General features: G+C 44.2%; 4 protein-coding genes, 1 non-coding gene and 1 pseudogene across 9 annotated transcripts; 1 reads left to right on the top strand and 5 right to left on the bottom strand.

Moving 5' to 3' along the window:
* Positions 1-1,053: 1,053 nt before the first annotated feature.
* On the bottom strand, positions 1,054-26,059 carry CPA4 (carboxypeptidase A4). 3 transcript variants are annotated; one of them, XM_036427022.1, is made up of 11 exons: positions 25,903-26,059; positions 20,304-20,385; positions 19,759-19,893; positions 18,361-18,459; positions 14,616-14,717; positions 13,237-13,341; positions 11,756-11,866; positions 9,597-9,687; positions 7,513-7,712; positions 6,362-6,446; positions 1,054-1,325 (listed from the first exon to the last, which is right to left on the bottom strand). In XM_036427022.1, the coding sequence occupies exons 1-11, from the start codon at positions 25,968-25,970 to the stop codon at positions 1,138-1,140; spliced, it is 1,266 nt and encodes a 421-aa protein (XP_036282915.1). In that variant the 5' UTR covers positions 25,971-26,059; the 3' UTR covers positions 1,054-1,137. The 3 variants fall into 3 exon arrangements, with proteins under 3 accessions (XP_036282915.1, XP_036282935.1, XP_036282925.1); XM_036427042.2 differs by lacking the exon at positions 6,362-6,446; XM_036427032.1 differs by lacking the exon at positions 13,237-13,341.
* Positions 26,060-28,196: 2,137 nt separating this feature from the next.
* On the bottom strand, positions 28,197-54,518 carry CPA2 (carboxypeptidase A2). Its single transcript, XM_036427053.2, has 11 exons — positions 54,376-54,518; positions 52,090-52,171; positions 51,284-51,418; positions 49,641-49,736; positions 47,616-47,717; positions 45,445-45,543; positions 44,006-44,116; positions 42,769-42,859; positions 40,936-41,135; positions 38,803-38,887; positions 28,197-28,432 (listed from the first exon to the last, which is right to left on the bottom strand). Exons 1-11 carry the CDS (start codon positions 54,438-54,440, stop codon positions 28,245-28,247), a joined length of 1,254 nt encoding a protein of 417 aa, XP_036282946.1. The 5' UTR covers positions 54,441-54,518; the 3' UTR covers positions 28,197-28,244.
* A 19,269-nt stretch (positions 54,519-73,787) lies between these two features.
* SSMEM1 (serine rich single-pass membrane protein 1) lies at positions 73,788-84,013 on the bottom strand. Of its 2 annotated transcripts, none has more exons than XM_036427011.2 (3): positions 83,904-84,013; positions 76,164-76,218; positions 73,788-74,402 (listed from the first exon to the last, which is right to left on the bottom strand). In XM_036427011.2, the coding sequence occupies exons 1-3, from the start codon at positions 83,988-83,990 to the stop codon at positions 73,912-73,914; spliced, it is 633 nt and encodes a 210-aa protein (XP_036282904.1). In that variant the 5' UTR covers positions 83,991-84,013; the 3' UTR covers positions 73,788-73,911. The 2 variants fall into 2 exon arrangements, with proteins under 2 accessions (XP_036282904.1, XP_036282895.1); XM_036427002.2 differs by lacking the exon at positions 83,904-84,013 and adding an exon at positions 82,032-82,354.
* Positions 84,014-84,026: 13 nt separating this feature from the next.
* On the top strand, positions 84,027-114,077 carry TMEM209 (transmembrane protein 209). 2 transcript variants are annotated; one of them, XM_036426969.2, is made up of 15 exons: positions 84,027-84,150; positions 85,025-85,161; positions 85,285-85,343; positions 86,155-86,286; positions 86,746-86,984; positions 88,984-89,179; positions 96,761-96,936; positions 97,588-97,659; positions 99,997-100,093; positions 101,454-101,579; positions 102,461-102,558; positions 104,707-104,821; positions 104,916-105,013; positions 107,866-107,939; positions 112,603-114,077. In XM_036426969.2, exons 1-15 carry the CDS (start codon positions 84,103-84,105, stop codon positions 112,655-112,657), a joined length of 1,722 nt encoding a protein of 573 aa, XP_036282862.1. In that variant the 5' UTR covers positions 84,027-84,102; the 3' UTR covers positions 112,658-114,077. The 2 variants fall into 2 exon arrangements, with proteins under 2 accessions (XP_036282862.1, XP_036282871.1); XM_036426978.2 differs by lacking the exon at positions 101,454-101,579 and having other exon boundaries at positions 84,064-84,150.
* Positions 104,046-104,605, bottom strand: LOC118712814 (annotated as a pseudogene).
* On the bottom strand, positions 106,377-106,478 carry LOC118714609. The gene has a single exon (XR_004986619.1). It is a non-coding gene; the product is annotated as a U6 spliceosomal RNA (small nuclear RNA).
* Positions 114,078-142,635: the final 28,558 nt, after the last annotated feature.

The following is a 142,635-nucleotide window of genomic DNA, read 5'->3' as shown; positions in this document are numbered from 1 at the left end:
AATGGAACAAGCGGAGCCTGACTGATGAAGCCTGGCTCCACCGTGGCACTCATGGGCCAGGGTGCAAATTAGAAGAAGAAAAAAAAAAAAGAAACACGAGGTACCAGAGCACAGGCAGGAATGTGCCAAGGCGGTGAGGTTAGCCAGGCCAGAGGAGTGATTTAGGGCTTGTAGGGTGAGGGCAAGATCTTGGAAGCAAGTTCAAAGGCAAAGTGGAGGTGAGCCCATCGGACAGATGGGGAGAATTTAGCCATCGTGCTATTAGATCACCACTGTGTTCAGATTTCTGGGTGAGCAGCACCTATGGCGACACAGATGCCCTTCTGGGATCCAGTGGCACTGAACAATAAAAAGGATGCGATCGGGACTGTGGTACCTGGGAATCTGGGGCCCGGTGATGAGAAGTGACAACCTACTTTATAGTCAGACCAAAAACATACAAACAACAACAAAAAGGGCAGCAAAGATGACCTATGCGGATGACCTTGCAGGATTTGTTTTTCAAAGAAAAAATATGTTCAAGGAGTGAGAAAAATTAAAGGAAGTTCATTCTGTACCATCTTTGAGACCAATTGCATTGTTTCCCATAGCACCTGCCTCTGGGCCCCCACCAGAGCAAAGTCACCAAGCGTGGCTAGATTGAATGAGGTTAGAGAACCATCTCAGATACCCTTTTGTTCTAAAAAAATGAAGTAGACAGCCTGTGGACTAAAGGGTCCTGGGTTCGATTCTGGTCAAGGGCACGTACCTTGGTTGTGGGCACATCCCCAGTGGGAGGTGTGCAGGAGGCAGCTGATTGATATTTCCAACTCTCTATTTCTCTCCCTTCCTCTCTGTAAAAAAAATCAATAAAAATGAGGTAGAGACATGCCACCAGTAAGGGGTGATCCTAAGAGGGGCCCAAGGAAAGATATAAAAAGGGTTCAGAGAAACAACAGGACAAAAATATGGCAAGTGACAGAAGCCCTTCTCTCAGGTGGGCCACCCCAATGCAGGAACTTCAGGGAGGGGTTGGCCTCTGTCCTCTCCAAAGCCAGAGGGCTGACACATGTAAAGGAGTAATCTCCCTTTAACATGGCTTCAGCATGCGCACATACATGGAGGGATGTTTACGTGTCGTCAGAGCGGGCTCCTCATCTAGTAGAGGTGGTCTCGCACATGCTCCATGATGGTCTTCAGCCCCAGCCAGGTCTCTTCTGCAGTGGGAATGATCTGGTCGGCTGGCAGGAGGAAGCCATAGTGCCCAGTGTCTCTTAACTCAAAAGTGAATGCATACTTGATGCCATTATCATACGCCCAGTCCACGCTGCTCCCACTAGCTGGATCTGCAGGTCAGAAGAGAAAACACCTTTGAGGCACAGTTTCTTTCAGGGTTCAGTGAGAAGGGGCCGGGAGTTCTGCCTGCCTGTGGTTCTTTAGGGACCCGGAGTTCCTTCTGCAAATCCTTAGGCCTATGACACAGACATTGGCCTGATCCATATGTCTCAGGCTGTCCTCCAGATGAGGGTCTTCACTCGTCTCAAATGAAGATCTTTTAAATCCTCATCCACACCTCGTCACTAATTCCATAGACTCCTGCAGGTCATGCAAAACCAATCTTGACGGAGCCCGAGTACGGTAGACAGCCTCCAAGACAGCCCCCATAATCCTTGTCCCCTGATAATCACATCTTTATATAGTGCCCCCTACACTGATTGGGGCTTACCTGACCTGTGTAACTACCAAAAGACCACAGAAATGAAGGTATGGAACCGTCAAGGCTAGGCCATAAAAGCTACTGTGGCTTCCACCTTACTCTCTCTTGTACCACTTACTCTGAGGAAAGGCAGTTGTCATGTTGTAAGGACACACAAGCAGCCCTAAAAGGAGGCTCATGTGGTGAAGAACTGAGGCCTCCCCATAATCAGCACCACTTGCCAGGCACCTGAGGGAGCCACGGAAGAAGCAAACCCTCCAGCCCAGTCCAGCCCTTATTTATTTATTTATTTATTTATTTTACATATTTTATTGATTTTCCACAGAGAGGAAGGAAGAGGGATAGAGAGCTAGAAATGTCAATGAGAGAGAAACATCAACCAGCTGCCTCCTGCACAGCCCCTGCCAGGGATGTGCTCGCAACCAATATACATGTCCTTGAACGGAGTCGAACCTGGGACCTTTCAGTCTGCAGACCGACGCTCTATCCACTGAGCCAAACGGGTTTCAGCCCAGTCCAGCCTTCAGATGACTGCAGCCTTGGAAGACATCTTGACCCCATGAGAGACCCCGAGCCAGACCCACCCAGCTACGCCACTCTTGAGTTCCTGACTCACAGAAACAGTTTGTTTGTTTTTAAAATAAATGTGTCTTGCTCTAAGCTGCTAAGTTTTAGGATAACTTTTAGCAAGAGATAACTGGTACCCAGGGAGAGAGCACAGCCCTTGGAACATCCTTCTGCCAAAAGGCTGGGGGGAAAGCAAGAGACCTGTTTTTCTGCTTCTTCACAAACTCTACCAGAGCAAAGATTGGGTAAGAGTGCAAATGTGTAGATGCTGTTAAATAAACTAATTATGCCACTAGCAGCTATCACTTATTGTGCATCTACCAGGAGCCAGTCATTACACCGGGAAGTTTACATTTATGATCTCATTTAACCTTTAACACCCCAATGAGAGTAGGTATTCTTGTCCTTGTTTTCCAGATGGGGAACTCCAGGCTCAGAATGGGTAATTCATCTAAAGAAATACAGATGGCCGGGACCGGTTTGGCTCAATGGATAGAGCGTCGGCTTGGGGACTGAAGGGTCCTGGGTTCGATTCCGGTCAAGGGCATGTACCTTTGTTGCGGGCACGTCCCCAGTAGGGGTTGTGCAAGAGGTAGCTGATCGATGACTCTCTCTCATCGATGTTTCTGACTCTCTATCTCTCTCCCTTCCTCTCTGTATAAAATCAATAAAATATATTTAAAAAGAAAAAAAAAAAAAGAAATACAGATGGAAAATGGCAAGGGTAGAATTTAAATCCAAGTCCATCTCATGATAGAGCCCATGCTTGCTTCAACCTCCTTCTAGTCCGTTTGGCATGTTACACGCCAATTAAATAACTATATGGGTTCTTTCATTTTTCCATTGTTCCTGAGGGTTGTTTTTCATGATACCATTTGTGGGTTTTTCTAGAGATGCTGGTTCCACTGAGAGTACCTGCTCTCCAAGAGGACGGGACATGCTCTCCTCCACTCTCTGAAATCCCCGTGCGGTTCCCACAGCCTTTCTCTATCCTGAGAAAACGCTAATAACAAAAAAAAACAGGCAGTGGCACCACAGGTGTCTAGAGGTTACATACACAAGCTCCACTCTTTCAGAGAATTCAAAATTCAGGAAGGAGACTAGAAGACCTCTGCTGAGCAAAGTGATCGAGTTCATGAACCTCACTTTATTTGGGTCCCTGTTCAAACTCTTTTTTTTTGTCTTTAAACACAGATGGGATCATACTATTTACACTGTCCTGTACCCTGTAGTTCTTCACTACCCTTTGAAGGTTATTTCCTATGAGCACACATAGGCCCACCTCATTCACTCAGGCCTGCTCCGCTGAGGAAGGCACCAAATGTGCTTTTTCTCCCCGCACTCTGCTGATGGACAGTCAGGTGCTTAGCGGCCTTTTGTGGATTACCAGTCTTCTGTGACTATAAACAATGCAGTAACGGTGGCCATCGTTATTACCCACAATCCAAGGAGCCAAACCAGCCCAGAGAACTTGTTTCCACGCCCTCAGTAGATCAAAATCAGTCAGAGGAAAGGACAGGGCTGCTGGAGGCAGTTGGCCTGAAAGCAGTGCCGTCTGACCAGAGGAAGGAGACACGAAAACTCTAAAAAGCAGACACAGAATGAAAGAGGCAACACAGGCCCGGCTGTTTAACACAGGGATTCACTGGTCCAAGAGGGCACCGGAAGCCTTCAGGATATAACAACTGATCTTCAGGAGGCCGCTGAGTCACAAAGAAAGGAGCTCAGCCCTGGCTGGTGCGGGTCTGCAGGTTTTAGCGTCCTCCTGTACACCATAAGGTTTGATTCCGGGTTAGGGCGCATGTCCAGGTGGTGGCTTCAATTTCCAGTTGGCATGCATGTGGCAGGCAGCCAATCCATGTTACTCTCTCTTTCTCTCCCTTCCTTCCTCTCTCTAAGATCAATAAAAAATAAAGAAAAAATAAAGAAAAGGAGCCGAAATCGGTTTGGCTCAGTGAACAGAGCATTAGCCTGTGCCCATCCAATCAAGGGCATGTACTTCGGTTGCGGTCACATCCCCGGTAGAGGGTGTGCAAGAGGCAGCTGATCGATGTTTCTAACTCTATCCCTCTCTCTTCCTCTCTATAAGAAATCAATAAAAATATTTTTTTAAAAACAATCTGTTCTTTAAAAAGAAAAAGAAAAGAAAGAAAGAAAAAGAAAGGAACTTTAATCTCTTCTATATACGATCTGTTTAAAGGGCAAGAAAATGTGAATTCCTTTTCAGGATGATTTTCATTGATTTTAGAATGATTCTCATCTAAAATGGTAAGCCCAAGAAAAAGTCCAGCTCTCAAAGGGCAAACATCAACTATTTGTATAGCATATTCCATAACCCAGGGAGTTCAAGTGTTATTACACAAAAACTGATTACGTTTTTGGAAAGCAAAGAGGGCAGACAAAGCCTGTAAGGAATACAGAAGATGGCTCTTGAAATAATGTGTCCTGGAAAAGCCTCCCTCCTCTGCTGGAGGCGCTGACGAGTGTCCCGTGATTCTGGCACAGCCAAGCTGGGGAGAAGAAGGCGTTTGATGCGAGAGGACAAGGCCATGCTTTAACCTGGTATCTGACCCAGCAGTCAGGATCCTGATGACCCACAAAGATCCTTTGAGAGGCCCTCCTCAGAGAGTTCCTGCCCAGTCTGTTTAGCCCTCTTTGGTCCAGGACTCCATTCTGACTAATTAATCAGAAGGTGGAGAAACTCCCTGATGTGGTTCTTCTCTGAGGAGTTCCCATTTAACGACACTGATAATAATAAAGCATAAATAATTAACGAATTGTTGCTGCGATTAGCAACACAAACACCAACATCATGCTAACTGCCTTATGCAGCCTTGTGGCTTATGGAACATAAAGGAGGGCTGACATCAGAGGACCCTGGAGGTGAGATGAAGAATCTCCCCATAGCTCTAGCTGGTTGGCTCAGTGGATAGAGCGTCAGCCTGCAGACTGAAAGGTTCCAGGTTCAATTCGGTCAAGGGCGCAAGCCTGGGTTGCGGGTTCAATCCCCAGTAAGGGGCTTGCAGGAGGCAGCCGATCAATGATTCTCTCTCATCATTGATGTTTCTCTCTCCCTCTCCCTTCCTCTCTGAAATCAATTAAAAATAAATAAATAAATAAATAAATAAATAAATAAATAAGAATCTTCCCAGAAGAGGAAGCCTGGAGGGAATAGCTAATGGAAGATAAAGCAGGTGGAATGGGAGAGTGGGCTCCAGTACGGAAGAGAAAACAAATCCAGTATCAGCAAGTCTTGAGGGGCTCTGAGGGTGGATCAACTGTTGGAAATTACAGAGGAGGCACTAGCGGGGAAAAGGACACTAACTTAAGAGGGGTGAGAGCTGAGTTCCCCACCTTTGTATGTACATTTCCCATTTAAAGCCAGTGTCTTGGAGAATAGTCATTTTCTTCAATTTTTTCATTTAGAAATCAGGCTCACAACACATAGGGACTGGAAGGAACACAGCAGGAATAGAGTGAATTGTTCAGATGAAACACTCCAGTGAGAAACCAAAACAAAGGTTATTTCCTCAAAATGAGATTGAGGTTTTAGGTGTTGAGCCTCAAGACCATCTTCAGATTGGGGGTCTTGGTGTGGTTTCTTTTCTCTTTTTTGGCTTGATGCCCACCACTGTTGGGAGGACACCCTAACCCAGTTCCCACCCTGCCATGCTCCAACACGTGTGCATAGCAGGGTGACAGAGTCTCATCCCCCTGCTACAACCACCTGAGCCTGCCAGTTCAAATATGGGCTTTCATTGGAAATGGAGTGATGGGGAGGGGAAAAAAGAACACGGAATGATGGGCTTGATGAATTTTTGATAAACCATGTCAGGACCTTCAGTGGAAGAGAAGGAATGTAGACCATACCACCCTGGCAGGCAGGTCATCACGGGCACATGATAAATGGCATGAGACAGCAGTGAGGATGCAGATGACTGCGTGCAACAGCTATTACCACACAGGTTTGACATAACTTCAGTCTATTACTAACAACAAAGACCATCGGATTACAGTGGAGGAAGGCTAACGTGCTGCTCTTCTGCTCCACCTCACGTTTCCTCTCAAAGCCTTTTTAAATAAAGAATAAATACTTACAGACAGTGGTAGAGATGGAACCCACGTGGTACTGAGTGCCAAACGGGGAAGCCAGAGCTTTAGCCGCACGCCTCGCCACCTCGTCCTAGAAAGGGGAGTCAGCAGAATGAGAAAGAGTGGATCCCGCAGCAAGACATTCCGCAGCTGTTCTGCGCTGTAACAGTCTGGAAGATTCTCAGCTGCTCCCCCAATTTCCCCCTCTGGTCTCCTCTTCCTTCCCATCCAACTAAAGATAAGGCTGATTACAAAATGAAGAGAACTCCTCCTCCCGTCACACCCCAGTTCTTTCCTACTCGTTTGGGGGAAGGGGCAAAGAAAGAGGTGAAAAAAGACACACGTGCATTCTGAAAGCACGTGTGTTAAACACTCCAGCTCTCCAAAGTCCTGGAGGGCTGCTCACCAGCCCATTAGGAGTCCAGTGCAGGCACCACCATCTTCACCTACCCTAAGGGAATGTCATGTTCATGAGCATGAGGTGAGGCCAAGCATGTTCAAGAGAAAACCTTCTAAGAGCTGGGTATTCCAGAGCGGAGGTGGAGGTGGGGCTGCCATACATAGATGTGTCCTATGCAGAGTGCCTACCTGAGACCAGAATCTGCCCACACCAAGCCAGGAGCCCTGTACCTGCTGGGAGGTTTAGGGGATAGCTAAGGCCTGGGCCGAGGGGCATGTGAGAGCCGACCAGCATAGCGGGGAGAGGCCCGCAGTCACCCTGCAGATGTCAGCCCAGCTCCCTCAGTCCACCCTCCACGCCTGTTCACATGTGAGGGTGAGTCACTGCATGAGACACAGAGTACCCCTACGCTGTGGCCTCCACCCTACTTAACTCTGCCTTACTGGAATGACGGGCACCTCCCCCTCACCCAACACAGGAAAGCAGTGGGTCTGCAATACGTTTTGGTCAGAACAACAAGTGAGAAGGAAAGGCAAGGATCAGGTGTGGTTCTTGGAAGTCACAGCAAACACATACATAAGGGCACCATCTTCTTCCAATCCCCTGTAGCTCTGATAAGCAGGGAAAGAATCCTGGGCTCTTAAAGGAAGAAGCCCAGGCTCCCAGACTTTCCCTATAAAGTTGTAGAGCCACCACCTCGGTAGCAGCTGAAGGTAAAGCAGGCCTGGGGCTGGGTGGAAGGCAGCCCATTACTCACCAGCTCATCAGCATCCGGGGCCTCTTTTCCTGTGTACCCATACGGATACATCAGCAGCTGTGAGTAGCTGTGCACGTCGATGAAGCATTTGAAATTCCCGTGCCGTTGAATGAAATCTACCACCGACTTCACCTCTACTTCTGAATTGGCATGAGGTCCATGGTACACTTCGGAGCAAGGATTGCCACTGGCTCCCTTTCCTGTTGGGGGCAGCCCAAGCAGAAACATTAACCAGCAGGCCAAAAAAGAAACAGAAATGAAGGATCCACAATCCAAAGGATGTACGGAAAGTACTGGCAATGGACAGGTCACTGTTAGATGACCCTAGTCCATGGTGTGTGTATATTGAAGTGAAAGAGTGGAATGTCGGATGGTAGACCTGCCACAGCTGAGAAAGAAAGCTGGCAGAACTCCTTTAAAAGGGTAGTTGACCTTGTATTGTATCATTAACAATTGTCATAAATAATTAATATCACACTTGACAATGAGATGTAATTAATAAGTATCCTGGATAATTAATATGAATACCAATTAATAATGAAAATGATTCCATTTATTCTGGTGTCATCTTGTTCTCTTGGTTCAGATCTTAACGGCGAAGCACTGCCAAAATAATCTATTGTTGTGGCTAAAATCTCTTGATTATTTGTCAGGTGTTAGAAATACTGTCTTCAATATTACTTCACAATATAGTTCCCTGAGGTATCTGGTGGGTAAAACCATTTCGGCTGTGGAATATCTGACCTAACTTTTTCTCAGCTCCTTCCCCAGTCACATTATTTCCCCCCCACACTGGCTGGTGTGGTATTTCTAGACAAGTGCTATGCAAGTCGATATTGAGAACAAAACATCTACAGAACAGTGAAAGACAACTATTTGAATTTGGAATTGTAAAATGAGTTTAGATCCTAACTCAACCATAAACTCTTTTATATATATATATATATATATATATATATATATATATATATATATATATATATATTTTTTTTTTTATTGATTTTTCACAGAGAGGAAGAGAGAAGGATAGAAAGCCAGAAACATTGATGAGAGATAAATATCGATCAGCAGCCTCCTGCACACCCCCACCAGGGATGTCCCCGCAACCAATGTACATGTCCTTGACAGGAATCGAACCCGGGACCTTTCAGTCCACAAGCCGACACTCTATCCACTGAGCCAAACCGGTTTCAGCTCAACCATAAACTCTTAAGATTGTCCACTGTCTCATTTCAGATAATAAAATTCACTCACTAGGTCGGAAGAATTGTAAATAAAATAATGTAAGGGTAGTACATGACACACAGTTGGCACGATTGTGAGAATGACTTTTTACAGTAGAAACTTCCAACCCACAGGTCCTAATTCTTATTCTCTTTCCATCACATATGCATGTATCTAAAGATAGACCGCAAGATTGTGTCTGTTACAGAGGCACGCTTGCCCTGGTCAGCGTGGCTCAGCTGGTTGGAGTGTCATCCCGTGCACCGAACGGTGGCCGGTTCCTTTCAGGTCAGGGCACATCCCAGGTTTCTGGTTCAATCCCTGGTCAGACCCAAATGGGAGGCAACCGATCAATATTTCTCTCTCTGTCTCTCTAAAATCAATACTAATTTTAAAAAACAACATATCCTCAGGTGAGGATTAAAAAACAAAACAAAACAAACAAAACAAAAAAAAGTACTAATTGCCCTCTTCGGAGTTGCCTCCAGGAGCCCTTCTACCCACCCAGTAACTCACCCAGGACAAGCCGAGGCAGCCAGGGAATGAGGAAGAGGCATGGATGTGTATATAAGACTGTGGTGGTTTTTAAATACTAGTATTCTCTCTGGAGGACAAGAATCACTAAGTTGTTCCCTTTCAAAATCACACACACACACACACACACACACACACCAAAAAAAAAATTTTTTTTAAACAAAACCAAAATATGAGACATAGAGAGCGTAAGGGATTCGCCCAAGTCTCTCAGTGAATCAGCAATGGAGCTCGCCTGGAACCCGGCTCCTGTTCCGCCAGCGTCGAGCCCTGTGGACCAGGCCATCCAGGGGCAGCAGGATTTGAAAACCAGCTCCCCAACCTACCGGCAAAACTAGCGTTCCAGTTTCTATTTGCATCAACACCAACGCAGCGGCTTCTAGGATGTACGGACCGTGTCTTCCTCCAGAGTCGGTTCTGAAAAATCCACCAAGGAAGGAACAAACATCCAGAGATGAGCCAGAGCACAAGAGAGGGAAGGGTTTTCTTTGGGGACCAAAGGCGGAAATGGGCGCCATGGGTGGGGTGAGCTGCTTACAGTTCTCTCCGGAGAACCATCAGGGCTCCCCTCTCACCCCCGAAAGAGGAGGCTGAGCCCTCTGGCTCTGAGAGGAAGACTCCCCCAAACGCCCTCGTGAGGACTTTATAATGCAAGAACCAGGTGGACACCACCTGCACCCACTGAGTAATTTTTGGCTGCGGAAAAAGTGGGACAAGTGAACATTTGTGCACCTGAAGGATCACTAATGTGGTAGGAAGTGCACAACTATTGCATTCTTGCCCAAAAATTTAATCTGAATCCAACCAAGCCTCTAGATCAGACAACCAGAAAATAGGGAATGCGGAAATAAGAGAAAAAATTAAATGGCACACAAGAAGACATCAGGCAACTTGAGAATGTGAAACAATTTACTTGGTTTCTCTAAAAATGAGTGATATTTTTTAAAAGATACGTGTATGTGTGTTGTAGGAGTGAGGGAGGAGGGGGAGATAGTGCTAAATGTTATAAAATAAAAAAAGTCTGCAGAGCCATAACAACCAAGTGCAGGTATAGGCCCTTGGCCAGTGTGGCTCAGTTGGTTGAGCATCATCCCATGCACCAAAAGGTTGCCAGTTCGATTCCTGATTCCTGCAGGGCTGCAGGCTCAATCCCCAGTAGCAGGCAGGAAGGTGAGGGACAGGAAGCAGCAGATCCATGTTGTTCTCACTTTGATATCTATCTCTCTCCCTCTCCGTTCTTCTTTCTCTAAAAATAAATTTAAAAAAAATTTTTTTTATGCCAGGATCTGTTTGGCTCAGTGGATAGAGCGTCGGCCTGCAGACTGAACGGTCCCGGGTTCGATTCCGGTCAAGGGCATGTACCTTGGTTGCGGGCACATCCACAGTGGGGGGTGTGCAAGAGGCAGCTGATCGATGTTTCTCTCTCATCAACGTTTCTAACTCTCTGTCCCTCTCAATTCCTCTCTGTGTAAAATCAATAAAATATATATTTTTTAAAAATCTTTTTTTATATAATGCAAGATCAGCCCTAGCCTGTTTGGCTCAGTGAATAGAGCATCAGACTACAGACTGAAGGGTCCCAGGTTCGGTTCCCAGTCAAGGGCACATGCCTGGTTTGTGGGCTCAAGCCCCAGTAGGGAGCATGCAGGAGGCAGTCAATCAATCATTGATATTTCTCTCTCTCCTCTCCCTTCCTCTCTGAAGTCAAAGAATATATATGTTAAATGCAGGATGGATCTCATTTAGGTCCTAATTGCAACTAATTGGCTTAAGTAATTTCCATTATTTTGTTGTTGTTGTTGTTAATCCTCACCCAAGGACATTTTCCCATTAATTTTTAGGGAAATCGGGGGGGGGGGGGGGGGGGGGGGGGGGGAGGGGAGAGAAAGAGAGAGAGAGAGATATCAAGGTGAAAGAAACACATTGATTGGTTGCCTCCTGCATGAGCCCTGACCAAGGGCTTGGGCCGGGGAGGAGTCTGCAACCAAGATATGTGCCCTTGACCAGAATCAAACCCAGGACCTTCCGGTTTGCAGGCCGATGCTCTATCCACTGAGCCAAACTGGCTAGAGCTCCATTACTTTTTTAAAGTGTGATAGTGGCAGGTGTGGTTTCTTTGTTTTAACTGCATTAGCTAGAGATGTACACTAAAGAAGTTTTGAGTGAAATAACCTGATGTCTAGGATTTGCTTTTAAAAGACATCAGGAGAAAAATGTGTGGGAGGGAAAGGAGTGGAGAAAAGATTGGTAAGGTGTTGGTAATTGCTCAAGATCTATGTAGGAAGTTCATTAGACTGTTCTCTCTAAGAAAACATATTCCCTGGGGATTCTCAGCTCCGAGAGTGACGAGAAAATGAGACCCCGAGGGAGCTTATAACGTGCGCATCGTGGCAGTTTTCTCCAAGGTCCTACAACTATTTAGTGGCAGAGCGAGGAATTCAGCAAACAAGTCCTAACTCCAAGCAGCCCGCTTGGCGCCACTCACTTTGGTGTGGGTATAGACGTATCCATCCGGATTGGCCACTGGCAGCAAGAAGATGTCCGTTTTCTCCAAGATGGAGGTGACGGCAGGGTCCTTCCCGTAATCAGATACAATCTAAGCAGAGACAATAAATGTGTCAGCGAGGCCCTCGAAGGCTGGCTTGTTAGGTCTGAGCCTGTGTGTCTTCCCCGGATACCCCGCTCCTAAAACAGCCTCCACCCTCCGCAGCCTCCCCGCCACCATCCCAGACACGGCTCTCCGAGCACTTGGGAACCTGGGGAGCACGGCTGCACGGTGACCTCAGCGGCTGCGGGGTCCTGGGCTGTCTAGCTTAGTCTTTCTTTCCAGGGGGTGGGACAGGAGCAGAGAGCCACTCGTCAGAACAGTAATTAGGAATCTGAGCCCCCATGCCAGGGGTAGGGAAGATGGATCCTCCCTACCCACATTTTTTCCATATCGATCTATAACTGTCCCAGCAAGATTTATTGAACTAACTGCTCCATAATGATCTGCCGTGCCACAAAACAAAATTTCCAGTGTGTTCTATGTTCTACTGGTATTCATCTGTGCCAGTCCTCTGCTGTCTAAATTACTATCACTTCATAAGATGTCTTACTGCCCTGGCCAGTGTTGCTCAGTGGTGAGAGAATTGGCATGGACACTGCAAGGTCTCAGGTTCTATTCCCAACACGAGCATCTACCTGGTGGTAGAGGCGAGTGCAGGAGGCAACCGATAGATGTGTGTCTCTCACATTGTTTCTCTCTCTCTCTTCCCCTTCCTCCCTCCCTCCCACTCTCTCTAAAAATCGATGGAAATAACATCCTTAGGTAAGGATTAACAAAAACAAGATAAAAATAAAAATGTCTCTTGGGCCGAGACCGGTTTGGCTCAATGCATAGAGCGTCGGCTTGGGGACTGAAGGGTCCCGGGTTCGATTCCAGTCAAGGGCATGTACCTTGGTTGCGGGCATATCCCCAGTGGGGGGTGTGCAAGAGGCAGCTGATCGATGACTCTCTCTCATCGATGTTTCTAACTCTCTATCTCTCTCCCTTCCTCTCTGTACAAAATCAATAAAATAAAATAAAATGTCTCTTGGTGCTGGCTCAAAGAGGGCTTCCCGGTGGGACATGGAGCCAGCGTGAGGTCCCTGAGGGTCTGGGGGCTGGCAAAGGGCTAAAGGCAAAGCTCCTCTGAGTGTGGCTGCTGGCAAGGTCCTGCTCCCTCTCTGCTGAGCTGACTGCGGGTCAGAGTTTCAAGCCACCTCTGAGGCTCATTAGCTCGCTCTCTGCCACGAATGTACTCTTTAGCCACGTGGACTTGGCCTTTTGCTGCTCCGAAATGAAAAGCGCAACCCCCACCCCACCCCCACCCCCACCCCCGGCCTACTGTGCCTCCCCACCCTATCCCCTGGGCCCAGCTTCCTGGGGGGCTGCAGGGGCACCCCGGCCCACCGGAATTCTCGCCTAATACCAGGTGACATGACCTTCCTCGCAGTCCACATGGCCGTGGCCGGTGAGATCCACTCCCGGGAATGAATGCCCGCGTTCAGCCACATGGCCGGCCGCCTGCTGCCTTTTCCAGTGCTGAACTGTGGGAGGAAAGAGAGACCAGAAAATGACCCTCCTGACCCCGTTTCTCAGCCCCCCTCCCCTCTTTCCAGCTCGCTCCAACTCACTGAATCTATTTAAGAGGATTCAGAGACCAAATGTTCCCGAGGTCACCATTTATTTATCAGTTTATCAGTAACTAGGGAGCTTAATTGGCTGGCTGGCTGGCCCAGCCGCAGCAGCTCTGGGGTTGGAAGCAAATGGAGAAGGGGAACAATTGCTATTGTGAACTAATGCCGGCATGATTAGAGATAATATTGTGTCTTCTGAAAAACCTCAAATGGTATCCCAGCAGAGAGAGACCAGAGTGCCCGAACCAGCCCGTTCTGGTTGATGCAATAAATGAATTCAGTTTTGAAAAAAGAGGAAGAGGGGGTTGGCTCTAGCTCTTTGTAAACAGCACTAAATGAATTCTGGGTCTTTGCCTTTTCATGGCCCCTCCCCTACCTGACAGAGCTCGGTGCTAATGAAGCCAGGGTCTCCATCAGTTAGGCAAATATTCTAAAGGTGCGAAGATCATTTTAGCAAACAGCTCGGTGTCAGGCCTCCTGCTGGTAATTCACCCATTGCTATCAGCCTGGCTTCTTCGGGTTGATAGGAAGCTAGAAGTTGACAAATTCTTAGCATCCTCAGTCATTCACATCTCCGAATTCTTTTTTATTCATTTGGCTGGATTATTTATGTCATTTATGTTACTGCCATAAATGATCTACCTCCTCTGCCAAAATAGGCCTGAATCTGTTAGAAATACCTGGAAATTGGGCTTGGTGCAGCCAAGGGTCAGAGGCTGGGCTTAAAATGACCTCAACCCTAACATTAGCTTCCTAGATTGCTTTTCAAATAAGTACCCCTAGAAGCAGGATGGGATTTGTAGAACTATCCCAATTTGTCTTGCTATTTGAAGGAAGGGAATAAAGGTGGGAATGAAGGAAGAAGTCTGTGTATAGCCTGAGAACTTTCTCGAACACTAACCTCCTCCAGCCCCACGCCCACACCACAACCTCCGCCCGCCCCAAGATAATCAATCCCCTTCATCTTGCCTTTTAGTTGAAACCTGGAATGAGAATGCGCAAGTAGGAGACGGCCAGTCTGACCAAATGTGAACCCTGGGAGATGTCTTCCAACCTCACCCTCCTCTCTAAAGCCAAGGAGGTCCTAAAAAGCTGCCCCTGGCCGAGGCCCGATAGTTGGGTCCTGGGCACAAGGAACCGGGAGCCCATGTCGAGTTCGGCCCTTCCCAGAGCATGGGCCTTACCTTGAGCACGTACATCGACCGGCCTTCGAACGAATGCCCGATCTTCACCCTGTTCGCCAGGTCAGGAAAGTCTCCAGCGATGCTGTCCATCTCCTGGTAAATCTGAAGTGTGAGAAAGCGAACCGAGAGGCATTTTAAAAACTTGTTCAGCTCTGGGTAGGTATCTGTGGACTTTATGTTGATAATCTTAACAATCTCTTCCAGCCTCCTAACCATGGGGTTAACAATATAATTGGCATGGAATGCTTGTTCTTAAAGAACTGCCTAAAGAGTCCTTTGCTACAATTTTCTAGAAAACAGTACATTTGTACCCATCCACAAAATTATAGTCCACTAAACTAGTCCACTGCTCCAACAGTGTGGCCCTTTGCACCATGCTGGACTGGATAAACAGTGTGGCCCAGTTAAGCCCAGGTTCTTGAATCTCCAAACTTTTTGATCACTTTCTTCATTAGTAAAAATATATATATATATATATATATATATATATATATATGATATATATACGATATATATATATATATATATATATATATATATATATATATCATATATATATATTAGCATGGCCCTAGCTGGTTTAGCTCAGTGGACAGAGCTTTGGCCTGTGGACTGAAGGGTCCTGGGTTCGATTCCGATCAAAGGCACATGCTTGGTTTAAGGGCTCAATACCCAGTAGGGGGCATGCAGGAGGCAGCCAATCAATGATTCTCTCTCATCATAGATGTTTCTCTCTCTCTCTCTCTCTCTCTCTCTCTCTCTCTCTCTCTCTCTCCCCCTTCCTCTCTGAAATCAATAAAGAAATATATTTAAGCCGGGACCGGTTTGGCTCAATGGATAGAGCATCGGCTTGGGAACTGAAAGGTCCCGGGTTCGATTCCGGTCAAGGGCATGTACCTTGGTTGCGGGCATATCCCCAGTGGGGGGTGTGCAAAAGGCAGCTGATCGATGACTCTCTCTCATCGATGTTTCTAACTCTCTATCTCTCTCCCTTCCTCTCTGTATAAAATCAATAAAATATGTATTTTAAAAAAAAGAAATATATTTAAGAAATATATACATTAGCATATATATATTTGCTATGTAGAAGTGGGAATAGTTTCTTCCTGCATTCCAGTGGATAGGCCCTCAGTTTGAAGACGATTCCTCTCAAGGCTTTAAGAGAACAAGGGAAGAGCTGTCGATCGTGGCTAGAAATGAGTTAAATAGAGTTCATCTATCTTAGTTGCTCAAACCTTTTGAGGGTCAAAAAAAAAAGAAAAAGAAAAAGAAAAAAACTCATATTTAGATCTTAAAATTGGAAGAAGGACTTTACAGAGGAGGAAAATGTGCAATCAACACATAGAATAAAATCAAGCTTAAAGGATTTATCAGAGTTGCATTCACTGTGGCAAATTGAAGCAAGAAACCATCCCTCAAATACACAGGCAAGCCAGATAAAATACAATGAAAATTATTCACAGCCAAGTTAAAAAGCAGAAAGGGGGGAACTGCAGGTGCCAGAAATGAAGAGGGAACAAGCTGACAAGAGTGGGGGGCAGAGGATGAAGCCCACCCATCTGCCTCAGCGGCCGAGGGTTTACAGCAAACCAGGAGTGGGAACAGAGGGCGCAGGACGTGTGCGGCAAGGAGCTAGAACTTGAGAGCTGGGAACTGGCAACTGAGCCATGAACAGGCCTGGAAACTCTATCCGCTGACCCTAGAAAGTGGAGCGAAAGCCGGATGCCTGCCCTGAGCCACGAGAGGAAAGAGAGTCACCCAGGAAAAGTCAAAATGCTTCATGAGTCCAGACTGGAGGGGGGAAAGAAACAAAAATAACAGCAACCATAACACACACAAATGGTCTGAAACTAGAAACCCTGGCAGAAACAAGCATGAAATTCCCACTAGAGAACTAAGACCTAAGTGGTTGTAGGAGATGAGCTCTTAAAAGCTGGTTTTAGGAAAGAAAAAAAAACACACACACACACAAAAAAAAAAAACAACAACCTCAATCTGATCAAACTAGGAGGAGATGATGGTACACCAATCCACAGTAAAAGGCCTCTCAGGGAACAAGAGATATCTGTAAAACAGCTAACAATGGCACCTAACACCAGGGAACAAAAGCCAAAAGCCAGCGGATAAGGAAGCGAGGCTCCCGCAGCAGGCAAGTGAGCCATGATGTCTCCAGGGTCTTGGGTGACATTTGCAACCGGTTGGCTCAGCTCAGCGAGGCCAGGGAGTGCCTGGTGTTACTGAAGCGAACATCATGGGGTTTAATCCCTGTTTGGACCCTGAGCTCTGCTTTCATTCGTGGCCCCGATCTGAACTCCTAACTTTGTCCAGCTGTTCTGCAGATGTATGTCACTGGTCACAAGAAGGATCAAGGGGCAAGGCAGTTGGAAGTGTACACAATCAACAAAGCTACTGATAATCCCGGGAAGGAAGTGCAAACAGTCAGCCTTGAAATAATCCCTCACTAGAAGAAAAACAACTCAAAAGTATACGCCTCACGGCCAGCATGCCAGGAGCACCATCTTTGGACATAAAGAGCAACATGCATTGAGGTACAGGGAGGCAAAAACCAATTTAAACTCGGTGTGACCCTCAGCTAGCCGTTTCCAGGTTCATGAAGAAAATGCCGTGGGACACAAGACAACTGTAAGGTATGTGACGCCATTCCATTCTATTAGTTCCTCTTGATTCCTCAAGTTCCAATTATCGTGTTCAATTATTCTGCTCCAAGTTCTGCATGTGAAGGGCTGGCTTACCTTGAAAGTCAGTCATCTATATAAAGTGGTTTCTAACTAAACACAAGCACCAAAATGCATTATGGAACAAATAAATATTCTAAGTAGTCATGATAAATGAATGGAAATACTTGGTTTAACCTTGAAATAATCACTTTATCTACTTGCGTAGAATAAGTAACATTTGAACATGGGTGAATAAAATACAAGAATTACGGTGGGGTACAAGAAGGTTAATTTGCAAGCACTGGAAGTGATTGCAATTATTGCATGGCTTTCTATATGGGGTTGCTTAAGAAAAGAAGGATGCAGCCAACACCGGTTTGGCTCAGTGAATAGAGCGTTGGCCTGCAGACTGAAAGGTCCAGGGTTCGATTCCAGTCAAGGGCACGTCCTCAGTAGGGGGTGTGTAGGAGGCAGCTGGTTGATGTTTCTCTCTCATTGATATTTCTAACTCTCTATCCCTCTCTCTTCCTCTCTGTGAAAAATCAATAATATATATATGTAAATAATGAACTGTATGCCGAAACCGGTTTGGCTCAATGGATAGAGTGTCGGCCTGCGGACTGAAAGGTCCCAGGTTCGATTCTGGTCAAGGGCATGTACATCCCCTTGCGGGCACATCCCCAGTAGTGGGTATGCAAGGGGCAGCTGATCGATGATTCTCTCTCGTCGATGTTTCTAACTCTCTATCCCTCTCACTTCCTCTCTGTAAAAAATCAATAAAATACATATTTTTTTAAATGAACTGTAAAGCACAGGGCTCAAAAATGCATACAGATATTTGATAAAAATTTAAAAAAATTAAAGAAGGTGGGAGAAAATGTGGTTTGTCTTTTCACTATGCCCTTGGGTGCTGGTGAGCATTAAACAACCCAAGAATTGGAAAGAAATCCAGGTGTACACATGTTAGCCCCACGGTGAAGGGACGTCCTGCGGAGGGTGAGTACCTCCTAAAAGTGAGGAAAAGGGTCGCAACATCCCTTGAGCTTAACCTGCTCTGAAACACTTACAGCTTCCAGGGAGTGATAGGCCCCGTAGTTGAAGTTATTACCGCTCCGTTCTTGCTCTTTGTTGTGTTGCATTTCTTCATCTTCTTTATCTAAAAGGGCCTAAAACAGAAACGGCAACACTGTGACGTGGTCTGTTGGAGATGGAGATTCACGTTGTTTCTGCTATGCCGCGGCCCAGGAGCCAGCCCAGATGGCAGCACCTTTGGCACACAGATTAAGCACCCCAAAAGCCAAGAGGTGAAGGAGGTCAGTTATCTTCCACGTATCTATAAAATCTTACTCCTTGGGGCCCACTGTACATCACCCCATTCAAAACTCACTCCCTCCCTGAAGGTAATATATATGCTATTTTGTTATTCTATACTGTGAATCCTCTAGACATCAGCCAGCATCTGGTATCCAGTGCCTCTGAAATACACAGCTTGGGAAACCATTCAGAAACAAAGAAATTCTTACAACCACTCATACTTTGAAGGCTCCTGGCAGATGTCTATGACATGTGAGCATGATTAATAAGCTCACAGCTGCTCACGCCATCAGAAAACTCCCGGGCCAAATCACCAATTAGTCCATAACCCACCTCGGTGAAGGAGAAAACATGAGCCAGACACTGTCCTGCTGTTTAAATACAGGCCGTGAGGCGGGTGCCTGGCTAGGGGGGTGGTGTTCCCTCTGCTGGGGGCTGTGGGTGACATGCCCCCTTTCTCAAAGGATGCTTTTCAGGACTGATCTCCAACACCTGCCCTACTCTGTTCTTCTCTCCTGACTTCAAGTAAGAAAAGGAAGCGAGGCGTAATACTTGTGGATGTTTCTGACATACCAGGCACTGTTAGACAGTTCACATATACTTAATCACTTTTCTCAATAAATCCTATGAAGTAATCACTATTAACATTTTACCAGTGAAGAAATAGGCTCAAGAGGTTAAAAGCTTGTCCAGCTAAAACCGGTTTGGCTCAGTGGATAAAGCGTCGGCCTGCGGACTGAAAGGTCCCAAGTTCCAGTCAAGGTCATGTACCTTGGTTGCGGGCACATCCCCAGTAGGGGGTGTGCAAGAGGCAGCTGATCAATGATTCTCTCTCATCGATGTTTCTCTCTATCCCTCTCTCTTCCTCTTTGTAAAAAAAAATCAATAAAATATATTTGAAAAAAAAAAGCTTGTCCAAAGTCACACAAATAGTAGTTGGCAAAATCAGGATTTGGATCCAGATCTGATTCCCCTCCGTATCGTGCCCCTCCTACTATAGAATGCTCCTCTAACAACCCAGTGCACTTGTTTCCATAAACCTCACTGTCTTCCTCTGTCAAATGGAGAAAAAGAAGACCTTGGAAATGCCTCAGGTCCACTCTGGCGTCTTTGCCCTACGCAAGACAAGTCAGGAGCCTTGGTTTACCCACCTGCAGGTCTTCAATTGTCACTGAGTAATCTAAGCCTTGGGAGTTGAGGAAGAACTTGACTGGTTGCAGACTGACAGCCGGGACCAGGACATCCACAGGATGACCCAAGGAAGAGAAAGATTTCCAGAGGTTGAGCTGAAGATAACGAGAGAGAAACCAGGTTAAAGGACAGTTCAGGTAAAAGGCATAATGAGTTAGCTCATTCTTCCAGAACAACTGCCAGAAGGCAGGGTGATCCCTGAGGAGCTGGGTTCTGCCCAAGAAGGCAAACTTTGTCTGTATCGGGTCAGACCTGTCCAGCAGGCAAACCTGGCAAAGGCCAAGAAGTAATAATAATAAGTCAATGGCAGATGGAAGGATGGAGCCCACGGGTGAGGCTTCCCACATCCCAGCACCGTTATGATGTACAGCACGTCTCCCCACTTCAGCCCTCTCAATCTTGGAAATGCACATTGACCAGGACAGAAATGCCAGAAACGATGCCAGTGGTTCAAGTCTTCTCCCGCCAAAATAAAATGCCCAAGAGCAAGAGGAAGAACAGGTACCTTCAAGTTGTCTGATTTCACTAGCTCTTGGAGTTTGTTGACTTCGTCTCCATTTCTGACGTTAATCCTAAAAACTTGATCCCTGGAGAGGAAAAGAGAGAGAGAGAGAGAGAGAGAGAGAGAGAGAGAGAGAGAGAGAGAGAGAGAGAGAGGGAGAAGCAAAAGATAATGGTGAGCTTTCAGCTGGCAAACAAGCCCCAGCCTACTATCCCAGACATAATTACACCGAGCGAGAGGAAATGGTCCAGCCTTTGGTTATAATGTATAGCCATTAAAAACAAGACTACGTGGCTAAATATGAAAAAGTGCTTATGGTATAACTTTAAGGGAAATATTAAGTGAAAGAGCAGGACCCAGAGTTGTATGTGTGCCACGATCGCAAGTATGGAAAAAGCAAATGCATTGGAAGAAAAACAGACAGCGGAAATCTAGCAAATGCTGACAGTGCTTATGCGCGGGTCGTGGAATTATGGATGACTGACTTTTTCCCCCCTCGTATCTGTTTTCTGTAACGTGGTCGTATTACTTTATAATGAAAAACATATATATTTTGCAGAAAGGAATGTTCCTGGGTTACACGCAAAGCTAACTCAAGACATAAAGAGGCCGTTCTTCACTGTCAGGGGCTTGGGCTGAGGCAGAGAGCAGGGGAAGTTTTGTGGAGTACGGTTTTGTGAACCAATGTCTCCCCGATAAATTCAATTTTAAAAGTAAAACTTAATTCAATTCCTTTTTTTTTTTAAGAAAGAAACTCTGGCCCAGGCCAAGGTCCATGCTGGAAAGAGCCGGAAAAGAGAACAGACCTTCCGTCCCTGAAGGGTTAGCTATTTTCCTCTTAGCAAAAGGGGGAGGGGGGGAGAATGGGAGCTCTTTTGATCTCGTCCAGCTCCGGAATCCTACAAAAACTGGAATTAGATAAAGGCCAAGGTGCTGGGGCTGACCTTGGGGTTCAATCCTCCTAAGGGGGCCCGGAGAGGGCCCGGAGGGAGCTCCCCTTGGCCGTTTGCCCTGAGCTTGTTGCATATACACTATTTAGCATCCACGACAGCGGCAGGGGTAGAGGCCCCCCGAAGTGTGGGTGGGAGAAGGACGGGCCTGAAAAGCTGCCTTTGTGCTCTCAGCCGGCTCAAGTAGCCAGGGGAGCCATTAGGCCGTTGCTAGGTGACGGGCCGAATGAATCTGCACTCAACGCTGTCACATGCGTCATCCCTTTGACACGAATGAATGCAGGAAGCGCCGGTGGAGAGAGCTGTGGGCTGAAGGACCTGTTGACAGAGAAAATGGTTCTGTCACAGGGAGCTAAACGTGCAGCCTCACGTGGCAGCTCGGCAGCTCCTCCTCGGAGAGCCAGCTCAATCCGGATGGACTCTCGGGGTGTAACTTTGTTCTGTGGGGTTCTGTGGGATCGGTGGGAGGTCCTGCGCGCCCCAAAGAGATATGGTCCATTGCAGGTGGCGGGCCTGGAGGAGATGCCAGTGCCAAAGGCTCGCTTTCTCCCAATGCATCCTGTCTCCACAGGGTCCTGGGAGGTGGGCAGCTCACAGGGTGCCTGGGTGCTGCTGGGACCAGAGTGGAGAAGCCATCGGTCTGGTGGCTTTCCGTCGGAACCCAATGGGCTTGCTCGGCGAGGACCTGCGGCCCCTGGGAGGATGAGGAGTCAAACCACCACGTCCCTGACACGGGCAGGCAGACACGCAAAAAGGAAAGAATTTACAACAGAAGGGAAATCCTTCCTTCTGGCTGAGTCCCAGGGGCCATCTGCCAAACCCAGGCTCTGTCACAACCACCCCCGACACTCCAGGAAAAGCACGTCTCAGAAGTGGTGTTCTAGAAGGCGCCTGTGCACGGATGTCGGCAAAGGAGGCATCTGTAAAATGCAGCCCTGACAAGAGCAATCACAGAGCAGGGGAGAGAGAAAGAACAGGAAGAGAGGAAAAGAGAGGAGCATAAAAGTAAGGGGCTCTCAGAACTATCGAAATCACATCACACATTCACCCAGAGCCTTTGTTTTACTTTTCCTAAAAGCGGTTACTTCACCACAGAACTTCCGTACCCGGGGAAGTCCGTGACAACGGATCACAGAGAATCGCACGGGCGCTGATGATTAAGTTCGCACCCCTTTTCATCACGCCCTCAGCACCCCGGCTATGGAGGTGAAAGACGCCGCTGCAGTATTCAGAGAGGCAGCAGGGAAGATGCAGACAAAAAAAAAGAAGAAGAAGAAGAAGCTCTGCAATCTAACTAAAAGTCACCTCAGAGAGTAATCTGATCACCAATTCCTAACGGGGCCAGTCCCGGTGGGTAGTCACGTCCAGATCTCTTAAGAGGTTTATCTTCGCCATAAGCAAACCTGGTCCCATTGTTCCCACTCATCCAGGCTCACACACCTTTGAATGCCTCTCCTTCCGACCCCTCCAGGGAGCACATAATCTTGTTAGCTTTCCTATAATCCCCGCCTTCTTGTAATCTTCCTTACCGTTTCTCCTTCATTCCAAGTATATAAAAGATCCTGCAAAAACCTGTCATTTTCTGGAGCATTTGAGAGCTCGCTTCCCGGCATGTCATCCGTTTGGTTCAAATAAACTCGAACAACTCACGTGGAAATTCTCTACGCGTTTGGACATTTTTTACATTGACAAAGGGCTGGTCGGGTCCTTCCCCATCCATCTCTCTCCATTTCTCCCTCCTCCTATACCTTCTTGGCTCCAGCTGCAACTAAATCCTAAATTCACCATGCATTCTGCCCTCCGATGCGTTTGCACGTGCTATTCCCTCTGCCTAGACACACAGCCCACTGCTTTAGTTACCCAGCCAGCTCCCACCCAGGCTTTAGGACGACTGCCATCACCCATGAGGCTTCCCTACCTAGAGTGATTGGGGAGAAGAGCTGGTTTAACATTATTTACATAAACATCGGTCCATCAAAACCTGGAACCTAAGTGGGCGCTAGGTGAAGGGCAGCCTTTTTGTTGTCCTCATTGTCCAAAATGCCCTTCCCAGTGTGGGTAGCTGAACACAGTCTATGTCCACCACCTGGAACTCCATTCAAAGACCTTAAGCTCTTCTGACTGTGGAAGATTGGCCTGGGAGGGGAGATCTGATGGGATTTGCAGGTTGCCATGTTCACCCCGCTACTTCACACAGGTATTTTTGCAGCTCTTGGTAACTCTGGTCCATTCCGATACCCAGGGCTGTCCCACTGTCGCGTACACAATGGCTGGTGATCCCTTCTCACTCATTCACACTTGTCCCATGTTCTGGACAGTCAATCGTCCCCTTGGTGCTGAGCTTCTGTCCCTCCCCAAGTGGCCTGGTCTTTGTACCTTTCTTAGCTGCATCCCCAGCCAGGTCTAGCATCTACCACGAATACTGAGAGACGGCCGCCCAAAACTCTTCAATGTCTGCCAGCTACAGTTGATGCCGCAACTAGTTCTGCAACTACTTCCTGTTCTCTGCCTGTCCCACGTCTCTAGGCATCTTGGCCACCTTCCCATCCTTAAAATGCCTGAAGATCAAGGCAGAAGACACAAGCAGAGACAGACTAGGGAAGTCAGTGAGTTGAGTAGAAAGAACAGAGCCTAGGGTGGAGACTTTGAGTGGCTGGGGGGGGAGGGAGGGGTAATGGCGCGGGGGGGGGCCAGGGGGCAGAGAAGAACCATCATCTTCATCTCCTCAGCACTGTACCCCCTCCAAGCCAACCTATGCCCTGGCTTCCCAACTTCTTGAATGCTCAGAGACCAGCTTATCCTTGATCTAAATGTTCCCCTTCTGGGACATGTCTATGGGCCCCAGAAGGGATTCCACTATCTTTGCTGGGTTCTGTACTATGGGGTGAGACCAAGTTTGGGGGTGAGCTCAGCACTGATGATTAAAACCATCTGCAATTAGCCCTGGCGCACTTCCTGTGCCCCCTCCTGTGGTGAGGACTCCAGGGCTAAGCCCAGCTGTCTCAACCCGGATGCCCCTGCATTGTAAGAGAAGTCTGTATCCGGAGAAATAAAGATTTCTCAGCCACCTGAATGGCTTCAGCAGGAGCCTAACAGCTCCAGGTGTCAGCCCGCTTGACAGCAAGTTAGTTATTACACTGAACTGCCTGAGGAAAATCTCCTTACCTGGCCACCTGCCGGGCCTAAGGCCTCTAAGCTATTTGGTCGTAGAGACCAGGTGTGAGCAGAAGTCTTCACCATAAAAACTACTCAGTTCCATATAAGTACAGTGGTTCCCCCTTATCCACGGTTTTTGCTTTTCCAGGTTTCAGTTACCCAAGAACGCAGTCTGAAGTTACTAAATGAAAATTTGGAGAAATAAGCAACTCATACATTTTCAATTACACACCGTCCTGAGTACCTCACTTCACCTCATCGCATCACCTCACATCATCTCAAGACGAAGGGTGAGTACATAACCATCAAACATTTTGAGAGGGAGAGACCACATGCATGTAACTTTCATTACAGCATGTTGTTATAATTGTTCCATTTTATTGTGAGTTATAATTAATCTCTTACTGTGCCTAATTTATAAATTAACTGTCATAAATATGTATGTATGAGAAAACACACAGTATCTAGAGGGTTTGGTACCACCCGAGGTTTCAGGCACCCACTGGGGGTCTTGGAATGCATCCCGCACAGATAAGGGGGGGCTAATGTAATTACCACAGCAAACAACCCCAAAACCCCTTTGGCCTGATAGTATAATAGAGTGAGCAGGTAGATATAGATCAATCAGCGAGATAAAGGATTCTATCTGATTACTTTGTGTTACCGCAAAGGGTATGGTTTCTGCAGTCGTTCCAGCTCCCCTGCTTACCAGCTAAGTGGCCTTGGGCGGGTTTCTTAATCTTCCCAAAGCTGAGTTTTTTTCATGTTTAAATTAAGGAAAATAACACCCTTGCCTGTCAGAGTTGTTGTGTAATCCAGAAGATAAGGAGCGAGAAAGCTTTTTGCAAATGGCAAAGCATTTATGCAGTAATGAGTTATTAGAATCCAATCTTCCAGCGGGGTACCGTGGCATCCTTTCATCTCTCCCACCTCCCAAATGTCCTCTCCTCTGCAAACCGCAGAGCATTATGTGTGTAGCATGTGTGTACACAGTGTACAGGTGTATCCTGGCGTGTCAATCTTCAGGGCTGTGGCTCGGCAAGACCTGTCACATCTCCATGTCCCAGGTACTAATGAAAAAGCGCGCCAGCTCTATGAAGCCTTCACTGTTAACAAAGAGGTAAAACCAAGACACCAAAGACCTAGGTTTTCCCTTCAGCAGGAGGATAGAAATCAGAAACCATTTCTGGTAACTCTTGTTAATTCATAATACTATACAGCAGTAAGAAAGTAGAAGATGCCTGGGACTGGCAGGACAAATAAGAACTAGGAAGGAAAAATAATTGGCAGGAGACTAGGGAGCTAGGGAGGACTGCAGAGGCCACCAATCCCGATTCCACAGGTAAAATGGAGCCTGAGAGACAAGTAACTTGTCCAGGGCTTTATTCTCCATGCCAAACCGCTTGAAGTAGCATCAGCCATTCATTTCCAAATTCATCTGCCTCCCGTATCGCTCAACTGACTAAGCAGTAATATTAAGTCCAAAGGGAACTTACCCAAAAAACTTGTCTCGGCCACAGAGGCTGAGCCCAATGAGGGCCGCAAAGAACAGTATCCACTTCATGTCCCAAAGGTGTCTGTCACACCTTGGCTGAGTCAAGCCGTATTTATAAGGAGTCTAAGGCAGACTCAGTCCTCAAAAATGTCAGTGTGATTCCCAAGTAGCCTTTCAACTCTGATGACCGACAGGTGGGCCCCTACCCATGACTCTTTCATTCCTTTTGAGTGATAAAGGCGAGCCTCCTGATTCACAGAATCAGAAACCTGCTCCTCGGGCTGGAAAACTCTATGCCAAAGGTACCAGATTGCTCAACACTGTATTTAATAGTGAGGTTTTTGTTTTTGTTTTTTTAAATAAATAGGATTTATGGTCATGGGAGAGGCCAGGTTGTAAATATAAGACAGGGTTATCTCTAGAGTACTTTTAAAAAGTGAAGAGTATCAAAGAAATCACAAGCCAGCTCCAAGACCACATATTTGACAACCTGTCAGAGAACTCTCCAGAGCAGGTCATAACAATGACAGTTGGTGGCCTCTGCTAGGAATCTGAAACATAATTCTTAGGACTCCAGGAAGAAAGTAGAATTCTGTGAGATAGAGGGTATAGGAAGAATGTGATATGTCTGAACAAATTATCTCTTTTCCTTAGGGTCTGAGCCGAAGTGAAATCTTAATAGTATTATTAAAAATAAAACCTTCTTACATTTACTAGACTCTGAGTCTAGTGTCCTTTCCGCCACGTCCCAGAAGAATAAATGGAAAACACTTGTGATCTCCACGACCTCTTCCCGGGCTCTGTGGCCTTCAGATCTGTTCTAGGAGCCCCAAACCCACAAGCCTTCCCCATCCCGTGATCTACACGCCTCCTGCACTTGCTAAAGAGAGTGGACACAAAAAGGGTCCTGATTGGGACTGTTAAAAAAAAACACGCATTATTCTGACATTTTTAAAAAAGAGTAATTCAAAATTATTGCCGTAGGGGTCATGAGCTAGGAGAGAGAAATTGTGTTCAACTCTGAATACAGTAAAGGCAGCAGAGTGAGGAGTCAGTGGACGGACGACTGATAAGAGACATCACGGGTTGAGGGGATACTTGCTTAACTGACCTAACAGGATTCTTGCTACAAGCAGGCCAAGGATTGAGACATCACAAGGGGACGATAAGGAACTTGATCAGATATCAGACTGTGGGATGGTTTCCTTAGCAGGAGTCTTTGCTAAGACTGACTTAGGGCCTAAGCCAAAAAGAGGACTCAGAGCCCTAGCCAGGCTCAGTGGATAGAGTATCAGCCTGCATACTGAAGGTCCTTGGTTCGATTCTGGTCAACCCTTCCCACACTGAAAGGGAAGTCCTATTCCCTCCCTGGTCCATCACAAAGACTGAGACTCTCCTTCACCAAGATAAATTTCAGCTTCGAAATTACCAAAAAGAGAACCTGAGACCTGAATCTGTGAGATGTGAGCTAAAGAATCAAGTATCCAGAATTCCAGGAAAGCTGGAATTCACTTCGCACCCTGTTCTTCCAGAGAAAACCATCTACATGAAGAAAATGTAAACCCCTAATGAAAGTAATGCCTGAAGGGAAATTACAGGGCAACCAGAAAGGAGTGGTTGAGTCCCCACCAGTGTCTATAGCGCAGCACACCAGGAGTGGAAAAGCAAAGTAAATAATGGAACCAGCACCTACCATAGTGCTTGGAACAATGTAGTTGCTTAATCAGTACTTATTGAATATGTGAACTCAAAAGTCCCTTTCTAGCTCTAAAATGCTACTCTGTTAAGATGAAGGAGCTGACACATACCACAATATGCATGAACCTTGAAAGCATTCTGCTAAGTGAACTAAGCCAGTCACAAAAGGACAAATACTATGTCATTTCATTTAAATATGGTACCTAGAATAGGCAAATTCAGAGACAGAAGTAGACTAAAGGTTATCAGAGGCTGGAGGAAGAACGGAGTTATTGCTCAGCCGGTGCAGAGTTTCTATTTGGGATGATGAAAAAGTTCTGGAGATGGACGGTGGTGATAACTGCACAACACTATACATTCACAGTGCCACTAAACTGTACACTTAAAAATGGTTAAAATGGTAAATTTTATGATTTGTATATTTTACCACATTTTTTAATGTTGAAAGGATACTGGGAGCATTTTGCTAAGAATGGATTTTTTTTTTTTAAAGATGTAGGAGTATGGCTCAGTGGTTTACTATAATTTAGGACAGCATAAATTGAAGAACGGATTCTTCTAAATCAGGATTCGACAAAGGAATAATCACTCGCCGACTTTGTTTCAAACTAGAGAGCTTTTAATGGCGTGTATTCCCGCAGAGCCCTAATAGGGATGGTCCCGCACATGCTCCATGATGGTCTTCAAGCCAAGCCAGGTCTCTTCGGCTGTGGGCAAGATCTGCTTGGCAGGCAGGAGGAAGCCGTAGCGGCCCGTGTCTCTCAGTTCAAAGGCAAATGAGTATTTGATGCCAGAGTCATAGGCCCAGTCAATGCTTCCTCCACTGGCTTGGTCTGAAGGGGAAATGAGAATAAGTCTGGTTATGCTATTCCCAACTGGCCTCTCACGGCTATGTAACGGCTAAGTTCCACGATTATTAAAAAAGATAAGTTAGGCCCCTATGTGCAAGGACCTTCAGAGCAGGGATAGCTTATGAAAAATTACAAAATTTGAAAAGCAAAAGGTGTTACGTCAATGGACATTATACTTGGCCTTCCTCTGGTGTTCTGAGGCGCCTCTGGCTTCACCCATCCATTTGGAACCCTGCCTGCTCTCCTAATTCGCCTCTGGGGAGGCCGCCCCCACTTCCTTCTTTAGAAAAGTGCTAGGTGTAAACATTTTTTTCTCTAGAGAGGGAGGAGGGATTACAAATACAAGAAACAATTTGGTCCCTTCCCTCAGGGGATTTTCAGCGAAGGGTGGAACAGGCCTTGTTCTGATATAAAATAACATGCCCACTGCCTGTGTGTGATGGTTCACCCAGCAGAGTCAAGTGCACCTGTGTGGTGTGTGGCCACAGACGAGACCGATGATGAAGGAAGGTGGCATTAGCCAACAAAGACTTGGGCAATCATGACTCAGAAGAGCTGAGTCATGATGGGCTCTGAGGCCTGGCCCAGGGAGGGCAAGAAGAGGTCATATGAAGGAGATGGCTAAGGCAGAGGTGGAAAAAGGCAGCTGGTCCCTAAGAACATGGCTTGGCAAAGGGGAAGACCAGGGAAGCTGTACCAAGAACAGGACTCATGGTTAAGATTGTGAATGAACACTGATCTCCTGTGACGAATGTCTTTGTCTTCACTCATAGCAGCTATGAGATCTGGTAAATAACAAATACCAAATGGTTTCTGACTTGAACTGAACCTTCCTGGGTACCAGAATTTCTAACTTATGCCTTCGGTGCAGCTACATGATACAATCCCACTAAGAAACCTGTAGTAAATGCAATGCTTGCTTCAGATTGAATCCTAATTCTGCAAAACATAAGTACATAAAGCATGTACTTAACTCACTGCGTCCAAATGCTTCATCCGTCATATGGGGATAAAAATATTACTTTTTTCCCAAAGCAATGACAATTAAATGGAATAATATAATGTTTATAATTCCAACACTTTTTGAGTGCTTCCTAAATGTGATTGGCACTATGCTAAATTGGTTCATTTAATCACCACTTGAGTCACAAAGTAGATTTTACAGATGGGAAAACTGAGGTTCAGCCGAGACCGGTTTGACTCAATGGCTAGAGCGTCGGCTTGAGGACTGAAGGGTCCCGGGTTCGATTCCGGTCAAGGGCATGTACCTTGGTTGCGGGCACATCCCCAGTAGGGGGTGTGCAAGAGGCAGCTGATCGATGACTCTCTCTCATCAATGTTTCTAACTCTCTATCTCTCTCCCTTCCTCTCTGTACAAAATCAATAAAATATATTAAAAAAAAAAAAAAGAAAACTGAGGTTCAGAGAGATTAAGTGAAGGAGCTGGGATAATGTATACAGAGTAGACATCCCATAAATGTTAGTTATTGTTATAACTATGATTACAAATAAATTATTAGGATCATATTTTAAAAGTTGGGCCACATTAAGGGTGAGGTATCCAGAGGACAGTAGTTCACCAGGAAACTAACTAAGAACATTTATACAGTGCCTTAGAATTAGTGAACACTTTTCATCTATATTCTATCTTTTGAGCCTCTCAACAATCCATTTTACAGATGAAGAATCCAAGGGAGGTCCTGGCCAGTATGTCACAGTGGTTAGAGTTGTTGGCCCATGAACCCAGGGGTCTCGGGTTCGATTCCCAGGCAAGGGCGTGCACATGGGTTGCAGGTTCTATCCCCAACCCCAGTCAGAGCTGGAGTGGGAGGCAGCCAATGGATGTCTCTCTCTCACATTGATTTTCTCTCTTTCTTTCTCTCCCCAACCCCCACTCTCCACCCTTCCTTTCTCTAAAATTCAATGGAGCCCTAGCCGGGTTTGGCTCAGTGGTTAGAACATCAGCCTGTGGACTGAAGGATCCTGGGTTCCATTCTGGTGAAGGGCACATGTCCAAGTTGTGGGCTCGATCCCCAGAAGCGGCTGTGCAGGAGGAAGCCAATCAATGATTCTCTCTCATCATTGATGTTCCTATCTCTCTCTCCCTTTCTTTCTGAAATCAATCAATAAAAAAAATCAATGAAACAAAATATCCTCAGGTGAGGATTAACACAAAAAATAAACAAACAAATAAATATGAAAACAAAATAAAACAAGGTAAGATGAGTGACCTTCCCAAGGTTACTTGGAGCTAAAACTCAAACCCAGGTCCTTGCCCCAAGGTCTGTGCTTTTCCCCGCTACTCCTTTCTGAGGAGCAGCTCCTCCGGGACCAAACACAGATGGCAGAGCAGCTCCTCAGAGCGCTTTCCAAATGAGCTGCCGCCTCACCCCCCATAGAAGCCCGCCGCCTCCTGGGCGGAGCGAAGCAGGTGCTCTCAGAGCTGCATACCAGCCTGGAGCAGGAAGCAACAAGGAGTTAATTGGGACTTAGAGGCAATGCTTGTCCAAACTGGAACGAAGCCAGGATCAAAGATAACAGAGGCAGCTCTGGGCATATGATGCAGCCAGAACTTGCCTGACCATTAATGGCCAGGTTCCAAAAAAAGAATTCAGACAGCAAACCCTCTGCTTGTCTGATATTTGCTTATTAAAAATGTCTTCAATATCTGTGATTATACTGAGAAAAGCATACTAAATCTCAGTCTCCCAATGTCTACCTGACTTGTAAACACCTCACCGTGGGGGGAGGGAAGCTAGATTCCTTGTATAATCGGGGGGCATATGATGCCATTCTGCCGACATTCCAAACTCCAGCCTCCACTCAGAAGCTGCCAACCAGAGAAAGCATGCATTCCTCAGCCTTAAGTGGCCATGATGCCTTCCTCCCTATGTCATCACTCGGAAGGCTCTCCTCCCTGGAAGTTCCCCCACCAGAGGAGAGGACAAGCCCACAGGGAAGTGGTTTAAAAGACCTGGGCATCCCAGCCAACGAGGCTCAGTGGTTGAACATTGACCTAAGAACCAGGAGGTCACAGTTTGACTCCCGGTCAGGGCACATGCCCAGGTTGCAGGCTCCATCCCCATTGTGGGGCATATAGCAGGCAGCCAATCCACGATTCTCTCTCATCATTGATGTTTCTATCTCTCCCTCTTCCTTCCTCTCTGAAATCAATAAGATTAAAAAAAAAAAAAAAAAAAAAAGGTCTGGGCAACTCTAAGCAGATCAATTTTCCAGAAAATAGCCTAAAACACATGTAATTTTTTTCATTCCATTTGATTTAGAAATCCTGCCTTGGGAGTCCATACCAAAGAGCTCTAAAAGAAAAAGGAGCCGAAACCGCTTTGGCTCAGTGGATAGTGCATCAGCCTGCGAAATGAAAGGTCCCAGGTTCGATTCCAGTCAAGGGCAAGTACCTTGGCTGCGGGCACATCCCCAGTAGGGGGTGTGTAGGAGGAGCTGGTCAATGTTTCTAACTCTCTATCCCTCTCCCTTTCTCTCTGTAAAAAATCAATAAAATATATTTTTTAAAAAGAAAAGAAGAGATAAAGGAGTTTGCACCAACATGTTCATAGCAGTGTTGCTTAGCAAAAAGCTGAAACAATCCAAATACCCAATAACTGGGATATAGCATTATCACGGAATAACAAATACCTAGTGTGGAAAAACATGAAATTGCACAAGAAATAATGTTATGTTAAAAGAAGCTGGACACAAAACAGAACACTGATACAGATTAAGACTTGTGGACCGAAAAGGGGTTCTAAGGAATATAATCTCACAGGGTGATCTGGTCGTAAATTCCTAGCTGGGCAAGTCATGGTGGACAGTCACATCCAGGCCTATAAAAGGCTTATCTGTGCCTCAAGTGGCCATGATGTCTATGTCCATTATATCTGTGCATCTAGGTTAACTGGCTTTTGAAATACCTCTTTCCAAATACCTCTCCTTCTAATGCGTGACCACCCTCGTGAGAGCTCATAATCCTAATTATCCTTTCATCTGATTCCACCTTGCTTTCTCTCGTCTTCATGCAATCTTCCTTACTTCCCTCTTTATGCATAAAAGAAACTGCAAACTGTTATTTGCTGAATCATTTTTCTCAGGCAGTTGAGATCGTTTTTGTTGTTGTTGTTGTTGTTGTAAGAGAAAGTTGATTTAGAAAATTACAGAGGTAGTAGATAGTAGATGTGCCCTTGTTGCTTAGGAGAGAGAAACGCAGAGGTAATGGGGGGGGGGGGGGGGGGGGGGGGGGAGGGGGAAGGAAAGGCGAAGGCGAGCTACTGAGAGGGAGAGGGCCCTCGGCTTGTTGAGATCTTGTTCCCAGGTGTATCCTCTGTTTGGCTCACATAAATGATTATAAAAATTCTCTACAGGTTTGGTAGTTCTCATATCTACAAACTAGATAAATATACATGTGCTCATTGACAAAATCATTAATGAAATTGAAACGAAATGAAAGTGTTGGTTATTGGATTATTTTTTATGAAGTTTTTAAATGCATCATAATAGAAAGAAGAAAAGAAAAATCATAATCTGGAAAAAGAGAACTTTCGCGATGTGAGGTATTACCGGAGCAGGAGTGTGTGTGTTTTCAGTAAGTATTCTAGATAAGAGGGGTAAACTAGTCCTCCGTGGCTCTCCAAGACTCCACGAGAGAGAATCCCACAGGCCCAAGATGGCCTCACTGGTGCTAAAAGCCCAGGATACCAACCCTAGATTTAACACCTGATCTAACTGCAGTTTCAGCCTGTCCCAGGAGCAGCATTTTATACAAATCAGTTTGGAATTTCCTGATCTACACTAGTAAGGGGATTTGCCTGGTAACATCCCCCTCTCCCCCCATTCCCACTGCCCCAAACGGCCTTCCTTTAAAGTAGGGGTGTCGAACTCAATCAGAGAAGGGGCCAAAATCTAAAATCCAGCCTAAATCGCGGGCCGAATGGTTTACTGAACAGTCATAAACTGTCATTGTGATGGAAACGCAGCGGAGTGCAGTGATGACAGTGCGGTGCGGGCCACATTGCAAGGCCTGGCGGGACAGATTTGGCCCGCGGGCCTTGTGTTTGACACATGTGCTTTAAAGGAAGGTGTCCTTGCCTGAAATAATCCACCCTTAACTTTTTAGTCCCACCTTCCTTCTTCCTATAAAAAACTTGCATCACCCAGCCGGTGTGGCTAGTGGTTAAACATAGAACTATGAACCAGGCAGTCACTGTTCGATTCCCGGTCAGGGCACACGCCCGGGATGCGGGCTTGATCCGCAGTTGGGGGCTTGCAGGAGGCAGCAGATCAATGATTCTCTCTCATCGTTGATGTTTCTACCTTTCTCTCCCTCTCCCTTCCTCTCTGAAACCAATAAAAATATACTGGGAAATAAAAAATCTTCCATCTTGTACAACCCCCACACTGCTCCTTTTAGTTGCTAGAAGAGGTGCTGCCGGATTCATGAATCACTTAATAAAGCCAATTAGAACTTAAAAATGTACTGGGTTGAATTTTATTTTTTAATGACTCCCATTAAGAAAACCATGACTCACAAGCATTCATTCCCTCAGATTCCTGCCACCACCCTCCTACAGATGTAGCTATCTTTGCCCCCAGCATGTCTGCAGACTCCCTCCTCTTGTTCAAGCTCGATCTGCCCACCTCTGCGTGTCTCCTCCTTGCCCTCCTCCTCACCCACGATGGCACAGTATTACATTGGCCAGTTCTGATCTCTCCTGTACCTTTCACAACTCTCTCTCTCTCTCTCCCCCTCTCTCTCTCTCTCTCTTTCCCCACAGTCTCTTGTCTCAAAAAGAAAAAGAAAAAGAAAAAGCAAGCCTTGGCAGGTTTTCTCAGTGGTTAGAGCACATGTGTCAAACACAAGGCCCGCGGGCCAAATCTGTCCCGCCAGGCCTTGCAATGTGGCCCACACCGCGCTGTCATCACTGCACTCCGCATTGTGTGTTTCCATCACAATGACAGTTTATGACTGTTCAGTAAACCATTCGGCCCGCGATTTAGGCTGGATTTTAGATTTTGGCCCCTTCTCTGATTGAGTTCGACACCCCTAGGTTAGAGCATCAATCCTTGGGCCGCGGGGTTGCGGGTTCAATTCTTGGTCAGGGGCATGTACCTTGGTTACAGGTTCTCCAGCAGCCCCTGTTTCCTTCTCCCCCTCCTTCCTCCCTTCCACTCTCTGGAAATCAAAGGGAAATAATCCTCTGACGAGGTTTTGTTTTTTGTTGTTGTTTTTTTAGAAAAGAAGAAATCCTTGATTCCTATATCTCTTTCCCTTCCCATCAGGTTCCTCTAAAGCAGAGGTGAGGAACAGCCGGTCCATAGGCTGTCTAAGGCCCTGGAAATCATCTGGTCAGGCTCTGCCAACGCAGTAGGGGTGCGTTCATTAAATGTTTGACCAAACAAAGCAGGCTAATGTTTTGCATGGTCCTCAAATGGTGTTAGAAACATCCAAACAGTCCTTGGCAGAAAGAAGGTTCCCCACCCCTGCCCTACAGCGTGGTCTGCGCACCAGCCTCACCTCTCCCCCACCCCTGTACTCCTCCAGCCACTCTCCCCACTCCTCTGGAACTACTCTGCTCAGAGTCACCAATAAGCCAGTGTAGGTGATCCCAAGACGTGCCTGTGTGGTATGCAGGCTGTTCTGAGCTAAAGGCAACCAGGACTCTGTAGGCTTGAGAGAAACTTCTGCCCTTTCCAAACTACCTAGAAGAATTTGAAGTAGGAGCCGTACCCATAGCTAAAGATTATCAGAAATCATCTTTTATTCTTATTATTCTGACCATATACATACACACACACACACACACACACACACACACCTTGTTTTCCCTTTCTATCACTGAACCTCTCATGTATGTGAAGTTCACATATATATGCATGTAATTAAAATTTTTTCTTGTTAATCTGTCTCATGTTTACTTACTTAGTACTTACTTACTTATTTATTTTTAAGCCTCACCTGAGGTTTTTATTGGTTTTTGAGAGAGAGAGAGGCGCACATCAAAGTGAGAGAGGAACATCCATCAGTCACTTCCCGTACACATCCCAACCAGGGATTGAACCGGCAACCTAGGTATGTGCCCTGCCCAGGAATCGAACCTGCCACCTTTTTGGTGCACAGGATGATGCTCCAACCACCTGACTCACCTAGCCAGTACTCACATCTATTAAACCAGCTGAAAGAACCTTGAGGATAGAGGAAGACGTCCTTCCTCCCCCACACTCATATTAAAAAGAGAGAACCACGCACCCAAAATGGTATCGCTTGTGCTAAAAGCCCAGGATACCAAACCTAGATTTTAATACCTAACTTAATTGCAGTTCAGCCACTCCCAGGAGTGGCATTTTAAACAAATCAGTTTGGAATTTCCTGATCCACACTGGTGAGTTAATCTGCCCTTTAAGACTCCCTCCCCCTTAGGGGAGGTGGCCTTGCCTGAAATAATCCACTCTTAACTTCTTGCCCCCACCACCACCCCGCTTTCTGCCTATAAAAACTTCCCATCTGTACAACCACCAGAGTGCCCTTCCAGATGCTAGATGGGATGCTGGCCAACTCATGAATCGCTTTAAAAAGCCAATTACATCTTCAAATTTGCTCAGTTGAATTTTGTTTTTTAACACTAGCGATGAAAATCCAATGGTAAATATTCTGTCCTTGTAATATTTGGCCTTTCCCGTGGCCTTTGTCATTGTTAAACACTGCCACCTGGCCCACAATTGCTCCCTGCCCGCTTCTGAAACAGAAGGTTGTCTGCTTCCTCTCTACCCAGCTCTGCGGCGTCTCGCTCCCTCACTGCTAACCTCTTCTGCCTATCGCCTCGCTCCCCAATTCCGCCCAAAGCTCTTCCCGCTCCAAATCACCCTGCTCTCCTGTACCAACCATCCTCTCTATGTCAACCAACCCTAAATCCCTGCAAAATCTCAGGGCCACGTAGCCCAATACCTTCAGGACAACCTCAATATTTCCAGAATTCAGCTCAGTATCTTTCCAAGCCCACCCCTGTTTCATCTTCCCGGATGCCTCCCTCAGCTAATGGCACCATTCAATGCTCTTTGGTGAGAAACTCTCAATATTCGATAAATGGCAAAACCCTACGGTTTTGACCTCCTAAATGTCTCTCTTCCATCCTCACTGCTCTGGTTGTGTGGTAGGCAGTTCGAGAGACATGAGCAAAGCAAGGTTGATGGGCCAGGTACGGAAGGCCATCAATGTGGAAAGCCCCAGGAGCTTAACAACAGACAATCAATTCTAGGGTGAGACCTCGCCCCCAGCGTGACTTTCCCTCCCCTTCCATATCGCTGGTCTGGCCACTGCGGGTCACTGGTCTGGCTCTTTGGACCCCCTGACCTCTCTGGAGACAACATCTAGGCCTCAGATAAGCAACAAAACCAGCCACAGCTGATGTCAGGGCCAGCTGCACTGAATAATGACCCCTGCCCTGCGCCTGCCAATTGATCAGCAGAGAGCACAACCCCAAAGAAACACACCAGGAAAACTGCTGCAGGTGCTATTGAGATCTTCCCCTGGGACCTCCCTAGTCTCCACCCTTAACCCTTAGGACTGAGGACCCAGAGGCTCGCCCTTCCTGGAGCACACCCAAGCCTCTCCCTTTCCCTGTCCCTGCCCCATCTCTTCTCCCTTTCTCCTCCCCGTCTGCCACAGGCACATTACCATTAGCTACCTCACTCCCAAGCTCCAGGCCCTTCCCTTACCTCCAAAACGTGCCTCCTAAGCCCATTTCTTCTAGGAATTACTGCTTCTACATGTTCTCTTACAGTCTGAGTCCAGGTTCTGAATTCCTTCCTAGCCAAAACCCAAGTACCTAGGTGACTAAACCCAGATCTGGTCTGACTCCACAGGTCAGACACCTAGTGCTCGTTCAGACCACAAAATAGTTGGGCCACCCACCATCTCTCCCTCAAACTCCTCCTTCTCTTCCTGTGGGGTGTTCCTGCTTCCAGTCCGTTATTACTTCATCCTCCACGCTGAAGCTAATGTGTTTTGCCTAAATTAAAACACAATGCCTCGACACTCACTGACCTGCTGAAAACTCTCCAGAGGCTTCCAGAATCCTGTAGACTCCTTGACATTGTACACAAAACCCTGAACTCCCAACTCCCAGTCTTACACTTTCATTCCAGCAGCCCCAAACCTTATAGTTCACAGAGCCCGCCATAAAGTTTCATCCTTCTGTGCCTTTGCGTGTGCTGTGAAGGAGCCAGAATGGCCCCCTCCTTTTCCCCTTCTCTAGCTCTTTGGTGATCAGCCTTCAAAACCTTGCCTTCCTGCCCAGCTGGTGTGGCTCAGTGGTTGAGCATCGGCCTAGGAACTAGGAAGTCACAGTTTGGTTCCCAAAGTACATGCCCAGGTTGCCGGCTCGATCAATACCAAGTGAGGGGTGTGCAGAAGGCAGCCAATCAATGATTCTCTCTCATCACTGATGTTTCTCTCTCTCTCCCCCCTCCCTTGGCTTTCTGTAATAAAAAAAATAAATAAATAAATAAAAATTAAAATAAAAACATATTTTTTAAAACCCTGCCTTCTTCCTTATGAAGCTTTTCCTTGTACTTCCACTGTCAAATCCCAACTTTCTAATACTTTTGCAGCATTTGTAGCCTTCTAGTTCACATACCATACTAAAGTTTACTGACTTTCTCTTTATCTTCCATAGTAAACAGTGAGTTCTCTATGGGTTCATTATGTCTCCAGTACTTGGCATAATGATTAGCACTTAGTAGGTGCTTAATAAAAGGGTGAACAGAGTGGGTGCTTATAAGAGGCCTTTGTTTCCAAAGGACCATGGGCATGGGAGCACTAGGGAACTCCTGGCCATTCAACCGTAAGGTCCTGAGTTTCTGGCTGTGTCCATAAGAAACTGGAGGGATGCCTGTGGGGGACCCAGAACCTACATGAGAGTGCACTGGGATTTCCTATAGCAACGCAGTTGTTTCTTGTTTTGATACCAATCCACTTTGGGAGAGGGGGTTTAGGAAGTCTGGCCAAGAAAGGTATAATTGATAAAAGTGATGACTTAGGACCAGGTCTCAATCAAGGCCCGTTTTCAGGCACAGATTCCAAAGGATGAGAGTGAGGTGTAAGGATTAGTGCAGGCAGAGCAGAGAGCACACAACTCCCTTATTTAGAAAGTTCTTTGTTCTAAGCATCACACAGTAAATATCTCACGGAGGAGATCTAGCTTGCAGAGGGAAACTGGATAAGGCTGGGCTTCATGCATGAAGGCGTACGAATTTCACATCAGGGCATTGAAAGGCTTTGGCCCCGAATCACGTGGTGCCTGCTATCTTGGCGGAGCATTTGTAAAAACACATTAGGTACTCACAGATGACTGAGCAGATGGGTCCCACTTTGTACTTGGTGCCGTGCAGAGATTTCAGAGACTGGGTAGCCTTTTGGGCCACTTCCTTCTACAGGGAGAGAAGCAAGGAAAGATGAATGGCTCACACTTGTCTCTTGGAAGAACAGATGCCCAACAGCAGAATGCAGCGTGGGTCGGCCGTGTTAACGGGACTCTCTGGTTAATGGAGGACTAAGTACCTTTTTGTTTCAACCATTTTTTATGAGAAGCAAGCACAGCTCACTTTTGTTGGCTTTTAAAATACAACCTGATCACTTCTCAAGTGTAGTGTCTGTTCCTAGCAGTTTAATAGCTGATACATCCTATATTTAAAAAAATACAAAATGAAGACCCTCATCCCGTTTATTTGGGCATACAGACGCTTACATTAATAATGACCAGGGTCATAACTTTGCCACAAACTCTTCCTGTTCAGGGCTGTGGATGGAAATAGGGTGTGAGTAAGGGGCCCACCAGAAGTGTGCGGACTCCAGGATATACCCACAAAGTTGATTTTTCCTCCCCCCTAGATCCTTACATTGGCTTATTTCCCCATGATTGACTCTTTTTTTCAAGAAGTAGAGCTCAGCAAAATATTTTCCATTATTTGAGGGTTCCAATTTTGACTGATTGAGGCTTTACTATCCTTGCTAGGGATAAATCTAAGGTCTTAAACGTGGGTCCAGGAAAACAACTGTACAATTACCAGATGGGGGAAATCTGGCTCGGCAGAATCCTCAGAGAGCTTGGGGGTTTCAGTTGTCAATAAGCCCAACATGAGTCCACCGAACGGTGCTAGCTACTGCCAATTAGCTGACCCTCGGCTGCATAAGCAGAAGCGCACAGTCTGGAGGAGGGCAGCTATGGTCACGCTCTGCTGTGCTGCTTAACCCACAGCATTCACTTCTGGGAGCTACTCTTGAAGAACACAGAAAAAAAAGCAAAGCATGTTTGGCAAATAGCATCCTGAATGGTATGGAAACTTGGGATCTTATTATGAGTGCTCGAAAGAACTGGGGGTCCCTAGCAGATATAAGGAAAACCCTAGGAAAAACAGCTTACTGGTCTTCAAGTAATTAATGGATTTGCCTCTCAAAGAGAAATAAAACTTGTTCCATGGAGCCAGATGATAAATCAGGGCTGACAGGTGAAAACCATAAGGAGGTAGGTGGTTTGGCTCTCTATTAGGAAGAATGCAAACAATCAAATACGCCCCAAAATGGAGCATGCTCCTTGAAGCCAAGAACCCACCCAATCACAGGATGAATAGCTATCTGGCAGAGATGGGAACACCAGGTTTGGATAATTTAAGGTGATCTAGATCTACTAAAAAAGTACCTTTAAGGTTGTTTTCAATCCTGACATTCTTTTTCCCCCAGTTCAACCCCGAAACCTGCCCTCCAGTGCTAAAACCCAACTGAGATGTAAGCTACACCCGCATTTGAATAATCTATTTCGTTTCTGCCAGGAGGTACTGACAAGAATCTATGTAGACATAAACCCACCAAAAGGTCACATCTTATCTCTAGTCTATGGGTTTCAAAATTCTAGCCTAAAAGCCAAGGTGGAAATATTTGCACATTCCCTTCGGCTGAGGATAGTTCTTGCTCGTTTGGAAGCAGCCCTCTGAGATGTCACCATCTGGTTTAAGGCTGCCACCCATTTACCTACTCCTCAAGCAGAAAAGATGGTGGAAGATATCAAGTTAGGGAAGTGGATGTTTGATGCCCACTATCATGCATATCACGGAAGCTGAAGGCACCCAGGAGGTACCAGGCAGGGAGTTGGAGGAGAGCACAGAGCATCTCTGATTCTAGGTCCAAGCGGTTATTTCCTAAGCAGCAGAAAGCACAGCCTGGGAGCCTGTGTTCAAATCAGGGTCCTGCACATCAAGATTCAGGCAATAATAATTCCATGAATTCCATTTCCAAAGGAATCTTAATTTAGGAGAGTCCACGTCCCGATCTTCCCATTGGTTGGACGTGTTATGTCTCATAGATCTTTATAACCTATCCCTCGGGCTCTCCCGTCTCAGTACCTAACTTTATGACTGCCACTTAACTTGTCCACACAATGGATTATCTGTGGTTGGGCTAAAAGGAAGTTCCCGAAACTCACCAGCTCATCAAAGTCGTCCATCTTGGTACATTTATACCCGTAGGGGAACATCAGCAGCTGGGAGTAGCTGTGGAGGGTGATGAAGGCCTTGACTTTGCCATGGCTCTTGATGAAGTCCACTATGGATTTCACCTCAACTTCAGAGTTGGCGCTGGGTCCGTGGTAGGAATCAGAGCAAGGACTGTTGCTGGCTCCAGGTCCTGATGTAAGAAACACGAGAGAGAGAGAGAGAGAGAGAGAGAGAGAGAGAGAGAGAGAGAGAGAGAGAGAGAGAGAGGGGGAGGGAGGGAGGGAGGGAGGGAGGGAGAGAGAGAGAGAGAGAGAGAGAGAGAAAGAGAGAGAGAGAGAGAGAGAGAGAGAGCACGCGCGCGCGCGCGAGCAGTGAGCTTAGCGGAGACACTGCACGAAGGCACTTTCCACGCACCACCACGTCCCTCCTCTGGAAACCGGAGCAAGCATGTTACTGTCAGGCAGCAAGTGACTCCGGACACAGCTCCCTTCTTTGAAATATGGCTCTATGTGACAAAGGGAGCTATCAAGTGAGATCGTCTCCTCTGTGGGAGTTGCGGGATGAAAAGCTAGATTTAACATTATAGATGGAATTCCTGCGTTGAGTAGGAGTTGAGCAATTCTGGGATCCCTTCCAATTCTTAGAGTCCAAGAGGAGAAGATTCTGTACATCCGTACTTCTAAAGTCACAAAGCCACGAACGCAAAGAACCTCTGACATCTTTTCTACAGCGAGGCAATCACAACTACATCTGACAACAAGGACTCCTTTGGCTTTGATTTTCTCAGCAACTAGAGGAACTCATGGCCACTGCAGAGGGTCCCCTGGGCCTGGCCAGGGCTATGCCTGCTAGAGAAACTCTGATGGGAGGGGTAGGGACGCCCTAGGTCTCTAAGTGATATGGACTAAGGTAAATATAGCCTGACACCTTTATTTTAGGATTCTTTTTATAAGAACAACATTATTTTGGATCTGATATTTTAATTTTTTCCCCTACACTAAAACACACACACACACACACACACACAATTGTAAAATCGATGAATGAATAAGTTGCCACTCATCCATGTCCTATCACAATCCCCTAATATGTTTTCTTTGGGTTCAATGAACCTCCCTAATGTATTTGTCTTACAAATATCCCATGATTGCCTTCTATGTTCCAGACACTGTGCTAGGTGTTAGGAAAACTGCAGCGAAAGAGACAGCTTCTCACCTCACTGTTATCCTACCTAATAAGGAAAAAAACAACAACAAATTTCCATTCTGTGATTTAACTCTAAGGCGCTTTAACTGGTGCCCGAGAGCACAAAGGAGCACCCAACCAGCCTGCCACCGAACTCCCAACAATTAGAGCTGCTAGTCAACAGAGCCAGCGCGGCAAGCCGGTATTCTCTCTCTTTTGAATCTATTCTGAAAAATCGGTTTCTGGTCTTATTTGGCCTGGGGTTTTCTTTCTCGAAGCATCCACGGGTGATGTAATGCGGCTTTCCGGATAGATCCTAACCCCCTCTAGTGGCCGGTCTGGGCTTCCGGAGCCTCCCGCCATCGCACAATGAGTCCCAGCCTGAGAGCTCAGAAGCTGAGCCGCCGGGCCCCAGCTTGTGGGAACGCCGAGATGTGAGACAAAATGCATTAAATGCAGCTCGGAGCGCTGTGACAGCGCGGCGGCGAGCCTGGGAAGGGAATTTAGTTAAGTGTTTTGCAAATTGGTTTTTAAATGGCTTGCATCCTGAATGGGCTTAGCGGGCGGACGGTCCTGCAGAGCCTTGCAAAGCAGCTCGCAGGCCAGACGCAGCCTGACCATTCATTCCCCGAGCTCACCTCCAAAACCTGCGTCCCAGTTCCGGTTAGGATCCACCCCGACACAGCGGCTTCCAGACACTGTGGACCGGGTCTTCCGCCACATACGGTTCTAAATTAAAATCCAAGCAAAAGAGAAAAAGGAAGGGGAGGGAGTGTACGTTATGGTCATTCAGCCTGATGAGACGGCCTTCTCTTTAGAATTCTCCTCTCCCTCCATCCCGCCAGAAGGCCCCTGTGACCCTGCCCGCATCCCCCTGCACACGGAGGTGCGGAGCGGGGCTCCCCGTCAGCTCCGCACAGAGGAGCAGACAGCCCCCACCCCTCCAGTGAATGCCACCGCCTGCCAGAACCTGCTCCTCGGAACAGCAGTTCTATTAAGTGTGAACAACAAAAACAAACAAACAGACAAAAAGTGGGGAGAAAGCAAGGGTTCCATGGCAGAATCGTCTGGGAAAATACAGAACTAAATTGGCTGATTTACTTTAGAACTTCTAAGGTTTTTGAATGCTTTAATTTATTTTTTTTTATGAAACTCTTAAGAAAGGGATAGAGTGGGCGATAGTTCCCAAACTTCTCCATGGAACTTTTATTCATTTTTTAGGGCATCTCCTAAGATGAGTACTATTATTTGTACGCGTTCCTTTTGAAGCCGCCTTGAAAAATGCGATCCTAGTCAGATCTCTCCAGAAATAAATTTGAAGCTCTCAGTCATTTTTGAACATACATGGGGTCACGGTTGCCACAATGGAGGTTTGTAATGAGATTTTTAAAGGGGGGCAGGAAAAAAAAAAAAAAAGAACGGCATAACTCCTTTCAGTAATACTCCAGAGATTTCTTCTACAGGTTTTTAAGTAAAAATGTTAGATGTATTGTGCTGCCTACCTAAATCCTACCACAAATCTAATTGTCAGCAGGTAACATCCGCCTCCACTTTTCTATCAATCCTGCCACAAAAACAGGGAGATAATTGGAACAAATCTCCTAGGTGACTCACAGCGAACAATGAGCTCTAATAGCCCAGCCTAACAGCTGAAATGAGGCGCTGGCGGAGGCAATATGTGAAGCCACCGTGTGCTGTAATAAGAAGTGATTATAAATTCCACCGCTCGCTTCAATTCAGGGCCACCACGGGGAGATTAGGCATTCTGTTTACAGTGAGTCAAGGACGAGAAGATTACTTTTATTTTGTTTTCAAAGTCCCTGCGCTGCTCCTTAGACTCCTGTTTTGAGAAGAGGAAAAGCCCAAGAAGCTTACTTTGGTCTGAGAGAACACGTATCCGTCGGGGTTGGTGACCGGCAGCAGGAAGATATCCATTGTGTCCAAAATGGAAGTGATGGCGGGGTCATTTCCATAATCAGAGGCAATCTGAGCAGAGGCAACAACGTATATGTCAAGCTCACCCTTCTCTTTTTCCACCGGGGAATTCAGGGTAGAATATTAAGGCGATGTGTTCCCACCCCCCCACCCCGCACACAAGAACTAGCTATCACTGCTGGTCAATGAAAGGTCTCAAAGGACTTCATCCAATTTCCTGCAGTGTTAATGTATTTCATATGCCAGCGCCTACACTCTTATTTCTGGCCAGAAGTATTTACTTATATTAAATTAAAAAATCAGATATTACTTATCTATTTTTCTCTAAAAAGCAGTAGAATCCTTCCTATTCATTCTGGGGAGGCATTTTGCAACGGTAGGCAATGGTGTGTATGTGGCTTATAGGGAAGTATGAGGCAAAGAGATATTTGCAAGTTTACCTTCATCGCCACACAGGGTAGCCCTCAACCAACATCAGCTAACTTAAATATGCAGGGACTTTTCTAAAAACACAGCCCGTTAAATTCCATTTGGGGAATTAAATTTCTTACTTGCAATCAATTGCAGTAGAGTTGAAGTTTCTGCTGGATTAAAATTTACTCATTTCCTGTGCTCAGCCATCCTAGAGCATTATTATTCAACTGTTAAATATCCATTTCATAATACCCTAAAGGTAACCGCATTTTAATTGAAGGGAAAAATGTATCAGTCAGTATGCACGTGGTTGCACATGCTTGAATGATCTGATGTGGATTGATTTCCTTTGCTCATGAATTAACATTCTGATTTATAGTGTGTCACTTTTGAATTACTTAAGAAATACCAGACGAGGTCACACCCAGCCTGGTGTCCTGACTCTTAATTCCAACCAGCATGTGGAAGGAGCGGTATTGCTAACACGCTGGCTTCGAAATCAGATCTGGAAATGTTTCAGAGCCACCAACCGCCCTTCGCGGGCTCCGCTTTGGACCTGTAGGTCCAAGCGAACTTTTCTAGCCCCTGTTTGTATCTGCCACCTGGGCCCCCTCCGTGGTTTTTGAGATTTCAAGCATATCATGCCTCAGCCTTGAAAATTCAAGGCAGCAAAAGCAATTTTTCTCTTGTCTGTTCTTAAACTGAAATCTGACTCCCTATGGTCCTTCTTTTCTACCCCTGCCATCTCTTCTAGCCCTCTCTTCTTCCAGCAGGCACCCAGAGGCACAGCAGGGGAAGAGGGCCAGGGTGCGAGCTGGGTTGGATGGATCTGACTCCTGCCTGTGTGGCAAGAGAAGCAGCTGAGCTGGGCGCTCCAGCCATTAGGACCACAGGGGTTGTTGTGGGCTTACGTGGGTCCTGGTCCCAGAAAAACAAAACAAGGTTAGAATGTTAGGCAAAATCACCTTATTTGCTGTCCACAGAGCAGTAGCTTGTGTGACCCACTCTCGAGCATGGATCCCGGCGTCCAGCCAGATGGCGGGCTTGTCTCCTCCGGTGCTGAACTGCAAGAGAAGCGGGGAAATGTGAGCGCTGCAGCCCCAGGCCCCCTCGCTTCTACCCCAGCCTTGTCTGCCCCTCTTCCTGTACTTGATGTGATTGAGAGAGAGAAGGAGGTGTAGACAGTGATGCATCAATTAACTCTTCTCACTTAATATTTTTTTTGTCCCCTTTTAATATAAGCTAAGTGCAGACTAAGAGCAGAGACCTTTTTTTTTTCATGTTTGTAAAAAATCATTGCAGATAAGGTGATGACATGAAAACGTTCATTGTATGTTGCAAATTAAAAATAAATAAAAAAACAGGTTACAAAATAGTGTGGTGCCATTTTTATTTTCTAAAAAGGCTAGTTCGTGTGTATGTGTGTATGGATACACATAATAACATATGAGATTAAGGGAGAGGGAGAGAAAAATAGAAGGATATGCAACAATAGCTATCACTCCATACTTGTGGAATTAGGAATATGGGGATGTTTTTCTCGCCTACTCCCACCCCTATTTTTGTTTGTTTTGTTCCTCTTCCAATTTCACGCAATGATGGTATCATTTGTGTAATAAAAAATGTTCATGATAACCTTTTGAGTCCCTCCTAAAAACAGGATGGCAGGCTTCGAGGTGCTTCCCAGAGTTTAAATTTTATGGTTCTAAGTGGCTTCGTTTTGTTTGGAGCAGCGGTTTTGCCAACTGGATCAGTTAAATGGGGAGGAAAACGTTATTTTTTGCACCATCCATTTCTATGTCTGCGCGGCACTCTAAACATAGCCGATAAGGTAAATGAGAAATGCAAATCCTCGCTAAAAATTATATTTCACGGGTTTGGGGAGTTTTCGTTCAAAGTGTTCCCTGCCTATTCCTCCCAAGAGCTCGAATGTAAAAAGCAGGGTACTTTAAACACACACACACACACACACACACTCTCTCTCTCAACCACGAAACCACCCAGGAGAAGGGCCGCCAGGAAAAGCCGGCGGTGGGGGTGGCGGGGTGGATGGGATGGGGAGCGGGAGGAGGGGGCTGCGGTTTCCGGGCCCAGCTGCAGGAGCAGCAGGCAGGAGGAGATCTTTGAAAAGAAGGCAGTGAATATTAGCCAATGTGCCCTCGTCCAGTGTCAATACAGCGGGCAAACCGCTCCTCTCGGGCCTGCTTTGAGAAAAACATTCTGGTGAAATCCATCTGTCCCGAGTCCGTTGGTTCTCAGCCATCACGTTTCCAAATTTAGCAGGGAGTTGTGACATTCTTTTTTTTTTTTTCCTTAACAAACGCTTTCTAGGAAATCTGGGGAAATAATTTTCACTCTTTTTTAGGGCGAGGTGAAAAAAAAAAAACTTGAAATTTCAGCACGAAGTCTATTAGAGGTTTCAGGTTGGAATGCTTTAAAAAAAAAATGCCTGTTTCTGGGCGTTTGCCTTTGCGATTTAGTTTTTCCTGCCATCCTTTTCGCGCCCAGCGGGGCCTCCTTTTTTTGTTTGTTTTTTTAAATGCGGGAACTCTTCCCTTTTTCAATGAGGCTCGGGCTTAGGCGCCTTTTCCTTTCTTTTTTTTTTTTTTTTTAATCTCTCGGCTTTAGAAAAAGAGAGAGAGAAAGAAAAAAGGGGCGGGAGAGAGAAACACGGCACAGAGCTCCTAGCTCGATTAAATGCAGACAGACTATCTCACCTATTCTCCCCACCCCGGGTTCTGCACCTCCCCCCTCCTCCTCCCCAGACTGCGGGCCCCGAACCGCCGCCCCCGCCTCCCCGGACTCCGGGCCCGCACCGCCGCCCCCTCCCGCGGTTGCTATTGGCGCCCGGGCCTCGGCTCCCCGCAAGAGAATGCATAGGAGGAGAGCATTAATCCCCCCGCAGCCCTGCGTCAGTGCGCGTGGGCGAGAGACAGAGAAGGAGAAAGGGGGGCAGGCGGAGGCGGGAACCGGGAGGTGGATGCTCAAAACCGGCGGGGACCGGTTGGCCGGCAGGCGGGGGCGGAGGAAGGCGGAAGGCTCCCGTGCAGCGCGGAGCAGCGGGTTCGAGCCCGGCGAGGACACACACCCCACCCCACCCCACCCCCGCGCCCCTGCTGCCGCATCATCTGTGTACCTTGAGCACGTTCATGGGCCGCTTTTCGAAAGAATGGCCAATAGTCACTTTGCTCACTAGTCCCGGGTGCTCAGCCACGATGTTATCCATCGCTTGGGAAATCTGAAAGGTTTAAGATAAATACATAGGCGTTCGTGAGTGATAGGATGCACCTATGGGCTGCTTTTTCTCTCTGCCCATTTCCCCCCCCCACCCCACCCCCCAGGACAGGGCAGCGGGCAGATGCCGCAGGATGGGGGCGTTTGCATCCGAGCTGAGAGGGCGGCACTGGGCCTCTGCAAAGCTGGGCGTCTGCAAGGATGGGGCGCTGGGCCTCTGCAGGCCTGAGGCCGGGGAGCCATTTTGCGGCTGCGGCTCCGGCTTTTTTTTTTTTTTTTTTTTTTCCTTCTGTTTTGTGTTTTAAAACAAAATGGCCCTTTCCAGGCTGGCCTCGCCCGGCCCTGGAGGGCAGCTTCCCCAGGCGGAAAGCTGCTGCTCTCCTCCCCCTCTTACCCGCGGAGGAACACAAATGGGTAGTGGCACCAAAAAAAAAAAAAAAAAGGAAAAGATGGGTTTAGAGAGGCGAGGCGAGCATTGCAAAACGCAGCGGGGCTCGGTCAGGCCGCAGATGGCTGGTCGCCGGCCCCCTCGCCTGCCCTCGCAGGGCTGATGGGGAGTCCGTGCCGCTGGGGCGCCGAGCGGCGTCCGGAGAAGGAGCAGCGGGGAGGCGGCTCCTCCGGCGGCCAGGCCCGGCTGTGGGAGGCCCGCGAAGGAGAGGGCATTCCTGCTCCCCCGCACTGCCTCGATCCATAAGCCCTCATCTGCAATCCTTAGGGGCCACGCGCATTTGCAAATGAAGGGGTTTTGGTGGTGGCGGGGAGAGATGTGGGAAGGTAGGAAGCCTGCGTTGTATATTGTACACGCGGCATCGCCCCGTTTTCAAATGCCTTGGTATTTCTGGCAGGGACACAAGTGAGTGGCAAGTCAGTTGAGGTCAGATGTTGCCCCCAAATGAGTTTAGGTCACGTGTTGCCACTAATTAGGGGGGGGGGACTTTGTTTTCAGAGATCATTGCAATCTCCAATTCCTGATTTGGGGAGTCAGTACCTACAAGATACCTCCTCTCTGGCTCTTGCTCACCCCCCGCCCCCACCTCTCCGTTTAAGCACACACACACACACACACACACACACACACACACCCATCTCCCCATCCCCTCCCCTCCATCCCTCACCCCAAAATCAGTCAGTACAAATTGACCCCTGCGGGCCGAGAAAAGTTCTGTGGCAGAGACAAGGCAACTGTCCAGGTGGCCGGGGGTCAGTGTGTGGCTAGGGGAGGGGGAGAGGGAGGGAGAGGAAGGAAGTGCGCTTCACTCCCGCAAACTCTGGAAAGAAGCAGAGTCTGCTCCTGTGAGGTAGGGAGCTGTGTGCAGCTCGGGGGACCCTGCCTCGGCTGGAAGTCAGAGGTGTCACGGTGTCCCCTGATTCTATCATCCGTGACAGCGTGAAGCACAGCTCTCAAATGGCTTTGGAAGCAGCGCGGGCTGGAAATCAGCAAGGGGCCCCGAGCAGAGCGCAAGAGCGTGGCAGGCGGTCTGTCTGCTCACTTAAGATCCTTCCAAAATAACGGGACGGCGGCCGGGATGGGCAGGTGGGCTTCGGGTTCCGGCTTAAGGCAGGGATACTTAATACTTGGCTGGGACATTCTAGGGCACATGTGTCAAACACAAGGCCCGCAGGCCAAATCCGTCCCGCCAGGCCTTGCAATGTGGCCCGCACCGCACTGTCATCACTGCACTCCGCTGCGTTTCCATCACAATGACAGTTTATGACTGTTCAGTAAACGATTCGGCCCGCGATTTAGGCTGGATTTTAGATTTTGGCCCCTTCTCTGATTGAGTTCGACACCCCTATTCTAGGGGAACTTGGGAACGTTAGGAAATAGGATAATAATTTCCATTCCATCAGCCAAGTGGACGTATTGATTTTGTTATCTGAGGGAAGAACGGCCCACTTCTCAGATGCTCATTTTGAAAACACCTACCTCTTCGAAGGTGTGATAAGCTTCGAAGTTGAAGTTACCGTTCCGTTCTCTTCTCTGATTAAACAGCATTTCTTCGTTCTCTTCGTCCAACAGAACCTAAGGCAAAGCAGTTTTACAAACTATGCTTACTTCATAGCAATGCGTTTGCACCTACAATTGTGAAGGAAATGGAAACACTCAAGCCCCCGGTCCCAAGCATGGCTTTCCCTGGCCTACAGGCTGCCTTATTCCGGTAGCACCCTGAAAGTGGATGTGGCATGAATGGGGGGGCTTCTGGCCAGCCAGAAGCTGCAAATACAGAATGACAGGCAGTCCTGTGGTTGTCTTGTAGTTCATCCTACCTGTCTGGGAGCCCAGGGTGTATAGCTGTACCTATGAACAAAACCAACTCCATCTCTGTGTCCCGGATTTCATTTCATTTCTGAAGTCTCATGCTGTGACCTTTGACCCAACGTCACAGCCCTCAGCAAGCATATCAAAGCTTTCTCATTTAAAATATAGCCATGATTTTTTTTTTGTTTGTTTGAAACATCTGAATGGCATGACAACCGAGATAAATATCAAACTGGCAACAGTATTGAATATAAGCAATTATCTATCACAGCTATTCCAACCTTTTTCACATTCTGGCACCCAGAAACTAATTACTAAAATGCTGCGACACACCAAAGAATGTATTTCTTGCCGACCTGACTGAAATAGGCATCATTTTGATTCACTGACACTAGATGGCTATTGTGTTGGCTGTTGTTCGTTGTGTTGTTTAACAATCTAAGGGGAAAAGGTGAGTGCCCCTGACTAAATACACAGGTAGTGCATGTTTTAAAAGGTCCTGCTGCACATTGGTTGAAAATCGCTGACCTACCACCAACCACTAGGAGATAAGGCTCCTGGAGCAACTACATTCTTTGTCCCTTTGCCCTGTCAATCATTAGTACCCTAATTATACTATTAAAAAGTACACACACATAAAGTACAGTCACAAAGGCCTGGTAGCAAAGAATAATTAGTACAAAACTGCTAGGCCATCTGTGTGTCTGCTCCGGCCCAATCTTCCCAAAAGTAAGTTACCCTATAAGTTCTGTGATAGTCTGTGGAGTTTACCGCTTCGTCTTTGGTTCACAGGGCCTAACCTCCAGTTAAAAACTAGATGGAAGGAAAAGAAAAAAATAAAGTAAAAACTGGCCCAGGTGGATTGGCTCAGTGGTTGAGCATCGACCTTTGAACCAAGAGTGCACAGTGTGGGGCGGGCAGGAGGCAGCCACTCGATGATTCTCTCTCATTGATGTTTCTCTCTCTTTCTCCCTTTCCTTGCCTCTCTGAAATCAATAAAATATATATTTTTAAAAACTAGATGAATAACATCTTACTTTCCCCTACTTTGACCAAAATCCATCAGTTTGCCTTTTGTATTTCATGCCAGAAACTCTCTTGCCCTTTCCCTTCAGTTTCTGATTATCATATCCCATTTGTGTCAAATGTAGAAGAGAGAGTGACAATGCCCGTCTACCCACTGTGCAGGCGGGGCCCAGACTGCAGGAAGGCACCCCCGTGGGTAGAGGATACCCACAGATAAAGGAGGATGGTCCTTCAGTTCCAGTGGATCAGCGAGCCTCTGGAAGGATGGTCTCTGGGATAATTACCTGAACGTCGTCAATCATGATGGAATAAGCAATGTCCTGGGACTCCAAGAAGATTTTGACGGCCTGGACACTGACAAAGGGAACCCGGACATGGGCTGTCTCTCCTGGTATGGTGGGTGCTTTCCAGAAATCAAGCTGAAAGGGATAAAAGACCAAGGCGGTGAGTGGGTAATTACAGGGGAAAGGACAGCTCAGCACTGATGGATTTCAAGAAATCAATTCATATCTACTTTATCTCAAGCCCACAAGACTAAAATCATTGTATAATCACTATGATACTGCAAGAAGGGTTTTTACAGAGCCAAGCATCAGCATATGAGATATAATTTCCTCCCCTTCCTATGGTTAGATATTAAAATGGGCAGAAGGAACAGATTATTTAAAACTATGGCAGTTTTTTGTTTTTTTTTTAACAGTTGACATTTAAGTGATCTAATTCATTTTATAACAGGATGTTAATCCTATACATCATTTTAGGAGGTAAATAGTGCGTTAAAGGTTTTCCAAATTTTTCAAAGTAACTGAAATCTCTCTTTTCATTCTTACCATAAACCTGTGAGATAGAAGAATGGTTTACTTGTTCTCATTATGCTGAATGGGAAAATGAGACACAGGAAACATGGGTGACTTGCCCAATGTCACATAGCTGGGACAAGAGCCCTGGTTTTCTGCATCCCAGCTTCGTGAGTTGGCATTCCACACACTGTCAGAGTAGGGTAGATGCAGTCCAAAGTAAAAGATCCCAACCCTCGTGTCTCCCTGGGGAGTAGTCTCTAAGAATCAGAAGTCCCCTCTAGGACAGATACCTGAAGGTGTTCTTCAGCCTCCAGTTCCGCCAGATTTTTTATTTGCTCTTCATTCCTTGGAATGATCTCAAGAACTTGATCTCTAAAGAATATTAACCACAAACATGACCTTAAAAGCAAAACCTGGACACTGTTTCCTGTTGCTTTCTGCTCTTATGAGTCGCCACATGCCAGGAGGTTAATGCAGCGGTTAATAATCTTTTTGACAATCAAACTGATACACAGTATATTGACCCACATCCCCAGAACGAGCAGCTGAGAGAATGACTTTACTTCCCCCAAGGGTATGTTACCTAAATAATAATTAAGAGGTTCACCTACTCCTAGCAGGAAGCTTGACATTAAAGTTACCTTTCTTGTAGCTAACGATTATTCTCAAATAGCATCTGCTGAGCATAAAGAATTAGCTTTTAAAACTTGTCTCTTCCTGTTTTTCAGATACAAATGGTGGGGGGGGGGGGGGAGTAAAATAATTACTTTGGTGCTTGTAAGAGGGATTGAATTCACATTTGGGTAGACCTAGTATGGTTGGTTGGTTGGTTGGTTTGTTTGTTTGCTATGGTTCATTGAAATGTATCCGAGTTATTTCTCCAAGCACCATTTATGTGGCCCAAACTTGAGATATGGCTAGGGTCAACTGGGACTCAGGAAAGTCCTGGTGGGCCTCTCTCTCCACACAAACACATATATACATAATGGCAAACAAAGGATATCAAGGACAATTTGGCAGGAAGAAGTTGAAAAACAAGCAAACACATATCTTTAGAAAAAAAAATTGAGAGTAGAGCTGGATTTTTGTCACCATGGTGACAGATGTTTCTCCTCAAACCCTTTCTCCAAGTAGGTCACTTCCTGTGTCACTACCCTGCTCATGTGAACATTGGGAAGGGATTGGTACAAAGAGCATACACAGGGATAAGAACTGAAGTCTTCTGAAACCAAGCACCATGCAATTTCCAATGAGCTCGAGTAGAATATACTGTATGTGATAGAATGAGATCTCCAAGGCGCTCCTGCCTTCAAGTATCCACCTGCCACCGATGGTCTGAAAATGCTTTCATTTGAGTCTCATTCCTTTTGATTAATACAGAGATTCCCAGGAGTCCTGCTTTACAATGGAAAGGCACTGGGAAAAGTACAACATTAAGCTAATATTTCCTGGTGTGCGTGCTAAAGAATAGTAGCCATTTGAGTTACTCAGCATTAAAAAATAAAGAAAGAAAAAAGTGAAGCGGAGTTTCATGATAAAAAATATTGGGTGGTGCCGCAGCCTCGATCCCCTCTCATAGATTTACAGCGCATGCTATAGTAGTAAAAGAACCTAGAAACCCTCTCATTCCAAAGTTTATTTGGCCACCCACTTTTGAGAGCCAAATTTATTTGACCACTTCATTAGTTCCCTGGAATACTCTTCAAGAAATGCTGCCTAGCTCTTGCTGTTTTTGGCTCAGCGGTTAGTTAGGGCATTGGCCTGCAGACTGAAGAGTCATGGATTCGATTCCCATCAAGGACAATACCTGGCCCTTATTAGGGCACACTGAGGAGGCAACAAATAGATGTGTCTCTTTCACACCGATGTTTCTCTCTCTCTCTCTCTCCCCACTCCCTCCCTGACACTCTCTCTAAAAAAAGTTCAATGGAAAAATATCCTCTGGTTGAGGATTAACAAAAATAACAACAATAACAAAAGGAAATGCTGCCTAAAGCCCTTCATAGAATCTTGGAACCAAAGTATTTTGGAGCAAAGATGAATCTTACAAAGCCGTGAGAGTTGGATTTGGATTGGTCTTCCCACTTTATGAGGTCCCACTGCCTGAGATCTGCAGATGGGAAGACAAGGGTTGACATGGAGGATGAAACCGAGGACGGTGGGGAGAAGGAGGTGGGAGAATAACCTGTCACTTTCTGAGACAGCACTGAGATAAATGGCCAAACAGCTTTCTTTCAGTCATGTCTATCACTCCTACATCCTGATCAACAGAGGGGAAATGAGTAAGGACGGACAGAAATAGGTTATATGTATTCAGTTTTCAGTTTTGTTTTGTTTTTTGTCATTCCTCCCTCTCTCTCTCTCTCTCTCTCTCTCTCTCTCTCTCTCTCTCTCTCTCTTTCTCTCTCTCTCTCTCTCTCTCTCTCATTTCTATTAATCCCACTATCTCCTCTCCAAACTAAGAGAAGGCTCTGAAAATGCTGAATACTTACATCCATGATTCTGCCACAATCCAGTGAGAGCCTCTGTGCATCAAGTAAGCAAAATTCAAACCATTATCAGAAAGCATAACTTACCCCACAAATGTTTCTCGGCAGTAGATGTGCCCCAAAAGGGCACCGAAAAACAGGATCAACCTCATTGTCAAGGGCTTTCCCGGAGTCTAGAACTCAGTGTCCTTCCTGAAGTTATTTATAGGGACTGTGCCTGAGGCTGACCTGTCAGCAGCCTCAGAACCCCAGTGAAGTCCCACCTGGTAAAATTCTCACCTGCACGTCAAATTCTCAAGGTTTGTAGACACCCACCTGTTTGATATCTGCCATTGGTACATTTTCCCATTCCTACGATGAGATAACAAACTTTAATGGAAAGAGCAAACCAAGGGCAAATTACGTATTTATGATTTAGAACATAAAGTGCCACTAACTCTACGCGGCGATAGAAGCCAGATTAATAGAGTGGTAAAAGTCCATGCTGGGTCTCTGACAAAAATAAAGGACACACATTTATAGTGATTATTTGGGCATCCTGTCTATCACATTCCATTAGTTTGCTCATTTGTTTATTTTTATAATGTTTACCCTCAAACACTGCAATCACTGAGTCCACATCTGTGGACTCTCCCTGTAGATGTGGCCCTGTCTAGCTCTCACTCTGTATTAAAACAAAACAGAAGGCCTTTTAATAGTCAATTCTGAACTGTCTCTAAAGTCATCCATCTGCATTTGTACCAAATTGATGTCTTTGTTTCTATACCATTTCCCAAAAACGAAAATGTCTTTCTGATGATGACAATGAAATTGCTTGTAATAGAAAGTTTATATAAAACGGAAGTGTTTTTGCGTGATCACCAATAATTTCTCCACCCAAAGAAAATCACTTGGTTTACATCTTTCCAAATTTCTGTGTTTTAGAGCCTTTCCTTAAACAAAAATTATATCGTATCATAGATTTTTATTTTTAAACAAAGATTAAAAAAAAAAAGCAAAGGTGATATTTTCTTGTCTATGACATAGCTACTTTTAGGAATCATACTTTACTGCATTTTAGTAATTCCCTCACATTATAGTCAGCCTAGCAAGAATCAACCCTACACAGACACAGGGAAACTTTCGTCTGTCCTCGGTGTGTCAAATTTTCCATTTGCATGCACGTTAAATCCCGGGGTCAGAATTCTCAAGTACCTACTTGAAAAGGAAAGGATATTTCTGGTTTAAGAAACTCCTGAATAAAACTTAGGGGTGCGGGCTTTAGTCTCTTAGGTGCCTGGAGAAAATAGAAACAGAGAGGCTGAGGCCATAATTTAGCCTCATATCCCAGCACTTCTCAAGTAAATAGTAGTCCCATGAATCGAAGTGAGTGTGGTTGGGAAACCAGTAAACGCTTCTTAGAAAAGGCGGGGTTTGAACTAAGTCTTAGAATGGGTAGGACTTGCCGAGGAGAGCCTGGATAATGGTAGGGAAACAAGTAGACACCTGGGAAAGCACATGGCACACGGTTGGGTGAGGGAGGAAACGTGCCCCACTCGGGCAGCCTTGACCTTGAACAGGTGGGAAGGGAGGGCTGCAGGGTGGAGGGCCTCACCGTCCACGCAGAGGGGTTTACACCAGATGCGAGGGGGAAGGGGAGAGCCCAGGGAGCTGATGATGAAGACAGTGTTGAAAACGAGGAGACTTGTAAGATGGGCTGCCCAGCAGAGATACTTGAAGCAGGGAGCCAAGGACTTAAAATGATGCATCTGGCCGAAGCCGGTTTGGCTCAGTGGATAGAGTGTCAGCCTGCAGACTGAAAGGTCCCAGGTTTGATTCCAGTGAAGGGCATGTACCTTGGTTGCGGGCACATCCCCAGTAGGGGGTGTGCAAGAGGCAGCTGATCGATGTTTCTCCCATCTAAGTACTAACCAGGCCCGACCCTGCTTAGCTTCTGAGATCAGGTGCGTTCAGGGTGGTATGGCCGGAGACAGCTGATCGATGTTTCTAACTGTCTGTCCCTCTCTCTTTCTCTCTGTAAAAAAATCAATAAAAATATATTTTTTTAAATGATGCATCAGGATGAAGTGGTAGCAGAGGGAATGCATGAGATGAGGTATTTCAGTGGAAGAATCACAAGGGCGTGTGGAGTGATCGGTGCCTGACTGGGTGTAGGAGAAGTCGGGGAAAGACGTTTTTTAGTGGCTAAAAGCCACCTCCATGGAATCCTCTCAGCAGTTCTTTATCCAGTTGTTCACCTTGTGGGTTCAGAGAGGGATTTTTACTGGGAAGTACCACTCAGTGAATTGCATTCCCTGTAAGTGTAAAAACACACGATAGCTCTTTCTTCCTAAAAAGGACAGTGGGATGAACCTAGAGTTGCGGTGGGGATCCAAGGTAAGTTTGGATCCCTTATTCCTGAGCCTGGAGTTAATCCCCAAAAGAGAGCAGACTCTAGCATCATGCCTGAGATGAGGAGAAAGACCATTCCCTGGAATGGATGAAAATAGTAATTTTAAATAACTAAATAATACATACATAAATGGAAGTCAGAGGAGGAGAAAGCATAAGCTTTAGGAAGGAAAACTCCAGAAAGCACTTATTGTTTCTGCCACTGTTGTTCCTGACAATATACACAGGTCCTTACCAAACAGCCTCCTCCTTCTACCCCTCCTTCCAGAAGCTGCATAAAATCTGTTTAGATTGCTGTATCGAGGTGAACCTGAAATACAACAAACTGCATACATTTAAAATCCGCTGTTTGGTAAGTGTTAAGACATGTGTGCTATGAACATATGCATCACTCCCTTTAAAGCCTGTTTTTGAGAATCACTGAGAAAATAGCCAGCCAGAAATGTCACTGAAGCCCCTTGCTTTGCAGATGAGGAACCAAGACCCCAAGCAGAGAAGGGTCTTGCATGAAGCCCGGGCTGATCCGGGCTTGGGGTGGGCACTGGGAGCTCTGTTCTCGGGCCCTGGGTCATCGCTCCGACACTCGGGAGTGTCCTGTTACCCGTGGTATTCCGCTGAGCTCCGGGAAAAGACCGTTTCAGACCCAGCACTTCCTGAGCAGCCTGTCCCTGAGGAAGCCACTTCGGAAAGGGAACAATGAGAGCTGTCTTTCGAAGAGTGCTCTAATGGCGTGTTGCTTCCTAGTAGGATGATGTGAGGCACACTTCTCACTTTGCCCTTTGACCTCAGAAAGGGAGTAGCCTGATAGTAGGGAGAGGAAGATACTAAATGTTAGAATCATAGGAGAATAGACCACAAATTACATCCTCCAGCAGAGTCCCCAGACTCCAAAAAAATTTCAAAATCAAAATTTGAATGTGTTGCCCTAGCTGGTTTGGCCCAGGAGATAGAGCATCGGCCTGTGGACTGAAGGGTCCCAGGTTCGATTCCTGCCAAGGGCACGTGCCCAGGTTGTGGGCTCGATCCCCAGTGGGGGACGTGCAGGAGGCAACCAATCAATTATTCTCTCTCATCATTGATGTTTCTATTTAGCTCTCTTTCCTCTCACCTGCTCTCTGAAATCAATAAAGATATATTTTTTTAAAAATTGGAATGTCTTTGCATGTAGAAACAGTGTTACTTGCAGTAAAAGGAATTCTACAGCTCTATTAGTAAACCATTAATGATATTTTTCAGAACATTATGGGTTAAATAGACTTCTGTGCTCTGACTGGAAAGCTCATACTTTCTGGAAAAATAAATGTGCTCCAAATTTCAATCAACCGAACTTTAAACCAGAGTTTCCTGCAGAGGAAGATCATTACCTCAGAGCTGCTCCAGTCTCCGCCCCACATGAACAAGGCAACTCTAAAATGGTATGGGATTGCTTTGTTTTGACAATTATACTATGGTTATACGAGTATAAGATGATAATGTTAGAGAAAGATGAATGAAAGACATACAGGAACTCCCTCAGCCACTTTTCTCTCTTGACAACTTTTCTGCAAATCCAAAGTAATTCCAAAAATTACTCTACAGTTAATAGTTTATTAAAAAAATAAAACTTTCTGGGAAGCCACATGCAAAAACAATTAAAACAATGCAAAATATTTGCAAAATAGATGTTATGTATGTATGTATGTATTTATGTATGTATATGCATGTATGTATGTATGTATGTATTTTGCAGCCAAGAAAATAAGAGTTTATTAAAGACATGGTGTCATGCCTAAAGTCACAGGGGAAAAAAGTGATGTCTAAATAGTCTTCTACTAACATATATTATAGATTCCTGGAAATGTATACAAAAGTCTAATGTAGCCCTCGTTAGTTTGGTTCAGTGGATAGAGTGTCAGCCTGCAGACCAAAGGGTCCTGGGTTCGATTCCAGTCAAGGGCACATACCTCGGTTGCAGGTTCCTCCCCACCCGGGCCCTGGTTGGGGCTCCTGCAGGAGGCAACCAATCCATGTGTTTCTCTCACATAGATATTCCTCTCTGTCTTTCCCTCTCTCTCCTGCTCTCTCTAAAAAAATCAATGGGAAAATATTCTTGGGTGAGGATTAAAAAAATAAATAAATGTACTGCATAAAAGTTAAACAATATATTTAGCTGGGGTAGTTAATTCACAAAATCCTTAATTTCAGCCTGCATTACATAATAGGCTTTTTTTCCCAATTACAAAAGTAACTGATGCTGATTCTTAAGAATTGAAACATTACAGCTCTGCTGGTGTGGCTCACTCAGTGGTTGAGAGATGACATATAAGCCCGGAGGTCATGGTTTGATTCCTGGTCAGGATACATGCAGCTGATGTGTCCGATCCCCAGCAGTTGATTAATGATTCTCTCTCATCATTAATGTTTCTATCTCTCCCCCTCTTCTTTTCTCTCTGAAATTAGTTAAAAAATAAATATTTTTAAAAAGAATTGTACATTACAGAAATACCTCAGAAAATTTAAGGTATCGCTAGCGATAATTAACACTTCGAGCTATATAAACACATATTGTTATCATTGGCTACTTTTGTTAAGTGTTAGATTATATAGCATTTGGAGAGAGCTGAATTGTATGCCACTAGATGGATATACTGTAATTCGTTTAACCAATCTCTCATGTATGGCATCCAATTTTTACTACTTCAAAGCATATTACAAAGAGCATTTCAGTACCACTCTTGAATACTCTTTAATTTTTCTGCTTCTGAAATAATATTCTCACAGTAAAACCATTCAAACATTACTGAAAATTATAATACAAAAATGTGACAACCTCTCATATTGCCCACCCCCAACTTCTCTGCCCTAATCTGTACCTCTGCTGATTTTACCAGTTGGGTGAATATTCCACCAGAATTTTTCTTCTGTGTCTACTATTTTTAAATATATTTTATTGATTTTTTTACAGAGAAGAAGGGAGAGGAGTAGAGAGAAATATTGATGCAATCAGCTCCCTCCTGCACGCCTTCTAGGTACATGCCCTTGATCGGAATCAAACCTGGGACCCTTCAGTCTGCAGGCTAACACTCTATCCACTAAGCCAAACTGGTTAGGGCTTCTGTGTCTATTTTTACCTGCTTACCTTTTTCTTTTACAAAATTTTGGACAGACTCTACATATGGTCCAAATTAATTTTTAACTTAAAAATATCATTTGGATACTTTTCCATGTCAATATATATGCTCATCAAGAAGAAACTAGTTCTCCGAAACCGGTTTGGCTCAGTGGATAGAGCTTCTGTCTGCAGACTGAAGGGTCCCAGGTTCAATTCCGGTCAAGGGTATGTACATTGGTTGCAAGCACATCCCCGGTGGGGGGTGTGCAGGAGGCTGCTGGTCAATGTTTCTCTCTCATCGAAGTTTCTAGCTCTCTATCCCTCTCTCTTCTTCTCTGTGGAAAAGCAATAAAATATATTTTTAAAAAAGAAGAAACTAGTTCAATAAATTACACACACACACACACACACACACACACACACACACAGTGGAATACTATGCATCCACTAAAAGGAAATGATACATCTTTATGAATGAACATGGGATGATGTCAAAAAGCAAAAAGTAAAAAGCAAAAAAAAAAAAAAAAAAAAAGGCAAGTGGTTGAATGGCTTTTATTACAATACAATTTTTGTAAGAAAAATTAATATTTGTACATGCCCTGCTGATATGACTGAGTGATTAGAGTGTCAGCCCTCAGACAAAAGGGTCTCAGGTTCAATTCCTGGTCAAGGGCACATGCATTGATGTTTCTTTCTCTCTCTCTCTCTCTCTCTCTCTCTCTCGCTCTCGCTCTCGCTCTTGCTCTCTCGCTCTCTCTCTCTGTTTCCCTCTTTTTTCTCATCCTTCTACTCTCTCTAAAAATCAATGGAAAAAATATCCTTGGGTGAGGATTAACCAAAAAATAATTAATAATAATAATATCTGTACAATTATCCTTGGCTATCCAAATCTATTTACTTCTAAAGGCAGATAGCAAGAGGTAAAGTTTGGCTAGTAAATTCAGATAGTGGAGTATATTCAGTTTTCAAAATGTATTCAGCTCTGAAGTTTCAGATAGGGAATACCAAGGTTTGAGATGAGATGAAATATATCTCAAAATATTTATCTGGATCCATTCAGTTTCTAGGTTTGGAAAGCAAGAGTTCAGCTTATTACATTTGTTTTTGCACAGACAAAAAATGGTCTGGAAATAATGTGCATTGAACTGTTAGCATTAATTACCTTGGGATGCAATTGTCGTTCTATTTAACATAGCTACCATTTGAATTTTTTACAGTGTGCATAGGCACTTCTAATCAGAAAACCACACAATAAAAAATGTCATTATAAAAAAGCAGATTCTAAGAACATAGCAACCCTTAAGTACTTCAGTGAATAATATCCTTAAGTATGTATCTACATATATTTTTGTATATCTGAAAGAATATTTTTGTTGGTCCAATTCTTTTTTTAAAGAGATGACTATTTTATGGTTAATTTTTTTATTGATTGATTTTTATTTTATTTTATTTTTTGAGAGAGAGAGAGAAGCATCGATTTGTTGGACTTGTTTGCTAGTATGCATTTATTTGTTGTTGTTTTCCATTGGTAGAAACCTAGGTGTATGGGGACAACACTCTAACCAAGGCAATTGAACCAATTCTTTTTGTTTTGTTTTGTTCATCCTCACCCAAGGATATTTCCCCATTGATTTTTACAAAGAGTGGAAGGGAGGGGGAGAGACTGAGAGAGAAACATCGGCTGGTTGCCTCCCATACACATCCTGACCAGGGTCCCAGAAGGAGCCTGCAATCAAGGTATGTGCCCTTGACCAGAACTGAACCCAAGACCCTTCAGTCTGCAGACTGATGCTCTATCCACTGAGCCAAACCAGTGAGGGCCGAACCAATTCTCAATAATGGAATTGCTAGAACACAAGGTACAAGCATTTTTTATATTCTCAGGTTGTTCTCTAAAGAAATTATACCAATTTTCTTTCCCACCTACATTTCTCTGAAGGGCCTGATTGCCACGGCTTCCCAATACTGGCTTCATCACGTATTGGTCAATCTAAAGTAAGAAAAATGTTTGATTGTGCACTCTGCCCTCCTTCTGCTGGAGCACAAGGTGAGTGTCTGCACAGGGAATTTTGTGTGTTGGCCCTTTAAAAGGATGCCTGCATTTCCAGCCATCTCTCCCTGGCAGATAGCAACCCCCATACTTTTCACAGCCAGATGTTAAAGTTTTGGTGCTCTGCTGGGGGCATCCAGCTTGCAGATTAGAGCCCAGAGTCTTTAGTGGCAATCCCTCCCAGCTGAGATATCTCTCTGGAACTTAAGTTGCTGTCTCGGGGAGACCAGCCAGCCCTTTCTCGCCCCCGCCACTCCTACCAGTCTCTATGTGGTCTCCACTTTCCGTCCTAGGTCATCAGGGTTCTCTCCAGCAAGTCTTGTTTTTCTGTATTTTAGTTGTAATTCCAGTTTGGTCCTGGGAGCATGTCCATGGAGCATCCACTTACTCTGCCACCATTTTTAATCTCCAATCTTATTTTAAAACTCTTCATATGTTATGAATATGAAGGGTTGCCCTAATTTTGTGTTCAAAATTTTTTCCTAGTTTGTCTTTGTCTTTTTACTTTACTTACTGAGTCTCTCTCACTTTCTCTGACTTCCCTTCTCATCTCTCACTTTCTCAGTTTCAATACTTTTAAGCAATTCAAGTATCAGTGTTTAAGTCTTCTGGGTTTATTTGTAATTTGCTTGGAAAAGTCTTCCCTACTTTAAGATTAAAAAACTGTTTGCTGGCACTTTTTTCTAGCACTTTTATGGTTCCCTTGTTTTCTCTTTCAATCTTATTTCATCTGGTATTAATATTTATATTAGGAATTTGTTCACATCACCTTTCAGATATATTCTTCAGGAATATATTTCTCAACATTTTATGGGTTTTTTAATTTTGATCTTTTTTTCCCCCACAGATGAACAGAGTCAACAGGCTTAAGTCCAAATATATGACTGATACTAAAATGCACCCCTTGCAGCACGCCTAATGATTTCCAGCTTTGTTTCACCTGCACTAAATTTATTAAAATCTACTCTTCTTATCGCTAACATCAACACGTTCATTTTTCCATGCATAAATGTCAAAGACTAAATATTCAACTAGATATGCAAACACTGATGCACAAAGATATTGATGCCAATAAAACTAAACAATGAAGTTGTTTGAAAAGTTCATTCATGAGCTTACGTACAAAAATTCAAGTTCTGTCCAAAAATTCCAGTTATATTTAAACATCAAACACTTGAAAGACTGGGTTTCAGTAGAGTAAGCTATGATCTGGTCTACAACAGGGGTGTTAACTGTGGGAACCCAGCTTTCCTGGGAGAACCACAGAAAGTGTTAGAGGGGTGACCTTTGAGATTAGTCTTAAAATTGAGGAGAGAGCCGAAACCTGTATGGCTCAATGGGTAGAGCGTTGGCTTGGGGATTAAAAGGTCCGGGGTTCGATTCCAGTCAAGGGCATGTGCCTTGGTTCGGGCATATCCCCAGTAGGGGGTGTGCAAGAGGCAGCTGATTGATGACTCTCATCGATGTTTCTCTCTATCCCTCTCTCTTCCTCTCTGTACAAAATCAATAAAATATTGGGTCGGCAACTAAGTAATTGCGGGTTTCACACATATATATATATATATATATGGCTTCAGTTGAATTTTTAGGTTTGCAGACGTAGTACAAATGTAAAACACATTTTGTTATTTGATAGTTGGCTATTCAGCTGTTAATCAGTAAAAAAAGTTTTTTGATCTGTTTTGTAGTTTTCGTTTGGCGTTCGTTGAAAAATGGAAAATCAAAAGGAACATTTTCGTCATATTTTGCTTTTTTATTTCCGCAAAGGGAAAAACGCATCGCAAGGAAAAAGTTATGTGCTGTTTATGGTGACGAAGCCTTAAAAGAACGGCAGTGTCAAAATTGGTTTGCCAAATTTCGTTCTGGTGATTTTTCACTCAAAGATGAAAAACGCTCTGGTCGTCCAGTTGAAGTTGATGACGCCCTAATCAAAGCAATAATCAATTCGGACTGTCACAGTACAACACGTGAGATTGCAGAGAAGCTTCATGTATCACATACATGCATTGAAAATCACTTAAAACAACTTGGCTATGTTCAAAAACTCGATACATGGGTTCCTCAGGAACTGAAAGAATCACAGTTAACGCAATGCATTAGCAGCTGCGATTTGCTAAAGAAACGTAATGAAAATGATCCATTTTTAAAACGACTGATAACTGGCGATGAAAAATGGGTTGTTTACAACAATATCAAGCGGAAAAGATCGTGGAGCAGGCCAGGTGAACCAACTCAAACAACATCAAAAGCTGATATTCATCAAAAGAAGGTTTTGTTATCAGTTTGGTGGGATTACAAAGGAATTGTCTACTTTGAACTCTTACCACCCAACCGAACGATCAATTCTGATGTCTACATTGAACAACTAACGAAATTAAACAATGCAGTTGAAGAAAAGCGGCCCGAATTGACAAATCGAAAAGGTGTTGTATTCCATCATGACAATGCAAGGCCACACACATCTTTGGTCACTCGGCAAAAATTAATGGAGCTTGGTTGGGATGTTTTGCCACATCCACCATATAGTCCTGACCTTGCACCATCTGATTACTTTTTGTTTCGATCTTTACAAAACTCCTTGAATGGTAAAAATTTCAATAATGATGATGATGTCAAATCGTACCTGATTCAGTTTTTTGCTAATAAAAACCAGAAGTTTTTTGAACGTGGGATTATGATGCTGCCTGAAAGATGGCAAAAGGTCATTGATCAAAATGGGCAATACATTACAGAATAAAGTTATTTAGTTCCATGAAAAAATTGTCTTTGATTTTCTTTAAAAAATCCGCAATTACTTAGGTGCCGACCCAATATATATTTTTTTTAATTGAGGAGAGATTCAGCACTTAAAGAGTTCAACATTTAAAGATTTGGTGACTGGCCTACAGGCAGAGGAATCAAGTGTAGGAAGGTGACTAGACTGGAATGGGTTTCTTCAAGTCCCCATACTATCTTTTTCTGCCCTTCCCAACTTCCCTCTCATCAAAGGAGGGAGGAATCTGATGCAGGACTTACTCTTACTGATTACTTTACCTCATTCACAATAGTATTACTCCAACCCTGCATATGCATTTAATGCCTTCTCTTCTTATCTTTAATTGTGCAGTCAAAGGCTTTTCTCTCTTAAAAAAAAAAAAAATTTATTGATTTCAGAGAGAAAGGGAGAGGGAGAGAGAGATAGAAGCATCAATGATGAGAGAGAATCCAAGATAGGCTGCCTCCTGCATACCCCACACTGAGAATTGAGCCCAAAATCCAGGCATATGCCCTGACCAGGAATTAAACCGTGACCTCCTGAGCCATGACGCCATGATGCCAGGCGGCTTTTCTCTCTTTAAAGGAACTTCAGACAAAAGAAAAGCAGATCAGGAGATTTTACAGGATATGGCCAAATGACCAAATTTAACCCTTCGTTGATATGGTATCCTGGGGTATCAGGTAGCCTTGGCTTCTCACCCCTCAGAACGCCCCTCCTGACCGGTGCAAGATAATGTTCTCCCTTTTGTCATGGTCTAGACCCTCCCCTCACACAGGTCACCTTCGTCGCACCTTCCCAGTTGTACTCCCAGCCTCTCTCCTCAGCCCCCTGCTTCCCACCTCATCCCAATGTACCCGAGTCATTATTATACTGAAAAAAATACTTTTCAATATTATTTAAAAACTTAATCCTACTTTCTCTACTCCATGAGCCCCAAGACTCTGCACATCTGAAATTAATTAAAATATTTTAATGCCAGAATTCCCAGCTTCCTGGCCATCAGTAGATAGCCCTGAATCTCCTATGTGTGGTGGGGGTTTTCTGAAAAGCATGCTTTATGTTGTATGCCTAGGCAGTGTGAGCTGGAGCTGGCTCAGACCAGTTTGCCAGAGCCAATGTGCTTATCTCTTCCCAACTCCACATTCAGTGATGTCACTTTGGTATCTTGAAATAAGCAACAGTGGGAGTATTTATATCACTGATAAATCAGCGCGTGAAACTAAACAAGGGCTGTTAACAATCAGAGGCAATTGTTAAACATTTACCATCACACCCCTGTTTTAGGGATTCTTTTGGTTTCTAGCAATAGACACCCACTTGAGGTAGCATAATCTCTAAAGAAAATTTATTATAAGAATCTGCTAGTGAAATGCCGTGACACCCAGGAGTGGGCAAACAATTGGGCCTCAGGAAGTAACTGGAATCAGGGGATTGACAACCACCGAACTTTCCATCACTTCTCTCTGCCCTTCTCTGTTTGTTTCATCCTTCTGTTGTTGTTAATCCTTACCCGAAGAATCTTTTTTTCCATTGATATTTTTTAGAGTGGAAGGAATGTGGAGAGGGAGAGAAACTTCGATGTGAGAGAGATATGGTGATTGGTTGCCTCTCACATTGGGAGCTGGAGGTGGAGCCTGCAACCAAGAAACATGCCCTTGACAGGAATCAAGTCTACAACCTTTTAGTCCATAGGCCAATGCTCTAACCATTGAGCACCCAGGTAGGGCTGTTTGCTTCATTCTTTTCTTTCAGTCACAACCTGCTTTCTCTGGTTCCCAGTCTACTTGGAAGGAAATGTAGAGCGTGAAAACTTGCTCCAAGTCCAGTCACCAAAAGAGACTGTGCTCTTTTCTGGTCTAAATTCTCAGGATGGGACTCGATGAGAAGGAAGTCTTATTGCCGTGGCCAGTGTTTCACAGTGGTTAGAGCATTGGCTTTGGGACCAAAGGATCTCAAGTTCGATTCCCAGTCAAGGGCACGTTCATACCTGAATTGCAGGTTCCACCCACAGACACCCCCCACACACACACCCTCCATTGGGGCGCGTGTGGGGGGCAACCAATCAATGTGTCTTTCTCACAGCCATGTTTCTCTGTACCCCTTCCTTCTCTCCCTTCCTCTACCTCTAAAAATCAGTGGCAAAAATACCCTCGGGTGAGAATTAACAAAAGAAAGAAGGAGGTCTCACTGAAACCCGGGCCTGGGCCAGGGGAAGGTGGGGTGGGACCTGGCAGGGTCACACGGTACCAGCATTTGTGAGACTTGGGGTAGAAGAGGCTCCCAGAAAGAAGAGGAATAAAGCAGTCACCCCCCAAAAGGCCCACAGCATTTACACAGACCTTTATAAATTCATAGCCACAGGCCCCATCAAAACATGCGTTTTGTTTAGTATTTAACACCTGCGGCATTATAGAGTGCTCCCTAGGTTAAAGGGGCTGTTTTTAAAATTATAGATGATAAGAAGGTGACTAAGACCCTGTATTGGCTGCAAGTAACAGAAGAGCCAACCTAAAACACTTAAACAATAAAGAGAATTTTCTTGCCTAATAAGTCAAAGTGTAGGATGGTTCCAGAGATTGCTACCGCAGCAGCTCAGAATGTAGTCTTTTCCTCAGTCGCACCCTAACATATTCAGAGTAATGCCTTTATGGACACGTGTAGCTGTCACAGTTGCAGACATCATGCGCAGACGTGAAATCCTCCACCAAACAAAAGGGACCATTTCACCATTTCTTCCCTGTGCCAGCCTTTTAAAAAAAAAAAAAAAAAAAAAAAAAAGACCAAAAAGACTTTTCTCAGAACGCCCCCACCAGCAAACTACCCTTTCCAGAATTAGATCATGAACCCATGCGTGAACCGCTCATTGACGGGCCCGCATCGCCATGGTTGGCTTAAACAATCGGGACCTAATTCCAAGTCTCGAAGGGAGGTGGGACAATGGGACAAAAATGAGGGACCTGCTTGAATGGAAGGGAACAATCAAAGGAGGCTGCCACAGACCCTTTCTGCAGCTGAAGGGGTGCAAGCAGAGAAAAGAGAGACAAAAAGACCCTGGCCCTAAGTGGCAATTCTCCAAGCCCCTTTGTCTCTTACTCAACTCTGACCTGCCAGTCAGTCTTAGGAACCCTGGCTGCAGACCCTTCCACAGGGGCCTGGTTTTTATCTCCCCATTTCCCCCTTTTGATTTACACTAATTAGGAGCAGAGTTGGCTCCCTGCCTGACGTTCTCACTGCTAAATCAAGATTTTGAGCACATGAAACTTCATGGGGAGAGAGGGCCCTAATAAACGAAGACCATTATGGACAGCAGACCCCTGTAATAAGGCAGCTTGAGGAACTGCCTGTGAAAGAAGCCAAGCTCAGAAGATTAAAAAAAATAATAATAAAATAAGGACAAGAAAACAGTATTGACCAGGATTATAACATTTTTGTTTTTTAGTTTCGTGTGTGTGTGTGTTTTAAAGCATATTATGTATTTGCTTTTGTGCACTAAGTGGATATTTGCAATGAGGAATGTAATTCATAAAAGGACAAGTATATATTTTTTTCATAATGCATCTTTCCTCGGCCAGCTTCTCTAGGCCTCTCTAAAAACTTCGTTAACGTTAAAGAAAAAAATCAGATTCCTATTTTCATCTGTACCTTTGTTAAATTTAGATTAAAAGTGCAACCCCGTTTTACAACAGAAAAAGTGATTATAATCTAATATTGTTGATATATAATAGGTACAAAAAAAAAAAAAAAGGCATTTTCTCTCTTTATCTCCTTCCCACCCCTGCATGTTTGTGCCCTGACCCTCTCAAGTACCTCTGTGACCACATGTTCCTGACCGAGAGAGAATAGCCAGGTGGCCTGCCACTTGGAAACTTGTCAGATGTTATTCAAAGCCATAAAGAACACATCATACAAGTCTCCGGTATATTGTTACAGGGAGACCCTATTTAGAATTCGCTAATTGGGAATTTGTAATAATTTAAGGAAGGGCTGGCTGAAGTTAACCTTTGTACTATCTATGCAAAAAATAAAAAAGAGTTCACTAAAGTTTTGAATAGTGTAAACAGGATTGGAAGGGGAATAATTATCTACTTAAAAGAACCAGTTGTTTTGAAAAGCTTTAGAAGTATCCTTTTACATACAAACAGGGTAATTATGATTTAAACAAAGGCTGGCCTGTTTCTAAGGCTTCTTTGAAATGTCAATTACAAATTACGCTTGTCTATTCACCACGGCTAAAGCCACCCTGTGTACCAGGCAACAGTTGGTTAGCTTGCTTCCACTTACTCTATATAGAAATAATAAACCTTACATTCTTTTAAAGTAGTCGAATTCAGTTCAGGCTTTTCACTGGTCCATCCTATAGTACGGATGAAGATTTTACTAATGACTAGCACACAACAATCAGAAATGCAGGGAGTGACAACTCACTCAGTGGAAGAGCTGGTTAATACCGAAAATCTGCAAAGAAAGCTGCTCCCGAGCGCTGGCTTTGTGGGCCTTTTTTCCTTACGGTAGGAAGAGGCACATTTTGCATTGCAATTGAATACACGCACACTGGAACAGAAACAATACTTGCCCTTATGATGTGCAATACTCTTGTTATTTTCTACTTGCTTTCTAATAAATGCTAGTCACAACCCACTAAATTTGATTTCACAATCTATTAACGGGTGGCTGTTTTGAAAACACGACTCTGGAATCTGCTGGGAGATAGTATTCCTCCGTGGGAGACAGGGATGGCAGTGGGGAAGAGCCGAGGTTGCTACCTGGGTTTCGGAATGCTGTCTTCTCCCCCTTCTCCTCCTCTCGAATCCTTTGGTTATCAACCTCATTGCCCCTTGTGCCTTGATACTCAGTGCAAAGTTCATTCTTACTCTCACCAACCCTTCCAGTTAATTTTCTATCCCCCCCACACACACTTTCCCCCCCCCCCAAAAGACCCTATGTTGTACAGCCTCGACACTCAACAGCGTGAGCCCTCTCCAACTTGACTAAACTGCTCCCATCATCACTGCTCCATTTCTGACTCTGCTCCTGCTCACTTTGGATTGCTTGGTATTTGGTATAGGTCTCCCAAGTTCTTATCTAATCGCTCTCCATTGAGAACACAGATAATGTATTATCATCATGGTAAAAAAATCTTGTGGTCAGACAAGACCCAGCTCCCCCACACTCACCAGCTTTATGTCCTTGAGAATATCACTTAATTTCCCCACGCCTGTTTCATTATCCATAAAATTGGGAAAAGATATATTCTGCAGGCTTGTGAAGGGTAAATAATCTTTACAAAATGCTTACCTCGGTGCTTGGCATATGGCAAGCACTCTCTAAATGTGTTATCAGTATTATTATTGTTGCTGTTATTTAGATTTTACCTACTACCGTGTTTCCCCAAAAATAAGACATCCTCCAAAAATAAGACTTACTTACAGGTTTCCTTCTGAGTGAAATATAAAGCATCCCCCCGAAAATAATGCCCCCCCCAGGCTAAACATGAGAAATTTGGTCCACTGATTCTGAAAGAAATGGAGTCACAAGAAATTCACCAGGAAATTCAGGAATTGAATTGTTATGATGATGTTCCAGAAGATGATGACATGATTGTCATTGAATAAATGAGTAAATTCTTGATACTGTAGGATTCACAGTTTGTCTGGTTTGTGTTGACAACTACCGTACCATCGTACCGTATACAGGTAATAAATCTCCTTTATTTTTATTTAACAATAAATGTGTACCGTATTCTTCTTGATGGAAAAATAAGACCTCCCCTGAAAATAAGATCTAGCGCATTTTTGGGAGCAAAAATTAATATAAGACACTGTCTTATTTTCGGGGAAACAGGGTAGTCCATTTCTCCTACCACCAAATCCACACCATCCAGTCCTCAAGGGCAGATACTGGTTCAGAGTTTGAGAATATCTATCCAGTGCCACCATTTCCAGCTCCCCCAACCCTCTCCAGTCACCTACCATGTGTATATTCTCATTCTTCACCACATCCATCTCTGTTAGACTTTTCCCTGCAGCACATAGTTCCCTGCATGGCAATTCCTGACAAGAATTATAATGTTTGATGTAAGTAGACATTGCCACAGATGTCAGTTCTGAACAGTTAGCTGCATGGAAGGGCCACAGCTAGGAGGCAAGCCCAAGAATTCCAAGCAGGTCACCACCAGACACAGCCTAATTCATCCCATTGACCAAGGGTGAACTGAAGAGGAGACAGTTAATGCAGCTTACGGGCCCCCACCCTGATAGCCCACACCAGACTGCATACAAGCAACATTCAGACAAGACTAGAGTTTGCAACTCTGGTTCCATGAGCTGTCTCCCACATCAGAGGCTCTGTGCTTTGCTCATTAATCCCATTCCAACATGCCTAGCTATGGTTCGCTCCTCATGCCACGCCTTCGCCTTATCCTTTGATCCCGTGCATTTCTTTCCTTGGCTTTGTTTGGCCTGTTTTCAGTTTAATGTACTCACAGATTACTCTAGTTAATCCCCTCGTACTTACAGGCCCGGTTTGTCTCAACCCTAATTCCTTCTTCATATGGGTGGCTATCTCCTACCCGCTATCTCTGATCTGTTCTAGCCCCATGGATAAGAGCATGAAAAGGAAGTCTTTGATATGAGTGACTCTTCAGAAAATAGTGTCATTGGTTTATATTTTAAACCTACAAGCAAAACATTTGGGGCACGTTCCCCGACTATGCTATCTAGAAAACAGTCATCCTTTCCTGGTAAGATTATATCTGCTTAGACATCACTTATGGCTATGCAGGAGGTAGTAATTAACTTACCTTAAAATCAGGATCTTCCATCTTCAGAGAAAAATGGTTGAAACATAGTAATTAAGAGCCCAAACTCTGAAGCCAGAATACTTGGGTCTAAATCCTGCCTCTGCAAATTACTACTATATTTTGAGTTTGTTTTATTTTGTTTTGTCTTTTGTGTTTTGGTTTTTGTGTTGGTGCTATTAAGATAAACAAGATCTTGATCTTTTCAAGTTTAGAAATAACATTAAGTTTTAGATGTTGGCCTCTGCCTTGCTTTCTCTGTCACTTAGCTTTCCTCAGCTCCTCCTTTTTGAATTTGTGCTTCCCTTTGTATAACCTATTCAACTGCATTATTTATCTGCCACGTCTGGCACTATGCTGGATCACAGAAATACAAAGGTGACAAATCATGGAGTCTACCTTTAAGGGTATGTATATATGCATATACAGGAGTGGGTAAAAGTAGGTTTACAGTTGTGAGTATATGAAAGAGTGAATAAAGCAATTGTAATAATCATGTATTTTTCCACATAAACTGTAAACCTACTTTTGCCAACATATATATATGTGTGTATATAAAACACATTCATTAATGTTCAGGGTGCTGAGATGAAGGACTTTTCAACACACACTGGAGCATTAGGGAAGGCCTAGCTAGTTTGCCTGAGGGAACATAGTGGAGCAGGGTGTGGAGAAGTAAACTTCTACTTGGAAAAGGTCGATGCTTGAGCTCACCTCTAGCATCAGACTTGCTTCAATAGTGAGGCAATCTGAATGAGACAGTCTCCTCCAATTAGCTCAGACATGGCCCCCATGTCCTGTACTCTAATAGCCTATTGGACCCTGGTTCCAATGGTCCTCCAGGTCTCTCTGTTGTAATCGGTTAAGGAAGCTGCTGTTACCAGTGACTCATGAGCCCTGTCAGAGCTCTGTGATCTCCCTCCTCCAGCCCCCATAAAAGGCTCAGTCCTTATGTTGCAATCTTTATCACATGCAGCACTTGAGTCTTCCCCTAAGACCTAAAGCCCTTCTTTGAACTTTACAGCTTAGAGACCAGAGTCTCTGCTGCTTATCAATCCTGGCCAGCTCTCTTCTCTGGAATCTGGATTTCATTTTATATTGCAGATGGGTTCTGCCATCTAGACAGTGATAGCCAGAATGGCTACCCCCTCCCCTAGGCCTACTGAGCTCCCCACTGCTGGGATCCCTACTTAACCAGAAAGCCCAGCCCCAACTATGTCTAGGTTACAGCTTACTTTCTACAAAGACCAGACTTTAATCAGGCTCTTTTGAGCCCTCTTGTTGACCAGATCTCAACTCTGGTGTCTATATCCTATCTTTGGCCCATCTAGCCCAGTTTTAGCAAAAATACTGCTAAGCAGGTTTAGTGCGAATGTCCCATTCACCCTAGGCTGAGTTCCTCATCTTCCATCTTTCATGCATAAGTCGTGTAAGTCCTTGGCCTGCCTTCACCAAGAATTCTATTAGATTAGTTTAGCAGAAAACCCCAATCTTTTATTTTTTTTTTCTTCCTAATAATTTCTATTCATTGCCCCCTTAACCTGCTCTTCGGCTATAAATCATGGCTTTCCTTGCTGTTTTTGGAATTGAGCTTGATTTCTTTCCTCTACTGCAATAGATTTGAGCCCTGTAACAATAGAGTAGAATAAAGTCTTCCTTACCATAAGTGTCAGAATAAAATTTTTTTTTTAAATTTGCCATGCCCTTTGCACCTTAACAATGGACAGCCCCTGGCCCAGCTGCCCTTCTAGATCTACCTTCCCTCCTTAGTCTACTCCAAGAATCAGAGATCTTATTCTAGGCTCTTGAGAGCTTCTCCTCTATCCAGCTGACGTATGTGCAGCAATAAAGCTCAGATAGAGTTAGTCACCTGGAAATATGGACCAGGAGAATATGGGCCAATTCTATTCTAACCAACCAAACTTAATTCACTGTCAGTTAGATCATCAAAACATATCATTATAAATGGTTTCTGAACATAAATATATTTTTAAGAGCGTCCTTAAACAAAATACATATACTCAAGGGATAAAATATGTCTTGTGCTCTTTTGAGTAAAAAATCATAGTGGATGCAGATCTCTGAAGCACCAGTGGTGCCATGAACAAATTCATTTGTTTTTGGACAAATAATTATTTGAAATTTTACCTCTTGGATTCCAAGTATTTTTTTTGTTTTTGTTTTGTTTGTTTTTGTTTTTTAATCATCACTCAAGGATCTTTTTCCATTGAATTTTTAGAGAAAGTGGAAGAAAGGGAAAGACAGGCAGAAATATTGATGTGAGAGAAACACATGGATTGGGATTGGTTGCCTCCTGCATGAGCCTGCAACCAAAGTACATGCCCTTGATGGGAATTGAACCCGGGACCCTTTGGTCTGCAGGCTGACGCTCTATTCACTGAGCCAAACCTGCTAGGGCATTGTTGTTAATAGAGAGACTTTATTATAAAAAACCTCGTCACCTACAGCTCTGGTGATTTTTCATGTTTTATCTCTTTCATTTAGCTTCAAATAATGGAAGGACTTGATAACATTCAAAATTTACTGAATTTTGTGTTAATGTCAGGTACAGAATGTTCCTCTTGACTATCTCCTTTCCTTGGGGCTGTTGCTGTTGTGTTTGGAAGGAAATGGCGTGCCAACCATTCACTGGTTCTCATGGCTTTGCAGTGGAGGCAGGGCCTTTCCCTGGTTGGGTAGCTTCCCACACTCTTTTGCCTCTGAACTGTTTTTCTTTTAATATCGGCTGGTGATGGGTGTTCATTTTCACTCTCCTTCCACGAGGAGGCTCCGGATTCAGACTCTTCGCTGTCATACTCAGTGGCATCACTGTCAAGTTGGGTCTGATTCACCTGGCTGAACTGAGAATGGTGCCTAGATCGTCTTCGTTCAAGATAGGCATTTACCAAAGCCACTTCTGAGTCAGTGATAGGAGTAAGCTGGGTCTGCTTTGGTTTCTTCATCTTTTGTGGAGAGTCCCAGGCACCATCTTTGTTTTGCCACTTACGGGAAATATCTTTGCTTGCTAACAATCAATGAAATAAATCAACAAGTTAGGCACATTGTTGATTACCATACCTTCCCATTAACTAAGGGCCCTGATAAAAGATAGAGGGAAAAGTCTCTAAACTTTTCTAGAGAAGGACTCTTTCTCCTTTGAAGTCTTAAAAGATTCACATGTTTATGTGAATGTGATTTGGATAGCAGGAAACTAAAAAGAATCTTTTTTTATACAGTGGTATACTGGAATTGGCTGGTTAATAACTTACGTAGTTAAGCTTTCAGGAATTTGTGAGATAGTTGTTAAACACAGACATTAGTAAAAATTAAACTACCAAAAATTACCATTACATCAATTTATTACAAAAAACATATTGCTCAAACCATCACTTCCTAATAATTTTATTACATTTTATTATGATGTATGCTCTTGAAGCTATTTGTCTATTGCTGGGTGTTAGAAATACCACATAATACTGTGCTACTGTGCATCTCCTTCCCAGCTCCATGTTCAGTGACATGTTAGTGACTTGAAATCAGGTTGGGTAGGATAAAAATCAATAAAAACCAAAAATCAGGCATTGTTTTATGGTTTTATTGACTCCAGGTTTAAAGTGATGGAGAACATGGTACTAACCTAGATTTACATTTAAAAGAATCATGTCTATAGCCACTACATTATGAATAGCACCTCCAAAAAAATGAGAAAATACTCTTCCAGAGTATTATAAAACTATTATCCAATTGGCAAAGAAGTCAATCACGTCATTGACAACCAAGTTAAGTTCCAACATACATCTTGTTTCTTTCATATTACTCTTTAGGGAAAGTAACATTCATAATGGAACTACACTTGTTGATCAATTGCAAATATAAGTTGGCTGAGGATGCAAGAGTCTGGTAAAAATCAAGGAAAATATTTTGTGAGAATCAGTGGTCTATATGGAATTTACCAAAAAGAGTATTATATATTTTACTAAAGGCCTGATGTACGAAATTCATGCTTGGCTTGGGGGTCCCTCAGCCTAGCCTGCGCCCTCTCTGGCAATCTGGGACCCTCACTCCTAACTGCCCTCCTGCTCGCTCCTTACTACTTGGATCACTCTTCCTTAGCACTGCCATGGAGGCGTGAGAGGCTCTCACCACTACTGCTGTGCTCGCCAGCCATGAGCCCAGCTTCTGGCTGAGCAGTGCTCCCGCTGTGGGAGCACACTGATCACCAGGGGGCAGCTCCTGCATTGAGCGTTTGCCCCCTGAAGGTCAGTGCACATCATAGTGACCAGTTGTTCTGGTCATCAGGTCATTCGCCCTAATGTTTGCTGGGCTTTTATTATATAGATTATTTGTAAATTATGCGATCTACATCCTTTATATCAGTAATTTTTTAAAAATGTATACACACACACACACACACATTTTTGGAGAGTCAATTGTTAAACATTTTCCAGCACACCACTGCTTATGGGTTATTGAAAAAGATGTTATTTACAGCTCATAATCCTGTAATAACTATAACCTTAAGTGTATGTAAGAAGGAAGCTGTGTGAAGGGAGAATGTTGATGAATGAAAAGAACTTGAGCTTTACCTACTAGTAATTCATAGCCCATACTAAATTAAAGCAGCTGAATTATCCTGCACTAAAGCAAGAAGCTTGTCCAATGAGCTGCCATAGATTTTGGGGAGGCCCTATGACACTCTTGGCTGTTCACCTCTGTTGCTTGCTTTCCACACGCAGCACATAGTTCTCTCATCAAAGTCCAATACTAAATACACACCAACTCTCACCTTTACTTACTGAAGAGCTTGTCCCACTATTTTCATTCTTCTTCTTCTCAGACATCTGTTTCAGAAATATAGATTAGTGATAGTGATCTTACATCATATACACACTCAGATCATCCACATCCTCACAGTCCCAACTAATATGTACAGATGCAAAAGTTGGATAGCGAAGAAGGCTGATAGGGGGGGGAAAAAAAAAAAAAGGACTCATCTGGAATGTGGTGTTGAAGGCAAACTCTATGGATACCCTGGACCACCAGAAAGATGAACAAGTGAGTCCTAGAGGAGGTTAAAACTGAAACATTGCTAGAGGCAAAAATAACAAAAGTGAAGCTTTCCTATTTTGGGCATATCATAAGAAGGCAGAGAAAATAGAAGACAATAGAGTCTTCACTAGAAGGGCCAAATACGAGATGGGTCGTCTTCATCAAAGAAGCCATAGGCAATGGTCTACAGAAGTGGAGCAGGGCTGTTGAGGGCAGGACATTGTGGACATCATTCATTCATAGTGTCGCCTGGAGTTGGAGCTACTCTATGGCACACATAATAGTCATCATAGTTGGTTGTTTTTCACTTTCACTTCTGCTGCCCATTAGGAAGACCATGCTTTGATAGCAGAATCTACCAAAATGTTTGAACCAAGCAAAAGGAACAAAGACTTGAGGGAAAATAATAATGGTACGGAGCTATAGGTTTTAAAGTTTTTCTATATTCATATTTTAGAGTAATATCATTTAAAAAGAGATTTGATAGTACTATGATTGGTATTTTAAATTGCTTTAAAATTTTTTAAGCCTCACTTGAGGATATTTTTTCCATTGACTTTTTTTAGATAGAATGGAAGGGAGGGAGAGAAGCGGGGGGAGTGAAAGAGAAACATCCATGTGAGACAGCCACATCGACCAAGGTACATGCCCTTGACCAGGAATCAAACCCGAGGCCCTTAGGTCTGCAAGCTGATGCTCTAACACTAAGCAAAACCAGCCAAGACTTTAAATTACCTTTTAAAGGGCATTTTATCAAGTCACATTTCAATAAATCTTTCAGATCTTTATTCAATTCATAGACTTAATATTTCCTAAATCCTTTAGAAACTTTCCTTAAAAATGAAACCATAATATATATTATCTGTGAATATGCCAACCAGAATAAATGAATTTCTCTGAATAGTTCCAATTTCAAATATTCTGTCCAATACTCCATAAATGTATTTGTCCAATTTATCAGATCAGTCTCCCACTTTTTTATGTTGAAGAATTTGTCAAATAATACAAATATAAAGCTCTTCCTTCTTCAGAATGTATCAAAAATTTTAGGTACTAATAATATTTTTGACACATAATAATTCTTCTAGGAACTTTTCACCAGGAAATAAACCCCCAAAGAGAAAAGTTTTGTGAACAGAAATATTCATCACAGTGTAATTCAGATAATATAAAATACAAAATTCAAAAATAGACATGGTTAAATAAATGCAGTATAATTATACAATCATATAATGTATAGTTGTGCAAATGATTATGGTAAAAGTATGCTATAAGATGAGAAAATAATATTATAATATTAAGTTAAAAATCAAGATGCAAATTTGTATATACAATATGATCACAAGTTAGCTAAAAATATGAAAAGAAAAAAGATTTTAAAGGATTACAGGAATGTTAGCAATGGCTAACTTTGGGTGGTAAAAGTACTTTTCCCCTCTAATTTTTCAAATTGTCTAAATGAAGAAAAAATGAATTTATGTAAGTGAAACACTCTGGGTTGAAAAGTGCCATACTTGGGTATTCGTAGTTGCAATCTAAGATTTTTGGCCCATTCCTTTCTCTTTTTCTAAATATATTTTTATTTATTTCAGAGAGGAAGAGATAGAAACATCATTGATGAGAGAGAATCGTTGATCAGGTGTCCAAACAAACACTAAACAAATATATTAGGTCTAGTAATAATTAATGTCGTTTTCTAATACTTTTTAAATCGAATTTATTTAAACAATACAACAAAATTTAATCAACAATATAGTTGCCGTTGTTTTCTACTACTTGTGCCCAACGCTCAGGAAGCATTTTAATCCCTCTGCTGTAAAATTCTTGTGATTTTGATGCAAAAAATTTGGTCAATGCATTTTTGAGGCATTCTTTATTATTAAATTTTTTTCCAAGAAGAAAGTTTTGCAAAGAACGAAACAAATGGTAATCGGAAGGGGCAATATCAGGAGAATATGCAGGTTGAGGGAGAACTTCCCATTCCAACTGGCGCAGTTTTTCAGCAGTGATTCTTGCAGTATGCAGTTGTGCGTTATCGTGGTGAAGAATTACGCCCTTCCGATTAATCAGCGCGGGTTCTTCTTCTCTTAAAGCTTGGGCTAACCTTTCCAATTGGGCACTATACACTGCACTTGTAATGGTTTGGTTAGATGGTAAAAGTTCATAATGAAGAATTCCTTTAAAATTCCACCAAACACACAACATCACTTTTTTCGCATGCAAGTCAGGTTTTGGCGTGGGCTGCGGAGCCTCATTTTTGTCCAACCATTGAGGCCGCCTTTTCAAATTAACATACAGCACCCATTCTTCATCTCCGGTAACAATTTGCTCTAAAAAACGGCAAACGGTTTTGACGAGAGAGGAGCGAACTGCAAATTGTGACTCTTTGATTACGGTTGTTGTCGGTCAACTCATGAGGAACCCATTTTCCAAACTTTTGGACTTTGCCAAGTGCACACAATTGATTGGAAATTGTTTTTTGTGAACAATTTAAAGTTGTCGCAAGCTCTTGTTGGGTAATTTGAGGATTTTGCACCTAAAGAGCTTGAAGAGCTTCTTGATCAAAATTGGACACACGGCCTCGACCACTCTTGTCATCTAACGAAAAATTTCCCTCGCGAAATTTCTCAAACCAACGCTGGCATTTTCTGGCGCTAACTGCATCTTGACCAAGAGCACTACAGATGTTTTTTGCAGCCTCACTTGCTTTTCTTCCTAATTGGAACTCGTAAAGCATGCAGTGCCGAATATGCTCTTCATCCGCCATCTTCTTAGCCCTAGTTTTGCAACAAAAACCAAACCAAACACAAACTTTTTCAAGCAAAACTTGTTAATTGCACTTCACACGTTCTGTAGATACCACGTGTTTGAAGGTTATGTCAATACAAGTCAACGCCAAGCAAGATTTTAAACGAATGTTTAAAAACGACATTAATTATTACTAGATAAGCTAAATACAGCATACATAGTCTCTGAAAGCAAAAGGTAAATGCATCTTAAAAAGTGGCAAATCCAGCCCTGGCCGGTGTGGCTCAGTTGGTTTCCCAGTCAAGGCACATACCAGGTTATGGATTTGATCCCCAGTCAGGGTGAGAAGGAAAACCCCTATTTTGTAAAAAAACAAAAACAAAAAACAAGCAAACAAACAAAAAAAAACCCTGCTGTTTAGAATTTTCTGCTGTTGTTCTTAGATGGCCTCTTATTCTAAAAAAATGTTTGCTTTCTAACCTGCTTTAACTTGTTTGAATAATGAAGATTAATTTAGCTGTATGACCTTGTAGGCCAGAGACTAGATACGCCCATAATTTCAATGCCATGCCAGGTGCATTTTTTAATTGGATAGATCTGTGTTGTTTTCAAGGCCAGCAGCAAGATAACCACTAAGTGCACTTAGAGCTGGCTCTTTTATAAAAGGGAAGTTCTCATTTTCTCTAATCCCACCGAGGTGAATAAAGTGAATCTCCAAACTCTCCTGCATTGTTTGATTGTTCAGGAACTCTGTAACAAGGGCACCTATAGTAAGCAATCAAACAGTGTTTCTCATTCTCTCTCTCTCTCTCTCTCTCTCTCTCTCTCTCTCTCTCTCTCTCTCTCTCTCTCTCTCTCTCTCTCTCTCTCTCCCCTCTCTCCAACTAAAAAATAATTTCTTAAAAAGTGGCAAATCCAGAGGAAATCAGTGTGCTTCATGTGGTTACCACCACACTTCCACCACACTTTTACTATTACTTCAAGGTTTGTAAATAAAGGCCTATAGTTTAGCAGAGAAAATGAAGTTCAAAGGGAATGAAAAATTTCATCCTCCTTAACTAGTCCTCATATGATTCTCAGATTTCAAATCTGGGACCCTTTAGAAGAATCAGTTCAGCTGAACAAAGTAAAAGATGAAACTTCTAAGATAATTAAGGTTTTAATCAGCACTGAATAAATTTAATTCAACATTTCAACTATGCTTTGAAGCAAACAAATGATATGGCAGGAAACCTGAGTCTACTGCTCCTAAGTTTGTGCGAGATTGGACAAGTCGCTTAATTTCTGTGGGCCTTATCAATTTAAAAAAGGATAGATAACTGGTATCTAACTTGCTTACAAACAGGAGACTGGACCATATGCAATCTTGAGGTCCTTGAAGCTTGGGTCACTATGACTACGATAGAAGCAAGGGAGCAGAAGAACACAGCTTAGGCCTCTTAAAGTGGTCTTCATGATGAAATTGCCAGGAATCAATTTCAATTTTTTTGTTAACTTTCTAAAGTAGCTTTTCTTGCCAGACCAGATAAATTCAATATACTTAGCTAGGGAGTCTAAGATACGTATAAGCTATCGCTTCTAAATCTCATTTTGGCAAAGTATCTACCTTACGAAGCATTTAAACTATAGATGAAACTTCTTAGGGGGAAGACATGATGAGGGAGAGTCTTCGATTATTATAATGGAATCCAGCTGGCATAGACATAACAAACCTCCTCCTCTCCATCTAGAGCACATGTGTCAAACACAAGGCCCGCGGGCCAAATCCGTCCCGCCAGGCCTTGCAATGTGGCCCGCACTGCGCTGTCATCACTGCACTCCGCTGCGTTTCCATCACAATGACAGTTTATGACTGTTCAGTAAACCATTCGGCCTGCGATTTAGGCTGGATTTTAGATTTTGGCCCCTTCTCTGATTGAGTTCGACACCCCTAATCTAGAGCGATATAGCACTCAGTCAGTCTAGCTGACCACCAACAGTCCAGGGTTCTGGCTGCAATGCTAAATGATGGTGGTTTGATTAATCATCAACCTGGTGTTAATGGCCAGCAAGGATCCCATGTAAGCGACTTACAAGAGCTGGGTTACACTCATTATATGCTGGAACATAACAGTGCTGATAAAGTGAGCTACCTCATTCCTAAGAGGATGGTATTTTTTTCTGCTAGGAGGTGGTCTAGAGTGGCGGCTTTAGTTCTGCAGCTTATTCTATTCTGAGAGTATGTTGCCCCATCCTAAAATCCCCAAAATATTACAACATATGTCCAATAAATAAAACAACTTTTTTATTTGTGATTAAAATTACCTGGCTGCACAGGGAATTTCAAGGTCATTAACTAGTAGGGAAATTTATTCCAGCATAACACAGCATATGAGCAAAGTACAAACAACCTCAATATCTCAAAATTGCAGATTTGTTATGGTGTAACCTCAGACAAAACAAAAGTATGCAATCACTAAGAATTCTGCTGTGGGAATATAATTTGGAGAAGTGTTACAATACAACATAAAGTTTTAAAAAGCAGGATATGAAAATATATACTATAACATAATACCAACCATGTAAAATCAAAGATGGAGAGATATATATTGGTATAGAGAAAAAAGAAAATTAGAACATACTCCAAAATGTTAACAATGATTATCTCTAAGAAACACAATTTCAGTAGTTTAAATTTTCTTCTTCACCATTTTCTATATTTTTGGATTCTCTAGAATAAGATTGCATTGTTTTTAAAACTAGAAAACAAACTTTAAAAGAATAGTTTATTGAAAGTAAAGTGAATTTACTTTATGGGGAAAAAAACAACACCTAGTGTACAATAAACATATTATTTAAAATAAAAAGGCTATCCTACCCAGATAGGAGCTCGAGAGAAGAACATCAAGACCAATATGATGACAAAATACCAGAAGAGTAAAGTCCCTATCGTCCCACAAGAGTCATCCTGCCGGCACTCATAATCCTGTGTTGGAATGCTCAAAGTTAGAGGTCTGGGGGGAGGGTCCACCTCCCAAAACAAGGAAAGAAGTTCTCCCATGATGGCTTTTGCTTCAAAAGAAAAACATGCTCACAGGGATGAAAATGACTGGAAAGTACCTCATTCCACATGTATGACAACTTCCTTGGCAACCTATTATGACATACACTTCAACAACTGTGTCAGGAACTAACAAATCCTTAGATTCCTAAATCTTTTTGGAGATTCATTTAAATTACTTTTATGGAAGTTTATGGTCTTTCCTCATAACTTAATTTAGTGTGTTCTGCCTTAATTCCCTCCTATCCCTGAAATTTGTATATATAGTAGACCCTTAAGCAACATTGGTTTGAATCACCTGGGTCCACTTATTAGGACTTTTTTTTTTTTTTTTTAATAAAAACCAGTAATGTTTTTTATTTGCTTTTGGGAGCCAAGGATGCAGGAAGCAGACTATGCATTGATCTATACCATTTTCTTTTCTTCTTTTAAAATCTTTTATATATTCCTTTTAATCAAATTTCCCCTTTTTTAATTGTCTAAAGTTTTACATATGTCTCCTTTTTCCCCAATTGACAACCCCCTCCTCCCAGCCACTATGCCATTTTCTATAAGGGATTTAAGGATTCTCAGACTTCAGTTTTGGACCCAACCCCTGCAAATACTGAGGATAGTTAAATTTGGGGGGAGTCAAAAGTTATACTTGGATTTTCTACTGTGAGGAGGTTGGTGCCCCTAACCCCCATTTTGTTCAATGGTCAGTAATGTATTTCTCTTTTTACATTGAATTTAGAGAGAGAGGGAACCATTGACCGACTACTTCCTGCACACCCCCTACGAGGGATGGAGCCCAAACCCAGGCATGTGCCCTGACCGGGAATCAAACTGGCCATCTCTTGGTGTGTGGGACAACACCATGGCTATTAAGACATTCTAAAACACCATTGCTATTAAGACATTCTAAAAATTATAAAAATCCCACTCTAAAAAAAAAAAAAAAGTTAGATTTTTAAAACCACAGCATACCTTCATTCTCTCAATATGCAATACCACAAGGAAACTTCAATTTCTTCTATTGGGACATTTTAGGAAAATTTTTGGTTTTTGGGACTTGCATGATGTAACAATTCACTAGCTTGTGATACGGGGTCTTTTTATTAGGGAGCACACTTCTCTGTACCCTCAAGGGCAAGTCCCCATTCTGACAGTTGTCTGCCTGAGGCCTCTTCGCTTCCTCCTGGCAGCTAGTGGGGAGCCCGAACTGGGCCCCAGGAGCCTCCTAACGCACCAGTTCGAGGCACTCATCAGAGCGCTTTTACTTTTACACCCCGGCACGGTTTTATTTGTTAAATAAAACCAAACAACTGCATGATGAACTTTCCCTCAGGATTAGAAGTTCTTGCAAATAAAATGCAGGAAATTTAAATAAAAATAAAAATAAAAAACCCTCAATACCACTAACAATTTTAACAAAACACATTTGGGTTTTTCTCGTTACTGCTGCACCTTCATTACACGGATATTTAAGAACTAACATGGGGTCAGAACATTTTTTTTAAACCCAGTTATGAGAAATGCTTTGTCATTGCTGATGGTCCCTGGACACATTACAACGTGCTCTATCCTACAAATTAGCCACTCTACGGAACAGTGTTTTAAAATGTGAGTCCATAAATGCCCTAAAGAAGCTAAAATTATATTAGTACATGGAAATTTATCTTCTTATCGTTATTAATGAGGGTTCAGAACCTGGCCTGAATCCTTCCTGCTCAGCTTTTCTCCCCGCACCTGAACGCCAGCCACCACAAATCCGAGAGCGTTTCCCTGGTAACGCATTCAGGCCCCGTCCCGCCCCGTCCCTTCTCTTCTCGCGAGAAGAGATAACCCGTTCTTCCGGTAACGTTAGACGTGTCCGCTGGTCTCTTTCGCCTTACCGTTGGCTCCGCGCATGTGCAGTAGAGTGGCGCGAGTCAGCGGCTTCCGGCCAGAGATCATGGTGCGTTTTCGGGGTCATTTTTTGTGCTTCCTGGAAGAAAAATGCACGCGGGCCGTGGGAATTCGGTGCCTGCAGGGACGTGGCCCGGTGTCCCACCGCCCTTAGAGGAACGGAGGAAAGAAGCCATAGGGGTTGCTGAAGTTGGGACTGGGAGAGCCAGGGCGGGAAGCTCGTTGGCCTGGGGAGTTTTGACTCCGGCCTGGGAGGGGGCGGGAAGGGCTTTGCACTGGGCGCAGGGATGCGACTCCATGTAACGAACAAATCTCACACGTGTCCGCACGAGATGAGGTCTAGCAAAACAAAGAAAATGTAAACCCAGACGTAGACCAAGACTGAATGCATACGTCTCCCACGCGCCCTCAGCTCCCTCACATGAATACTGGCCTTTCTAAAATTTAAAAACAAAACAGATCTCTGCGTCCGAGTGCGGAGTGAAGAGCATGGGCAGTTAATGGATTCTGCATAAGGCTTTATTGAGGAGTGACTTTTAAGGGTTTATTGCGTAAATGGAGTAGTTTCTCCAAAAACTTTGTATTTGGGTTTTTTAAATTAGCCCTTGGGCTAGTCCTTGTGACATATTTCAAAAACACAATGTAGAGTGATTGCAGACATGACTACCAACACAAATTACAAACTTAAGACTTTATTTATTGGAAGCATGAAGTTGTTTTCTTAAGTGATCAGCCTCTGTTGATTACAATACAGAGCTAACGAGATTATAATTTAGAGTTCTCTTTTCATAATACCACAATGTAAAAAAATTTGGGAAGACATTTTAAAGATGAGGAAAAGTATGTGCTATTTTTACTTACTGTGATTTCTTAAACGAAGTAGTTTCTTCTGATTAATTCTTGTGCTTTTTGTTTTTGAATAGATGCAAGGGGAGTCTACCCCTTGTGCTTCCCTTATTGACAGAACTATCAAGATGAGAAAAGAAACAGAAGCTAGGAAAGTGGTTTTAGCCTGGGGACTCCTCAATGTGTCTGTGGCTGGAATGATATATACTGAAATGTAAGTTAATTAGGAAAAAAAAATTAAGAGGCCAATAGTTGGTTCCACGGGTGTTTGTGTTAATTTTTGTTTTGGTGTGTTTTGTATTTTAAAGACATTGAAAAGCCTTTCTAATTTTTTCAGGAGTGGAAAATTGATTAGTTCATATTATAATGTGACATACTGGCCTCTCTGGTATATTGGTAAGTCATAAATTTTCACTGTGATTTAGAGTTACTGTCAATGAAAAACTGCACACAAATTTAATTCAGTTTAGTATCCATGCGTTCATTTAACAAATATTTGAGTGCCTACTATGTTCCAAAAACTGAATGCAGCAGTAAAGGAACAAAGTCCCTGCCCTCATGGAAGGAACATTCCAGCAGAGGAGACAATTGCGTTAAACAATACAATTCTAGATAATGACGTCTGTGAAGAAAAATCGTTTGGGTGTAGTGAGATTTGTATTTGTTACTCTCTCTGAAATGCCTTCCCTACTTCTCTAATTTTTCACTTTTCAAAACCAATCAGATTTATATAACATTAATGCCTTCCTCGGTCTCCTCTCTTCGTCATCTCCCTGTCTGCTCTTCAGTAGTCTTTGGGTATAGAGTTCTATGGCCATTATAGGAAATTCCATCGTCTAATATACACATTAATCTAAAGTCTGTGATAGAAGTGGTGTGGAAAATGGAAGAGCAAGAGTTTTGGAATCTGTATATCTGAGTCAGAATCAATAATTAGCTGTGGGTTCTTACAAAGTCACTTTCTCTACAACTGTTAATTGATCTTTAAAGATAAAAATGTTTATTGTACTAGTTTCAAGGATTAGTGATAATATTTTGAAACGTACTAGTAAGTACCCTACATATAATAGAGATTAAGTGGTAACTGAGAGGAGGAAAAAGAAGTTTTCAATTTTGTTAATTTGCTAAAGTATAAAGAGTTCTATTTCACCTTTTAAATGTTCCACACACACCCTTTTAAAAAAATTTAATTGTTATTCTCTTATAGAGCTTGCCCTTGCATCTCTCTTCAGCCTAAATGCTTTATTTGATTTTTGGAGATATTTCAAATATACTGTGGCACCAACAAGTCTGGTTGTTAGCCCTGGACAGCAAACACTTTTAGGGTTAAAAACAGCTGGTAAGTGTTTGCATCTTCTGCACAGGTTGGCAATAACTCTTCCTCAGTTTAATTTTCTCTTTTCCTTGACTCAGCTGGAAGGGGCTTAGGCCATCTGGTTCAACTATATTAAGCAGGTCTATAATATATTGTCTTAAGACCAGTGACTATTATTCCTATTTGTATTAATTAAATAGAACTAGCAATCAATAGCCCCATGAAAGTTTGTTCTCTTTAATTATAATTAAAATTAAATTACTGATGCTTGCTGCATTGAAGCTAATTTCTTATTTTGAACTCTGGAAATGGTAAACAACTAATTTGTATCTTTTGGTAATAATACTTTATGTAATTTAACAACCAAGTTCTATCCTTTTTTTTTTTTAATAAAAAGATTTAGTTCATTAAATGTTTTCATAGAAATTTTATTTATATATACACACACATTTTATTTGCCATTTATTTATCTATTTCTTCTAGTTGTACAGACTACTCCTCCACGTGACCTGGCAGCAACGCAGATTCCTCCCTCTCCACCTTCTTCAATTCAGGGTCAGAGTGTGCTGAGTTATAGCCCATCTCGTTCACCCAGTACCAGCCCCAAGTTCACCACCAGCTGTATAACTGGATACAGCCCTCAGCTACAAGGTTTATCATCAGGAAGCAGTGGTTCTTACAGCCCAGGAGTGACCTACTCACCCATCACTGGTTATAATAAGGTAAAGACTCTCTTCTCTTGGCCAGTCAAGTTATTTTAGAATTTGGAGGTACCTATACAATCTAGTGAGTTGAAATTCCTCATTTCATCAATGAAGAAATGGAGGAACAGTGGGTAATGGAGTTGCCCAAATTGCCTATTTAAAAGCCAATAATAAACCCAGATTTCCTAACACCTAGTTAGAAGTTTTTAAAAGTATTTTTGATTTTTAGAAGGAGAGGAAGGGAGAGGGAGAGACGAGAGAAACACCAATGTGCAAGCATATCGATTGAGCCCGAAACCTGACAGACCAGGCATCAAACCACTAACGTTTTGGTGCATGGGACGACACTCCAACCAACTGAGCCACCCAGCCAGAGCTATAAAGGATTTTATAGGAAAATGTTTGGTTAAATTTAAATAAAACAGGGACATAAAATTAAAAATTGATAGTATTGTCATTTATGGTAAAAAAAAATTGACATAACCATATATATACATTTAAACATTTGAAAATACATAAAATCTGAAAAGGGATTATGTTATCTGTGTGGCAAAGTTCTAAGTGTGACTTATTTTTTTCATACTTTTTATTTTTAAATATATTTTATTGCTTTTTCACAGAGAGGGATAGAGAGTTAGAAACATCGATGAAAGAGAATCATTGATCAGCTGCCTCTTGCACACCCCCTACTGGGGATGTGCCCGCAACCAAGGTACATGCCCTTGCCCGGAATCGAACCTGGGACCTTTCAGTCCACAGGCCAACACTCTATCCACTGAGCCAAACCGGTCCCGGCTTTTTCATACTTTTTAGGTTTTTTTTTAAACATGCATATGTTTTTTAAACAAGCATATGAGTTATATAAAATGTATAAAAATAGAAAAAAAATCCATATATTCCACTTATTCATCCTTCTTTCAACCCCTGGCAACAGCTGATGTTTTTATTGTCTCCATAGTTTTTTTGTTTCGTTTTTTTGAATCCTCACCTGAGGATATTTTTCCATTGATTTTTAGAGTGGAAGAGAGCAGAAAAGGCAAAGAGAAATATCAACAATGTGAGAGAAACACATCAATTGGTTGCCTCCCGCATGTGCACCAACCAGGGCCTGGGCTAGGGAGGAGTCTGCAACCGAGGTACATGCCCTTGACCGGAATCAAACCCCAGACCCTTTGGTCTGCAGGCAGATGTGGTATCCACTGAGCCAAAACAGCTATGGCTGTCTCCATAGTTTTGCCTTTTTCAGAATACCATATAGTTATCATTGTACTGTTTGTAACCTTTTCAGATTGGCTTCTTTCACTTAGTAATATGCATTTAGATTCCTTTATGTCTTTTCATAGCTCCTTTTAGTGCTGAATCATATCCCATTGTCCAGAGGTGTCACAGTTTGTCTCTTTACCTACTAAAGTAGGTTGCTTCCAAGTTTTGGCAGTTATGAATAAAACTAATGAATATCTGTGTGCAGGTTTTTGTGTGGACATAAGCTTTCAGCTCCTTTGGGTAAATACCAGTGAGCCGATTGCTAGATTGTATGGTAAGAGTCTGTTTAGTTTTATAAGAAACCACCAGATTGTCTTCCAAAGTGGCTGTACCACTTTGCATTCCCACCAGCAATGAATGAGAGAGAGTTCCTGTTGCTTCATATCCTAGTCAGCATTTGGTGGTGTCAGTGGTCTGTTTTTTTGTTTTGTTTTTTTTTAATATATATTTTATTGATTTTTCACAGAAAGGAGGAGAGAGGGATAGAGAGCTAGAAACGTCGATGAGAGAGAAACATCGACCAGCTGCCTCTTGCACACCCCCTACCGGGGATGTGCCCGCAACCAACGTACATGCCCTTGACCGGAATGGAACCTGGGACCTTTCCGTCCGCAGACCGATGCTCTACCACTGAGCCAAACCGGTTTCGGCAGTGGTCTGGGTTTTATTATTGGTGTATTACTCTTTGAAAGTCAAAAGCCAAGACGAGTAAATTTCAATTAAATAAAATAAAGGTTATTTTTATTTTGTATAGTTGGCAAATTATAGTCCCTCTCCTTCGTACCCGACCACTGTTGGGCCAGTGGAGAGCAGTGGATTGCGATCTCGCTACCGTTCTTCACCCACTGTCTATAACTCCCCCACCGACAAACATGACTACATGACAGACCTACGAACTTTGGATACTTTTCTCAGAAGCGAAGAAGAGAAACAGCATAGAGTTAAGCTGGGTATGTACATATATTTTTAGAACTAACATATATATGGTGTCAAATTTTATTTTTTATTTTTTTAAAAATATATATTTTATTGATTTTTTATAGAGAGGAAGAGAGAGGGATAGAGAGTTAGAAACATCGATGAGAGAGAATCATCGATCAGCTGCCTCTTACACATCCCCTACTGGGGATGTGCCCGCAACCAAGGTACATGCCCTTGACCGGAATTGAACCCGGGACCTTTCAGTCTGCAGGCAGACGCTCTATCCACTGAGCCAAACCAGTTTTGGCTGTTGAAGTCTTTTTTACTTATATACCTTGTGTAGCTTAGGAGAGAAATACATTTTGTTTTTATATTTTATGCAGATAGAGTTAAGTTCCAAATTTAAGAAGTAAAATAAAACTGAACAGAAATCTTGAACCTTTCATCTACATTAAAACTGAAGGCTTTTTTTTATATAATGTAAGTTATAATTTCTATTTAAAAGTTAAGTCTATCAAATGTTTTTAAAGTGATGGGTACAGCCAGGCTCAGTGATGTGACAGTTGTCTCCTCTGGGAAGGTCGGCGTGGCCTGGAAGGATGAAGGTCACAGCAGGGATTGACGCTGGAAGTGCTGCTGTTTTTCAAAACATTTCAAACTTATCTTTAATTTACCTTGGGAAACAATGTTAGAAAATGTTAATCTATTTGTGGTGGATTTGATTATTACAAAGTCAATTACTTGACACCAGATTAGGTTATTGAGCAGAGTAATGATTTTCCCCCTCAGGAACTTTCACAGAAAGCACATTAGGTGCTAAAGCATGGCCACAATGAGGAAGCCAGTTATTGGACCATGGCTCTTGTGTCACTTTAAATCTCGCATTGATTTTTAATATAATTTGGCCTGGAATTGCCACAAATGTCAGAGAAACAAATCAATATTATCTTGCTGTTTGTCAATGTGTGCTGTTTCTTTTAAATTTTGAAATATTTCAAGAATATTGAAAACTATAGGATAAAGTACAAAGAACAATCTATTAACCCTCTACATGTCTTTGTCATAGCCAGTTTTTCTGACTTCCATTTTTATTTCTTCTTTGACATAAAGGGGTTGTTTGGAAATACTGTTATTATTGATTACTGTTGCTTTTAATTTCCAAATATATGAAACGAAAGGCTTGTTTATCTTTTTTTTCTACTCTCTAAGTTGATTGTACTGTAGTTACAGATTCTGATCTGTACCCTATTGATTTTTTGATATTTTTTTCAGACTTGTTTTTAGGCCTGCTATGTGATTGCTTTTTATAAATTGGTTCTTGTTATATTGAAAAAAAATGCATAGTCTCAAATATTGGACTCCATATTTGTTTATTTAGTAAGCTTTTTGGTGGTATTCTTAAGTTCTTCATTAATTTTTGTTTGCTTGATCTATTAGTCACTAAGGAAGTGTGTTAAAAACTCTCATTGATTGTCTTTCAGTAAATGTCTCCTTGTAATTGTGTCAAATTTGCTAAGTATCTATGAGATTATGTTAAGTGCATATAAATTCAGAATTGTTAATATCTTTCTGGTCAATTACTCCTTTTATCACTTAGGCTTCTTACCTTCAAGAATATTTTGTCTGACATTAACACAGCTGTACTGTTTTCATTTGGGTAGCATTTTCTGGGTACATCTGTGTTTATCCCTATACTTTTAACACTTTGTGCCCATAGATTTTAGTTAAGTATTTTGTACAAATTAATTTGTAAATAATAAGTATTTTGGGGGGGAGCTACTTTAAGACTATACAAATATCCTCTTTCTCATCAAATTTTGACTTTCTAGTTTTAACATCCTTTTGAGATTATTTTCAAAATTAATTACTACTATTTGTTGTCATGGCTTTCTGTTTCTGTCATTCTTTTTAACATTTATACCTTATTTGTTTAAACTTTTTTTTGTGATAAGATATACATAAGATTTATCATTTTAACTGAATTTATTGAATTTTTAATTGAATTTATTGGGGTGACATTGGTTAATAAAACTATGTAAGTTACAGCCCAGGCCCAGTGGCTCAATTGGTTGGAGCATCGTGTATACAAAAGGTTGTGAGTTCAATCCCCAGTCAGCATGTATGGGAGGTAGCAGATCAGTGTTTCTCTCTCTCTCTCTTATCCTCTCTCACTAAAAAAATAAAATCATCTGGTAAGGCTTAAAAAAAATTACATAGGTTTCAGATGTACAATTCTATAATACATCAACTGTATATTGTATTGTGTATTCATCACCCCAAGTTAAGGCTCTTTCCATCATCACATTTTAACCATTTTTAAGTGTACAATTCAGTGGTATTAAGTATATTCACATTGTTGGGCAACCACCTTTCATATTTATTTATTGGCATTGTACTCTTAGATGAATCTTTTCTTCTCAATTATGTCATTTATTTTAATGGTTACATTGTTTCAGATTTGGCTAGTGGGCCTCTGACTTAAGTGTTCTTTAGACATGACATTATTCATTCTTGAGCACTTTTTTTTAATGTTTGTGGACCACAAGATATTTCAGACTTCTTTTGTGTTTTTCTTATTATCTAGCTCTGGAGTCAGTCTGTTTCCTAAGAGGACATAATTGTTTTTTAGTGAAAAATAATATTAAGAAATTAATATTTGGGTATTGGATATGCCATGTTAATGGGGTGTCATTACTCTAGGTCCTCTCAGCAGACAGTTAGGAAATATATCTATACTAGAGACCTGATGTATGGAATTCTTGTGGGGCGGGGTGTGGGGGGCCCTCTTGCAATCCGGGACCCCTCGCTCCTAACCACACGCCTGCTTGCTCTTTACCTCTTGGCTCGCCACTTCACTCACCAGCCATGAGCCCGGCTTCTTGCTGAGCGGCACTCCCCCTATGGGAGCGCACTGGCCACCAGAGGCAGCTCCTGTATTAATCTTTTTCCCCTGCTGGTCAGTGCACGTCATAGCGATCTGATGTTCCACTGTAATGGTCGCTGGACTTTTATTATATAGGTATGTACATGCACATACACATCTACCATCCATCTATATTAATCCATCAGTTGATTCTTCAATAACATGGGTTTGAACTGCATGGGTCCATTAACAAGTGTTTTGTTTTTATTTTTTCAATAAATATGTACAGTTCTGTAATTACATTTTCTCATAATTCTCTTTTTTTAAATATTATTTCAGAGAAGGTAAAGGATAAAAACATCAATGATGAGAGACAGTCACTGATTGGCTGCTTCCTGCACACCCTCTACTGGGGATCAAGCCTGCAACCCAAGCATATGCCCTTGAACAGAATTGAACCTGGGAGCCTTCAGTCCACAGGCTGATGTGCTATCCACGGACCTAGAGCTCTTATGATTTTCTTAATAGCATTTTCTGGTTTACTTTATTGTAAGAATACAGCATGTAATACATATAACACAGAGATAGGTGTTAATTAACTTTTTATATTATGGGTAAAGCTTCTGGTCAACAGGAGACTATTAGTAGTTAAGTTTTGGCAGAGTCAGAAGTTATAGATAGATTTCTGACTGGAGGGGTGGGATAGGTCCCTCTCGCCCCCAAATTGTTCAAGGGTTAACTGTATTAAAAACCTGGAGTTCATACTGATACTTCCAATTCCAACCCAGTCATACTGGGTTTATTCTAGCCTCTTCTCTCTTTCTGTATTTGTAACTTCTTTTTCCAGTAGTGAGAAACCAGGCACTCATGTACTCTTTCTCACAAAGCCACTTTTTTGCTAAAGAGCCACTTCATCCCTATATTGTTCACATGCATCTCCTGAGAACAAGGACATTTTCCTTTCTATCTTAAGTATTTTCAATATGATTATCATACTAAAGATACTACCATATTCACATTTCGTATACAGTAATACAAGACGTAGCTTTTTTCTCCCCTTTTACTAATCTAATTAAGTTCATGTATTGCATTTAGTTGTGATGCTTCTTTTGTCTTTAATCTAGAACACATGGTTTTTTGCATCTTTTATGACATTTACATTTTGAAGAGGTCAGGCTAGTTGTATTACACAATTGGATTTATGTGATCATTTTCTCATTAGATTTAGTTTAAATATTTTTTATCAAGAATACAACTTTGGTGATGATGTGTTCCTTTTAGTGTATGACATCAGGAGACACATGATACCTTGTTCCTTTATTGAGAATGTTAAATTGGATTATTGGCCAAGGTGATGGCAACCTGATTTCTCCATAATAGCTTTTCCCTTTTCTAATCCTCCTATTAATAAAAGGGTAATATGCAAAAAGACTGAAAGGCAGAACAACCAACCAATGAATCAAAGCATAATATGCTAATGATATGCTAAGGCTTCTCAACTGCTTGCTATGACATGCACTGACCACCAGGGGGCAGATGACTGGTAGGTTAGCTTGCTGCTGGGGTCCCACTGATTGGGACTGAGCGAGATGAGCCGGACACACCCTGGAGCCCTCCCGTGGTTCCTTCCCATTCCGATTGTGCACCAGTGGGTCCCTTAGCCTGGCCTGCACCCTTTTGCAACCCTGGACCCCTTGGTGGATGTCAGAGAGCTGGTTTTAGCCCAGGCTGCAGGCCACTCCCCTTGGGAGGGCACTAGATGCAGGGCTCTAGGCTGGTGAGCCTCTCCAGATCAGGACTAGTTGGACATGAGCCTGTGGCAGGCACAGTGGGGCCGGGATGAGGAGGAGCGGCAGGTAGGAACTGCAGGCGGTGTTGAACTACAGGTTTCGGCCTGATCCTTGCAGGCCACCCAGAGGAACCCCACCCATGCACAGATTCATGCACTGGGCCTCTAGTTTATAAATAATCTGTAGTGTGATTCTTTGAGACGGTGAATATACTGTTCCCTCTACAGCCTTTCAGCAAGTGGCTTTAGCTAACATCCATTGATTGTCATTTCCCAGGAAGTTAATATAGTGGTAGTTTCACAGTGGAGACTAATACTTTCATTTCTTCTACATTTAGTTGATTAGCATTCTTCTATAAAGAACTTTCTGTTTACCCCCGTCCCACAGTTTGTTCATTTTAGCCAGTTGAGACTCATGGTTGGTTCTTTCTTTAGCAATGTCTAAACTGCTTTTTAATTAACTGATTTTTTAATTCGTATTTTTTCAGCTTTATTTTGGCTTTCTTTCAAATATGCCTGATTTATTTTAGAGTATCTTGTTTTGTTTCTGTCTTCAATTCCTCTTCCTATCTCAAATCACTTTAAACATACTTTAACAAAGCTTCTGTCCAATAGTTCAGTTATATGACGTTCGTGGTGGTGAAATACTAACATTTTTTATCTTGTGGATTCTTGCTTTGAGCTTGTTTCCTTGTGATTTATCTTGTTTTTCTCTTGTGTTTTTGGGAGGCTCATCTTCAGTAGAGTATTATCTGTGCTTTTTCTATCATGGACAGGCTGGATGTAAGCCTTGTTTTCTCCTAGAAGTTTGTATATGACTCTGCCAGGTCCCTAAGGAATATCGTTAACTTTGAACTAACTTAAGTAATGTCTAGGCTTAAAGGATTAATCTCCCAACAGCTTAAGACACACAAGCTTCCTTGTTATCTCCTGGTGCCCAGTGGTCAGATTTTCTTATCCACTGAGAATGTGGCCTTTGAGGTTTCTGGCCCTATGCCAGGTGCAAGGGATAGAGGTTGGAAAAAGGTCTCAAGCCAACTCTCTACATCTTTGAGGCCTACATCTTCATTTGCTACTTCTTCCCAGTTCCCATTTGGCCAGTGAAATCCAAGCCGATAGGTTTTCTAAGACCTACAAAATTATTCAGAGCAGCCACAGTATAGCTTACACACAGGCCACTCTGATTTTCAATTCCCTCTTCATTTCTAGCCACTGGCTATTCCTCTTAACTTTTTACAAGCTCCATTATCCATTGAAGTTAAGTGTTTTATTTTAATAAACATTTATATGTATACTAGGGGCCCAGTGCATGAATTTGTACACCTTGAAAGGAACTCTGGGCCGTGAGGCTGCAGTGGGCACAGGGGCGGGTCTCAGCCCATCCTCCATGCCTCCACACAGCCCCTCCCACCATGGTCCTCCTGGTCCCCCAATTGTCCTCCCCTGCAGGCCTGAGTCCCCCCACCAACTGCCCTCCTCTGCTAGCCTTGTCACCCCTAACTTCTCACAACTGCCCTTCCCTGCAGGCCATCTTGTGTCCACCTGGGGGCAGGCATCTTTGACCACATGGGGGTGGCCATCTTATGTCTTGGAGTGATGGTCAATTTGCATATTAGTCTTTTATTGGATAGTACTAGAAGCCTGGTGAATGAAAATCATGCACTCAAGGGAGGAGGGGGGATCAGCCTGGATTGCAAGAGGGCACAGGCCAGGCCAACGGACCCCACCAGTGCATGATTGGGAATTGGGGCCAGAGAGGGATGTGGGAGGTTGGCCAACTGGGGAAGGACTATGGGAGGGCTCCAGGCCGTGTCTGGTCTGTCTTGCTCAGTCCCTATCAGCCAGACCCCAGCAGCAAGCTAACCTACTGGTCGGAGCATCTGCCCCCTGGTGGATGTCATAGCAAGCAGTTGAGAGGCCTTAGCATATCATTAGCATATTATGTTTTGATTGGTTGAATGGCTAACTGAAAGACCAGACACTTAGCATATTAGGCTTTTATTATATAGAATAATTACCTTTCACAACTTGCTGGTTATTCAAATACTGTACTAGGTGTTAGGGGGAAAAATACTCTTGCCCTCAAGAAGCTCACATTCTATTTGGAAAGAATTAAACCATGGCCCAGTGTTGCTTGGTTAGTTGGAGTGTTGTCCCATACACTGGAGGATCTCAGGTTCGATTCCTGATCAGGGCATGTGCCCAAGTTTGATCACTGGTTAGGGCATGTACGGGAGTCAACCAATCTGTGTTTCACTGTCATGTGGATGTTTCCCCTCTCTCTCTCTCTCCCTTCCTCTCTCTCTCAAGTAAATTTTTTAAAAAAGTATGTCCTCAGGTAAGGATTTAAAAAAGAAAGATAATTGACTTTAATGTATAATTACTCCCATAATTATAGTATTAAGTCCCTAAATGTAACTATTTACATTTCCTAGAAGTAAATTTTTCAGAAATGTGATCATCGGTCTCTTTTATTTCAACACAGGAATTACAACAGGATATGAGTAGACACAATATAGTGCAGGGAAGAGTGAGTTTAGTTGCTAGCCCAAAGAGTAGTTTATTAACAGGAAACTGCAGTTATCCCATTCAGAAAGATTTAAGCAAGGAACTTCCTTAGCCTATTTATTTCCTGAATAAATCTCTCTTTTTGTTTTTGAATCATTTGAAAGTCTTAGAGAATAAAACAAGCTTAATTTATAACCAAACAAACCACTTTCCACCATTTATGATTATGGCTCTTGAATTAATAGTGTTCAGAAATGTCCTTGTTAACTTTTAGCATAAGTAGTCCATGTTCTCGAAAGAAAAAATAATGTTAGGGAGGAGAAAAAGGAGAAGCGCCTGGAGGTGTCTTCCTTGGTTGCTGTTGCCTCTGTGCCTAGATACCCTGTGCTCATATACTAACTCAGATGTCATATGCCTACAACACACTGATACTCTGAATTATTATTGTAGGGAGCCCAGATTCTACCTCGCCTTCCACCAGTCCTACTTTCTGGAACTACAATCGTTCTATGGGAGATTATGTACAAACTCTAAAGAAGTTTCAATACCAGCTTGCCTGTAGGTCCCAGGCTCCATGCGCTAACAAAGATGAAGCTGATCTCAGTTCTAAACAAGCTGCAGAGGAGGTAAATGAAAAAAAAAAAAATGACTTAATATTTATAATTTACAGATTATTAGAAAGTCATCTTTTTTACTTCTGGAACCTTTTTTGTCCCTATAACTACACTCCACTTTTACTGGCTGACAACATAAGTCTGGCACATTAAAGAGTGGAAAGGCTCCTGTCTAACTCTGTACCTAAAATGGAATTATATTGCATGTTTTACTCTTTGTAACACATAGTTGTAACACATAAGGACATAGTTGTCCTTAGTATCCTGCCTAAAACATTTTTCTGCATTCATTTATAAAAAGATATCTCAAGTATCAATTTCTTTTTAACATAAACAGAACTCTTGCTTTTTAAATATATTTAGATTAGAACATTTGACAGTCTAACTTCATCAGTTTAACACCAAATACAGGTTTTTTATTTTGTTCTTAAAAGCAAGAAGGTTTTTTAATCATACCGACATAAGGAATTATAAAGATATATCTGCATGAAAAGCAACAAATGTGTAATTAAAAAATTATTACATATTAGAACATTATTGACATGTGTGAAGTTTTTTCTCCCAAAAGTATTCCAAATATTTTTGAGGTTGCAGAAAAGAATAACTGATTTCTGGCAAGATTTTTTCCTCACTGATAGTTCATTTTAAACATGTTTCTAATAGGTTTGGGCAAGAGTGAGTATGAATAGACAACTTCTTGACCATATGGATTCATGGACAGCTAAGTTCAGAAATGTAAGTCTGACATTACTCTTTGGACATTATTAGTGCCTCTTACTATGCAAGGTATGTTATTAGAATATCAATTAGAGATGTTAATTGTTAATTATACATCAGAATTAGTAAAAGTGCAATATGGGATGGAACATATGTAAGGATAAACAAGACATTTACCTGATGGTGTCCCTTTTTATTTGTTTGTGTGTGTGTGTGTGTGTGTGTGTGTGTCCATTTTTAAGGGATTTTTTACCCCCTCTATGTTGAATAGATAAAGGAACAATATGACCTCCTTCCCTTTTCCAACATCTCAATGTAATTTTTCAAAGAGCTTTTTTGTTAGAGCCTATTGTGTGTCTAGAAATGTGTGGGAAACAAAATGAGGTTCTTGGGCGAGGCTCGGTTGGTAGGAGTTTGTCCTGTATACCAAAAAATTTCAAGTTCAGTTCCCAGTCAGGTTACTTGCCTGGGTTGCAGGCTTGATCTCCGGTGGGGAGCATGGGGGAGGCAGCTGATCCCTGAATATATATCAGTTTCTTCGATTTTTTAAAGAAGAACCCTCTCTGTTTTTGGCCTGGAGGTTGGGAAGGCCAATTCTCCTATGTACAGAGCGCGTTAATTCCTTTGTTTCAGCCCCTGCCTTTGTCTTGCCTCTGTAGTACCTGTACATCCCAGGTTCTGCTGGGCACATTGGCCCCTCCTCCACTGCAGGTGTCACATGGATCTGTCGAGGCCACCACTTCTTCCCCTGTTTCATATTGCAGCAATTATTCATCTACAGCTCTTCATTTCTAGAAATATGTTGAAATTACTTCCACTCCTTTTGCATTCTTTTATCATAATTTAAATAGGGAATCAAGAGGGAGTGGCGAAAAATAGCAGCCTACTTTCTTGAACTAGAAGTCTGGATGACTTTTTTTTTTTTTTAACATATTTTTATTGATTTCAGAGAGGAAGGGAAAAGGAGTTTATAAACATCAATGATGAGACAGAACCATCAGTTGGCTGCCTCCTGTACCCCCTCCAGACTTGTACCCTGACTAGAATCGAACCCAGGACCCTTCAGTCCACAGGCTGATGCTCTATCCACTGAGCCAAACCAGCTAGGGCTGGATGACTTTTTAAAAGTAAAAATTTTTGCTCTGTCCTGTGTCCTCTGTGGTTAGAGTAACGGCCCACACACCGAAGACTCATGGGTTTGATTCCCAGTCAAGGGCACTTCGACCCCTGGCCCCTGAGTGGCAAGTGTGGGAGGCAACCAGTTGATATGTGTGTGTGTGTCTGTCTGTCTCTCTCTCTCAATCCTCCTTCCCTTTCTCCTTTCCAGTCTCTCTAAAAACCAATGGGATAGAATATCCTTGGGTGAAAACCAACAAAAAATGAAATACAATTAAATTAAAATAGATAAATAAAATTCTTGAGCCCAGCCCTGGAAGTATGACTTTCAGACTTTCTGGGAATGGGGCCTAGATCTCTCTCCTGAACCCTTAGATCAGTTTGTTTCATCGAAAGAGTAGCTGACAGCATAGAATGTGTTTAAATAAATGTTGGAAGTGTGAATGAGTGAAATGATATCCACACATAGGATTGTCTAAAATGCCAATATAAAGGCTTGTTGAGAGTATTAGCTTAGAAGAAATATAAGCACAATCCCTTATCTGAATTCCTTAGAATACCAGTGTTCTGAAATTTAGAATTTGGGGGAATTTTTTTTTTTTTTTTTTTTAAGGAATAGTAGACATTTATTTTATGAAACTTTTTTCATCCTTTAATTTTATGGTTAAACAGAAGCATGGAAACAAATGGTGGAAGCTTCTAAAAGCATACCACATAAAATGAAGAAGCTTAAATGAAAAAGAAGCAACACAAACCAGATGAGCTGTTTCCTTAGACAGTCTTCTCATTCCCAGAATTAGTTTGATAGTAGCCGAACAAAGTGGCATTTGAAATCACTAGTCCTAAAGTCATATGGTAATATTCACAAGCCAGTTTCAAATATAATACATTTGTTTTCTACGTGATTAGGGAATTGGGTGAGCCTGCTTTTAGCTTAGAATAATAAGCATAGAAAGAAAAATTTAAGAAAAACTTAACATACAACTGGAAGTCTCATATGTTCTTCAAAAAAACACAGGCATATGTGATTTAAAACTATAACTTAATCAACTTACACTCTAGTAGCATATTTACTTAACTCTGGACTTCAGGTAGCTGCTACTTCCATTCTCTTTCACTATAGTACTTTAATATTTAAAGTACACAACAATAAAAAAAAATCTTAGAGTCTTGTGAATAATTATTTGAGAAATGCTTTGGATTTACGTGTGTAAAATCTTTACCTCATTTTTTTCCTAGTGGATCAATGAGACAATATTAGTGTCACTTGTACAAGAGATTGAGTCTGTCAGCACACAGATGAGACGCATGGGTTGTCCAGAGCTGCAAATAGGAGGTATGTGAAAATAGAGCCCAGCATTTGATTTACCTTCAGTGAATCTGCAGGTGGGAATTTCTTCTGTAGTGGACTACTTAACAACTTCCTTTATTACCTTGAGGTGAAGGAAATAAAACTAAATCTCTATAATACAGGGTTTCTTTTCAATATTAAGGTTTATTGAAATATAATTTACTTACATATAGTTCTTCAGTGTAAGTCTACAATTCAGCCCTAGCCGGTTTGGCTCTGGATGGAGCATCAGCTTGTGGACTGAAGGGTCCCAGGTTCAGTACCTGTCAAGGGCACATGGCCAGGTTGTGGGCTCGACCCCCAGTAGGAGATGTGCAGGAGGCAAGCCCATAATGATTCTCTCTCATTGTTGTTTCTATCTCTCCCTCTCCCTTTCTCTCTGAAATCAATAAAAGTATGATTTAAAGTATAAAAATAATAAAGTATATATATAATTCAAAGGTTTGAGTTGTACAGCCATCACAATAATTAATCTTAAGAAAGCCACATACGCTTTAGCAGTCACCTCTGCTTTCCACCACCACCCATTCTCCAGCCCTAGGCAACTATCAGGCTTCTTCCTGTCTCTATAAATAGACCTCTTCTGGATATTGTGTACAAATGGGATATGCAATATGTTGTCCTTTGTGTCTGGCTTCTTTCTTTAATAATGTTTTCAAGTTTCATCCATATTGTAACGTGTGTCAGTACCAGCATGATGTGCTTTTTAAAAAAGAACAACATTGCTTTATGACTACAAAAGCAGTATACAGTGTTCAAGTAGAAAATTAAAAAAAGTACAAAAATACACAAAGAAGAATATTACTTACCATTCTGCTTCTAGCAATAACCATTATCAATTTAGTCACACCAATTATTTTTTAAGAAAATACTATGATATTAACTATATATATTAGTTATAAGTTATCTTATAATTTAAGAACATAAAAAGTATATATTTAGGAATTGAGGAACTATGGTACATATATATGTATATGTTCCTAATTAAATTGGAGTTGTCTTATGTTTTTTCCCCTTGCTCTTTCTATTTTGTTAAGTATTGTCCAGTATTATTTTTATGGCTGGACTATATTTCATATTAGTTGTTTATATAGCTTCCAAATTGGATCTGGCTGATTCTTTGGGAGGTGGAAGGAGGAGGGGAGGAAGACAGAGAGATAAATAGATATCTGTCCACCTTGTCAGAAATGATAAAATAAATTGTAAGTAGATAATGCAGATTGTTAAGATAAACTATTATTGCTGTCATTTATTCCTTTAATATTTATTGTAGGAAGAGCATTTTAAGTAATTTTTAGAGATCCAAGTTAAAAATAATGTGTTTGGTGTTTTTTATTTTTAACAGAGGCTAATATTACCAGTTTGAAACAAGCTGCTCTGGTCAAAGCTCCTCTCATTCCAACTTTGAATACAATTGTGCAGTATCTAGACCTTACACCGAATCAGGAATACTTGTTTGAAAGGATCAAAGGTAACTATTGCTTTGAAGAGGGGGGGAAAATGAGTACTTTTTCACTACCTTGAGATTTTATAAATAAAGGTAACAAAGGATCAAAGGTAACTATTGCTTTGAAGAGGGGGGAAAAATGAGTACTTTTTCACTACCTTGAGATTTTATAAATAAAGGTAACAAAGGGGGAAAAAATTTTGAAAAAGCTTAAAAGTATCACTAAGTATGATCTTATGTTTTATAAAAATACTAGAGACCTCAGTGCATGAAATTCATGCATGGGGGTGGGGGAAGGTGTCCCTCAGCCCAGCCTGCACCTTCTGCAATCTGAGATCCCTCTCACAATTCAGGACTGCTGGCTCCCAACTGCTCACCTGCCTGCCTTCCTGATTGCCCCTAACCGCTTTTACCGGCCAGCCTGATCACCCCCTAACCACTCCTCTGCCAGCCTGATTGATGCCTAACTGCTCCCCTACCAGCCTGTTTGCCCCTAACTGCTCTCCCCTGCAGGCCTGATCATCCCTAATATACAGTTCATATTCAGATTTCCCAATTGTCCAAATAATGTTATATACCCTTTTTTTTTTTTCCTAACCAGGAATAAAGTGTAGGTGCACACATTAAATGTATTGTTTAATCTTCTTTTGTTGTCTCTAACAGTCTTGCCACCTTTTACTTACATGACATTGACTTTAAGAATCCAGAATATTAGTCTTATCTCACATTTTGGATTTATGTAATTCTTCTGGTATTTAAGTTAATCTTTTATATTTTGTATTTATGTTATGGATCTTTTAATCAGGTTTTTAAGATGATATGCTTCTCTTATTATAACCCCTTAGCCGTTTTTCCCTCATTTTTGCATAGCCTTAGCTTTTTAAATTTCACCTTTGTTGCTACAGAACTTTCTCAGGGAGGCTGTATGAGCTCATTTCGATGGAATAGAGGTGGAGACTTCAAAGGACGCAAGTGGGATACAGACCTGCCCACTGATTCTGCTGTAAGTCTGCAGTTTTATTTTTCGTTGTTTTCCAGTGTTTTTTTTTGTTTGTTTGTTTTTGTTTTTTTTATTGCTTTTGGAGAGAGAGAGAAATACCGATTTGTTGTTCTACTTATTTATGCATTTATTGGTTGCTTCTTACATGTGCCCTGACTGGGGATCAAACCCGCAACCTTGGCATATCAGGATGATGCTTTAATGAACTCCTCCGCCAGGGCCTTTTTTCAGTTTTGTTACTGGCTTTATGTGTTTTTATTTTCCCATTATCAATATTAAAAAGAATTTGGAAACTAAAGTAGAAATAAAAAATTAAAATTGTACCAGCATCTTAACCCAACAAGTGTTACTATTTTGGTCTACTTTTTTCCCTTTACTTAGCTTGTAATATTTTTTAATGTTTGATGTTGTTGTTGTTTTTTAATCACAGTTGTAATCACGTATATAAAATGAGATTTCTTGTTTTTTTTCACTTTTGCAATATTTAAGTAGGTTTTTCATTATTACACACTGTCATTTAACTATTCTCCAATATTAGACTTACACATTTGAGAGAGGTGATAAAGGAAGGAATTGTTTTTCTATCTTAAATAATATTGCAAGGAATATCATTTGAAATTACCACTTTAAGAAAGATTCCTTGCCCTAGCTGCTTCGGCTCAGTGGCTAGAGCTTCAGCCTGTGGGTTGAAGGGTGCTGGATTCAATTCTGGTCAAGGGCACATGTCGGGTTGTGGGCTTGATCCCCAGTAGGGGTGTGTAGGAGGTAGCTGATCAATGATTCTCACTCATCATTAATGTTTCTAACTCTCCCTCTTCCTTCTTTGAAATCAATAAAAACAAAAATAATTTTTTTTAAAAAAAAGAAAGATTCCTAGTAGAATTAGATTTGTAGATCAAAGATTATAAAAATTTGGGTCATTTAAGAGTTTTTCAAAATCATGTTATTTTTTAATAGTGGCTTTATGTGAAAATTATGTTTTAAATGCTGATATTCAAATTAAGAATTGAATAGATATGTATTTTATCTTGGTTTTGCTGCTCACTAGCTATATAGGTGTGAAATATCTACATAACAGAAAATTAGGAATGTCTTTTATCTTTTCATTTAACAGATTTCATCTTAAAACCACTTGAAAGCATTTTTGCTAATTCTCTCTTTAGGGAAAAACACAGATTTTTTTTTTTTTACACATAAAAGTTTAGCTTATTAATTCTCTCATAAAAAATCTGCACATTCACCACAGATAAAGTCACTGAAGAATCTTTACTTTTTTTTTTTAATATATTTTATTGATTTTGTACAGAGAGGAAGGGAGAGATAGTTAGAAACATCGATGAGAGAGAGTCGATCAGCTGCCTCTTGCACACCCCCTACTGGGGATATGCCCGCAACCAAGGTACATGCCCTTGACCGGAATCGAACCCGGGACCCTTCAGTCCCCAAGCCGACGCTCTATCCATTGAGCCAAACCGATCTCGGCAGAATCTTTACTTCTTTTTGTCAGCACCAACATTGGCCTTCGCAGTCCCCCTGTCTTTATTCTGTTCTTGTGTTCCTTTCTGTTTTCTAGAGGTCTTCTCATGTAGGCCATGTCTTACAAGTCTGTGTTTGGGTTTGTTGTTTTGTTTTGGTTTTTTTTTTTTGCATAATCCAAGGAATCATACATAAATCATGCCAAAGCCAGTTGTCTTGCCACCACCAAAGTGGGTTCTGAATCCAAACACAAAAATTAAAAAATAGTACAACCTAAGTAAAGGGAAGGAAAAAATAGACCAAAATAGTAACACTTGTTGGGTTAAGATGCTGGTACAATTTTAATTTTTTATTTCTACTTTAGTTTCCAAATCCTTCTTAATATTAATTTTAAATATTACTAATCTAGCGTGGTCTTATACATTTTGGCTAGTTTTTCCCGAATTTCTGTTTGGGGTACTGTTGCCTTCCCAGGGTGAAGGACGTCAATGACCATTTGCTTCCTCTGAAGCAGTCTGTTAGTCATGAACTTCCTGGTCCAGACAGTTACTGTGTCATTTATGATGAAGACTGATCATCAAGCAGCCAGGAAGGAAAAGAACACAGATGTTTTTACAGGCTCCATCTATGACAGATTTTCATGCTGATTTTGAAAAATTGTTTTCTCATTTTTAGATCATTATGCATGTGTTTTGCACCTACCTTGATTCCAGATTACCTCCACATCCTAAATACCCTGACGGAAAAACATTTACTTCTCAGCATTTTGTTCAGACACCAAATAAACCAGGTAAAAGCCTCTCCTAAAAGAATGAGTTGAACTTTTTACATGAAATGCATCTGGTGATTTTGTTTGTTTTTCATGTAGCATATTTCCTTTACAGATGTGACAAATGAGAATGTCTTTTGCATTTACCAGAGTGCTATCAACCCTCCCCATTATGAGCTAATCTACCAGCGTCATGTCTACAATCTTCCAAAGGTACTTCTATATGTAGAAGCTGCTATTATATAATGTCACAGATGACTTGCTTTGATGATGTTTTTAAAATTAGAATCTCTTGTTTATGGAATAGGTAAACTTTTTAAATTAGGGAAAATGTGTTTCTTGCATCAACCCATTGTTAACTATAAAATATATGTTTACTAGAGAAAAGTATAAAGAAAAAAATCACTCATTTTATTACTTATAGGCAACTGTTAACATTTTGGTGTATTGTTTTCAGTAAATTTCATTTTGCTCTTTCTTTGTACTTGTTCTTTGTTAATCCTCACCCGAGGATATTTTTTCCATTGATTTTTTCAAAGAGACTGGAAAGGAGGGAGGGAAAGAGAAACATCAATGTGAGAGAGACACATTGGTTGGTTGCCTCCTGCCTGTGCCCCGATTAGGGCCCAGGATGGAGCTTGCAACCCAGGTACTTGCCGTTGAGTAGGAAGTGTTCCATATTAAAAACAAACAAAACCCTCGACAGAACAGTAAATTAGTACAAATCCTCAGCCCTTAATCCTTGGACCAGTGTTCTAACAACTGAGAATATCAGCCAAGGCTTGCTCTTCTTTTTTATGGGTTGAAATCATTTATGTAAATGATTCTAAAAATTACGTTTATAATTTTCATACCATTAAAAATTTTCATTAAAATACTTAAAAAAATAATTTTCACTTTTATTTATTTATTTAACTTAATATATTTTTATTGATTTCAGGGAGGAAGGAATAGGGAGAGAGAAACATCAATGATGAGAGAGAATCATTGATCAGCTGCTTTCTACACGCCCCTACTAGGGACTGAGTCCACAACCCAGGCATGTGCCCTGACCTGGAATTGATCCCGTCACCTTTTTTTTTTTTTTTTTTTTTTTTTAATATATCTTATTGATATTTTACAGAGAGGAGGAAGGGAGAGAGATAGAGAGCTAGAAACGTCAATGAGAGAGAAACATCAACCAGCTGCCTCTTGCACACCCCCTACCGGGGATATGCCCGCAACCAAGGTACATGCCCTTGACCGGAATCGAACCCGGGACCTTTCAGTCCGCAGACTGATGCTCTACCACTGAGCCTAACCGGTTTCGGCGATCCCGTCACTTTTTGGTTCATGGTTGACGCTCAACCACTGAGCCACACTGACTGTGCTCTAATTCTTAATTATCATAAATATGGCTGAATATTCATCTTTATATGTATAGTTATCTGCACTTTGGGTAATTTCTTTAGCTCAGAGTCCAAAAGTAAAATTCTAGGTTATAGAATATTTTCAAGGATTTTAAAATAGATATCAAACTACTTTATAAAAAAAGGAATTGTACTAATTTACACTTCTGTCGAGGGTTTTGTTTGTTTTTAATATGGAACACTTCATCAATTTGTATGTTACCGTGTGCAGGGTCCATGCTAGTCTTCCCTGAATCGTTTTAATCTTGGTACATGTGCTTCTGAAGCAAGCATTACCCAGGTATTTTAGTTTTGATTGTAAACATCAGTTCTTTTGATGACTGTTGCAATTATTTTTATGAGTGCCTTCACTAAGAAATTTTTACATTGACTGTAATTATAAAATGTGTTCTCCATCAGATTCCCAAGGAAGAATATTAATTTCATTTTTCAAATTTAATATTTCAACTTTCTAAAAGTATAAATATTTTGGGCCCTTGAACTTCCTTTGAAATATTTTTTTTTAATATATTTTATTGATTTTTTTACAGAGAGGAAGGGGGAGAGAGAGCTAGAAACGTCGATGAGAGAGAAACATCGACCAGCTGCTTCCTGCACACCCCCCACCGGGGACTTGCCCGCAACCAAGGTACATGCCCTTGACCGGAATCGAACCTGGGACCTTTCAGTCCGCAGACCGACGCTCTACGGCTGAGCCAAACCGGTTTCGGCTGAAATATTTTTTTTAAAACGCTGTTTTAAAAATTATTTATCCTTAGATTCTTGAGTAAAAAGACAAGACCAGAAATTACATATCATTGCTTGATTTTAGGGCTAGCAAAATGTTGGCATGTAGTCACTTGTAGATAAAATTTATGTTTAACCTTATATTGTCATTAACATAATTGAAGTATGATTAAAAAATTTTTAATCCTCATACTTTTGTTTATGCTGTTAATTTTTAAAAATATTGATTTTTTTACAGAGAGGAAGGGAGAGGGATAGAGAATTAGAAACATCGATGAGAAACATCGATCAGCTTCCTGCACACCCCCCAATGGGGATGTGCCCACAATCAAGATACATGCCCCAGACCAGAATCAAACCCGGGACCCTTCAGTCCGCAGGCTGACACTCTATCCACTGAGCCAAACTGGTTTCGGCTGCTGCTAATTTTTAGATAGAGCATTTGTGTGTATAGGATGTAGGGGCACCAGCCTAACAATAGCTCCATTCCAGGCCGTTGTAAATGCTACTTTCCATGTGTAGAAACATCCCAGTCTGTTTACTTTCTGCTCATCTTTCAGGTCTCAACTTAAAAATCTCTTCCTCAAGAGGCATTTCCTGGTTCACCTGGGTCAGGCCCACATGTGTTCTCCTGGCATCTTTCTCCTCCCTATCAGAACATTCATCACACTTTTTGTAATTCTGAATTTTCTGTCTGCCTTTTACTAGACTTTAAGCTCCTTGATTTAATGGATCCTCTCTGTCTTATTCACTGCAGTATTCCCACTTCCCAGCCCAAAGCAGGCAGTCTTTAATGAGTGAATAAAATACATGGAATTACATGAAATTCTGAGTTTGTAGAATGTGAATTGATAGGATCTGCATTTACCTATCAGGCTGAATCTTTTGCTTTTATTTTAAATCTTGCTGTCTTTTTTGTCTTCGTTCCAGGGCCGAAATAATATGTTTCATACATTATTAATGTTCCTTTACATCATAAAGACAAAAGAGTCAGGAATGCTTGGGTAAGTATTTGTGCTTTAAAAACACAAGTACTTAATTTATTAACTGATTTTCTTTCTTTTAAGATTTTACAGGAGTTACAAGTGATGACTTTGGGAAGTGGGTTTGGGTAATACAGGGAACTGCTTATTTCTGTTATTAATTTTTAGCACTATATGATCTATTAAATTATGAGTATGTATTCACTTTGATAAAAGTTAAAAAAATATATTAAAAAATTCCCTTCAGAAATGGTAATTTCTAGCCATGGGTGGCTCAGTTGGTTAGAGCTTTAGACATATTTTAAGTTAACAATGAAGTTTTAGTTTTTATCTTTTTGTTTTGTTTTTGTTAATCCTCACACAAGGATATTTTTGCCATTGATTTTTAGACAGAGTAGAAGGGAGGGAGAGAGACAGAGAAAGAGAAGCATCAATATGAGAGAGATACATCAAGTGGTGGCCCTGAATCAGGCCGGGCATTGAGTGTGCAACCAAGGTGCGTGCCCTTGACTGGAATCAAACACAGGACCCTTCAGTCTCCAGGCCAACACTCCAACCACTGAGCCAAACTGGCTAGGGCTAGTTTTCTATTTTAATTGAAAATTTATCTTTTTTTCTGTCGATCCAAATTGACATTTAGATGCATAAATGATTTGCCATGATGGCGTGAATCTTGTGTTAAGTGCCATATACAATTTGTCCTATGCATAAAAATGTAAAAGCTTTAAAAGTACTCAATGGAACAATAATTTACTCAAAGGCCAAAATCAAATTGGTACAGTGCTTATCTTTTAAGTGTACAACTTATATGTAGAAACGAAACATTTTTTACTAAGACTAATTTATGTTTTATTTTTTTGTTTTTTAACCAAGGAAAATAATTTTGAATTAAATTTAAAGTATGGTTGCTTTTTTTTTTTTTTTTTAATATATTCTAAAATAATGAAATAGTTAAAAATGTACAAAACTTTACTATCTGCCGGACCGCGGTTTGGCTCAGTGGATAGAGCGTCGGCTCCTGCGGACTGACAAGGTCCCGGGTTCGATTCGGGCAGGGCATGTATCTTGGTTGCGGGCACATTCCCCAGTAGGGGGTGTGCGAAGAGCAGCTGATCGATGATTCTCTCTCATCGATGTTTCTAACTTTCTATCCCTCTCTCTTCATCTCTGTGAAAAATCAATAAAATATATTTAAAAAAAAAATAAAATAAAATAAAAAAATAAAAATAAAAACTACTATCCTGTAACTTAAAGGAAATAGCAAGTGGCTCAAATATACTCTATTTGGAATCATGCCCATAAATCAGCAGATTGATCCAAAAACATTTTCAATTTAATGTCACATATCTGTGCCGTTACTAGAATAAGATGAATGTTTTACTTCCAAAAGGGAAAAAAATCTAAACAGAATTGACCACATAGTAATTTAAGTGTTCTGTTCAGCGAAAGATACCATAAATAAAGTTTTAAGTTAAATGTCAAACTGAAACAAAGCATTATAGTTGCAATACATATAGCAAATCTAAGTTAATATTCATCACATATAAAACATGTAAGTTAATAAGAAAAGAAAAATACAGAAAGTGGTCAAAGACACAAAAGACTTTTTCATAGAAAATGTGCAAAATAGTTAATAAACATGAAAAGATGCTTAGTCTCATAGATAAGTTCAAATTAAAACATTTTTCTATCAAATTGAGATTTATCATTTGCAGTGTCAGTGAGGATATGAAAAAATAGGCAAATATGGCTGGTAGAAATTATTTTTTGAAGGGCATTTTTTTAAATATATATTTTTAATTTTTATCAAACTGAATACATACTCAGCTGGAGGAAGGTAAGAGATTAACCGAAGGACTTGTATACATGCATATAAGTACAACCAATGGACACAAAATTCTGGGGAGGGTGGGTTTATATGGGAAGGGGGGGCAATGGTAAAATATGTACACAGATACTAATTTAATAAAAAAAAGAAAAAGAAAAAAATGCATACTCATTACGCTAATAAAAGAAATATGCAAATTGACCATACCTTCATGCCACCAACCAGCCAATCAGGAGTATGCAAATTAACCCACCAAAGATGCATGCGCAGGCACTGAGCAGCCAGGAATGGGACACTTGTGTTGTCACCATGGTGCTGCTGCAGTTATTCCAGGCCTCTGGGTAGCGTGGGAAGGTGGAAAGGCAGCTCCAGGCCAGAGCAAAGGCGATGCTGCTGGCAGCCAAGGGAAGGAAGTCCAATTCTTTCATGAATCGTTGTGCGTCGGGCCTCTAGTAATTAATAAATCATACTAACAATTACTGACAGAAATAAGCAGTTCCCTGTATTACCCAAGCCCACTTCCCAAAGTCACCACTTGAAACTCCTGTAGCTTTTCATTTTGATATTACTCCTATGATTTCAAATAATAGAGGTGTGCAACTCTCTCTTGATTCTTCAGTGTTGGACATAGTTAATAGATTTCTTACTCTGTTAGATGAGTAACTTATCTCTTATATAGATCTAGTAATAATTAATGTCGTTTTCTAATACTTTTTTAAATCGAATTTATTTAAACAATACAACAAAATTTAATCAACAATATAGTTGCCGTTGTTTTCTACTACTTGTGCCCAACGCTCAGGAAGCATTTTAATCCCTCTGTTGTAAAATTCTTGTGATTTTGATGCAAAAAATTCGGTCAATGCATTTTTGAGGCATTCTTCATTATTAAATTTTTTTCCAAGAAGAAAGTTTTGCAAAGAACGAAACAAATGGTAATCGGAAGGGGCAATATCAGGAGAATATGCAGGTTGAGGGAGAACTTCCCATTCCAACTGGCGCAGTTTTTCAGCAATGATTCTTGCAGTATGCGGTCGTGCGTTATCGTGGTGAAGAATTACGCCCTTCCGATTAATCAGCGCGGGTTCTTCTTCTCTTAAAGCTTGGGCTAACCTTTCCAATTGGGCACTATACACTGCACTTGTAATGGTTTGATTAGATGGTAAAAGTTCATAATGAAGAATTCCTTTAAAATTCCACCAAACACACATCATCACTTTTTTCGCATGCAAGTCAGGTTTTGGCATGGGCTGCGGAGCCTCATTTTTGTCCAACCATTGAGGCCGCCTTTTCAAATTAACATACAGCACCCATTCTTCATCTCCGGTAACAATTTGCTCTAAAAACGGCAAACAGTTTTGACTAGAGAGGAGCGAACTGTAAATCGTGACTCTTTGATTACTTACGGTTGTTGTCGGTCAACTCATGAGGAACCCATTTTCCAAACTTTTGGACTTTGCCAAGTGCACGCAATTGATTGGAAATTGTTTTTTGTGAACAATTTAAAGTTGTCGCAAGCTCTTGTTGGGTAATTTGAGGATTTTGCACCAAAAGAGCTTGAGGAGCTTCTTGATCAAAATTGGACACACGGCCTCGACCACTCTTGTCATCTAACGAAAAATTTCCCTTGCGAAATTTCTCAAACCAACGCTGGCATTTTCTGGCGCTAACTGCATCTTGACCAAGAGCACTACAGATGTTTTTTGCAGCCTCACTTGCTTTTCTTCCTAATTGGAACTCGTAAAGCATGCAGTGCCGAATATGCTCTTCATCCGCCATCTTCTTAGCCCTAGTTTTGCAACAAAAACCAAACCAAACACAAACTTTTTCAAGCAAAACTTGTTAATTGCACTTCACACGTTCTGTAGATACCACGTGTTTGAAGGTTATGTCAATACAAGTCAACGCCAAGCAAGATTTTAAACAAATGTTTAAAAACGACATTAATTATTACTAGACCCGATAGCTCTCTTCTCTTCATACTTTAAATACAGTTAGTTATATTACTCTCTGGAGTAGAAACCAATTTTTCTTTTTGTTAATCCTCACTCAAGGATACTTTTTTTTCCCATTGATTTTTAGAGAGAGAGGAAGGGAGAGGAGATTGAGAGAAACATCGATGTGAGACATATCAACTGGTTGCTCCCATATACATGCTCCCCCCCCTCCCAACTAGGGTGGGAATCAGGCCTGCATGCAAACTTGCAATCCATGCATCAGTGTATGGGCCACTACTTACCACTGAGCAAATTGGCTAGGGCAATTTTTTCTTTATTTTTTAATATATTTTTTATTGTTATTATGTTGGTATTACAGATATCTCCCATTTTCCTCCATTACCCCCTCCTCCCAGCCTCTACCCACCCCCAGTGACTTTTCTTTTTGATATGTGAAATATGGTTTAGTTTAAGCTATATTAATACGTATCTGCAAATCCACTAAAGCATCTCTAATATTGGAAAATTTCTAATTCAAGTCAAATAGGTAAATTTCTCTAAGAAGCCTGTCTCTATATTTTTCATTTAAAAAAATTTTATTGACACATTTGATTTTACCTACTAAAATTATCCTATTAACTCTACCTAATATAATAGTTCTTGAGGCTCACTGAAAAATTAACTTTCAACACTATAAATTCATTTATTATAAATTTGGGTTTTAAGCACAATTAAGAAAGTAATTACTGTTACTAGAATTCACCTGATAAACGATGTGTACCATATTATAGAACACTGTTAAAAATGTCATCAATAAAATGATAGAAGAAACCTTATACTCTGTGTTTTAGTTATATGAGAAAAGACCTTCAATGCTTGACAATCAGTGCCACTAAACTTTTTTCTTTTTTCTTTATAGGAGAGTTAATCTTGGTTTGTCTGGTGTGAATATTTTGTGGATTTTTGGCGAGTAGTTGGTCATTTAATTCCAAACTTTTGGACTTTTATTTAATCATCTCTGAGTCACCACCTCTTTTGCTTTATGACACGTGTGTATGTTACAGACTCTTTAGACTTAATGAAAAAATGGCTATTTTGGAAACTTTCTTGTGAAAGTATGTCCTATATCTTCAACAACAGACATTATTCCTGTGTGTGTATTTTTTTTATCACATTTCAGATTTTTCAGTTGCTTACAAAACTGCAACCCGTCAGGATTATTGTTAACCTAAAACAGTTGCAGTCCCCCTTAACTAAATAAATATAAGTCCCTTTTCATTGTAACTTTCAAATAAGAATCATCTACCTGATACTTCCCCGCAAAAATTGACTCTTCAATTACATTATTTAGTATGAGTACTTAAAAAGAAACAAGCAGATTGTCTAACTTTTTTAATCTCTATCTTTTCACAGTGTTTGGCAAATCTGCCTAAGGCATATTTTAAAAATGAAATCAGCTTCTAAGTAATGTATTAATTAGTTCATGTGTATTTTTTAAACTTTATGAAAGAAGTTTGACAGTATTGTGTTTAAAAAGTCAACTCTTTGATTAAATTTAGCTGATAGAATTAAACTATTTGGGTCTTAGTTAAGAAGCTGAAGATACCAAGAAAATTGCTTTGTTTTTTGTTTTAATCCTCTATATGTTGTTGTATTTTGATTTTAGAGAGAGGAAGGGAGAGGGAGAGGGAGAGAAACATCAATTGGTTGCCTCCCATACATGCCCCAACCAGGATTTAAACAGGCAACATGGCATGTGCCCTGACTGGGAATTTGACCTGGGACCTTAAGAGCATGGGATAATGCTGCAGTCTGCTGAGCCACCCTGGCCAGGGCAGCTTTGGTTTTAATAACTCAAGTCAAATAGGGAAACTTTTCTAAGAGGCCTACCTCTATATCCTCCACTTTAAAAAGTTTAATTCCATGATATTGTATGATTTTAAGGGTTCCCTGTGAGATCATATGATATGTTTAAATCTTTTAGGTATTCAAAATATCTGGTGAATGAGAAGTTACCAGGTTTATAAGTTTTGCATGATTTTTTTTAATGTGTATATGTAGTACCTCTAAGGCCAGCCAACAATTGCATATATTTTCTGGATTGATGCTTCCATCACCTGAAAATAACTAAAACCAGTATCTTCTCAGTAACTGCATGTCAGTATTTTATGTGTAGCCATTTTGTATAATTTTGTAAATTTTCTTTTTTTTTTTTTAACTTGTGTCTGTTTTTTAAGTTTATGTTTACTGGAATGGTGTTTCTTTTAACTGTTTTTGATATATGTTAATATGTTTGCTATGATATTTTAGAGGAAAATATTAATTAAACCTGTTAAATATGAGGACATGTTAAGATATGTCTATTTTTTTAATAAATCTTTATTGTTCAGATTACAGTTGTTCCTCTTTCCCTTCCCTCCCCCCCCAATAGCTCCCCTCCACCTTGTTCCCAACCCACCCCATTCCCTTACTCCTGCCACTGTCCTCATCCATAGGTGTATGATTTTTGTCCAGTCTCTTCCCGCAACCCCACACCCTCTTTCCCCTGAAAATTGTCAGTCCACTACCTTTCTTATTCCCCTGATTCTATTATATTCACCAGATTATTCTGTTCATCAGATTTTTTATTCACTTGATTTTTAGATTCACTTGTTGATAGATATGTATTTGTTGTTCATAATTTTTATCTTTACCTTTTTCTTCTTTCTCTTCTTAAAGAATACCTTTCAGCATTTCATCTAATACTGATTTGGTGGTGGTGAACTCCTTTAGCTTTTTCTTAACTGTGAAGCTCTTTATTTGACCTTCAATTCTGAATGATTGCTTTGCTGGGTAATCTTGGTTGTAGGTTCTTGCTATTTTTCACTTTGAATATTCCTTGCCACTCGGTCTGGCCTACATAGTTTCTGTTGAGAAATCAGCTGACAATCATATGGGTGCTCCCTTGTAGGTAACTGTTTTCCTTTTGCTGCTTTTAATATTCTTTATCTTTTGCTCTTTGCAATTTAATTATGCTGTGTCTTGGTGTGGTCCCCTGTGTTCCCCCCTCTCCCCCTCCCCAATGAGTCTAGGTCCCCAGAGTCTCGCCCAGAACTGGAGTTCAGAGCAGTCGGGAGCTAGTGTCTTTCTCCCAATTGAAAAAGACAACTGCATCCTCAGAAGCCAGCCCTTTCCGCGAGCACGCTTCCTCTGAGTCTCAGTGTGCTTTTCTCTTCCTTTCTAGTTGTAGAATTTCCACTCAGCCAGCTTCCCTGTGGTTCTGATGTCCGTTTTGTCTTTTAGTTGTAGTTTTGAAGTGGTTGTGCGAGGCAGCAAGTTCAGGTATTCACCTATTCATCTTGGTTTCTCTCCCTACTATCGATATTTCTTTTTGTTGTTGTTGTTAATCCTCACCCGAGGATATTTTTCCATTGACTTTTAGAGAGAGTGGAAGGGAGTGGGAAAGACAGAAAGCAACATCAATGTGAGACTCACATCGATTGGTTGCCTCCAGGAGATAGGATCAAGCATGCAATGGAGTTACGTGCCCTTGACCAGAATTGAACCCCAGACCCTTCAGTCCACAGACTGTCACTCTAGCCACGGAGCAACCCGGCCAGGATTAAGTCCACTCTTTCAAGAGTTATTAAAGGTGTCATAGGATAACAGTTGCTTTGCTGTTTGACCATTTGGTGCATATTATTTATTAAAGGCAATAAAGGCAAAATATTAGCAGTACATAAAACAAAACAAAATATTTCTTTATAGGATTTAAAGCATCTTTAGTCCAAAAATTCAAAGCTACAATATTTTTATTTTTTTATTTTTTTTAATATATTTTATTGATTTTTTACAGAGAGGAAAGGAGAAAGGGAGTTAGAAACATTGATGAGAGAGAATCATCTATCAGCTGCGTCCTGCATACCTCCCACTGGGGATGTGCCCACAACCCAGGTACATGCCCTTGACTGGAGTCGAACCCGGGACCCTTCATCCACTGAGCCAAACCGATTTCGGCTATTTTCTTTTTTTAAATGATTGTCAAAAAATATAATATACTGTAAATATACAAGTAAAAAGACTAAGCGTAAAAAAAGAAAAGATATTCTGTTTGCATGCTAAGTCCAGTGGGGCTTACTATACTCTGGGTAGCTTTCCTATATTAACTCATCTTCACAAATGGTTTAGCCAGCCTATGCTTTAATGCAGCCTTTATTAAAAATTCACACAGGAAGACAGGGTACTGCAAATATGGTAAATTTATTGGTCCTGTGTTTAAAATGAGTAAATATTTACTTTCCTCTAATTAAATGTTATTTATAGGATATTTTTCACAAGTTTTTATTGCTTGACATCCTTGTGGGCTCAAATCCACTAATCTTCTAGATTATGATCACTACATCATTTTTTCCCCCCCTCTGGATATGAGCCTTGAATTCAGCCAAATTTCTTTAGAGGCATAGTTAGATTAATATAATTTACTTCCTATTGAGTCATAAAAATGCTATGTTGCTTGGCTTTCTCAAATTGATAAGACACTTTAAACTGATTTTAATGGTGAGGACATGCAGCATGTGAATGGCACTTTCTAAGCTCAGGTTTGTAATAGAAGCCCTTTAAATGTGGGCATTCCTCAGAGATCAGTCTTTGGTCCTCCATTTCACTGTGTTAGGCTTTTCCTTGGAGATCTCATTCATTCCACGACTTCATTTATCACTTCTCTGCACTTGATTCTCACGTTCATCACCAACCAAAACATCCCTCCTGAGTTCTGGTTTTAAATTTCCTGTGACCTATCAGACATTTCCACTTAGGTATCCTGCAGGCTCTGTCTGAACTGAATTCTTATGTGCTGAAAACAGCTCCCTCTTCTAACATCCCTTTTTCTGTCCAGTGTATCAGCAGTTGTCTACGCCCAAAACTCTCGTGTCATCTTTGATTCCTTGAGCTCCCTGGGTCCCCAATCCAATCAGGCAGCAAACCTCATCCATTCTTTCTTAACAATGTCTCTTGCAGCTGTCCCTTTCCATTTCTGCTGGTGCTATGCTCATTTACACCCTTATCAATTCACATAGGACTACTACAGCAGCCTAATTAATCTCACAGCTTCCTAATTGTTGCCATGCTTCCAGATTTTCCAATTCATCCTGCACATTCTCTTCAAATTCATCTTCCTAAAACACCTGTTTGATCATTTCATTTCCCTGATAAATTCCGTAGCCTGACATTTAAAGCCCTCCACAATCTGGTTCCACACTAGCCTTATCCCCCAGACCTTGGCTCTAGCTGTTGCAGGCTGCTCCTTGCTGGGCTCCCTGCAAGCTACCTCCGGTCGCCCTGATCACTGGGAATACCCCATCCCCCTCCACAGTCTACCCTGCCGACAGACTTCACTCTAATGACACCTGCTCCCTTTTGGAGCTGATCCTGACTGCTCCAGCTGGCAGCCATTTCCCCCAGGGTGATTAGATCTGTGCCCCTTTCTTGGTGCATAGCAGTCATATGAATGGATTCATGAATGACTTCTAGTATCTCTAACATAGAATCCTTATATCGGCTTCATCCTCATTAAAAGAACAGTTCCCACTGCTGTGGAAGAGGACTTGCTGAAGACCCTTACTTTTTTAGAAAGGCTTACATTCTTCTTTGAGCAGCCCAGACTGGCTTTCCTTTTGTGGTTAGGTAAGGAGGAGGACACATTTCTGGGCAGCTGCCGGAAAGTGAAGGTGCTAGGAAAACGACACCACCAATTCCGCGGACTCCTGGGGTCTCCCAGTGCACTCAGCAGCAGCACCCTGTCCCCGATGCCACAGGGCTGGTTCACTTAGCCCTCTGGCTGTCCCAGACAGGGTGTGAGGGCAGGCAGCAGAGGGCTGAGCTCTATGGCAAGAAGGCTTTGGGGAAGGATTTGGGTGGGGCCCTTGTCTGCCCCTTAGAGGGGTTTGCACAGTCAGGACCTGTACTTCTTGGGCCCCAGTGACTACCACGTCTCTTGCTGTTGAATTTGCAGGATTAGTAGGCATTAGCTGTGAGCCATATCGCCAATTTGTCCCCTGGATGGCCATCAGTAATTTCATTTCCACAGTGAGTGAGCTGCACTGACCTGGGGAACAGGGTGTTGATTCTACAGGAGTGGCACCTCATTTGGGATTAGGAAGAAGATGGAGAACAGCTTTGGGTGTCTCTGGGACCCTGTCCACCTAGGACAGCAGTGACCCCAAATATATTTAATAGCAAAGTCACACACAAACAACCCTGGGCACTGCTATGGATGAAACTGAAAGCTGTAAGTAAATTTTTTCATGCCCTAAAAACAAAACGCATATTCCAAAGTCTGTCTAGAAGAGCTAGTGGCCTAACTGGGCTACAGCTTGTGAGGGCTGAGCTTTGTCACTGATTGGGGCAGAGCAATTAACCTTTTACACTGTGATTTCTGATTAATATAAAGATACCCCCCATGCCTCAGATCATTGAGAAGCTAAAAGTGATAGTACTTTTAGGTAGTTTAAAAAAAAAAAAAAACATTTAAAAGTTTTTCAAAATAACATTAGTGTAAAACTAGGAAATGGCCCTTTGGCTTTGCAACACAACTATCTCATTTTGGGGTCATGCTGAACTACAGATCTTCATGGCCTTGACATCCCAACCATCCTAGCCAACTGTATCTGTGGTCTCCTCCCTCTGTCCTTCGGCGCCATCCAGTCAACAGCACTGTCCTTGTAGCCTAGGGCTAGGCTTTCTGGTCTACCAAGAAAACATTCTCCTTTCCCATTTCTAAACTAAAGGGAAAAAATACCAATCCTAAATCAGACTCTGCTTTCATGAACTGCGACCCATAGGAGGCAAGTCAGAAGGTGGTGATCTGCTTTGTCGGGGGCAAAACTTTCAGGAGCAGCAGCCAGGCATGCTTCTTCCTCAAACACATGGTGTGTAAACGAGTCAGGCAGCTCTGGGATAGTTTTGGCTCAAGATACAGGCATTAGCTTACTGAGCTCCAACTCCAAAGAAAGACTCCTCGTGTTCCAAATCCGGAGGGGTATCGTCCCTGGACAGCCTGAGGGGCGAGAGGAGTCCAGCTAGCTCCTGAAATGAGACTTGACACAAAGAAGTCTGAACTAAAGCCACCAGCCCCAAGCCCGGTGGTTTGAGAAAGTGTTATATGGCTTCCATCTCAAGTTTGTTAACCACCCTTAACAAGAGTCAGTGCAATGTTCTGCTTGAGTTCTTTAAAGTCTTTGTTATGCCATCTTGAAAATTCCTGGAGTTAAATGCCTTCAAGTGGTGGTTAGACTCCACTTAGACCAAGTGCCTTGGACAGAACTTGGAGGCAAAATCCACATCCTAGAATAATGTCTCTTCAGTAAGACTAGCTATTTTCTATGTAGCCGGAGTAATTACATTTCCTCGAGGTTACTATATTACTGAGTACACTGCTGCCTTTTCCCACCTTGCAGCTCTATTTCCCCACATATACCCCCTCTCTCTTCACCCACCCCCGTAGTTTTTATTAGAGAGGAGTCTGTGAGTGTTGCTAGCTCGCTCTCCTCCTATCCTGGCAAGTGCAATAGTGGGGCAAAAGCTAGAAAAACACCCAAGGCAAACTGCAGGTCTGGGATGAAACTCCTGTAAACAATGAAGGTTTCTACTAGACTGCAGCTTCCTTGAGAGCAGGTGTGTATTAGATGCTTTGTAAATATGTGTTGAATCAATAATTGGATTAAGTAAGCAGAATTCACTTGAAAAGCAAGGCCTTTTTTGGACTGAAATTTTCAGGAAGCACTTTCTTCATGCTTAGTCCAGACCGTGGACTAGTCATAGTCTGCCTCCTGGCTAGGGCAGTCCCACAAAAGTACCCTAGTTATATATACTTTGAACAAATGTACCCGCATTTACCCAGTGCCTGCTCAGAACTATGTACAAAAGTGCAATGATGTATCCCCTCAAGTTGCTTACTCTTTAGAAGTAGAGGTGAGATATGGAGAGGATGGATGCCGAGAACCGATTCCAGCATGTAATAATTACAAGAGTTCTGTCAAAAGGTTGATGGGACTTGGTCAGCTCAACAAGGGTGAGACACATATGTAGTTTACCTGTTGGAAATGGCTAAACTGCACTTCCCCCAAACTGGAATAGGATTGTTAACTGCAAGACAGCTCAGGGCATTTTATTGCCTCCTGTTGGTCAAACACCTGAATTGCTGTAAGCTATTCCCCAAACTGGCAATGCTTCTGTATTCTACCCTTTGAAGTGTATTATATCTACCTTGCCTTAGGATAAAGCAGGGTCCTAAGTGAAGGAGGAGAGTCTTCAGTTCCTGTTAGCTGAAGATCCTCTGACCCCCAATGCCTTTCAAAATTATCTTTCGTCTTTGGACTCCTTCTTGAATCTACGCGCAGCCCCTATCTCCAGAATGCTGAACCCTTTGTAAGGCTGGGGCGAGAACCCGGTAGATTGGAGTAAGTGCCCCCAAAGAAACCAAGCTCCAGGACTCATGAGGTGGTGAGTCTGTCACCCCCCTCCACTGCTGGTGGCACTGCAAACTGGTACAACCCTTTAGGAACACAACATAGGACTGTGTGTGTGTTTTAGTCACTCCTGCTGCATAACAAATTACCTCAGAACAATTACGCTCATTTAGTCTCTCTTCATAGGCAGGAATTTAGATGGGACACAACAGGGATGGCTCCTTTCCACTCCACAATGTCTGGAGCTGGAAGAGTTTATTCACTCACATGTCTAGTGGCTGGGAATGTGGACAGAATGTCCATATGTGGCCTGGGCTTCCTCGGAACATGGTGACTGAATTCTAAGGGCAAGGACCTTGAGAAAGAGGAGGAAGCATATTACCTCTATATTCTAGGCTGGAAAGCTGTGTTTCACTGCATCCTGTTGATCAAAGCAGCTACAAAGAACTGACCACTTTCAAAGGGAAGGAGACCCCCACCTCTCAGTGGAAGGATGTCTCACATCACAGGATGTAGGATGGAACATTTATTAATGTGGCCATTTGTGGAAAAATACAAAGTCTGCCACCATGTGCAATATCCCACACTCCCCCAAAATATCGTTACTTTGGTTCACTGAGCCCAGGAAAATGTATCCTAGGGAAATAACGGGGGAAAGTTGTGCCTAAACATGCCTGTTGTGTGCATTTTGTCACCTACTCACCTAATAAATACTGATTGAAGTAGTTTGCTAAGCGCTAGGAATACAGAGAAGATTTAAGATATCCTTTTTCCCCCCTCAAAAAGCTTGTTTATAATAGCCCAAACCAAAACCCACCCAATACCCAGTGCCAGATCAACTCTGAGACACTTATAGATGTATTTTGACCTCTTTTTAAAACTCTTACAACTTATACTGTAGGAAGATAGGGGAAATGTTGAGTAGAAGTCAAAACAATGTTGTCTGTCTACTGAGATTACAATTACATAAAAATATGCATTCAGATAGCCAAGGACTGGAAAAGAATATCTTTTTTCACTCACTGTCCCGTTTACCCTAGTCAGATGTGAACTCACTAGTTGAAATGGGAATATGGATGATTGTAGAAAAGGGCCAGAAAAAAAAAGGGGGTGCAGATCGAATTTTATAGGTCAAAGGAAGAGAAAGCTCTGCTGAGTGAGAACCGAGGAGAAACTTCCTGGGAGAAGTGATGATTGAATTTCAGGAGGAGGAGGAAGCAGCAAGGCTCGGGGCATGAGGATGGGCGAGGAGAGGCTGTCCTTGGGGAACTGGGAAGGAAAGGGGGACCTGCGGTTGTGGGGAAGGACCGCAGGCTGTATTTGTAGAGGAGAATTAAGTCAAAGCAGTGCTGCAAGAAGCTGACTGGCCACAGGTGGGCAGGCCTGTGAGGAGGCCCCTCCGTAACCCAGGGCCTGGACTCCAGAGGTGGCGGAGAAGATGGGAGAGCGTTTGTGGAAGCCATGAGCATGACCAGAAAACAGGGCACACAACTCCAAGATTTCCGTCCAGGTAATTCTGGAGATAGTGACACTAATGACGGAAGTAGAGCAAGGAGGCCGAGGAGCTGGTGCAGAGCAAGAGGGAGATTTTAAGCACACTGAGTTTGAGCCGAAACCGGTCTGGCTCAGTGGATAGAAAGGTCCCAGGTTCGATTCCGGTCAAGGGCATGTACCTTGGTTGCGGGCACATCCCCAGTGAGGGGTGTGCAAGAGGCAGCTGATTGATGATTTTCTCTCATCAATGTTTCTAACTCTCTATCCCTCTCTCTTCCTCTCTGTAAAAAATCAATAAAATATATTTAAATAAATGAATAAATAAACAGAGTTTGAGCTGCCACTGGGACATCCAGATGGAGGAGACAGGAAGTTGGAAGTGTAAGTCTGAATCTGGTAAGAGATTCCCCCTTATGGCAAAACAATTTGAACGTACCCCTCTTGCTGGAGTGTTCTTCCCCCAGCTGTCTGTCACGGCTCAGATAGCACCTCCTCGACCCTTTCTTATCACCCTAAAATAGCACTATCACTCACCACCCCCTCACCCCACTCAGCTCTTCTTCCTTGCACATGCCTAAGCTTTTACGTGTTATCTGCTTTTCCCACCAGAGTCCCTGTCCCCTTTAAAGATGGGTCACTGTTTGAAGAACTAAATATTAAAGCGCAACTAGGCCCTGGCCAGTGCTGCTCAGTGGTTAGAGCATCACCCACACACACACACACACACACTGAAGGGTCTGCGGTCCAATTCCTGGTCAAGGGCAAGTACCTGGGTTGCAGGTTCTATCCCTGCCCCATCACCGCTCATGTGGAAAGCAACCAATACATGTGTCTCTCTCACACGGATGTTTCTCCTTCTTTCTCTCTCTGTCTCTCCTCCTCCTCCTCCCTCTCTTCCACTCTAAAAATCAATGGGAAAATAAACACCCTCGGGTCAGGATTAAAATTAAAAAAAATTAAAGGACAACTATGTGCCAATTCACGCTTACGTACATTTCTGTTGTGAAAGAACAGATAGCGTGTGTGCTTCTGACTGCTTCAGATCTTAGCCTAAAGGTTTAAAATGTCTCTGCCCTGCGACCCAGAAGGAAGGAGAAGCGCCCTGTGTCTGAGGGCTCCCGGACGGGGGCCGGCACTTAGCCACGCGGACACGTCTCGCTGCAGAGGGCTCTGGGAAAGCAGTTTTTGTTCACAAAGGCCCTGGCCAGCTTATCATCCCAGCACAGCCTGCCTTGCCCGGAGACAAGCGGAGCGTGCCCGTCTGACACCTCGCCTGCCTGCTCTCCGTGACACAGTCATCTGTCCTCACTGCGGCCCTGCTGTGCTTCACCACCCGCTTCCTGCTCCACCTCCCCCGGGAGAGGAGAGGGGGTGTTAGACAGCAGCCTGTCACCCAGGAGAGGTCTGCTGTGCGTCCAGGACCACCACCCCCCTGACCAGTTTAACTCCCCCCAAGCACTGTCACCGGCCCCCTCTCCCCCTGCCCCAGGCACCGATGGGAAACCCGAGTTCTGCATTGCAGATGCCAACACCCTACAGAACAAAACATCACAGGCAGGTCCACCAGCTTCTCCTTAGTCCGTTCTAAGTGCGTCCAGCCAGCACCAGCTGCATAACTCGCAGGGGCTCGACACCAAATGAAAATGCGGGCACCTTGCTCAATAATTTAACCCTTTGAACTCCGAACCGTTCTGGACATTGGCTACCAGCTACTCGACGCTACTTTGCGGCAGACACGTGCGTTGAATTAACTCAATTCCCCGTAATCACTAATAAACTGCAATGTCCCCCCTGAGAGGGGACATCCGAGTGATATGCTAGAATTCCGATGTCCCCTGAGAGAAGACAGCGGAGTGCAAAGGGTTAAAGATGGCCACAGCATGCCGAAACCAGTTTGGCTCAGTGGATGGAGCGTAGGCCTGCAGACTCAAGGGTCCCAGTTCCGGTCAAGGAAATGTGCCTTGGTTGTGGGCACATCCCAGGTGGGGGGCATGCAGGAGGCAGCTGATTGATGACTCTCATCAATGTTTCTAGCTCTCTATCCCTCTCCCTTCTTCTCTGTAAAAAAATCAATTAAAATATATATATATTTTTAAAAATCAATAAAATTGCCGAAACCGGTTTGGCTCAGTGGTAGAGCGTCGGTCTGCGGACTGAAGGGTCCAGGGTTCGATTCCGGTCAAGGGCATGTACCTTGGTTGCGGGCACATCCCCAGTAGGGGGTGTGCAGGAGGCAGCTGGTCGATGTTTCTCTCTCATCGATGTTTCTAGCTCTCTATTCCTCTCTCTTCCTCTCTGTAAAAAAATCAATTAAATATATATATATATATTTTTTAATCAATAAAATATATATTTTTTTAAAAATGGCCACCACAGAGCTTCTGAGTGGAGGGTCCTGTGTGACTGTCCAGGTGGCAGGCGTGGGAGGCCACGTCTGGTGAGCCTCCCAGAACAAAGAAACTGTTCCTATTGTGAAATACCACCACCACGTGCAGACCAGCTTTTGGGCGAGTTGTTTTTCTTGTCCCAGCTTAGGTAGCTTAGAAGTGGCCTCGGGCACCAAGCAGCTGGGCTGTTTCATGTCACAGAAGCCCCACGGGGCCTGGGAGGGCCCAGCATCTGCTCAGCCCCCGAGCCCTGGCTGCCCTGCGGGAAGGGGTCTGCCCCACAGGCTGGCTCTGCGGCGCCCGGGCAGGGGCATCTTGGACCCTCCTTGGACCTACTTGGGCAGGCCCCTTCTTCCAGCCTCTGGTCAAAGCAGAGACACAACCAGGAGCCAGGTTTGGCTTTTTTTAAATTTATTTTTATTGATTTTTTTACAGAGAGGAAGGGAGAGGGATAGAAAGTAGAAATATTAATCAGCCGCCTCCTGCACACGCGCATGCACACACATACCCCCGCACTGGGGATGTGCCCGCAACCAAGGTACATGCCCTTGACCGGAATCGAACCTGGGACCCTTCAGTCCACAGGCCAACACTCTATCCACTGAGCCAAACCAGTCGTAGCAGGTTTTGGCTTCTAACTCCCTTTAGGGGAGATGCCACCGGCCACAGAAAGGCCGAATGGTGGCCACTGTGCTCTCCTCCTCTCCATGGGCCTCCAGGCTGGGGAGGAGGACACACAGCTGCCTTCAGGTGCCCAGCTCACCTGACAGCGCTGGATTGGGGTGAGGGGGACAGGCATATGGACTGTTGTTGGGTGGGGGGAGGCTGGAGCAGGAAGCGGGGTGGGGTGAAGCACGGCAGGGCCGCGGTGAGGACAGATGACTGTCACAGGGAGCGGGCAGGCGGTGTCAGATGGGCACGCTCCGCTTGTCTCCGGGGAAGACAGGCTGTGTGAGATGTGAGGCGAAGGAGAGGGGAGCGATTAGCAAGCAGAGAGTGAGTCATGCATCCGGTCCCCGAGGCGGCCGCGTGCACCTCGGGCTCTCCTGGGGGCAGGACCTGGTGCCAGGATGCGCAGCTGGCGTCGGAAAGGTGCCAGATTATCTGTGGGGCCTCAGGAGCTGGGGGCCAGGAGGCTGGGGGCCAGGCATCTAATGGCCACCTGCTCCTGGCTTGAATCCCAAGGCCGCTGGCACCTCTGCCTCTGGGGGGATATCACGGGGCATCCCTGGCTGAGCAGGCCTGACGCCTCCCTGGCCCCTGCCCTCCAGCCCTTACCCTCCCAGTCTCCCTCCTCCTCCTGCCCCCACCGCACACTGAAGAACTGGGGTTTCTAACGCGCTTTGAGCTGCGCCCTTAGCTAGAGGACAAAACCTGAGCCCCAGCCGAAACCGGTTTGGCTCAGTGGACAGAGCGTCGGCCTGCGGACTCAAGGGTCCCAGGTTCGATTCCGGTCAAGGACATGTACCTTGGTTGCGGGCACATCCCCAGAAGGGGGTGTGCAGGAGGCAGCTGGTCGACGTTTCTCTCTCAGCGTTGTTTCTGACTCTCTATCCCTTCCTCTCTGTAAAAAATCAATGAAATAAAATAAAAACTTGAGGCCCGGTGGGAGCCGAAGCCAGGCAGTGCCCCAGGGCCTGCCCGCACCCAGGGGAGGAAAGGGCACCTCCCTCTGACCCCCCAGGGGCTCTCAGCCTCGAAGGCTTCTGTCCTGGCCTCTCCGTGACGCCGGGCTGCTGACCACGTCCTTCTGGTGACTGGGGAGTTGTGGGCAAGAGAAACCCTCGTTTTCCATCCCCTTCTGTGGGCTCCAGATCTGGGAGTAGCTCACTGAGCCGCAAGCCCAGGCTCCCGGTCCCAGCCTCCGGGATGCAGACTCTGTGGCCCATGTTTCTTCAGAGTCAACTGCCCCCCCCCCCCCTTTCCCGTCCTCCACCCCAAGGAGCCTCACAGGGCAGGGCGCCTCTCCGGGGCTCTCTGGGTCTGAGAGGCATCGGAGGTGCCTGGGGCGGGTGGTGTGGGTAGGGGCTGGGCTGAGAGGAAGCTGTCGCCGGAGGGACTGTTTAGAGAAGGTGGAGGACTTCCAGGAGGAGCCTCTGCTTCCAAACTCTGCCCTCCCAAAGGCTGCTGCTGAGCTGTCTGTCTGTGCGGGGCAGCGAGAGGGAGGGAGGTCCCTGTGGCGACTCAAGCACCAGCTCCCCTGGCTGCTGTCTGCTCCATCCAGATGTGAGCCTCTCCTTCCACAGCTGTGCCAAAGGCTCCCAAGAGGAGGGGGGTTTCACACCGCTTTAGTGGTCACTGCTGTTTGCCCCTCTCCTGCCAGAAGCTGGAGGAAGCGGGGAGGGGGGGGGGGGTAAGCGTGAAAAGCCCCGGACAGGAAAGGCCAGGCCGGCCCCGCCGGCCTCCATCCTGCCCACCTGCTCGGCCCCGGAGAAGGGGAAGGGGTCTGGCTGCAGCACTTCAGTCTCATTTCCGTCCTTCCTCCCCCGCCTGCGCGTTTATTGAACACAATGTGCCCGGGGCCTCGCGGCTCCCACCTTTGGCTAATCACTTTCCTCCCCAGTATCTGTTTTCTCCGTCTGCAAAATGAGATCGATAAATCTCATTGCGAGGTGCGAAGCTGTCTGCAGCCGCGCCGCTGCAGGAACAATAGCCCGGGGCCCTCCGCCCGCGCAGCGTCGGTGACGCACCGGCCGGCGCAGCGGCGGGCGGAGGGCCATCGGCTCCCTGCTCCGCCGTGGCCTCCGATCACTTGCCTGCCTGCATCACCGGTTCCAGCTCCTTCCACGGAGCCTGGCCGGGACTGTGTGTGTGTGCGTGTGTGTGTGCGTGTGTGGTATGTAGGAGTGTGTGGTCTGTGTTGGGCACGGAGGGTGCTGCCTGTAGAGGAGGCTTAACCAGTGGGAAATAGCCTCCTCCAAGTCCCCTTCCTGAGGCTCCTGCTGGAGTGACCCCGGTGTGGCCGCAGCAGCTCTTACAACAGGCGACGCTTTGTGCTCACCCCAGTCCACGGAGGCAGAACCTAGTGTGACGGGTCCTCCTGGGTGTCCTCCTTAACCAGGGCCGCAGTGGGGCTCCCGCAGACTCAGGCCCGAGCCGCTGCCCGCCCGGCGGGTGCGCCCCACAGCCACCTGCAGGGAGCACTGACTGTGCACGGCTTCCCTCCGTCCCCTGGCGCTGGGAGGGGTGGCCCAGCCTTAGCCTAGTAGCAGACAGCTCCCCGGGGGACAGTTGTCCCCTGCACGCTAGTGTCCTTGAACTTCTATCTCACCTCTGTTCGCGCCTCTGCCCCATCTCCTGAAGCCTCATGGTTTGCGCGTCGTAAAAGTGCCTGTCTGCTGGCTCTGTGCTCGGGTCATGTTGCGTAGATTTGTGTTTCCTGGCCATTTTAGAATATCCTGTTTCCTTTCCACTCCCCAGGGTCTAGTGTGGGTTCTGCACACAGCTGGTGCTACACTGCCGGCTGCGTTAAAAGGTGACAAGCTGGAGTGGGGCTCCAGGAGGCCCCGTGGGAGGTGCTGAGGGGTGGCGGGCCCTTGGGACAAAGCCCACAACCCGCGCTGCCTCCTGAGCACCCACACCTGGCGCAGGTGGCCTGCCTGGCCCCATCTGCCCCCCCCCCCCCCCTCCCCCTGCAATCCCCTTCACTGGACGAGGATGAGGCACCTGGTGGCAGACCCAGAGCCGGTGTGGGTGCAGCGGAGACTGGGCAGCAGGTGGCCATCCTGAGCCCACTTGGCTGAGCGCTAGGCAGGCTGGAGTGGGCCCTTCCTGCCCAGCAGAACGGGGAGCCCCCAGGCTCCTCTGCAAGGAACAGGTCCTGGCCCTGCACCCCGAGGCCAGTCCCCAGGCAGCAGGACCTGGGGCAGTGCCCCCCACCCGCCTGCAGCAGGACGACTTGTGGGCTTTCAGGGTCAAATGTCTTAACAGGCCTTTCAGCTCCCCTGTCCCCGAAGCTGGGTCAAATTTTAACTGAAGCCACTGAGAGAGTCTTCTGGAAAACGGCGGCCGGCAGCACTCCCTGCGGCGAGGAGGGAGAAGGTAACTCAGGGGTCAGCAAGGCCTCTGGTCAGCGAGTCCAGGGCCCCCAGCGGGGCGGCTCCGCTCTGTGCTCGGTCCTCTCAGTCCTGACCTCACTAAGAGGAAACCCAGAGGACTATTCTCTGGCTTCCCTGTTGCGCTTGAAGGACTTTAATCAGTTGGATGTTAAAGAATAAAATAACTAGGAAGCCGCCGCACCAGCTGGTCCTTCCAGCGGCCTTGCCAGCGGGCATGAGGAGGGGCTGTGCCACCTGGGCTCACGCCCCCCCCCACCTGGGGGACAGCGAGCGAACACACTATTGTAGGATCCAAGTTGACAAAAACAATTTACTCCCCAAATGAATAAAAGTTGTGCCCCCAAACTGCTTCTATCTAAGACATCTGCTTCCTGCACCCCCCCACCCCAGACCAGCCCACCTCTGTTCCATAGTCTGGGTCCAAAATCCCAACATGGAATTTAAGAGCTCCCATGAAGAAAGGTGGGAAATCTAAAAGCAGGAAGTACATTCCAGTGGTTGAAAAGACAAGAAAAGGAGTGGAATTCTTCCTCCAAGGCCAAGTGCTCTCCCAGGAGCCCTCCGCTCTCACAGGGAGAGCCTGAACCCGAGTCTGTGAAGGAGAGAGGGAGAGGCAGACCGCCCAGGGGGCCGTCCTGGAGGGGGCAGAGAAGAGAGCTGGTGGTTCACGCTGGCCTTTGAGTTTGCATGGAATCTAAGTTTCCAGACCTGAAGGCCACCCCCGAAAGCCCCTCGCACCCTCCTCTGGCGAAAATGCCCAGCCCCTGCTCCTCTGCCGGGCCCTCTCAGACTCCTTTTCCTCAGCCCTGGAAGCCCGCGAAGCTTCTTCCACAGCTGTGGAGGCTCTGCCTGCGCTGGCCATGCACGCAGAGGTCGCCGGCGTCTTGGCCACTGTGCCCTTTCTGAAGGAGCTGGCCGTCATCCTCCCGGGAGCACCCAGGCAAAGGCTGGGGCAGCAGACCCCAGAGAGAGGCCCGCACCAAGCTAGCGAGGGCCTGAGGGAGGAGAGGTCTGGTGGGTGGTGCGGCTGGCAGGGACCAGCGCTGCTCCCAGCTGTGGAAGGTGGCATCAATGGCCAGGGAGCAGCGCACCGGACACCTACCGACGTCCTGGCACTTTCCAGATCACCTTGATTTTCTTCCTGTGGCTGATCCTCACGACCTTTCCAGGCCAAATTTTCACGTTTTATTTAGTTACTTTGCTTAATCCTCACCTGAGGATATTTTTTCCATTGATTTGTAGAGAGTGAAAGGGAGGGAAGGGGAAAAGGAGGGAGGGAGGTAGAGAGACAGTGAGACACATCAATTGGTTGCCTCCTCGATGTGTCCTTGGACCGGGACTGGGGATCAAACCTGCAACCCAGGTACATGACCTTGACAGGAATCGAACCCTAGACCCTCACGGACCGATTCTCTAACCGCTGTGTACATGGGCCAGGGCTGGCATTTCTTACTTTAGAGAAAAGGAAAGCATGGCCCGGAAGGCCACATTCTAAGTAGAATGCTGGGACCCAAAGCCACGTATTGGCCAAGGCACCTGGCCAGCTGGGGCCGGGTGCACAGGCCCTGGATGCCCCTCGATCCTCCGGCTTGTTCTCCTGGGGCAGCCTCTCCCCAAGTGGAGGAGGCCTGACCCCACAGCTCCAGCTCAGAGCCTCTGCGGTCAGCAACCCCAGGAGGAAAACGTTGAATCTTTTTAATTCTTTACAAGAAAGTATTGAGAATACTCTTACCTACTGTGGAGAGCGGCTGCAGCGTCTGGACAGGATCAGGCCTCGGACTAATGAGCTACAGTCGTAAGCCTGACCTTCCGGTCTGAACCTGTGGTCCCACGTGGCTAAGGGGAATGGGCGGCAGGAGGCGCAGCAAGTGAACACAGCTTGATCAGGTGCGTGCAATTGAGTAGATTCAAAACCCAGGAGAACGCTAGAAACATCTTGACCGTGCCCTGACTTTGCCTGGTGGAATCTGGCTATCCAACAGAGACTTGGCTTGCAGAGCGTGGAGCTGTCTCCCCACCAGAGAGGAGCATCTCCTCTAGCCCCAGTTTTATTCTCGTCTGTCTTTTCTAAATCCTTCACCGCCCTCTGCCAGGTTCACCCATGGCCGTGCTGGTGCGGCACATCTACCACCTAGCTTTGTCATAGCTTTTCATTCTGTCCTGAGCCAGTGTTTTATTTTTCCCCCCAATTTTAAAGAGTAATATAAAAATGGGTACGCTGTGGTACATCTGAACAATGGGATGTTATTTGGTGCTAAAAGGAAATGAAGTAGGAAGCTGGGAAAAGACATGGAGGAACTTTACCTGCGTATCATTACCAAGTGAAAGAAGCCGATCTGAAAAGGCAACATACGATCCCAACTCTACGACTTTCTGGAAAGGACCAAACTATGGAGACAGTGAAAAAATAAGTAAAAAATAAATCAGCGGTTGCCAGGGTTCGAGGGAGGGGAGATGGCCAGGGAGGACCGTTAGGGCAGTGAAAAGTCTGTATGATACCCTCATGGTGGATACCTGTCCTGTATTTGTCCAAGCCCATAGGCTGGGCACCACCAAGAGTGGGCCCTAAGGTGAGCCGGGTGCCCTGGGGGCGGATGCTGTGTCAGCGCAGGTTCTTCAGTTGTAGCAAATGGCCCACTCTGGTGCCTGATGCTGACAGTCGGAAAGGCTGTGCCTGTGTGCAGGGGAATATGGGAAATCCCTGCACCTTCCGCTCCATTTTTTTTTTAGGAACCTAAAACTGCTCTAAAAACATGAGTCTTTTCAAAAACAAAAAGTACGGGAACATTAAAAACAACGACACCCACGTCTCCACCAGGCCCAGGTCAGCCGTAAGGAAGTACCACCAACGAGGTGGTTCCAACGGAAACTGATTGCCACGTGGCTCTGGAGGCTGGAAGTCCAAGATCAAGGTGTCAGCAGCGCTGGCTGCTGGCTCCGTCTGAGGGCTCTGAGGGAGACCCTGTCCCATCCGCCCCCCAGCTCCGGTGGTCAGCTGGCACGCTTTGGTGCTCCTTGGCTTGTGGAATCACCGCCCCAATCTCTGCCTTCCCATGCGGTTCTGGGAGGGTGCCCCAAGTTCCCTGTTCAATCTAAAGGAACGCCAGCGGTATTGGATTAGGAGCCAACCACCGTAATAACCTCCTTTTAGTTGGATGGCCTCCCTGAAGACTCTACCTCGCAATAAGGGCGCATTCCGAGGCCCTGGGAGTCGGCGCGGTCACGAATCTCTCTTTGCGGGGGACACCTCCCTCCCACCGGGGCACAGCCTCGCCCCCACGGTGGTGGCTGACTGAGTGCCGCGTCGCTCTGGACCCTTCAGCCTGTCTGCAGCCCTGGCCCCGCTGACGTGACTCCACCCGGAGCGCTCACAGTCCTTTCACAAGTGGGCTCAGCTCACGCCGGCCCTCGGCGGGCCTGGCAGCCGCAGTGGGGCTGGCACATGGCCCAGGGGTGGCAGGGCGGTCACCACGTGGCAGGTCGGCCTCTGCTCAGCAGGGGCCCAGGTGCCTCTACCAATCACATCCAGAGTCTGAGAGACCTGGGCTTCCCACTTCCAGAGCTTTCCACACACACCCCCAACTCATTGTGCCACAGAACCCACGCCAGACACGCCACGGGACAACTCCAACGTGAATTCTCTCGAGATCTATTACCCAAAACATACCGTCTGACACAGTCATTTTTATACCTTTTAGAGCCCTTTTTTGCACCGCTGACTCCAAGAAAGCTAATTAATTATTTTAGACACCACTATTAAATTGACACAGTGATTAATCTGATAATCCTTTTTATGAAATTACCTCTGAAATGCTAACTTTCCATCTTTTTTTTTTTTTTTTTTTTTGAAGCTCGGTGTGTGAATTACTATGAAGATTACATTGTACCAGCTTTTGGCTCTGCAAATCTTAATGGCGGGGTTTTTTTGTGTTTTTTTTTTTTTTCTTTTTCTTTTTTCCAAAAGCAATAAAAGCTGTCCTGAATTTATCAGGTCAATCAGGAAAGAGGCAGGCAGGCAGGAAATTGAAGGTGACTCACGCTGCAAGTGGGAGTTCTGACTGACTGACGGATTGCTGGAACCTGCTGTTGCTGATTAGCTGCAGGGACGGGAGGCAGGGAGAGGAGTGAGGCGGAGGGTCACCGCAGCCCCGCTGCAGGGGGCGGGGCTCCCTCCCCACCCCCATCCCCACATCTCCCCCCAGTGCGCCAGCTGAGGGTCTCAGGGGCAGAGACCTCTGTGTGAGTCACCCATCCTGAGAAATCCCCCGGGGCCTCGGCACGGGGCAGGGGCAGGAGCCCACCTATTGCCCTCCCCCCGGCGGGCAGGCTCCGGGGCCTCGGGGTGACGTGGGTCACTCCACCATGCGATCAGCGCGGTGGCATCGAAGGAATCTTACATAAAACCGGCCGGGGCTGCCCGGCCTCGTATAAACAGCAGCATCCACCTCCAGGTTTTGTTTAAGCTACTTTCTTTTATTTTTTTAATCCTCATCAGAGGATTTTTTAAACTGAGAAACACTGATGTGAGAGAGACACATCGATTAGTTGCCTCCTACACCCTCTGGACCAGGACTGGGGACCAACCTGCAACCCAGATACCTGCCCTTCACCGGGAATCGAACCCAAGACCCTTTAGTGCATGGGCCAAGGCTCTAACCACTGAACCCCACGGCCGGGGCAGGCTCTTCTTTCTAATAGGAAGTCCTGTGTGCATCTCATGTGGGCCCTGCCAGGGCAGTGTTAGATCCCGCTGACAGTGTACCTGCAAGGCTGCAGTACGCTGACAGTGCGCCTTCTAAGGCTGCAGTATACCTTTCACTTGTTTCCAGACAGATTTAAAAAAAAAACACACACACAAAAAACCCCTATTGAACCTGTGGCCTCATTGATTCACCCACCCACCCACCCCTCCATGCATGCGTCCTTCCGGCAATGTACACTGAGCACCTACTCTGTGCAGGGCTCTGGGGAAGGCAGACGGAACAGCAGGACAGACCACGCTTGTCCTCACGGCACTTTGTTCTAACGGAGGAGGTCGGGCAGTGAACAAGATACATCCTGAGATGGAGCCCCATTCCTTAGGAAGAGGACTGGAGCGTTGGGGAAGGTGTTGTGTACAGTTCACTCAGAGGGGTCAGAGGAGGCCAGGCTGACTCACCGCGTCCTCGGCCTGGCTCGGTTTCACTGCAGAGATGACATTTGAAGTAAGAACTGAAGGAGGGGGGAGACTGAGCCATGTGAGTGCTGGGGGAAGAGCCTCGCAGACAGTGCCGGGCCCTGAGGGGGAGCGTGTCTGGCTGCTGGCGGCTCAGCAGAGCGGCGCTGTGATTGGAGCGGAGTGCGCCCAGGGGCAGGGGCAGGGGTTACCGTTCAGAGCCGTTTGAGTCCACAGCCGTGACTCGGCATACCTGGTGTTTTGCAAGGAAAAAGCGGGCCTGTCTGCTCTGCTCTTGTCCTCACCTGGCGCTCCCTCCCGCCCCTCGGTTCTGCCCTGAAGGAGTCTGGCTCCAGGCAGACCACAGGCAGGGCCCATGCAGAGGGTGTGCCCTCCTGGGCCCTGAAAGCCCGCTGCCAGGCCTCTCTGCATGGCCTGGGAAACCCCTCCACGTTCTTTGTTCTGCAGGGGCAGGAGTTCACCACCTACACCCTGGCCCTGTGCTAGGTGTCCTCCATCCCTGCGCACACGGGTGAGAGAGGCTCCTGCCCATGTGTGGTGGCACAGATGTACCCTGACCCCGGCCGGAGAGGCTTCTGATGCCCTCACAGGGCCCGAGAGAGGACCCCGTGTGCAGGCCCTCCTGCGTGGAGTGACCTGGTGAACACTGTGGCCCTCTGCTGGGGCGGGGGCCCCTTCTGCGATGCACACCCCTGAGCCCGTGCAGAAGCCACTGTTTCCATCGCAGGCACCGACAGCCAGGGGGCCTCATGGAGGGTCAGCCTTCCAGGGGCCAGACGAGCAGCAGGAGGCCTGGGAGGGGCCAGAGAAGAGGCAGCAGGGGGGCCAGTGTGGGCCTCGGGGCCAGACAGAACCTGCTTCTGCCCCAGTCCCACCGCCCCTGGGCTGGGCTGCCCGCAGGAGGGCGTGGGTGGTTCCCTGCCCCCCCCCCCCCATGTGAGGCCTGGGCCTGGTTGTCGGTGGCATGTCTGTGCACCCCCAGCCTTCCCGCTCATCTGCCTCCCCCTGGGTGGCGGCCCCCTCCCCTCCTCCCCTCCTCCCCTCCTCCCTCCCCGCGGCCCCCGCCCGCCTCCCCCGCCGTTTTCCTGGGGAGCCAGCCCGTCACGCTGACATCCGAGAGCACCTCGGCTGCCCTCCGGTTGCCATGGAAACGGAGCATTCTCTCCTCCTCCTGTTTACCTTGGTCGGGGACTGCGGCAAAGCAGCCTGTGGGGGCGGAGGAGGGGGCGGGGGCGGGATGGAGGGGACGGAGGGGAGGGGATGGAGGGATGGAGGGATGGAGGGAGGGGGAGCAGCCACTCCAAACCGGATCATTCCGGTTCGGAGCGCCTCTCCCGCTAGGCGGGCGGGCGGGGCGGGCTGGGAGGCCCTGCAGCAGCTTTAGTCTGGAGGCTTCTCTGCCCACCCCACCCCCTCCGCCCACCTCGCCGGCCTCCCGCCTGCCCCGCTGGGTGGGGGCCCAGCCTTTGTGGTGCTGCTGGTCAGTTGCTCCCCCACCACCACCAGGGGCCCTGCAGGGTGGGGGTGGGGGGGACGATGGAGCTGGAAGGAGCCCGCGCTGGTCCTCCTCCAGGGGGCGCTTTGCCCCCCGCTCAGCCCCCCTGCGCCTGCAGCACAAGCCGCCCCTCCGGCCCCCCAGGCCTCCTCCCGCCCGGCCACAGGCCCCTTCCCGCCCAGGAGACGCCGGGCCTCTGGAGGCTCTGGTCCTGCAGGGGGGGGCTCTCATGCGCTCTGGCTCCTGTGCCTGGGCCGCAGGAAGGCGCCCCCTAGCTGGTCCGGGTAAAGCACCGCCTTCATCAGCCTCTGGTGGCCTCCCGGGGGGCAGGCTGCCGCACCCCATCACATGGGGGCCCCGAGGGCAGGCCTTCAGGGCCCGGCCCAGAGGGGGGAGCCAGCCCGGGCTTCCCAGCCCGACCCCCCACCTTCCCGGGGCAGGTGGGCAGGCGGCGGGAGCTGGGGATCTGGCCCCAAGGCCGCCCCCTCCTGGCGGAGTCCGATGGGCCTGCTTCCCGCCAGGGAGGCTGGGAGGTGCGGGGACCAGCACCAGGCCCCGTGCTGCGCAGGGAGACCCCGGACTGCCCGGCCCCAGCGGGGAAGGCGGAGGCAAGGGCTGCAGCGACGGGGGTCTCACTCCGGAGGGAAGGCGGCGCTTCCAACACCCCCTCCATCTTCCCCCAGCGGCCACCCTTCTCCCCACCCCACCGCCATCCAACAGGGGGACCAGGGGGAGGGGGGAATTCCATTCTCCAGACACCTTCGAGGTCTTCTCCTTAAGGACTGGCTGTCACACGGCTAGAGGTGACATTTCTTAAAAAGGAGGCCTCGGCTTGCAGGCAGGGTCCCCCTTTCCTGAGCTCCGCAGGTCTGGCTAACCCTCCTGGCAAACCACTGACCTTGGCTGGCCTTGGCCTTCCAACCTGTGGGATGGGGTCAGACCTCAGGCTTCCATTCCAGCACCGGCTGCTGAGGAGAAAATGACCCTGAAAATGCTTGGCTGGCATGCAGGGAGGCAGCGGCTGGGCTCTGCGGTCACGGGGAGACCAAGCAGGGCTGCGGCCAGCCCCCCTGCCCCAGTGCACCCCCTGCACATGCCACCTGAGCCACCGCCAAGGCCTCTTACTTGCAAGGGAGTCTGGGTGGCGCAGGGGGAGCAAGAGGCAGGTGTTGCCATCCTGAACCTCGACCCGATCTTGGCTGTATCAGTGCACATTCTACCTCTCCTCTAGGCTGAGCTGAGGGAGGAAACCAAGGCCCCAGATGCCTGATGTATTTCTCTGTGGTTGGCAGAGCAAATAGTACGTTTGTTCCTTTAAAGTGGCACTAGAGGCCCGATGCACCAAATTCGTGCAAGGGGCTCAGTCCGCCTGCCGCCATAGCTGCCTCGACCCTGGCAGCTCCTGCTCCATCTGGAAGGATGTCCGGTCTAATTAGCATATTACACTTTTTTTTTTATTATGGGGGGTGGATTTTGAAAACACCCTTCACAGTCCTGGGGAGAGCCACCTCAGCTCTAATAACAAGTTGGCTTTAGGTGGAAGGTTCAAGAAGGATTTGCCCAGCTGACGTGGTTCGGTGGTTGAGCATCCACTTATAAACCAGGAGGTCATGGAGTTCCATTCCTGGTCGGAGCACATGCCCGGGTTCTGGGCTCAATCCCCAGTGTGGGGCGTGCAGGAGGCAGCCAATCCATGATTCTCTCTCATCATTGATGTTTTTGTCACTCCTCTCCCCTCCTCTCTGAAATCAATAAAAATAAAAAAGGATGAACTGACCGGTCCCCTCTATGATGACAGACTGAAAGACAGCTGCTTTCTCTCCTTTTCACAGCTGCCACATGCAATACTGCTCCAAACTCCTGGCCTGGTGGGAGGTCCGGAAATCAGTGGCCTGTCCTGTCACAGCCCTGGGGTGGCCAGGTGGTCACTGCCCTTCCTGAGCGGGGTTTGGCCCCATCCTTCCTCAGGGGCCGCTGAGGTCTTCCTGCGCAGCTGGCTACTGCGGAGCTTGGACACACCGTGTGTCAGGATCTGAGAGAAGTGTCTCATTTCTGCTTTTGCAACTTCCGGGCCAGACCCCCAAGGCCTGTGCAGGATGGAAGGATTTGCTGCGTCTGCTTTGTATGTCACTCGGAAACCCTCTCCCTCCTCTCACCTCACTGTGTTTATGGAATAATGTTCTTGCTCAATTTTATGAATGGATGGAATAGGAGGAATAGGCTCTGGGTGACAGGATTAAAACTACACTTAAACCTGGAGAGACTGTCGTTCTTAAAAAGTCCCTCTTTCCCTGCACTTTTTTTCCTTCTACTAGCTTCCAAGATCGGCTTTTAAATCAAAGATTCCTCCAAACCAGTCAGGCTACAACTGAATCAATGAATAAATTAAAAATACCAATACTCCAGCCCCACCCTTTGAAACACCCCATCATTTACAATCTGACCCAGATTTACAGTATTCTGAGGAACTAAATTGGAAGAGCTGTGAAGAACTAAAAGGGAAAGAGGGGAGGAAAAACACACACAAAAAAAACCAAGAACAAACTTAAACAAAACAAAAAAACAGCAGTCCCTGCAGCCCCATCTCACTACTGTTAGCTCTTTGGGCTGCTTTTTGGATACCACCCTTTACATCTCCAATTAATATGCTTCACTGGTTATTGCTTCGATTTGAGACATTCCGTATATTGCCTTCCTGCTATGGAAGATGAGGGTTAGCTCATTTACATAGTTCTACCTTCCCTCCTCATCCTCTTATATTTAACTTCTTGACTAACTAATTTGAAGTAAATATTTCACCTTCATTTCTTGTTCCATCAACTTCAGAGGACAACAATAATAAATGCCTAATAATGTTTACTACTTGCCAGGCAGCATCCACAGCACCTGACACATACCTGCTCATTGAAGCCACATAATCACGTCAAGAGACAGGTTACTGTTATTGGCCCCACTTTAGGGAAAATAGAAGTAAGGCCATCTTACTATTGTTTTAGCGGTTCTCCAAGAGCGAGAGGAGGTAAACGCAGGGCCCAGTCTGCCATCTTTAGAGTTTTATCAGAACAAGGATTGGGAGGCATTCCTTCTGGCCTCCGCTCTGGTTCCCTGCTGAATCATTAAGAACGACAGTGATGCCCTGGTGGCTTGATTGCTGGTCAGGGCACATAGCCAGGTTTTGGGTTCGATACCCCAGTCAGGGTGTGTGTGGGAGGAAACTGATCAGTTTCTCTCTCACATCAATGTTTCTCTCAAAAATCAATCACATTTTTAAAAGAATGACAGTGACTAGTAAGGTAGCAAGTTCTCTCGGTCATCTCGGCCGGCACCAGGCCGTTAGTTACTCAGCCATGGGGCTTGGGTTCCCACATGCCACAAACCAGCTAAATTGAAATCAACTGAGGAGTCTGTTGAGAATTCACCTGCTAAACTGAATCTTTGGGATTTGGGCCCAGGAATCTATATTTTTAACCAGCATGCCTCATGGTTTGGAAACCGGGGGCTCACAGGTGGGCTGGCAGCTGGGCTTGTTCTATTGCAACCCCAGTGCCAGCACAGTCACGTGGAGCCTGCACCGCCACGGCACTCACAGAACGGTCAGATTCATGATCTTAATCCCAAGATCAAGGGGAAGAGCTAAACCCGGTGCAATCTCAGTGCTCCCATCTGATGCTCACCGGGATGCTCCACGCCTTTGGTCTAATCACAGGATGTGAGGTCTGAAAGGGACACCTACTCCGGACACAGGGAGCGGGGAACAGCGCTGTGGGAGGAGGGGTCCCAGTAGACGGTGAAGTGATGCAGAGCCCAGGTCTGCAGAGGGAAACGTGGGGAAGAGCAACGCCAGAACTAGGAACTGGTTTCATCCCCAAAGGACCTCCTCCTGGGGCTTTTCCCTTGAATCATAAAGACAGTCATGACTGAGTTCACAATCTTCCCTTTCAATTCTCTGTGGCTCTTCCAACCATTCAGAAAAGAGTTCATACATCCATACAGACTTGTCTAGTGGTAGTTTGTGGAGCACATGGGTGGGGCAGTAAAAGGGAGTGGGGCCTGCCCCACAGTCACACCCTTGCTGATGTCCCGAAGGGACTCGTGTTCTGTGGAGGTGACTCTTTGCCCAGGAGTTCCATGTGGCAAGCAGAGAGAAGGAGCCCACAGTGAGCGGAGGTGGAAGGTGGATGACCCACAGAAATTACACAGAAGAGTGGACCCTGGTGGGGTGATAAAGTAGGGGTTGGGTGGGTGAGATTGATGCTTAGGTCACACAGGCGAGCTCACATACCCACAAATTACCATCAGACAATCAAGGTAGTCTTAAACCAAGTAGATTCGGATGATTTATTGATCATGTTGTTTTTAGAAAATCAACAGCAAAACACTGACAAGGTACATAAATACAGATTGAACATTTTAGGGTAAATTCACTATATTTCCTACTTGTTTGTAGGAAACCAGGTAAGGTGGGAAAGCTGTCCTGATCATACGGCATGCACACCAGACTGCAAAAGGACTTCCACTCTATTTAACAGGACTGTGGCAACAGCTTTATAATAAGGCAAGCATCGCGTGTGGCCTGAGCATACCCTGTATGAGAGCCAAGTCCAGGCTCACTCTCAGAGGCCGCGTGCGGGAGAGGTTTCCCTCTCTTGCCTAGGATCTTCCAGAAAATGCTCCTTGGCAGGTGCCTGCCCAGGGAGACGCCTGACGCTGCCCCTGCTCAGACTCCGTACCAGGAAGTGGCTCTAGAGAAGGTCAGTGTGTTCCTGATGCCTCCTTTGTATTCTAATTGTGCGACTAGTACAACAGCAACTACTGAGTTTGGTGAAACTGCCTTGGACTCACCCTGTCCACTAAGCAGGGCCCTTAAGAAACTTCTAAAAAGTGGGGGAGAAATTAAAAACATGAAAGTTATACTAAAAAGATGGCACCGCTTTTGAAGCATAACTCAGAACTTCTTTTCATAACATCAGACAAGACAGGTGGTTGCTTTCCCCCCAATCTAACAACCTCCATGCCCACTGCTGGGCATGACGTGGTGGCGATGAACGGAGCACAGAGGTTACAGACATCGACTGAGTCTGCCTCGGGCCTGGCCAACGCTCCACTCCGCTCCGGGAGTCCTCAGGCATTTTGGGAACCAAAGCCACTGAAGCGAACAGTGACAGCTTTTGAAGCTTATGGTCACGAGACCATAAATCCCAACCCATCTTGAAGCTCAAGGCCAGAACAATGAAGAATAAGGAAAATGGCTTTTTGTGTTACATCAGAGTGCTGTCAGGTAGACAGTTCAGTAACCTTTACTCTTTCTAGATGTCTGTAAGACCACCTAAAGACAGAGGAATTTTACAGGAGTAAGACAACACAGACTCCGAAGATAATTCAACCTTTCCTGCAGGCCAAGCACTATGGCTGGACAGGAAAAAATAAGGCTCCTGCATGAATAGTGGGAAAGCAAGTATATGTCAAAAGCTAAAGACATGTGTTGACATGATGGGTTTTCTCCTCACACACTGCGTCGTCTTCCCACGGGTGCTGAGAGTTCTTTGGTGGTTAGATGGCAGATGGTCTAGAACTCAGGGCAGGAAACTATGCCAAAGCTGAACTCAGGATTACCACCGGTGGGTCCTAATGTCAGCAGGCTGCCCAAGCTAACCAGGCTGCTCATGTGTCTACTGGTTCCCAACCCTCACCAGGATTCCTCCTTTTCCATTTCTAACCACTCACAGCTCCACCCACTGAAGAGAAGGTGCTTCTGGGGAGAGGGGTAGGAAGGAAAAACTATATGAATCAAGTGTGACAGAAAAGTTGAAACACTGATTATCAATGGATTTCAATGATCTGTGCTTTACTCTTGCCATTCTGGGTAACCGAAGGTCACTGTTAACATACATTGCTTAGAAATGTTAACGTTTATTATACACCTAAATCTAGCTGTGTGGCAGACATGAATAGTTCAGAGCGAAGTTTCACATCATGTCACTAGGGCCCTGAAAGAAGATTCTGCTGGTGGAAACGGTTTCAGTGTGCCCTGAAGAATAGCTAACATTTCAATCTAGTCTATATTGTTTTATAGATTTCTCCAGGATGTGGAAAACACTCTATTAAATTAAGAAAGCATGGTTTTCTTTACTTAAAGTCTGGCATTCGCAGATAAATTCGTATGTACATGAGAGAACTGGTAGTATTAAATATTAGGTTTTAATTCTCCACTTAGGAAACTCTCACAGATAGACTTCCTTGTTCCTGGGCAAAGAAATGTAGGCAGATATGCAAACACGAGACAGTACAAAGATGACTAGGGGAAGTCTCACTCAAACAAATCCAAGGACTGGAATAACAAAACACTGACTTGAAAATCCAGCTCAACCAAGAGTTGGCTTAAGCCAGCCGATTCCAACTCAAATTCTGGTTATAGTTTCATCTAAAGTGATGAGCTGGCTTTCCCAAAAGTGTTGGCTACCTGCCTTATAGTCATATCCCATATATAATCTGTACATAGCCATATGTGTTTCTTTATATTGCACTTAAATTTTCAGGACTGCAGAAAGATGGCAGGGAATACCTCAAAGAGGTGGAGAAGCAGCAGGCATAAACTTTCCTAAATCAAGTAACAGTGTCAGGAATTCAGAGTTAAAAGTTCAAGAATAACTTTAAAAGCTGGTTACAGATATACTAAAATGCCTGGTGAGCCTTTATATAAAATCGTCATCTACATTTAAGTCATCATACACACAGTCCCATTTGGCATCCAAAACATGTGCATAAAGTGAAGTCTACAGCACTTAGAGTTGATCATACTACATCATCTTCACTAGTGTTATATTAAAAGAAGACATTTTGGACCAGAGATATGTACTTTTATGAAAACATCACACAGGTCTTATATGTCAGGCCTCCAACGTCTACCTCAAAGACGACCGCCCTGAGGCGGCTTTACAAAAAGAATGCTAGAAAGTGCAGACTGAACCAGACTTTCTCTCTAGCTCTCTGTGCAGAAGTAGAGACCTACTTATATCCCAAGAACCAGGAAGGAGAAGCACAGAGGCTGAGCTCTCCGTCTTTGGTCCCTATGTAAATCCATGACAAAATCCTTCCATCACCCTCGACTGCACGACTTGTTTAATCCTTGACGTATTTCCCCCAATGATCCAGAGACTACACTGGAGTCATGCAGCAAAGCTTTGTTTTGAATTCATGGGGCTGCTCACACTGACTTGCTTGGGAGAGAGCTCCTCATTGCAACAAGCCTGGGGGTGTGAGGGCGGGGCCTCTAGAGGCCCTGCTCCTTTTCCCGCCTTTCTCCACACCCCTCCCTCCCTGCAAAAGGACCCAAACTCAGAGATGAATGGTTATTACAAGACCTTACCAAACACAGGTTCCATAAACTCAACCCAACATGGTTGGGGTGGTATAATAAGGCCCGCACGTTGGGAGTTCAAGTCTAGAGGCCACAATTTTCTCTTCCCCAGCACTGAACTCTAGATGGTAACTTTTAGGCATAACTCAAAGATGATTTTTAAATCCACACATGAGCTAAAAATATCCCTTCTGGGATGAAGTAAAAAGAATAACTTTAAAAGCTAAGTGAAAAAGAGGCACTTAAAGGAAAATGTGTCCTAAACTCCCATCCGCATCTCCTGGGGTGAGGCGATAGTGGGATGACCAGCACTGTGTGCCGTTAGCACCTTTCACACGCCAAAGGCCTTCCAAATGCTGATGGCAGAGCACGTGAAAAGTTAAGTCATTTCTTTCCTAGAGTTAAAAACAACACAAAATAAACCAGAACTAAAATTTTGCACCAAAAAGTGAATGATCCTCAGTTTCATCCCTTCCTCATGCTAGTTTTTTGTTTGTTTGTTTGTTTGTTTAGAGAGAGTGGGGGGGGGATCTCTGTGTGA

This window comes from Pipistrellus kuhlii, unplaced genomic scaffold, assembly GCF_014108245.1.
Source record: "Pipistrellus kuhlii isolate mPipKuh1 unplaced genomic scaffold, mPipKuh1.p scaffold_m20_p_10, whole genome shotgun sequence".
Taxonomy (NCBI): domain Eukaryota; kingdom Metazoa; phylum Chordata; class Mammalia; order Chiroptera; family Vespertilionidae; genus Pipistrellus; species Pipistrellus kuhlii.
This window is presented reverse-complemented; position numbering and strand designations above follow the sequence as displayed.

Bases quoted from the DNA above. Each gene is read 5' to 3' on its own strand.
- CPA4 (XM_036427022.1), bottom strand. From the start codon at position 25,970: ATGAAGTGGATACTGTTCTTTGCGGCCCTCATTGGGCTCAGCCTCTGT. The intron at 18,460-19,758 runs GTGGGTAAACCA...TTTCTGTTTTAG, and splicing joins TGACAATTGAAGACCTGCAG to GCCCTTTTAGATAAAGAAGA. The intron at 9,688-11,755 runs GTGAGTGGCGCC...TGGATTTTTCAG, and splicing joins ACGTCTATACCCACACCAAA to AACCGACTCTGGAGGAAGAC.
- TMEM209 (XM_036426969.2), top strand. From the start codon at position 84,103: ATGTGCAGTAGAGTGGCGCGAGTCAGCGGCTTCCGGCCAGAGATCATG. The intron at 101,580-102,460 runs GTAACTATTGCT...TTGTTGCTACAG, and splicing joins CTTGTTTGAAAGGATCAAAG to AACTTTCTCAGGGAGGCTGT. The intron at 107,940-112,602 runs GTAAGTATTTGT...TTTTCTTTATAG, and splicing joins AAAGAGTCAGGAATGCTTGG to GAGAGTTAATCTTGGTTTGT.
- SSMEM1 (XM_036427002.2), bottom strand. From the start codon at position 82,214: ATGGGAGAACTTCTTTCCTTGTTTTGGGAGGTGGACCCTCCCCCCAGA. The intron at 76,219-82,031 runs GTAGGATAGCCT...TTTCTGAAACAG, and splicing joins TCTCTCGAGCTCCTATCTGG to ATGTCTGAGAAGAAGAAGAA. The intron at 74,403-76,163 runs GTGAGAGTTGGT...ATTGATTGTTAG, and splicing joins AAGCTCTTCAGTAAGTAAAG to CAAGCAAAGATATTTCCCGT.
- CPA2 (XM_036427053.2), bottom strand. From the start codon at position 54,440: ATGAGGTTGATCCTGTTTTTCGGTGCCCTTTTGGGGCACATCTACTGC. The intron at 41,136-42,768 runs GTGAGCTCGGGG...TTCTTACATCAG, and splicing joins CTGGGACGCAGGTTTTGGAG to GACCTGGAGCCAGCAACAGT. The intron at 28,433-38,802 runs GTGAGTACCTAA...TTTCCCCTTCAG, and splicing joins ACCCATCTGCTCAGTCATCT to ACCAAGCCAGTGGAGGAAGC.